Raw genomic sequence first — 142833 nt, forward strand, 5'->3', positions numbered from 1 at the left:
CGGGCCGGGGCAAGAAGATGGGGCTAATACCAGCCCAGACTAGTCCGGAGCTGGTATCTGGGAGGCTTGTCTGAGCACAGCTCACCTGTGCTCTGCCACGGTGCCAAGGTGGGACAGCTTGCCAGTTCCTCCAACTAGAGGGAGACAAAGCTGTTCAGGATGGCATGTGTATTAGGACCCCCATCAGGAGCAAGTTGTTACGGAGCAGAGGGAAGGTCCCTTCTCCTCCATTTGGGCACAGGAGTAAGACACAGGATGTGAAGAATCAAAACGTCCTCCAGTCAAAGGTCCCCTCCTCCAGCTCTGGGAAAGCTCCGCCTGGGTCCTGCTGGAACGCCAGCCCCACCAGATAGTTATGCTGGCACTCTATATCCACTGGAGGCTCAGCAAAAGCCTCAGGGAGCCTGTGTTTGGAAGTTTGGAAGCTGGTGAGGATGGACCATGTGTGTGTGTGTGGGGGGGGGCTGCACAGGCTGGTGAGACTGCATCCTATTGGATGACTGTTTGGGGGAAGAAAAAAAGAAAAACCAACACTGCCTCTTATTTGGCTTCTGAGATGCCACTTGAATGAGTAGGCAAGTCACCTTTCCTTCTTCTGGTCAAAAGGTCTGAGTTTGACTGAGCAAAGGGGAGTGGAACAGCTACTGACCATGTGACTTCTGAGCAAGGTGGGGCCCAAGATGGTCCCATCTTCTGCCTGCCTCTTTTTTCCTTTGGCGCAGGGGTTTGTGAGATCTAATGACCAGAGGGACCCCAGGAATTCTCGAGGCCAAGGAGTCAACCCTGAGGAGGGACTTCTTTGACCCAAGGCAAGCAGTGGATCAAGTCCTGCAAGCCAACCGCTGGCCCATTGACCAGGCTGCCTCTGAAAGAGACCTGGCTCCAGGGCCTGAGGTGGAGAAGCAGCATGTGCCGGGCTTCAAGGGATCATACTTAAGTCTCACTCCAGTTTTTCAGGAATTACCTTCTTTGTAAAAGCAAAATAGATACCAATTTCCTGAGTTCTGGACCTGGAGTCAGGAAGGTCTGAGTTCAGATCTGGCCTCAGAAAGTTACTAGCTCTGTGATCTTGGGCAAGTCACTTCACTTCTGTTTGCCTCCGTTTTCTCATTGGTAAAATGAGTGCCATAATAACCCCTCTCTCTGAGGGTTGTTGTGAAGACCAAATGAGATCATAGCTGTAGGTAGTGGAGGATTTGACCCAGTAGGAGCTGTAGAAATGCTACCTGTTGTGAGGGCTATTTATTATTAGTGAAGGGGCGGCTAGGGGGAGTAGTGGATAAAGCACCGGCCCTGGAGTCAGGAGTACCTGGGTTCAAATCCGGTCTCAGACACTTAATAATTACCTAGCTGTGTGGCCTTGGGCAAGCCATTTAACCCCGTTTGCCTTGAAAAAACAATCTAAAAAAATCTATTATTAGTGAGAGCCCTCAGATAGCAACTGGTTTCATTCTGTGCTGTCATTTTGCAGTTGCATCCAACCTTCTGTGACCTTGGGGGGGTTTTCTAGGCAGAAAGGCCACTGGGGCAGTCCCCATCTCTTTCTTCCAGTTGTTTCGAGATGAGGAGTTGAGGCAACCTGACAGTGTCTGAGGCCAGACTTGAACTCAGGAAGTGGAACCTTCCTCTGTCCAGTGGTGCCATTTCTCTGCTGAGCCCAAGCTGCCCTGTCTTACCCTGTCTACATTTCTGTGTTATTCTGAGGAACCCCCATGTTCCATGGGAGGCAGCTCCTGCCTCCCTGAGGGGATCTTGGAAAAACCAGGGAGGTGAAAAGAATGGGGTTCTATTGGCTTGTCAGGTCATTTCCCCTGAGTCGGGGCTGGCGCGTGGCCTCACTGGCATCGGTGAAGCCCAAGAAAATCAGAAGACTCAAATCAGATCCTGGCCGCCCTGCCCGCCTCTGCCCTCTAGGCCAGGGCCTCTCGGGGCCCAGGACAGAGCCAACGGGAATCCTGGGGCCAGCTCGGCTATGGAGGCAGGAAGGCTCTGTACCCATGCCCAGGCTGACCGGCCATGAGCGAGGGGGCAACAAGGCGGGGGGGGGGGGGGTCAGACACATGAACAAGCCACCCTCCCGCCCTCCCCAGGAGGAAGCCTCCGCTGGGGCTCCCTGGACAAAGGAAGGGGGACTTCTGCTCTGCCTGCTCTGACACTGGGGATGCTTGAGCCACCTTGCCCCCAGAGAGGGCCTTCCAGGCTTGGGTCTCCTTCCAGGAAACTGACCCCCGGGGCCTGGGTGCGAGAGGTGCTTTCACTAATAATGCCAATGGCCACAGGCCCACTTTAGAGGTTCCCGACGCCGAGGAGGGGAGCCTGGCCGCCTTAGTATCCCCGTGGTGCCCAAGAGGAAGTTGAGGCCCAGAGAGGACTTCCTCAGGGTCCCCCAGCTAGAAAGAGCTGGATGGACCCCTGGCCTCCACCATCCTACCTTTCCAGTTAGGGCCCCGGCCAGAGGACACGGACTGCGGCAGAAAAGGGAAACTGGGGTGGGGGGCTCCTGCGGTGGGTCTGGGCGCACCTGAGCCTGGGCGGGACCTCCCGGGGGAGCAGGAGTGTCTGGAGGAGAGAGCGCGCGTGTGTTTGTGTGTGTGTGTCTGTGTGTGTCTGTGTGTGTCTGTGTGTCTGTGTGTGTCTCTGTGTGTGTGTGTGTCTGTGTGTGTGTCTGTGTGTGTGTCTGTGTGTGTGTCTGTGTGTCTGTGTGTCTGTGTGTGTGTCTGTGTGTGTCTGTGTCTGTGTCTGTGTGTGTGCCTCTGTGTGTGTGTGTGTCTGTGTGTGTGTCTGTGTGTGTCTGTGTCTGTGTGTGTGTGTCTGTGTGGGGGGCGCGTCCCCCGCGCCCCCCCCGGTACCCCCGTCGGCCCGTGGGAGCCACGGAAGAAGCGGGGAGCCCGGGCAACACCCGTTATTCACTTCTCAGATTCAGCCAGGCTCGGCCCCCGCCCCGCCCACTGCCACACCCGCGCGGGGCGGAGAGGAGGCTGCCCTTAGGGGAGGGGGCGGTGGCTTGGGTCCCACCCCTCCAGGGACCCCGCCCCCTCCGGGCCCCGCCCCCGGGCCCCGGGCCCCTCTAAAGGCGGCGGAGCAGTGGCGGGGCGGACGGGCGGCTCTGCGGGCTGATCTGGCCGGCGCGCGCTCTCCCACTCCGGCCCGGCGGCCCCCCACCCGCGCTCTCCCGCTGTCCCACTCTCCGCCCCCCGTCCGGCCATGGCCCCCTCCCCGCCGGCCCACCCCGAGTTCAAGGTGGCCGGGCTGCAGCCGGGCCTCCAGGTGTGGCGCGTGGAGCGGCTGGAGCTGGTGCCGGTGCCCCCCGAGCAGCATGGCGCCTTCTTCGTCGGGGACGCCTACCTGGTGCTGTCCACCCGGCCGGGCTCGGGCCGCGGCTTCTCCTACCGCCTGCACTACTGGCTCGGTACGGGGTGGGGGGTGTGGGGGGCAGCCACTGAGACCGGGCCATCGTCTCCCCGAAGCTCGCTCGGTCCTGGGGGGGGCAGCCACTGAGACCGGGGCATCGTCTCCCCGAAGCTCGCTCGGTAGGGGGGGGCAGCCACTGAGACCGGGCCATCGTCTCCCCGAAGCTCGCTCGGTGTGGGGGGCAGCCACTGAGACGGGGGCATCGTCTCCCCGAAGCTCGCTCGGTCCTGGGGGGGGGGTCGGAGCCCGTCCTCGGGAAGGGTAGGGCCTGGCCCGAGATCTGGGGGCGAATGGCCAGCCCCAGCCCTTGGAACTGGAGAGGAGCCCCGGGGGCCCCAGGCTGGGATGTCGGGGCTTGGCGCCCTTTCTCTGCCGCTGGGCTTGGGCGCCCCTCCTGCTGGAAACTTGCCCTGGGTCTCCTCGGGCCCCTTAGAGCCACCTGTTTAGCCCCCTTGGTCTGCCGTCCCCCCACCCCAGGCTGGCACCCGCAGGGATGGCAGCTTGGTAGCTGAGTGGCCGTGGGACAGTCCCTGCACCCTCTGATAAGGGGTGGGGGAGGGGGCTAAAGTATTTATCCGCTGCCTGCCAGGGCCGGGCACCACCGACCTGGAGGGTCCTGAAGTCCTCCCCGTCCTTCATCTTCCTCAACTTCCCTTCTTGGGGGGGGCAGAGTTTGCTGCCACCATCCAGCCCCTCCCCCTTTCCTCTGAGGACTTAGATGGGGGGCGCAAACTGGGGGAAAATTTGTCCCGGCTCCCCCGGGAGCTGAGGAACAGACCCTCAAGCAGCCCTTCCCCCGCTTCACTCCCGGCTCCCCTCCCCTTGAACCCCGGGCCTGCTGGGAGCTGAGGCTCCTGCTGAGGGGCCCCCCAGACGTGTCCCTGTGCAAGGGAGCCTCAGGTAGGAAAGTGAGGGACTTGGCAGGAAACAAGCCCTTAATTGGACCTGGTACTCTCGCCACCTCTGTTTTGCAGTTGGGGAAATTGAGGCAGATCGCTGTTAAATGACTTGGATCGAGGTTAGTAAGGGTCTGAAGTCGCAGCTTCTGGGCCGGTTTCCAGGTTTCCAGGGGATTAGAGCAGAGGGGGCAGCGAGCCTCCCAAGAGCTAAGGAAGCAGATGAAAAGGGAATCGGGAACGTCGGGCAAAAGAACTCAGAAGAGCCTAGAACACCGATGATGACTGACTGGCTAAGCCGCCGCCTCCTAGAGGCAGCCTTCTCTAGGCTTTGGGGGCCCCATTTCTACCCGACTTGGCTACCCCGGGGCTAGATGATCCCTAGCCCCTATGATCAGACATAATTTCAATTTCTGGTGTCCTAAAAAACCCCTTCCATCTGGAGCCCCTGGCAATGATCTCAGGCCTGCCTTCAGCTGACTTTTAGAAGCAGCTGTTCTGTGGGGATCTCTGGAGTGGGGATGCACCCCAAAGCATTTCTGGGTCCCAAAGAGCCAAGTCTTTTCTTTCTAACTGAGCAGGAAGTGAACCAACAGGTTAGAGGAGGAGAGTAAGTGGGGCAAGAAGGAGGGAGTTGGCCTCCAAAGAGCCGGGCTCCCGAGCTGGCCCAGGCTCCCGAGCTGGCCCCAGCCCTCCTGGCCAGATCCACCCTAGAGAGGAGGGCTGTTTTGACAGGCCTGTTCATTGTGACAGGTGGCCTTCCTTGGGTCATTGGGTCTGGCCTCTAGGAGCTGGCCAGCCAAGGCCCGGCTCCATTTCTTCAGAAGGTGGGGTTGTTTATCTTCCAACTGAGAAAACTGAGGGCTCTCAAAGCCACCTGAGCTCACCCATGGGGGCTGCCAGGAGCCAACGGCAGCAGCTTTGGCCTCCTGGTTCCATAGTAGGGCTCGGAACTGGCACGAACCCATTCTGAGTTGGTGCACCAAAGGCAAAACCTCCTCAGTCTGGCCACTGTGCTGAGGGGGGAGGAGGCGCCGAGTCTTTCTTCTGAGGAGTTCCATGGCAAGCCACATCCTTAGAGCTTGGTTTCCACTTTACTTACACAAATGAGGCTCTGAGAGGTGCTAGGTGGCGTGTGGAGGTCTGCCCTAGTGCTGGAGCCCTGAAGAGACCTGGGTCGGGATTCCACCTCTCCCCCCTGCAGCACGACTGGACAAATCCCTTAGCCTTCCCGGGCTAGCTTCCTCATCTGGGAAGCAGGAATAATATTCGGGAAGTGCAGAGTTCTCCGCCAGGCTTAACTCATCAAGGGGCTTTGCGCAGTGTGGGGCCTAGGGACAAGTCTGATCTGGGTATATTCTATGATGAGCTTTGGAGTGTCAACCTTGAATAATGGGCTTCCAGAATATAATAGAAAACAGCTTAAAACGTGAAAATCATTCTCTAAGATCTCCATGAAACCTCTGGGGAGGGGGGGCATTACCATCATGACCGCCACGAGCACAGGGAGAGCAGGGTATTTATTGAACAGCAAAGGAGGGGGGTGGTGGAGTGGGTGGAACTAGGATATACATGAACAAGAATAGACAAAACCTTAAACTTCCCCGGAGACCGGATTGGAACCCAGGTCCCCCTGAATGCACTGCGCCACCTCGCCGCCCCCCTGGAGACCATTCTTTTAGGTTGTCTGGTCAAAGAGAAATGAGGGTGATCTTGGGGAAAATAGCACATTCTGGAAACCTGGGGCTGCCAGAACCTGGGCAGGGATAGGAAGTCCACAAGGGGCACAAGGATGGCCAGTGCATTTGCAGAGTCAAAGGGGCAAGTTACAGAGACCCAAAGGAGGAAGTCACCTTGGATTAAACAACCTATGCAAAAGGGAGAAAGGAAATATACAATTCTAGTCCAGATTCTAGATTCTTCCACACAATTCAGTAGATATCTTTCCTTTTCTTTTCTTTTTTGCAAGGTGGTAAGGTTAAGTGACTTGCCTAAGGTCACACAGCTAGGGAATATTTTTTTTAAGCGGCTGAGATCATATTTGATCTCAGGTCCTCCTGACTCCAGGGCTGGTACTTTATCCACTGTGCCACTGCTAATAGCTGCTCCTATCTTTTCTTCCAATAAAGAAAAGAAATAAGAAATATCTCAACACAACTTTTATCAGGTCAAAATCATGTCCAAATTTATAATTTTTGAACTTTTTAGATAGTGGAATTTAGAATTTGATTTGTCAATTGTATTTGGCATTATCCTCGCCCCCCATTTGGATGATATGGTTCCACTGACAAAAATAACTTCAAAATAATAAGGCTTCTACTACAAAAATTGAATTTATTAACATTTTCCAAATCAATTTGCTACACATTTGTTAAACAGTTTAGAATAGGATGTATCTAGTTGGTGAATTAGAAATCAAATAGTTTTAAGCTTTTTGCCCATATTTAAAAGGAATCAAAAAGAGGGAAAAAAATTAGTTGAAAATGAATTCCTTGTAAAAAATTAATAAAAATTGGAGGAAGACAAAATGGTGAAAAATTAAGAAGCCTGAGAGAAGGGAGACATTATTAGCAAAAGCAAAATAACTATCTGAGCCATCCACATTCCTGTTTACTTGAAAAGAAAACAAAAACAAACCCCTCGAGTTAAGAGAGGGATCTGTTCCTCCAGAGCTCAGGGCAGGGGGGTTGACTTTCTTCTTCTCCAACCCAATCTAAGGTAGAGATCATTTCCTCTAATTCTCAGGAGAGATTTCCCTGGACCCAAATTCAAAGGCAGCTTCACTGGATCCCTGGGTTACTCTGGGGAAGTCCCTGAGTTTCAGTTCCTTCCTCTGTAAAGTGAGGATAACCACAGTAGTGACTTCCTCGAATTCTGAGGGGCAAATGGGCTCAAGTTTGTAAAACCTTTTGCAAACTTTAAAATTCAGTATAAATTCTTGCTGTTATAAGAGGAGCTAAGACCCATTCATCCATCTGCAGAACCCTTAATAGAGTTTGATAGATAGATGGTGTAGTGGTTGGAGCTCTGGAATCAGGAAGACCTGAGTTCAAATCCAGTCTTCAGACACTTGCTAGCTGTCTATCACCTTGGGCAAGTCACTTAGCCCAATTTGCCTCCATTTCTTCATCTATAAAATGAATCAGAGAAGGAAATGGCAGCATCTTTGCCAAGAAAACTCCAAATTGAAGAGTCATACTTGACTGAACCTCACCAATAGATATTGACTGATTGATATAGGAAACTGGGGAGAGTGGGGAATTGTGGGGAGGGAGACCCAAAGAGCTAAGATGAGCTTAGAGAATCCATTGCTTCAGACTGAAGCCAAGACTTGGTGTTCTTGGACATGACTTGTACTTCCTCACCTGGAAGGGTGCCAGGTATTCCCAGGAGAGAAGCTAAGCTCTGGGAGAAGTCATGGTTTCCATTATTATCTCTATATCCCTCATCTGGTAAAATGCTAAAATGAGTCTTAAGATTGGGAGAGAGCCATGGCTCATTGATCTGGGAACTCATCTGTCTAGATCTCAGCCCAGGAAACTTTTCTGGATTAATATTCCCCATTCCTGGAGGCCTCCTTTTGGGATTCCCTTGCTCCATGAAGGGTGAAGGGTTAAGTTGAGATCTCTATCAGCCATTAATAGTACAAGGAGAAGGAAATTCCCTAGCACACTGCACCAAGGCATGATTGATCAAGGCATGTTCCAGGGTAGGGAGTGCTGGGGAACATTCCCAGGGAACCTGTTTTGGGGTCCATACCTGGGTGTTTGCCACAAGTCACTTGGAGAACATGGTTGTACTCAAGATCAGAGGGTGTTTTGGCTGAAACTCGCAGATCATTGAGTTTGAGGTGAGAGTCCATTGATCACTGAGTTCAGGCTTGTAAATCCTTGGACCTGGGCCACTTTTGGGTGAGCCCTCGAAAGGTCTTCCTTGGGAAAGTGGACCTTGGAAGTCCATCCCTTCGGAGAGGACGCTCTGCCAAAGGGACTTTCCCAATTGAGACCCTGGAGGATGTGTTGTATCTAGAGACTTCCAGTCAGCCAGATTTCCAGGAGTTAGAGCCTCTTATTCTCTTCTTTATCTCTTATCTTTCCTTTCCTTTATCTGTGCTGATATTTTTCTTTCATATGCACAATTTTGTAATTGTTTATCTTTTGGATTCTAAATATATTAATCTTGGTTATAAGGATATTTATTTATCATTCAATGTTCATTTAAAGACTAAAGACAGGGGTGGCTAGGTGGCGCAGTGGATAAAGCACCAGCCCTGGAGTCAGGAGTACCTGGGTTCAAATCTGATCTCAGACACTTAATAATGACCTAGCTGTGTGGCCTTGGGCAAGCCACTTAACCTCGTTTGCCTTGCAAAAACCTAAAAAACAAAACAAAACAAGACGAAAGACAGAGTGAGCTATATTGTGGGACAGATCTAAGGTGATCAAATTCAAAATCTGCACTGTCCATAACCCTTTCTGTTCCACCCCATTTTTGTTAATAATTCTGGCTGGCCTAAATGATCTTGACTTCAGGAAGCTGACAGATCTCCATGTACTGCTGTCCTGTCTCCATGTTTTCCCACTGCCTGGCCCAGGTCCGGAATGTCCTCCCTCCTGCGCCCCGCTTCTCTGGCTTCCTTTGAGTCAAAGCTGGAAGCCCACCTTCTGCCAGACAGTTCCTTTCAGGTCTTCTCCCCCTTTGACTGGGGACCCAGCCCCTCTGGGTCCAGTTTCCATTTCCATGGTGCTTTGCCCCTGGGCAGGCTTCATCTCCGTCTCCCTGCCCAGTATTAGCAGTATATTATTAGTAAGTGCTGGTGGATTGATCAGTTTTCTCTTTTGAGTCTTGCAATAATCCTGAAGAAAAGGTGGAGAAATAGGCTCATTTTACATTGACATTGACATTGACATTGACATCATTCCCCTTTCTGGGGAAGTGGCCCAAAGATTACCCACTGAAGCCTTGGATGGATTACTCACTATCATTCAAGAACCATTGTTTGACCTGTCTGTCCATTATGAACTGGTAGGGGAGGGGGCAGGATTCTGTATGGGCTCCACCGTGGTGGTGGTGGGGACTGGGAGGGGGAAGAGTTAGTTTGTGGCTTCTTAGCCACAAAGTCTAGAAATAGAAACTTTGGGAGGGTCAGGACTCAATAGGGATGATGATGGCCTGTCCAGCAGCAGGATTCCAGACTCTCGGGCCTGGCAGACTGGGGGGGCTTTGACTCCCCTCAGAGACTCTTGACTGGAATTCTGGGCTCTAGAGTTAGCCTCACTTGTTAAGTGATGAAAGGATGTGCCCCCAGATTGGGAGACCAGGATGATCAGACCCAGAACAGTCTGGATCTTCCTCTATCTGTTTGTTCACTTTGGATTTTTATTTTATGTTTGGGAATAAACAGGTTTGGATTTCTTTTTTTTTTAAGAAAAGAGGTAGAATAATAGATTTGATGTGGGGAGGGATGAGAGGAGTTGAAAGGTCATGGTGATTGGATGCCAAAACAGCACATTGGTGAAAGGGGATCGGGGTTCAGATTCAGGCTCCAATCGTAGGCAACTCACTCAAACTCTGGGTCTCAATTTTCTCATCTGTACAATGGTGATGGGTAAGGGACAGGGTGCTGGATTGAATCATGGTAGGAACATCTCCTTCCATAGATGAACCCAGAATCCTAACTCACGCTAAATGAGATAAAAAAACTCAACAAGTTTTAAAGAAATGGGGCCTGGTTTGTCTTTTGCTTTCATGTACACACAGAAATAAGGTTGCCTGGGAACAGAGGCTCATGTGCTTCAGAAATTTTAGCTGTGTATTGGCATTTAATAACTGCATAGGATATTAAATAAATAGTTCCATCCCTGGTTCTCAGTTTCTTCATCTGTAAAATGGGAGGGTGGGAGGGTAGACATGGTAGCCTCTGCGAACTCTTCCAGTTCCATCCCAGAACCACTAAGTATGATTGATTTTCTTTGGGTTTTGTGTTTGTTTTTTGTGAGATAATAGGGCCAAGTGACTTGCCCAAGGTCACACAGTTAGGCAATTAAGTATGTGAGATCACATTTGAATTAAGTATGTGAGATCACATTTGAACTCAGGTCCTCCTGTACCACCTAGCTGCCCCATACAATTGATTTTCCAATGCTCCAAGTTTCTTGGCCACAAGGACCTGAGGAAGGCCTAGATGTTAATGGTCAAAGAGACCATTGGACCATATTTCTGCAGTTGAAAATGGCCCTCAGAGGTCATCTGCACAGACTTCTATGTGGAGAAGGCCTCAGGAAGATAAGATTCTAGAGTTAATGACCAGAAGGGCCCCAGAGGCCATCTCATATAGCCATCTCTTTTTGGAGGCCTGAGACACCTGGGGGCTGGGACTGGGGCTGGGGGATGAAGCCCTTAGTGACCTTCTCAGGATCACACTATTTCCTCCCTGGGATTTGAACCAGGGCTTGTCTTTTCAAACACTCACCCAACATGTAGAATGACAATAATTTCAACATTTTGGGGGAAAAACGTAACTCTGGTCCCTGTCCTCTCATCTTAAAACAAAGCGAAACAAAACAAACCCATTAAGCACCAGCCTTGCTGGGGCAGACTATGATATTCTCCTGTCTCTCATACTGTCCAAAGGATCTCAAAGCTTTCCCTCAGTCTTACCACGCTCTTCCTGAGTCTGATTCAAAGCCCTCTGTACGAGAATCCAAGCCTGGCTGTTAGGGGTATTTCACTAAATAGACTTCATTGGACAGCAGAAATCCTGACTGCATGCATTGGTGGCCTCTAATCCGGATCTCCTTGAATTAATGCCATGCTGTCGCCTCTTCTTACAGGGAAAGATTGCACTCAAGATGAGAGTGGAGCGGCTGCCATCTTTACCACACAGATGGATGACTACCTTGGCGGGAAGCCTGTTCAGAGCCGAGAGCTGCAAGGCTATGAGACAACTGAATTTGTTGGCTATTTCAAAGGAAAGATGCAGTACAAGGTGAGCCATTTCTTCTCTTAACTTTCTCCAATCACAAATATGATTCTCAGTCTGACCTTGGAAGAGAGGTTTGAGTCCAGGATGGAGGTTTGTGCTCGGCAGTTGACAATCAGGTACTTGCAAGGGTCTTTTAAAAAGAGTAGTAGACCTTTTGGCTTTGCCCTGGTGAGGAGGAGGCAGTGGCTCCTCAGTGAGAGAAGAAATGTGTAACACTCCAAGTTATTGTGACCTAGGAAAGGCTGCCAAAGATGTCTTCAACAAAGGATATGGGTTTGGTTTGGTTTGGTTAAAATAGATCTTAAAACCAAGTCTTGCAGTGGGATGGAATTTTCCACATTTGGTCATTCATACACTGACACAGGAAAAGCTTCGGGTAATTTGGAAATGAAATACAAGATTTGTGACTATGGGCTTACCTTCGTTCAAAAATGGAACACAGACAATACTCTGGGTACAGAAATCAGCATGGAGGATAAATTGGCTGAAGGTTTGAAGGTGACTCTTGACAGCATATTTGTCCCAAACACAGGAAAGAAGAATGGAAAATTAAAGGCCTCCTCTAAGCGGGACTGTTTCAGTCTTGGTGGAAATGTTGACATTGATTTTTCTGGACCAACCCTCTATGGCTGGGCTGTATTAGCTTATGAAGGATGGCTTGCTGGCTATCAGATGAGTTTTGACACAGCCAAATCTAAACTGTCTCAGAATAATTTTGCCTTGGGTTATAGGGCTGTTGACCTCCAGCTACACACACATGTGAATGATGGCACTGAATTTGGAGGGTCAATCTACCAAAAGTTAACGACAACATTGAAACATCAATAAATCTTGCTTGGACTGCTGGCAATAACAACACTCGTTTTGGCATTGCTGCTAAATACAATCTGGATCACAGAACTTCTCTATCTGGTAAAGTGAATAATGCCAGCTTTATTGGACTTGGTTATACTCAGACGCTCTGAGAAGGTGTAAAATTGACGCTTTCAGCTTTAATTGATGGAAAAAACTTCAATGCAGGAGGTCATAACGTTGGGTTGGGATTTGAATTGGAAACTTAATATAGTTTTTAAGTAAAGTATCAGCTATCTGCCCCTTGAAATGAAGAGAAATGAACCCACTCTGTTTTGGCCTTAATATTCTTCTGTGAAATTTCAACAACGTGAACTTTTTATTCTTCCAAAGAATTGTTGTAGTACCACCACGCCGATGTCTAGAGGTTTTTGAGTCTATTATAAGAAAGAAATACTGGAAGGCATGCATGGAAGTTGTAATGTTTGTGCCACATTACAGTTCAGTTTCTCAATGTTATTTTAAATTTGTTCTCCAATGACAGTGTAGTGTCATGTTACAAAGGAAATGACCTGATCCTCCAGTTTATACATCACATCCTGCATGTCCTACACCACTTTTTCATGACCTTTTATCAACTTGGTCTCTGTGCTATAGTGAAAGTTTGGTTTTGCATCAGAGTTAAATAAATTCGTCACATTTGGAACATAAAAAGAGTAGAAGGAACCCTTTACATTCCATGGGGCTGTTGCTACCCTAAAACCCCAAGGAAATCTAGGTGACACTGAGAGGTTGTCTCTGCTCTTCCGAGGTGTCTCATTTTAGTCTCTGAAGATGAGAAGAGATTGAAAACCTGATTAAGACTCTCAGTCTCTGCATAGAAGGCTCCTTTTTTCACTCTTAAGCAACCATGGCATGTGCCCATTCTCAACAAATACCTTCTGATCCCCCAGTACCCAGATCTCATGCCATCCATTTGTAGAGTCTTTTGGGATACTATCCATGGGGCAGCTGTCAAAGGCATCATCTCCTGGCTCATTTGACACCATAAAGCATCAGTGGCCTTATAGTCTTCCTTCCTATCATCCCTAAACAAAGAAGGGCTTGGCTAGTGTGTCAGGGTCTTGGCTTCTTGATGCAGAGATGGACAGAACCTCAGAAGATCAGAATCTTCCTTTTATATCTTACTGTGACATTGTGAAATCATGCTTCCCTCATTTGGACCAAATGTACCACAAACGTTCGACTCATGGGAGCCTGGTAAGAGCAGATTGCCCTACCTATCCTGCTGAACACCTGCCTCAAAGGCAGGCAGGACAACAGTCCAGCTTTACTCCATTTTGAGCTCTGTGCGTGAAACTCCCCAGGAAGAGGAAACTTCATAGACAGAAGCTTCTGACAGGAGTTCAAATCATACCATTAATGAATCAGGAGCTATCAGACATTGAGCATGCAGTAGCTCAGAAACCACAACTCAACTCGATAGGAAATATGTATGGAGAGATAAGGGAATGCGGAAAATATTTAAGAACAGAACACCATTTGCTCTGTCTCTTTCTGCCTACCCCACTAAGTGAGTTTTAATTTTAAACACAAACAATTAACACAGAGGGGCCCAGAAGTGATAAACTGATACTGAATACTTGGCAGAGTCTCTTAAGTGTCTGAGCAGAATTTCTTTTTGTGATTGAGAATGAATCTAGGCTGAACAGCCTAGCTGGTTGATGTGGGGAGAGGTTAGCCAGGGTAGTGAGCTATGAGAAACTAAAAGCTGTTCTAATGGAGCCAAATCAGCTGGGGAATGTTGTGCCACCAAATGTGAGGATTTAAACTTATAGGCAGCATGAAGCCTTCCACTAGGACACCCTTGATGGGATAAAGCAATAAATAAAATGCCTTATTTTGTTTTCCTCATGAGAGAAAAGCTGGGAAGAAGAATGGAAAAACTGGAGGATAGTATGGCAGAAATGAGGCATAAACCCACATCTCATTCCCTATATCAAGATAATGTCAAAATGGGTACAGGATTTAGACAGAAAAGGTAATACTATAAGCCAATCAAGAAAACAAGGAATAGTTTATGTCAGATCTATGGAGAGGGGAAGAATATATGACAAAACAAGTGATAAAGAACATTATAAAATGCAAAATGAATAATTTTGATTACACTAAATTAAAAAGGTCTTGTCAAGCAAAACCAATGCAGCCAAAATTAGGAGAAAAGCAGAGATGGGAAACAATTTTTACCGTCAGTGTCTCAGCGTACTAAAGTATATAGAGAACTGAGATAAATTTATAAGAATACAAGTCATTCCTCAATTGATAAATGGTCAAAAGATATAAATAGGCAATCTTCAGAAATAAAATCTAGCTATAGTTATGTAAAATGCTCTAAATCACTATTGTTCAGTGATTATTATTATGGTTTGTTCTGCAAATCAGAACAACTCTGAAATACTATCTCATAGCTTTCAGATTGGCTAATAGGTTAGAAAAGGAAAATGATTAATGTTGGAAGGAATGTAGGAAACCTGGGACACTGATATTCTATAGGTGGAGCTGTAAATTGATTCTATCATTCCGTAGAGCAATTTGGAAGTATGCCTAAAAGGCAATAAAACTGTATATACCCTTTTATCTTACAATACCACTATTAGGTCTGTAGTCCAAAGAGATCATAAAAAAGGGTATGTACAAAAATATTTATAGTAGTTCTTTTTTATAATGTCAAAGAATTGGAAATTGAGGGAGTACCCGACTACTGGGGAAATGGCAGAACAAGTTGTGGGACGTGAATGTGATGGAGTATTATTGTTCTGCAAGAAAAAAATGAGAAGGCAGATTTCAGAAAAACCTGGAAGGGTTTACATAAACTGATACTGGGTGAAGTGAGCAAAACCAGGAGAACATTATACACATCAACAGCAACATTGCGTGATGATCAGCAATGACTCTTCTCAAACATAGAATGATCAATGATAATTCTAAAAGACTTGCAATAGAAACTGCCATCCACATCCAAAGAAGGAGTGTGCTAAGGAATTCAAAGCAACACAATTTTCATTTTTTAATTTTTTTGTCCTTTTTTCATGTAGTTTTCCCCGTTTGTTCCAGATATGTTTGGCATGATTTTACAAGTACAATAAATCAGATTGATAGGGAGGGAAGAGAAGGGAGGAAAAATTTGGAACTTAGAATCTTACAGAAAATGAGTGAATGTTTTCTGATGCAATTGGAAAAATAAACAAAAAAATACTAATTTAATTAAAAATAAAAAAGAAGGCTGGGAGAGAAAGCATTTCTCTGCTGCCCTTTCATTGCTGGTACATGCTTCACCATCTTGCCTTCAGGGTTACATATGTGCATTTGCTCCCTGCCTGGGCCCTTGGGACTCACCTGGTAGATTACTGAAATTCAAAATAACCCCCAGATTTTCTTGCTCATGATCTGCCTCAGGTTACCTTTCTCTTTATGGTCTTTTTGTAGACATGGAACCCTTTTAAGGAGGAGAAATGAGAAAGGATTCCAAACTCAGAGCTAAGCAAAGCATTGATTTACAAAGGAGTTTCATCACTATCAGAATTGGATTTTTCATACTCCCTAACGTTGCAGTTCTTTCATTGGTGTTCTGAGACCTCTTCATTTTATCCAGTTGGGTGTTGAATCTTTTCAATAATCTTTAACTTTTGTTTTTATACTTGAGATAACATTTAGAGGGTTTGCCAAACTGAGAGGAATGCAGAAATCCTGATTATTATTGTTTATTATTTTATAGCAATCATTTCCCAGTGTCCTAGTGTTCTACCCCCTGGACCTTGCCATGTAATGCAGAAAAACACTTGATCACTCTCCAAAGCAATGAAAATAGCTTTAGAAGGAGCAGTCAGATAAGAGAAGAACCATGAAGGAGTGGGAAGGAAGGGAGGGAGGGAGGAAGAAAGTAAAGAAGAAAGGAAGAAGGGAGGAAGGATGTAAGGAAGAAAGGTGAGAAGGAAGAATGGATTCATTAAGCATGTTCTGTGTGCCAGTCACCACTGAGTGCTTTACAACTATTGTATCATTTGATCCTCACAGTAATCTGGGGAAATTCTGTTTTTTTATCTCCATTTTACAGATGAGAAAACTGAGGTTCACATGAGAGACTAGTTACCTACCTGTGAGATAGATGCTATGGTTATCTCCATTTTTGTAGGTGAGAAAACTGAGACTAAATGAGCTTTAGTGACTTGCTTAAGGTCATACAGTCAGTAAGTTTCTGAGACAGGAATTGAATTCAGGACTTCCGGTTCTTAGACATCTTATCCACTGTGCCCCCTAATTGCTTTATGGTATCAAATGTGGTAGAGAGTTGAATGAGGATTGAGAAATGGTGTTCAGATTTGACAATGAAGAGATCATTTGTATTCAGGACACAGAATGCAAAGGGTTGAGGAGTGAAAGGAGAAACTATGAATATAGGCATGCCCTGTCCATGACCTTTGAGTTCTCTGTCAAAATAATGAAGGTGTGGATCATCAGCTGTTCTCTGAGGTCAGTTTTGGTCATTATCAGTAATGGATGTTCAGTAGCCTTTCTGGGTTTTTTTTTTTAATTTACACTCTTAAAATCATTCTATATATATCATCCTCCTGGTTCTTTACTAGGGAGGCTTCAAGACATGCAAGTCTTCCCAGGATTCTTTAGAATTTCTCATTGTTGTCACTACAGTGCAAGAATGTGTTATTTATATTCATGTACCCTAATTTTTCAATGATTTCTCATTTGTTGGAGGATACTCCCTACTTTGTTTGCAGTTCTTTGCTGCCATACTGGAGATTTCAAAACATGGTTTGTCATCTTGTGGACTTCTTTTTCTATTTTCGTCTTCTTTGTGCTATATACTTAGCAATGAGATCTTTGGTCAAAGATATAAATGTTGTAGTGTTTTTTTTTCTCACAGATTGTCTTAATGACATTTGTTTCTTCCGCGAACTTCTTAGTGCCACCAAGTTGGTAGAGAAAAGTCTGATTTCACCAGTTTTATGACCCCCTCTCTTTTCTGGGTAGGCTGGAGGTGTGGCATCTGGATTCAATCACATCATCACAAATGATCTGACTGCTGAGAGACTGTTGCATATTAAGGGCCGCAGGGTGGTCCGGGCTACAGAGGTCCCCTTCAGCTGGGACAGCTTCAACAAGGGAGACTGCTTCATCATTGATCTTGGACTGGTAAGTTTGGCATTATGAGGGACTAGAAGAAATTACTGTCCATCTGCTACCTGGGACTCAGCTTTGTTGAGTCTGGAGGATCATCATTGGTTGGATTTTTCAACTCAGTAACAAAGAAAGCTTCCTAATTGCTAATGAAATTGTGTGATCTTCATGGGGATGTAGGGGACCTCCCACCCACAAAATCATGGATCCTGAAAGAGAAAAGGCAAAAATCAGCTCAAGGAATTAATCCATTAAGGTGGTGGCATTGATCAAATCCCCTTAAACCTAACTGACATTATGCCAAGTTCTCTGTGAGGGGATATAAATATATCTTGGGTGAAGGAGAATGGGAGCATTAGCAAAAAATGCCAATTGTCACCTCAGAGGTTCTCATTGAATGATTAAAAATGTATTTGGTTGCTCCTGCCAGACAATCATAATTGAATAACATTCCCAAATAATTTCTTTATTGAAATGTCTTCCTCTACTTTATTCATTGAAGTCATGAAAGCCAGCACTAGTGGTTTCCACATTTTTGTCTTTTCTTTTCCTGAATTTAGATGAAAATAGACATTGAGCAAAGGTAGTTCCTTAAAGCTCTGAAGGCTCCCTCTTTGCCGGGATATGGAGCACCAGAGTCAGTGATTTCTTCATATCCCAGAAAGCTAGATTTGGAATCTGAGCCTCTCTGTGGAATCCCTAGATATGTTTTGCTTATGCTCTATCACCATGGGCAAATCTCATTCCTCATGTGTAGAACTAGAGGGTTGTTGAGGCAGATAACCTCTGAGGTCTCTTCTATCCTCTACACCTGTCTCTGCAAATGAAGTCTGGCTGCCTTGGGGAATGCATTGGCTGTTGACAGGATTGCTAAGGTTCCTGGAATGATTAGTGATGTCGATAAAAAGTGTTGAGACAAATCATCCAACCATAATGATTGGCTGTAAAAAAAGTATTGAACAAATTACCTTGTTAATACAGAAGCCAAAATATTATACTTGGAGTTGAGGAGATATGGGTTTGAATATGGACAATGACAAATAGTTGGAGTGATGTTCAAGAAGTCCTTCCCTCTGTTTAAGTTCAGGTTTTCATCTATAAAATGGAAGGTGATCATCTTGGCATTGCACCGATGAAGGATAAGTAATCAGAAAGTTCTTAGAAAGTCTTATACGTATTTTTGTACATTTGAGTATCAAGGATTTCTCTGTTCTTTTTAGTATCTCATCCCCTTAGATTATACCTCTTGTGTCAAAGATCTGAAACAAGCTGCTTTATGGGACTGGAAGGTGGTGTTATTTTTGCATCTCATTGAAATGCAATGTTGTCTTGCAATCTCTTGTCATCAGTTTTCCTAGACAGGGTAAAAGGATCTCACTGCTACCAGGTCAGCCATTTAGAAGACAAGGGATAGCACCCAATTATTCATTGACCTGGACTAGAAGGTCACTATTCCCTTTCCCCCACCTCAAATGGTTGGGAGCCAACATTCCTTTTTTTGGTTTGGTCTTGAAATCAATATTTGATCAAAATGATTTATTTACTTTCCAATTAATATTATTTATTCATTCACTCACTCACTCAATAAATATTCACTGGGTAAACACTGTGACTTTGTGTGGGAGAAGATGGGATATCCTTAGCAGCAGCTGGCAGTACTTCCTATGGGTCCCCATGCCCAAGGATCCTCTGGATATATAGCTCTTAGTGGCAGAGTTGGGATTCAAACCCAGCCCTTCTCCCGATGACATTCTTTCCATTGGACCAGATTCTATTTTCACTGAACATAGATTGGTCTAGGCGGAAACTCTCCTACATTCATACACATTCAAGATTTTGAACTTCTGTGAATGCTGCAAGCGGAGTTCAAAGCCAGCTCTTGTGTGACTCTAAGTCTCTGCTTCTTTCATTTTGACCTGCTGATTTTCAAAATCAATAGAACTTTAAAACGGAATAAAGTCAGTTGTCTCCTTCCAGTGATAGAGATACTAACCTCCTCATTAAATCTCCCCAAGGATTTGGAGACTTTCTCATGTTTTAGGCCCTTTCAATGCTCAGAAGAGCTCAAAACAGGGTTAATTTAGAATTCAGAATCAGACCAACAATAACTATTGGCCAACATACTATGGATAGTCAAATACAGAGATAGACACTCATTTTAGGTCTAGCGCCCATGGAACCAGAGAGGCGGTATGTGTGGAATCAAAGGACCTGTATGTGAATCCTGTGTTGGACCTCTACTAACCAGGGAGTGTAAGCATTAGCTTTCTCCTCTCTGAGCCCGAGGTTTATAAATTAAGTACGTTAATTCCTGAGGTCCTGCTCTCAAAGACTTATGAAGGACATGAGGCCACCTACATCCTTGGAATGAGTATTCTAGTAATAATATTTTAATTCACATGTATGACCTGCCAGAGACAGGTAATATAAGAGACCAGAGATACAAAGAAAACATCAGATGGCCCCTTATCTTAAAGAGGAATGAGGGGCACTTAGAAAATTAAATGTCAAAGACACAAAATTATTGCTGGGAGATGAGCATCCCAACTGGGGAGCTCTGGAGGGGGATGAACTTCCTGGAAGTGATTGAACAGAAGCTAAGCCTTGAAGGGAAATGGGAATTCTGTAAGATGGATGAGAAAACAGTACTTTCCACACCCAGGGAGAAGCCTGTGCCAAGGTTCAGAGATTAAATTAGGAATATCATATATGGGGACAGCAAGTAGGCTTGTTCAGCTGTAAGGAGAGTATCATGCAATCCAATTTGGAAAAGCAGCCTGAAGTCAGCTTATAAAGGGTTTTAAATGCCAAACCTATGAGTTGGCAGTAGGGAGCCAGTGGAATTGCTTGAGCAGGGGAGTGGCAGAGTCAGACTTTGTCTCTAGGAGTCTCACTGGCATCTGTGTGGAAGATGAGTCAGATTGGGGAGAACTGAGGTGAGATAGTAAATGAAGAGGTAAGAAGTAAGAGTCTAAGTAAAAGTGGTCAGATTTGGCAGGGGGACTCAACAAGATGATTTTTAGATGATTTTATGTGTGGAAATAGAAGACGGGAAGATGATTTCAAGCTTGTGCTGTTTGGGATCACAGACCCCCTCCAAAAAAAATCTGAAATCTTTGAGAAAGAAATCAATGGGATTATTCAGTAGAAGAGAGCAAGTGAAAGGGGAGGGGCTCTCTTTATCCCTAGATTTTAGAAGATATTCATCACAGAGAATGTGAACAAAGATTTCTCCCACAGGAATCCCCCATGCACAGTTAAGCAATTTTGCCAAGAGGACAACCTGAAAGAAGGTAGATTGAGGTAGATTGAGATAGAAATGAGTAACTGTAATTCAAAACAGAAACTTGAACTGGATCCCTAGAGACACTAATGCTTTGGGTGGATACCGGGTCTGGGGGGATCACCTTGTAGTCATCTCAGGCATTCCTGGAGAATTACTAGAGTCATACCTAGCTGTGTGGCCTTGGGCAAGCCACTTAACCCCATTTGCCTTGTAAAAAAAAGCTAAAAGAAAACCAAAAACAAAAGAGAATTACTAGAGTCAGGCACAATTCTAGGTGGGGACAATCTTTAATCACAAAAGCTTGTACTTTAAACAATATATGAAAGATTCTCGATCATTATAAGAAATCATTTTTTTTCCTGCACTCACAAGCAATTGGCTGAAAGGGTGGTGGACTCTCCATAAAAAGAGAGAAGTTAGGCAGAAGTCGTGACAGATGGTGATGAGGTCTCTCATAGTCATGGTGAGTTTGAGATGCCCAGAGGACATCTGACAGGAGATATCCAATGTGTGGCTGTTGGTATAGGACTGGAGCTCAGGAGACAGACTACAGTTGGTTGGTTTGATAGACTTGAGGCACCTGCAGAAAGATGTACATTAAACCCTTAGGAATTGATCCAATCACTATGTGAGAGGAAGTCTGAGGTGAGAGAAGAGGTCCAGGATAGGGTTGAGTTTCCCCACACATAGAGGATAGAACACAGAGAATAAGCAGACTGATAAGGAGCCTGAGAAAAAAATGATCAGACAAGTACAAGTAGGTCTCAGAGGAAATAGGGTCAGCTCTTCATTAGTTGCTAATTTTCTCTCCTGGAATCTTTAGAGATCTAAGAAAGGTTCCCCAAGTTCCCCAAGTTCATGTAAGTGGGGTTGCAAGGTCCAACAATTCCTAACAACAGAGGATGTCTGTGAAGGATTGTGCATCTCTTCTTTGAGGAGCCACCTAGCTAGATGTAGAGGGCCTCTTTACCAACTTTAGATGGAGATCCTTTGGGGGTATGGAGAGGGCATAGAGGGAGCATTGTGTCCTTGGGGAGTTTATTAAGACCCAGAGGATTAGGCATATACATTAGGGGCAGTTGTACCTGCCCTGATGAAATCACTGGTGCTTGAATTACTACCCTTCATTGGAGGGCAATGATCCCCAAGTGTCTCCACCCAATAGCCACAAGAACTTGGGACATCCAGAAAGAGTGAATGTCTCCCTCCTGGGACTTTCTTGGTCTCTTGTGAATCATCTGAACTCCAGGCTTCTCACAGGAACCCCAAGACTGGAAGCAGACCTGTAGGATCTGGAGCTGGTGTGGTTCCATCCTCTTTCCCCAAGCCTCTAAATATGAATCTGATCCTGATGTTGAGTCCATGGCTGGGACCTAGAGATTTGGGGAACTAGCAGAGCAGAAGGTTCCATCTAGTTTCAGGAAGTCAGGAGGAGTTCCTGGTCAGTATTTTTCCCTCCTCCCCATCCTTGGCAAATGGCAAAGAGTGATGAGCAGTAAAGATAAGGACTTTGGGTTCTCTACTTTGAGAGGAAAAAAAAAGGGAGAGGCTTCTATCTTAGCAGCTCTCACTAACTCCAAATAAAAGGGAGAATGGACTTCCCCTGATGATATCTTAGGATTCCAGACAGATGGCAAAAGGTGGAGTCAAGAATACCCAGATATTTATTATCTGTGTGACACTTAGTAAATGACAGCCCCTCTATGCCTCAGTTTCCTCATCTGTAAATGAGGATATCCAAAGCATCTACCTCCCAGAGTGGTTGAGGGAACATATGACATAATGACTAGGGCCTGGTATATATGAGCACTAGAGAAATGCTTCTTCTCTCTCAGTTTCATCGTCTGTATGTTCCTGGGACAAAAATAGAGGCCTAAACAGTAAGTAAGACTCAGGTCAAAGACCTCCTCTGTGTGAAGCCTCTCCCGGTTACCTCCCTCTCCAAACAGTGAATGTGGAATCAAAGAATCTTGTGTTTTCCTATTTAGTGTTTATTCCCTTAACCTTCCTCCTGACATTTATAGACACACACACACACACACACACACTCAGCTACATGCTTAGCCAGGTCCTCATTCTCTCTCCCTCATTAGAATGTACATTCCTGGTGAGGAGACATGATTTCATTCTGTGTGCTTGCATGTCCAGCACCAACATTGGTCCCACCCAGTAGGTGCTGTCTCCAGCCTTACTGACTGGGGAATCTAACTGACCAGTCTCCACGGTTCATGCCCTCCTCAAACCTTTGAGTTCCTACTGGGTACAGAGTCATGGACCTGACTCCTGGGGGAGAAAGAGAATTTAAGGAAGACAGGCATCCCTGCATCTTGGAGGTTCTGGGGGGGGGGAGGGTAATGAGGGTGAACAGGAGGGCTTTTTCTGTCCCATTTGGATCACAGGCTGAAAGCCAATCGACCACATCAAAATGTAGGACAAAGAGCAAACAAATGCATTCAAAATGAAAACTTCAGAAAAACAATCTGCCCAGATGCAAGGAAGGGAGTTGTGGCCTTTCATGTAAATAAATTATTTCCTTGTCTTGGAAAAGAGGCCAGGAGGAAGGCATTTAGGCTGGAATGAGTCAGTCTCACATGGGCAGCCCTGGGAGGGGGCGGGGAGCAGCTGGTACATAGGCCCCATGATCTCGCTTCTTTCTAAAACAGGCCAAAAACAATGGAGTATTTCCACTTCCTTTTTTATACCCCAAGTTTGGCTTGGTTTGTGGGGAATTAGACTGAATAAGTCTGACCACGGGGTTTAAAAATAAAAATAAAAGTAAAAACTAAACTTGAACCTCATAGCACAATTCTCTTTCCCAGTCTCCCGTGTTGGGGGAGGCTCTGCAGCTTTCTCCATTTTTATTCTTGCTTTCTGATGGACTTAATGAATCACCACTCATGGACCATTTTGCATGTAGTCTATGCCCGCCCCCCAGCGTCTAGAGGATGAGTTGGAATAACTACACTTAGATATTAGAAATCTTAGAAAAAGAATGACCCCAGGTTCCCCGAGTTCATGTCAGTGGGGTTGCAAGGTCTAACAATTCCCAACAGCAGAGAATGACCCAAATATCATGTCTGTGAAGGATTGTGCATCTTTTCTTTGAGGAGCCACCTAGTTAGATGTAGAGGGCCTCTTTACCAACTCTAGATGGAGATTCTTTGGTGGGGTATGGAGAGGGCATAGAGGGAGCATTGTGTCCTTGAGGACACAATGACTATATACATACAAAGAAACATGTGTGTGTGTGTGTGTTTATGTTCATGGTCTCCAAACTCCTGAGCAAGCCCTTTGGCCTCTGCCTAATTGACAGTAGCTTGGAACCAACTTTCTTCCCAGTGGAAAGAATTCCATGGCCTTGGAATAGGACAGTTCCTTTCAGACCCTAACATGCCTCACTTTCTCCAAAGTCCAGAGCCAAGGCCCCTCCCTCTGGGAAGCCTTCCCTGATTTCTCAACCTCTTTCTCATGAGCAGTCACCTCATTTGGAAAGTCTCTTGGGTATGCCTTGAATTTCCCTGCTGGCATTACTGATGTTGCTCCCTTCTAAAGTGGACTATGGTGGACCATACTGAGTGCTCTCCTTTTCCTCATAGAATGGAAGTTTCTTAATGGAATAGAAACATGCTTTTGTCTCTTTCCCCAGGATCCAACCCAGTGACCAGCATACAGCAGGTGCTCAACAAATGCTTCTTGGATCGAATTGAGACTGATTTAAAGCTAGAACTTTCAAGTTTGCAAAATACTTATCAAAAGTTTTCTTTAATTCTTAGGACATCCTTGGGAGGTAAATGCTGTTATTGCCCCAAATTTGGTGTGGGGTTCATTGATCCTTTGAATCATGATGCTATCAATCATCACCAGTTCCAATGCTCATGGTTGCTTTTAACTTTCCATGGTGGATGGATTCTTAAGGGTCTAAGGAAGGGAAAACCCCTGAACTTTTTCCTCCCTTCAATTGATTAGAGACTTATTGCTAATGCCATTGCAGAAAAAGACATCCTGTGCAGTCTGTTTGGCCTGCCCTCCCACCCTCCTCTGGGCTGAAGGGTGGATAATTCATAGGAAAAACATGGAATCCTTGTTTTTGCAACTTAAAAAAAGCCCTGCCTTCCCACTGAGGAAAACAGAAATCTCTGTGTGGGCTCTGACTCAGGAAATGATCCTACTGCAAGCCTCAGTGAATTGAGTAAGTGTCTGGGGTGGCCTGTGTTTAATAGGTCTTCACATGCTTGCAGTCCCACACTGTAGGGCTTTGTTAGGCAGGAGCAGCCTAAGAGAAACTCAAAACATACCCAGATACACACACACACACACACACACACACACACACACACACACACACATGCACACACGGCAGTATTGTCCAAATAGGAGAAATGATGGTCTTGGATCTAACCCCAATCCCTCCAAGGTTCAGTTTGGGCACTGCCCTGATTCCTCCCCTCTCTCTTCCAGTGATTGCCACCCTCTCCTCAGAAATGACTTTGAATGGACTCATTTATCTTGACTTTTCCATGTGCCTATTTCATCTCTTTCCCCCCTCCCCCAACAGAGATGACTCTCCTTGAGGGTAGGCCTGTTTCTTCATTGTACCTCAGACCTAAGAAAGGCTCTGGTGCTTAGTCGGTGTTGAATCAATGAATGATGAATGAAAGCCCAAGTTGGTTATTTGTATCTGTTCTCATTAGTCTGGCTGGCTGTGCTCACACCCCCTGCATGGGGGCTGGGGATCCAGGCTTGGCCCTCAATCCTTTATCCTGATTATCCTAAAGTCAATTAAAGGTGTGGGTAAGGGTAACATACTCATTAGGTTTGCCAGTGCAGACTGGCAAGGATGACAGTCTTCAACTGAGAAACCCTAAAGGCATTGAATCTATGGTTTGACTTGATCATTGGTGGCTTTGTGAGAGCAGACCCCCTCAGCCTTCTCAGCTGATGGCCCTCCTGCCTCTTCCCATTCATGGAAGAGGGGTGAAGGGGTGCACCTGTGTTCTTATCCTTTTACTTGTCTGCATAGGGGAGACCCGTGTCCATTCAATCTGGTGCAAAGTTAAGCTGAGCTGGTCTCCCAAAATGTGGGCTCTCAACTTTCTTCAAACTGGTCTGTCAAACCTAATTTCCCTGGGACTGACTATGGATGAGAGCTCCCCAGTGAAGGGATGTTCAGGGGAGAAGCAGTGGCCTCTGAGGACCAAAATACTCTCTGAGGAGCAGGTCCTAGGGCAAGATTTCTAAGGAAGCCAGATGCCTCCGGGAGTCTTTTTTGAACAAGGCTGAAGAGCCAGAGTGGCCTGGAGGGCCAAGTTCAGGTCTTGTTCCCAGGCCCTACAGCAATATTCTTGGTTATTTGTTTTTTGTGTGGCTTTAACTCCACAGAATGCCAAGGGTAAGGTTATAATTAGCTATTAAAGTTTGTTCTTTAAACAGGGGAGAGTTGGAGGTGGGGCAGGGGCAGGGATACCTTTAAAATGTCAACACCACCAGAAAGGAGTTGGCTCAAAGTGAGTAGGGTGTTATTCTCTCTTTCTTATTGCCCTTCCCCTACTAACACCAATTAAAAGAGAACATTCAGATAGATAGATATATTTAGCTCAATGGATGCTTTATCTGGCAGCTTGTCCATTTGACCTCCAAGAGATACTATTTTAAAGAACTCTACAAAAACGGTTCATTTGCTAAAGGGCCTGGTCCCTTGGGGATGATGGTGAGAGTCAAGCAGAGCTGAGTCAACTCAACATTGAGGGTCTCTGTGATGCGGACAGAATAAGATGGAGGTATTTGAATGTCTTTGGCTCCGTGTACCATTTTTCCCCTGAAAAGTGGAGGTGTTTGTTTCATGATTTGTGTGTGGGTGCACAGACTTACTCTAAGACCTTTGTGCTCTTGGGGTCCTTCTCAGAACCCTTCAGATTTGACCAGAGCCTTTTCATTTTCTTTAAAGAGAATCAATCCCTTCTTTGTTGATGCTGCAAAGGGAAAGGGGGAAGCCAGAGTCTCTTTTTCTTAGGAATTCAGTTCAAAGAATTTTGATTCATAAAAATGATGCTGTTCTCTCATTCTCCATCCCAACCCCCACTTCTATCTCTTCTTATTATATAACAGAGGTGTCAAACATGCAACCTGGGGGGCCTAATTGGGGAATATTTCACAAAAATGAATAAAAACAGACCAATGTTAGCATGGAATTTTTCCAAGTAGACATGTACTCACAGAAAGTATTTTGTACAGTTTAGTGGCCCCTGTTTCTATTGAATTTGCCACCCCTAATGCACAACTCTATGAGAATTAGCTGTGTGATCTTAGACAAGTCCCCAAACCTTTCTGGACTTCAGCTAACTAGCATTACAAATGAGACAGTTGGAGCCAGGATTTCTAGGGCTAAGGCATCATAGATCTGATCTAGTTTTGGGTCTTCTCTTGACCTTCTTTTAATTTTCAAAGCCAAAATTGTTTTATTCTGTTGAATACCCCCTCCAAAGAACTCTATCCCAGTGGGGGCAGGGGGGTGATCTCTGTCCAAGGTACTGACTCCATCTTGGAAGACACAGTAAGATCAGATACCTGATGACCCCGGAGGGATCTCCAGGCTCTCATCTGCACAATGAGGGATTGGATGTGGTGGTCTTACCAGTCCTAGAAGAATGAAGCAGTCAACCTGTCCCAGTAATTAGCCTCTGACAATCAGAGGGAACAGGTGAGGTGACCAATGTCAAGGTCCTTTTTGTTTAGGAGACAAAAGTCTGAACCCTCAGGTTGGTTTCTAGACTCAGGTGCCATCTAAGTCATCTGACAATGACCACAGTCTCTGTCTCGGTTTCTTAGGAAATCTACCAGTGGTGCGGTTCATTCTGTAACAAATATGAGCGTCTGAAGGCCAACCAAGTCGCCCTTGACATTCGGGACAATGAGAGGCGAGGAAAAGCCCAACTGATTGTCGTGGAAGATGAAAGCGAGCCCCCCGAGATTATCAAGGTAGGCTTAAGAGATGGTGTGGCGGCCGGCAGCTTGCTCCCAGGGTAGGGGCTCCTCATATTCAGGGAGGAAAGAGTTCTGGGTAGTTGAGGCTTTGTTCTCCTGTCTAGTGTTGGCAAAGGCAAGAGCATCAAAAGGGGGTTAGAGAACCTGGGTTCTCATTTCTGCTGCTACCTACCTAGGGTTCCTATAGGACCCTTCTTTAGGCCTCCATGTCTTTATGAAACAAGAGGTATAGATGAGATGATCCATGAGCATCCTTAGTTCTCTCCCTGGAATCTTGGCATTTATTCCAGCTCTCATAGTTCAAGTCCAACAGTTCTGTCCTTACCCCAAGTGTTAGATGAAGAGAATCTTTTTAGGGTGTGTTACTGACCTGGCTCCCATTGCCTGAGTCTTACCATTTAAAACCCCACACCATCTGCTTCCTGACTCACCTCTGATTACTCCCCTCTATCACCATATTCTGCATTCCACCACTAGCTCCTCCCCAGGTTGGGAGGTTCCCCCCCAATTGCTGCACCTCTTTCCTATAACTTTGTGTAATTTCTGTTGATTATTTCAGAAGGTATAAATGATTGATATAACATTAGGAAGGCAGTTTTGCTAAGCTCCTCACAATTGACCTGGAATCTTCTAGAGAAAGGCCAGTGGATTTGATTAGGTTCCCTGGAAAAACATTTTTTTAATGTTATTAAAAGGGTGGTTAATGAACATGAAGCAGTTATCACAAAAACCCAGTGAGTTGTCTTCATCTTGGGATAGGGTTGTTAGATCAGGGACTCTGTGATATCACTCATCCAAATATTGGCAGAGCATAAGGTTTCTATAGGAATGACATGATGAAGTCATAAGGGAGCCCTGGACCTAGTTGAAAGGCCAGAGACAGAGAACTTGTTCCCAAATGTTTGCTTATTGTCTGATGTCTTGGAAGGAGGTCTCCAGAGGGGTGCCCCAGGGATCTGTCCTTGTATCAATGCTCTTTAACATTTTTGCATTTGTGCCACATCAGCAGAGGGGTGATAGATAGATAGATAGATAGATAGATAGATAGATAGATAGATAGATAGGTAGATAGGTAGATAGGTAGATAGATAGAATGGATGGATGATAGAAGAAAAGAAAGAAAGAAAGAGAAAGAAAGAAAGAAAAAAGGAAGGAAGGAAGGAGGGAAGGCAGGGAGGAAAAATGGGAGGAAGGAAGGATGGGCGGGAGGAAGGAAGGATGGGAGGAAGGAAGGAAGGGAAGAAGGGATAGTGGAATCTTTGAGTAATATGCAAAATCACAAGGATATCAATATAATCATCAATGAGATCAAATGAAATAAGCTGTTTAAAAGGAATAGCCATAAAGTGTTAAGTTTAAGCTTAAAAAAAAGTTTGCACCAGTAAAAGCTGGGAAGAGGGGTGAAAGTTGGGTGTAGATCAGAGAGCTCCAGGGAACAAAAGCACAATTTGAGTCTACTGAGAATTTACCAGCAGGACGACTCTGAGCGAGTAATTTACTTGCATGTGAGTTGTCTGCCTCAGTTTTCTCATCAGTAAAATGGGAATAGTAATAGCCCTACCTCCCAGGATTATTGCAAGGATATAATGAAATTATATGTGTAAAGCACTGTGCCAATCTTGAGGAGTTCCAGAAATTCCAATAATCATAATTTTTATTTTCTTTATCATTGCGACTATTAGTGTTAGGTCTCACTTAGAGAAGCAGAGTCCAGGACCGGGGAAGGTGGTGGTCCCATTGCATTATGCCCTGGCCTCACCTATTTCAAGGAGTGAGTTCAGTTCTGGGCACCCCAGTCTTGCTCCCTCTATCTGTATTCACTCTATGACCTTTCTGCTTGCCTACTCTTTTTTCCCTCTTTACTGTAAACATTGCCTTTGAAAAGTGGCATATTAATTATTTAGAAACATTCTGTGGGTCCATTGTTCCTTTTGTTATTTGAAAAGCAAATAATGAAAGTGAAGGGAAGTGAAACATGGTACCATCCCCGTGGACTTAAAATCCATTCTCTGGCACCAAATAGGAGCTCAAAGCCTCCTGCCTGGGGTGGGGGTGGGGGTGCAAGCTTAGAAATGAGAAAGAGGAAGGCGTGGAACAGATGGCCAAACACAATCATGAGAAAAGGCAGATTGTAGTTTTCCAAACTGGAAGGACTTGGTCCTGAGGTCATCTGGACTGGCTAAGCCCGTAGTCATTGGTTGAGCAGATGCCTGGGGACAGCGGTGTGGTCCTGGGCGGTACTTGTATTGTTTGACAGCTGGAGAAAGTGCCCTCCGGCCCACCCTGCTTCTCTTGTCCTCCTGTTCCCTCTACCTTCGGCCTTCCTCTATCAGTCTTTCCTTCCCTCCCCTGTTTCATCTTTCCCGTTGCCTTCTTCCCCATGAACATCTACCTACCATGTACCTCCCTCCACCAGAGACCAGAGGGGTACAAAGATGGTGGTCAGCAAGGTTCCTTTTTCCAAGGCGGCTGGATCGAATTAGGGAAAGGTCATTTGCACGACCTGAGCATTTTCTCTTAATAGATACTTGATATTACTGTTGTGGGACCTCCCTCAACCAGGATAATAATGACTAATCATAATTTAAGAAGAATCCCAATACCTCAGATTTTTAAAATACTCTCATTTTGGCAAACTTTTCCATGCCTTGTCTCATTGTCCCTCCCAACAGCCTTGGGGCCCAGGTGCAGGGCCATTTTACAAATGATGAAATCAAGGTGGGCAACATGACGTCCAGCTAGATAGTGACTGAGTAGAGGTGGATTACATTCTCGGGGTGCCTCTACTTCCAGGTCTGCCTTTCCTCCCCTTCTGCCCATTGGTTACTCTGGGCCATGCTCCGCTGTCTCCTCACATCTGCCATGGCTCTCCATGACCCAGCAGGTCCCCTGGACTTGACACCCTTTAGAAATCAGTGTGTTTCATGAATTTAGGTGCGTGGTTGTGACATAGACTACAGGGATCGTAAAGGTGATGAGAATGCTCACATTCAGACCTAGCTGAGTCATAACCATCATCACAGTCACTGACATTTTGAGGGCACTTTCAAGGTGACAGAGCTTTCTATGGCTACCTCCTCATGCAGACTTCCCGGTCTCCTCTCCCAGTCTCTAGCCATCTCTACCAGAATTGCTCCTCCCCTCCTCCCTCTCCTCCCTTCATCCCCTCCTCCCTCCCCTCCCCTCCTCCCCCTCCTCCCCTCCTCCCCTCCTCTCCTCCCCTCTTCCCCCTCCTCCCCTCCTCCCCTCCTCCCCTCCTCCCCTCCTCCCCCCTCCCCATCCTCCCTTCATCCCCTCCTCCCTCTCCTCACCTCCTCCCCCTCCTCCCCTCCTCCCCTCCTCCCTCTCTTCCCCCTCCTCCCCTCCTCCCTCTCCTCCTCTCCTCACCTCCTCCCCCTCCTCCCCTCCTCCTCTCCTCACCTCCTCCCCCTCCTCCCCTCCTCCTCCTCCTCCCCTCCTCCCCTCCTCCCCCTCCTCCCTCCTTCCCCCTCCTCCCCCTCCTCCCTCTCCTCCTCTCCTCCCCTCCTCCCCTCCTCCCCCTCCTCCCTCTCTTCCCCCTCCTCCCCTCCTCCCTCTCCTCCTCTCCTCCCTCTCCTCCTCTCCTCCCCTCCTCCCCTCCTCCCCTCCTCCCTCTCTTCCCCCTCCTCCTCTCCTCCCCCTCCTCCCCATTCTCCTCCCCTCCCCCCTCCTCCTTGGTGAAAGGACATCTAGAAAGCCCTTTGGAAGCTCTCAGAAGTCTGGGCAATGGGTTGCTAGCCTTACCTTGTCTGGAGAGGAGGTGTTTTGGAGCCGGAAAGGTCCATGGGTTTTCAATATTTCTAAGACCATCACAAGGAAGGTAGTCTAGATTTGCGTTGTTTGACCACAAAGGCTGAAGTAAAAACGATGGAAGGAAGTAAAGTGGCAAAGAAGCAAGTTTCCCCTTGAGGACAGGCAAACCTAAGGGTGAGAGCTGTGCAAAGTGGGCTGGGAGATCTGCGGAGGTGGTAGGGGGAGCATTCCTCTCAGGGGAGGCCTCCAAGGAAAGACTGTTGGGTCTCGTGTTGAAAGGCTTCCGAGGTTAGGCTGGTTGCCCTCTGAGGACCTTCAGCCTGGGGGGGGAGCTTGACTCATTGAGCTTATCCTGCCTCTGAGGATGCCAGCTAGAGAGTGGAGCCCACATCTGACCCATAACAGTGGATCTAGTCACTGCCGTTCTGCAAGCATGAATGGAGCATCAGCCCTGGTCCAAGCACGGGGCTGGGGGCTGGGGGCTGGGAGCTGGGATGAATGCTGACTCTCTCCCAGGGTCCAAGTATTTCACGGGTTACCCACAAAGAGGTTCAGCAATAGGAGCTGCCCCTTCTTATTCCTGGATCTAGCAAGGGCATTGGGTAATAGGAGTCCTTGACCCATGGGAGACCTTCTTCATCTGTAAAATGGATTGATTTGGGGGAGAGGGAAGGGCTTGAATGTGAATCTGTTCAGGCTGAGAAGAAGGGATTGGGGGGGAGGCTGCCTCCCTCCATGGCTGTAGATGGTCTTTGCCAAAATTAGAATGGGAAAACTGGCCATTCTGGCTTTCCACTGACCACATGGGTAGTTTTGGAGATTGATGCCAGGCAGTGTGAACCTCCTCTCAGACAAAAGACCTCTTAGTTTAATTATCAGGTCAAGAGCAGCAGGAATGTCCACATGAAAGGAATTTGATCTTAATTAAAGAAGCCAGACCTTATCTCTGCCTCTCTTGCCCATAGTCATTAACTGTGGTTAGACATTGAAGTCTGTTGGGGAACCTGATGGAGGGTCTCTAAGGATTCAAAGGCAGCCACATCAATGGCAGCCCCACCTCACCCACCCACTGGCCTCATGTGGTTGTTTCCTGGGTTACCCTCATTGAATGCCAGCCTGGAATTGGTCTCTAAATGCCTGTCTGTCATCTCACAACCACCATGTTCCTTTCCGGGTCACCCCCACCCAGGGCCTGTCATTCAGGTTCCTCAGAGAATGTGCTGTGCCAAGGCCTAGATACAAATGTAAACTAATATTTAGATCAGTGATTTGAGCCCTGCTCCCCTCCATATCTCTGCTACTGGCTTCCTACAGTAAATATTGTACTTAAACTAATTAGGGCTTAATATGGATTCTTGATTTCAACCCAGGAATCCGAACAAACTTCTCTGTGCCTCATTTTCTTCATTTGTTATTTGAGGGCTCTCTAGTATTTCTTTCAAATCTAAATTCTGTGCTCACGTGTGCAAGGTCAAGGCAAATCACTTATCTCCTTTAGGAAATCCCCAGGGGGTGATGTTTTCTCCTGAGGAGGTTTCCAGAGCTCGGCTGCCCCCAGATACATGGATCTGTTTGTCTGCTGCTGCAGCTGGTATACTAACCTGTTGGCAACAGCCTCCCTTCTGTGCTTCACCTCCACCATTGGGCAAGGATCCTGGGCCAGAACTGACTTGGTGTTGGAGGATGTTGAGAACCTCAAACAACTTCAGGGGCTGGAAGTTCTGTTCCAAATGGAACCAATGACAAGAATCCTTTTGATTTTTTCCCCCCTCTTCTCTTCTGTGGTGCTGACCCCACTGCCTGGTTTGTTTTATATGGTTTAAAATCACCTTCATGAGTAATGTTCATGCAAGTAATCTGTGAATACAATGGGGTTTTGGAGACAGACCTTGAGTTCAAGGGCCACCTCTGTAACTTGATGCCTCTGTGCCTCACCTCTCTGGTCCTCAGTTTCCCTAGCTATACAAAGACAGGTGTTTGGACTGGATGGCCTCCAGCTCTAAATCTGTGCTTTTTTTGAAAGGGGTTCCTTCCATTGGTTACAGGAAAAGAAACCAGTTCTGACTGTACCAAGGATACCTTCAAGCAATGCCTGACATCTTGTTTTCAGTTTGGGTCATCAAGTATAGGAAGGGCAGTGCTTAGCCATAGAGCCTTTGGAGGAGGGGGATCCAAGCTCAAGTTCATTGGGGATCATTTGAAGAGACTGGGACAAGAGGAGATTTGGGGTAACCCATGGCTCTCTCTGAGGAGATGGAGGCTCTTTGTTTAACTGACATTTGTAGAATTCAAGCTGCACCCACTCAGATGGAGACTAGAAGACTCACTATTGACCAGATCTATTAGACAGGGAATTCTTTATCCATCCCTTCCAAACATTTAATTTTTTTTCCAATGAAATGTAAAGATAGTTTTCAACATTCATTTCTGTAAGATTGAGTTCCAATTTTTCCTCCCTACTTCCTTCCCCAAGACATCAAGAAAACTGATAGAGCTTCTACATGGACATTCATTTCAAACATATTTTCATGATAGTCAAGTTGTGAAAAAAAGAATCAGGACAAAAAAGAAAAACCGCAAGAAAGAAAAAACAAAAAACAAAATAAAAAAAAATGTCACTAGCCTGCTTCAGTCTGCCTTCAGACTCTGTAGTTCTCTCTGGAGGGGCATGGCCTTTTCTATTGCAGGTCTTTTAGAACTGTCTTTGGTCTTTGAACTGTTGAGAAAGGCCGAGTCCATCAGAGTTGATCATTGCACAAGGTTGTTCTTCCTGGGCACCATGTTCTCCTGGTTCTGCTCCCTTCACTTTGAAAGGGAAAGTGCATTTTTATAGCCCTTTGGGCAGTCTTCCAAATTGATGCCACTCTTCCTTAAGCTTCTTCTGAAGGACTTTGTTTATTAATCTGGAGGTCAGAGGTCTGATGGGAAGAGCCAGAATCTGCGCCAACTCCTGGTTCTGCCACCTGCTTCCTGAATGGTCGTGAATAAGTCACTTCCTGTCTGGCCCCTCAGTCCTGTCATCCAAACATGACAGCATTTCACAAGGTCCTTTCCAGCTCTGAGGGGTTGTGATATTCAAGAACCAAACAAAGGAGGTCAAAAAGGACAGCATCCATTTGGAGATGACTTATTGACTAAACACCAGGGTCTGTTTCTAGAACCTCTAGTGAATGCCCTCCTCCGTTGACTCTGTAGATCCTACTGGGCATGGTGCCCCTTTTTTTCTGTGGGTGAATGTTGTGATGGTTCCAGAGTGCTTTTATCACTTTGACCAATCTTTTGAAGGGTGATTTAAATTATTCTTAGGGCACAAGTCTTTCAGCAGCCCTGGTTTTTATTTTTTGGTAGTTTGTTTTTTCACCAAGAGCCAGCAATTACCTCCTTCCCCCAAGTTCTGAGCATCTATGATGCCAGAGGAAGCTGAGGAGGTGGCATTTTAAGAGATCCATTTTGATTGGGTGAGAAAGAGGAAAGTAAATGATGTCCAAAGCAGGACTGCTGTGAAATGCCTCAGTAGCTGATGTCCTGTGGGGGTACCTCCTTCCCACATATATGTATAGACTGGCCTGGTATGAAAGAGTTCGGAATGTCCCTGAAGAAGTAGAAGCCGGAAGAGAATCTTAGAGTGGGCAGGATGCTTGGATTGTCTGGTGTCCCCCCCTCCTGGGGTATATCCTTCACCATCCTGGGCAGGACTCCTTCCATGGTGAGGTGGCATCCCCCTGAGACTTGGGTCCACAGTACCAGGATCCAGAGATCAGTGGGCAGTGGGTGGACTTTGCTGGCACACTCCAGCTCAACCAGAGACTTGTGACCTTCCTGATAAGGAAGTCATGACCCTAAAAGTTAGTGACCTCTGGCAAAAACTCTGGGGAGCTAGCTGGAGGCAGCTGCTTCTGCTGGGGTGGGGTACCCTTGCTGAACCCTGGGTGGGGTGGGGGTGACTGAGGGAGCGGTGAGAGACTTCAAGTCAGGTCTTGAAGCCAACTTAGGGATTCATCATGGTCACATCAAACAACATCTGGGTCATCAGCCTGGAACCGTTTCTGGAGACAGAATCAGTGTCTGGAGGCAGGTTGAGCCCTTATGGAAAGAAGATTCCCCACTTGTCATTAGTCTGTGCCAATTTAGGAAAGCTCTAATTCCAGGCTCCCAAAGTCTCTGGCCGTGTTGAGTACCTCTGTCCTACACCTTAGTCCCCAGGCCTAAACCACTCTGTGTGGTCTGTCCTCTCTGACAGGGCAGTGTAGGCTATCTCAGGCTAAGGGGCATCTTTGGTGACAACCCTAAAGAGCCCCAGCCTAAGATAATTCAGACTGTGTCACGTTGGCTTCCCTCCCCCAAAGAGCTCACCTTGCCCCAGCCTGGCCAATATGGCCTTCTTTTAAGATGAGCATGGCTGTCCTCACCTCTGAACCTCCGTCCTTCAACCTCCCTGACCATTCATTCTCTGGTGCGTGTATTGTTTAGAAAGTGATTTTATTTCTATTTACTTATATTGGAAAGGGGCACAGGGGCAGGGGACATGGTGGGCTTCTGTGTGGGGTCCCTAGTCTAGGTGACAGAACGGTCATACAGGTGAGGCGACCAGAACAAATGTTTCTTGGGTGGAAACTGTGTGCTAATAAGCCTTGTCGATACAAAGGCGAACAAAAAGGAGGAAGATCCCTGCCCTTCAGATCTTATGTTCTAATGGGGAAGGCATTGGGAGGGGAGAAGAAGGGTCCCCTGCAGGGATCTGGTGGCTAAGTCTGGAGAATGACACATGGGGGGTTGGGCCCCTGCCATATCTAGAGGTTCTGGAAGAAGCCACAGGTGCAGTGCCAGGAAAGGAGGGCCTGGCTCTCCCACTTATCTCTGTGTGATTGACCTTGGCAGAGTCCTTTCATTTTCCCCATCCCCAAAATGATAACCTTGTGTGGCTGTTCTGGATGTGGATGGAGGACTAGGACACCCACCTATGAGGTTCTAGAAATGCCTCTGGAGTGGGGACAGAGCATTGATGGGCAGCCCCAGGCTGGGCTGGCCCATGCAGCAAGTACCAGGAACATGCCTGAGCCTGGAAGAAATGAGTCCAGGAGGAGAGTCCACTGACTCTGTCGAGGGGCCTCTGACTCCTCCTTGGTGAAAGGAGGACTTGTCCTCTGGGGTCTCTTCCAGCAGACTTGGGCTTAAAGTCAGCCAGGGTGGGGCCCCTAGCTTTCCTGAGAACTGTTTGTTATCTCACGCTTCTGTGGGCCTTCCCTATGATCAAATATTTGTGATCCCTTTGGTCGCCAATCCCTCGATCTTGTCACATGTCCTGTCTCCATTTGTCTGTGTCCTCCATCATTCTAGACTGGGGGGCTGCAGACCCTTGGGTGGGGGGTGGGGGGCTCCCGTGGGCAATCCAGGAATCTAAGAGAAAGCCAGCACAAAATGTTGGGTCCTCCACATATCTGTAGCCAGAGTGAGGGTAACATGGACTGCCCAAGGGCTCTCCTGATCCCTAGGATGTAAGAAAACCTAGGCACTGGCCCCTTGGCCCATGGGGGAAGGGGCTGCATGTGATCCCCGGGGTAGTGTGGCTCGTTAGTGGGGAGGAGGGGCGTCCACAACCAGCCAGGTGCATCCTGCCTTTGACCTTGGTCAGCTCCAATGCCAGGATCTCAGTAGGGTTGGTTGCATTCATAACTCAGCCCTGGACAGAAAAGGAAGGGACCCTGGCAGAGGCCACACCAGACTTGCCCCTTCCTGACAGCCTCGTACTTCACAGCAGGGCCAGCTGCCCGTTTATACAGGAGGGGTCAGGGATGGCCAGGCTCCTCCTGCCTCCTTGCCTCCAGCTCATCCCTGTCCTTTGGATGTGGAGCCACAGTCCTCCGGCAGACACGTGACCAGGGCAGAGGAGTCCTGACCTCCCTCCTCCTCGGCATGATCACAGGGCTCTCACTGTAAAGGGGGCAGAGGACGATTTCCCCATCTTGGTGGTAAGGAGGGTTTGGAGTACCTACAAGACGTGGCCCACTGTGGTGGGTAGGACCCACTGTGGAGGGTCAGGAAGCTTGGGTGCCCCATCCAGTTGGTTTGTTATCACTAGAATACCAAGAACTGAGAAATCAGCCATTCAATGAGTGACTTGTGCTCCCTCTGGAAGAGAGAAGCCCTCCAGGGGCTGACCCTGTCCTTGGGGAGGGGGCCATCTTCAGCCTCCAGCTATAGTTCTTTCTTTTTTAAAGTTATTTTGCTAGGCAATGGGGTTAAGTGGCTTGCCCAAGGCCACACAGCTAGGTAATTATTCTACCTAGCTGCCCCTATAGTTCTTTATACAAAGAAAATTTCATAGGGGAAAATGGGGGAAATGAACCCTATTCTTCCACAATGTTAGAATGGAGTCCACGGACACCATCATGAACTACTGCTCTATGAAGGTGGCCAGTAGGACCAAGACGGCAGCAAAAAGCAGAGTGGAAAGAGTATGCAGGGGCTTCTCCTGAGTCTCTGTGAGGTCTGTGGACCATGAGCTAGCTGGACTCCTTTGTCTGTCCTCAGACCAATCTCATTTAAGCCTGGGGAAGCCCTGCCTCTGGGGGCCACCGTCATCTTCACTGGGCCATCCCTAGTCATCCCGAAGGCTCTCTGCCCTTCTTGTGGGATTGCTTCAGAGCCTTTGCCAAGGGGCAGATCATTTGATTGCCTTTTGCCCCAACTCTCCACGAGAACTGCCAAAGGTCACTGGCAATTGTTCTTTTATTATATTCCTGATACTACATCATCAAGGGACCTTGGGCCCTTCCCTTCACTTCCCAGATGAGGAGAACTGGAACAAAGATCTCTTTGACCCAAGCTCCAGAGCCCTGTCTGCTCTCCTGCAGCCTCTCAAGTCCATGGCAAAGACAAGTATTCTGACACACAAGCCAACTAAAGGGAAGAAGACTAACCCGCTGTATGTCAGATGGTCAACTTCTTTTGATGATTTCCTCGGTTCTTAGCTTGACTAACTTTTCTATTACATTTTTAGTAGATTATGAGGCACTTAGCACTTGTTATCTGCATTAGTGGAGTAGTTTTCTACTGTAGGAGTTCTCTACCAAGCAAATCCAGACCAAACATCTTTTTAAGAATATCCATTCATCCATCCATGATGCACACAGATATGCATGCATAGATCCATGTGTCTATAGATTCAGAACACAATACATATTGTCTTTAACCGGTTAGTGCCATTTCCCTGCTGGGTTCCCCCTCCCTTCCAGACTTTTTTCTGAGATTTTATCTGGGTTTTTCTGCTGGTGATGGTGCACAGATATTGGTGATCCCTGTGAGTCTGGCCCTGGGAACCGGAAGTCGGTTCAAAGTTGTCTGATCCTATAGACCTTGTGGGCAGGGCTTTCTATTTCCTTTAGATTCTTCTCCTCCCCCACCCAGTCTTGAGCTGTAGAAACAAGAAGGTTCAGGTTAAATCCATTACTGCCTATTGGCAGTTGGGTCTCCTGGTCACGGAGAGTCACAGCCCCTGGATGAAGGATGTCTTTATCACCCCCCCCCCCCACTACCTGGCCTCACTTTTCTGTATTCCCTTTCTTGAAGGTTTTAGGGGAAAAGCCAGAACTCAGGAAAGGAGATGAGGACGATGATGCCGAAGCAGATATCACCAACAGGAAAATGGCCAGACTGTACATGGTAAGTATTGGGTTTAGGGTCTTTTGTCTCCAGGTCTTTTCAGGGTCTTCCAGTACTTGATGGTGACCCCTAAACCAAGGGTAGCTTGGTGTGTTCAGAGCTGAGAACCCTACTTCCAGGGAAGCATTGGAAGGAACTGACCCGCGAACCTTGGCTTCAGGCCATAGCTATCTCTTAGCATCCTCCTCCTCCTCCTCCTCCTCATTATATAGCATTGAAGCTTTATATTGGAGGGCCAAGCCAATGATGAGTGGGCAATTGTCCCTCTGAGTTTTGGCAAAGGGGCTTCCTCTTGCTTCCTCTTGGGAAACCTTCCATGCGCCCCAGATCTGAGGAGGGCCGTCTCACCTCAGGGACCGCCTCCCCTCCTACAGGGCTCTCTTCATCCAATAGAACAAGAAGCAAGTTCTACCAACAAATGCAGCTGGGGAGCCTCACTGCTGGTGCCAGGGCTCCCTCTTCTGGAAATTCAGGGTAGTGCACCCAAAGACATAGGCAAGTCGATCTGGGGGCCCAGGCTTGGAGTGACCATGGTCTAGGGGATCTCATGTGGACCCCCTTTCACTTTCAACTTTGTGACACTCATCAAAATAAATGGAAAACAGACATTGCTCAGCCTGAATGCTGTTGTTAAAAAAAATAGTTTTATGGTGAGTGGCTCTCCATGAGTTTGACCCCTGGCAGGCCTCTGAGCCCGGCAGCTACCGCAGACCACCCAGGCTGCCCATGGCTCATCAACTCATCAGGAGAAAGAGCTCAAAATAGAAAACCGTAAACTGTAATCTATCGAGCCTTTACTAATAGAATGTTAGTTTTCCCATTTTTCTACCGTTCCCCAAGAAGGAAAGTCTTGCCCTTCTGCCAAGAAAATGTGGCAGCCCCCCTCCCCAAAGTGTGAGTGAGCCTGGGCTCTGGTTCCCTGGCCTGGTGCTGCCACACTCCCAGGTCCCTCCTTGGTTCACCAGGTCCAGGATTAGGAGAGTAGAAAACACTGACAGGCATGCAGAGGATGCCTCACTTAGCAAGGTTTGGGGCTCCCGAGATCCAATTTTAATTCTGTAAAAACCCATAGGAAGGGATACCAAGAGCAGGAAGGTGGAAGTATGCGAAGGATCCTTAGTGCTCCTCAGAGAAAGAGAGAGAGAGAGAGAGAGATGGGGAGAAGCGGAGGAGATGAGGGAGAGAGACAAGAAACAAGAGAGGCATAGATGGAGAAAAATCAGAGAGAAGTACCCACCTGTCTCCCATCTTTCATTTTGGGCAACATGTTGGGAAGGAAACAGAGCTAGTGTTGTACAGTGGATAGAGGACCGAGTTCAAGATGAGTCATTGTGTGAATATGGGTGAGTCGGAAAGTTCTCTCAATGAGCCTCAGTTGGTGCCTCCATAAAATGGGCATGAAGATGCCAACACACTCTCCCTCCTAGGATTCCTGGAAATTCTTTTTCAGCCTTGAGTTGTTTTCTCTAAATCTGTAATGACTTAATAATCATAAAATAGAAAATGTAGCTTCTCTTCCAAGGACCTGAAGTCAAGAAGACCTAGGTATAAATCCTCTCTCCACTACTTTTTGGTTTGTGTGACCCTAGTTCCCTGGGTCTCACTCATCTCTATAATAAAGGGTGGATCTGATGACCCCCCCCAAGGGTGCATGGGCTCAGAAACCCCATTCCTGACTGATCACCTTCTGTCTGGGTGAGTTAAATCCCCACTTCTTTAGACTTGGTTCTCAGGCCCTCACCAAGTACCCTCTTCTTGGGTTAGGTTTCTGATGCCACTGGGGCCATGAGCGTGTCCATAGTTTCAGAAGAAAACCCGTTCTCAAGGGAAATGCTTCAATCCGAGGAATGCTTCATCCTGGAGCACATGGCCTCAAAGCAGATTTTTGTGTGGAAAGGTAGGAGGCATTTTTCAAATTGCTGCTGCTATTTAGGATAGCTTCACTCTCTGGAGGGCAAAAATTGTTTTCTTTCACTAAAGGTTTTCAATGTTCCCTGGACCCCCTGCTCCCCCGCCCCAGTCCAAATGCATGTCTGACCATCAGTCACTTTCTATGGCTCCTTCTTGCTGCCAGAACAAAATATTCATTTCTCAGGGTGACATTCAATATCCTTTCTACTCTGGCTTTTGTCTACCTTCCCAGTTTGTGGTAGGTCACCTGCTCTCAGACTCCCACAAGGCAAACCACCCTCAGGCTTTTTAAGTGATGTTGCCTCTCCTTCCTCTGGGTCTCTGCCTCAGCTGTACCCCACACCTGGGATGCCACTCTCCCTCCCCTCTTCCTTTTAAACTTTAGAAATTTTTTCAAAGTAAACTCATCAGTTATCTAAAGGATTCCCCTCATGATTCCTCTTAGCTCTTAGTCCTCTCTCTTCCTCACATTAGCATGCATGGGCTTATTATTCCTTTGGGGGGTGAAGTGGATGCAGGTCTTCAGAAGCCCTGAATTTGAATTCTGCTGCAGATGTGACGCAGCTGTGTAGTCCACCTCACCTCTGTCAGTGTCCCCATAGTGCCTCCAGAGATGACAAGATCCTGGCAAGGATCAGATCAGCTGATCATAAAGTATTTAAGAACTAGAGGTGATCGTGTGCCCCCTTTGAGTATATCAGGCCCCCTCCCCCAGAACCCTGAGCTCTAAAGCTGGAAGAGACCATCTTGGTCACACTTCTGTCTTTGTAGATTAGGAAACTCAAGCTCCTTCAAGAAGAGCAAGTGATGTGACCAAGGTCATCTAGTACTAAGCAGAGGGAAGAAATGTTTTCCTTTCTTCTTTCCTTCTCCTCTCTTCCCCTTCACTTTTTCCCCTTCCTTCCTCCCTCCCTCCCTCCCTCCCTCCACTTTCTCCATTCATCCCCTTTATTTAACATGTAGTAGTTATCTAACACATGTTTGTTAAAAACTTCAAATCCCTGATTTCTCAAGAGCATAAAGTTGGAATCTCTTATTTTTCTGATCATTTCATTGAGTGATTAGTCTCCAGCCTCTTCTCCATTATTTTTTGTGTTCTTTTTATTTTAGGCAAAGATGCTAATCCTGAGGAGAGAAAGGCAGCCTTGAAGACAGCAGAAGAGTTCCTGCAAAAAATGAATCATCCCCCCAATACCCAAGTAGGTTCAAAAAAGAAGAGAAGCCAAAGTCAACCAGAAGGGAATGCCCTAGCTCCAGAATGAGCTAGGAATGGAATCTTCCATTCCTTCTTATTGGATCCAGGGTTCTCTAATCCAATCCAACCCAACCCAATAAGTATTGGTGAAGGGCTTGCTCACCCCCCCGGGAGCTGTGCTCCTTATTCTGGGGACACAAAAATCAAAGCCCTGCCCTCACAGAGTTCCATTCTAATGATAGAACATGATGGAGCCTATCCAAGCTCATTGGAGGAGGAGGGAGAAAGGATGAGTGAAGGAAGGGAATAGAAGACTATAGTCTCCCTTCCAGAGAGAGAAGAATGGGTCCTATGAGGGAGATGCTACCACAATTAAGAGTGGAGGGACACAAGACCTAAGGGTTAGCACCTGGGACCCCTCCACCTCTGAATATCACCTAGTGTTGGACATTTCCCTTTTATTAACCAAGAGGCAGATGAGGCCATTTCCTTCAATAGGAGAAATATATGCATGTGTGTATGTGTGTGTGTGTATGTGTGTGTGTATGTGTGAACACTGCATATGGATATGTGCACCCCCCAAGAATTTTCTCCTTGAGAAGCCGGGTTCTGCTCTTCATGTGGTCCTGCACATATGTGGACATCGTGGCCCCATGCCCATCCTTCCCAGAGTCCCAATTGTGTATCAAGAAGCAGAAGCTCCTAGTCACCTCCTTTGAGGGAAGTCACCTGGTCCAATACTGATTTATTGTCCCATTTTGTTTCTCCTAACAGGCTATTTTTTAATGACCTCTTCATTGGCTTCACAGACTCTGACTCAATGCTTGTATGTAATTACAAAAAAAATTTCCTTAAGTGACAGCTAGATGGTGCAGTGGATAGAGCACCAGCCCTGGAGTCAGGAGGACCTGAGTTCAAATCTGCCCTCAGACACTTAATAATTACCTGGCTGTGTGGCCTTGGGCAAGCCACTTAACCCCATTGCCTGGCAAAAACCTAAGATGATATAATAATAATAATAATAATAATAATAATAATAATAATAATAAGTATTATTATTATAATTATAATTTCCTTAAGAGACCAGTCTGACCAGGTCAGTCAAAAGACCAAAACATTTCTGTGGTTCCCTATCAACTCCAAACTCCTTGGTCTGGCATTCAAGGCCCTTCATGGTCTGACCAACATACCAACTGGCCATATTCACCTCACTGGTCCTTCTCTCTGCTCCTGCTGCCCTGGCCTACAGACCTTAGCCCAGTGCCCTCTGTCCATTCCACCTTCAATTATGAACTCCTTGAGTCGAGGAGCTGATTTTGAATCTTCTACCCTCATCACTTGGCACAGTGCCTGAAATGAGTGGATTATATGAATGCTAGCTATAATTAACTTGGCTTCTTCCTCCATAATTCATTTCAGGCCCCATTTGGGAAACTTTCCTTGGCCCTGGACTCTCAGATTCTTCCCCCCAGACTCATAACCCTCTACATTGCCCCATCCTTCTATTCATGTACCATAGACACTTGGAGGACGTACTTTATTTGTATGCCTCACCCTCCTAACATTCTCAACTCCTTGAGGTCAAAGACTGTTGTCTTTTTAGTCTGCAATCTTAGTACAGTTCCTCATATTCAATAGAGACTTAATGTTTGTGGAATTGAACTCTCTTTTTTGATGAGCTTGGCATGAATTTATGCATCTTTCACCCAAGCACCATCCTAGGTAAATCTGAAGGCTTTTGTGACATTTGTCCAAAACAATCAATCATCTCTGGCAAGGGGAGCTCATGATCTGCATCGGGGGAGAGAGGGAGTCTACAGGGACACCCACATTGTGACCCCCACAGAGTCATGTCCAAACAGTCACTGCCCCTCTTTCCTCTAGGATCAATTACTGACTCTTCACCCAGAAGTGCTGATGTGCAGAACCTCAGGCTCAGGATTAGAGGGTTGCCTGACAAATGGAAGCTGGACTGTCTTGCCCTTCTAACAATTGGCCTTCAGTTTTTCATTAACGACATTTAGGGATTATAGACTCAACTCAGATTCCTCAACTTGATTCAGTCCAGTTCCACCAGTGAGCACCTCTGGATTTACTGCTGTTGTTACAAAACCAGAAAACCCCTTTCTGTTTCTCTGTGGTTGAAATAGGGCTTTTTCTTCCATCTTCATAATTTGTATATTCTTCTATTCCAGATTCAAATTCTCCCAGAGGGAGGCGAAACACCAATCTTCAAGCAGTTCTTTAAGGATTGGAAAGATAAGGACCAAAGTAATGGCTTTGGAAAGGTGTATGTCACAGAGAGAGTGGCCAAGGTCCAGCAGGTTCCGTTTGATGCCCAAAAGTTACATGAGTGTCCCAAGATGGCAGCCCAGCATAACATGGTGGATGATGGCTCTGGGTCTGTGCAGGTAGGGATTCATAGCGGTGGAAAGGTCAGAGTGCAGACCTTGGACAGGGGATGCAGCTTCAAGGCCTGGATTTGGCTACTGACCAGTGTAGGAGAATGAAGCCCATTCTTCAGGCTGTATGCTGGTGGGCTAGACTTCTAATCCTAGCCAAGTGCTCTTGGTAAAGAACCAGTTTGGCAGCATTTGGAAAGGAAGCAAGGATCACAAAAGGATCTTCTTGGTAACTTTGCCCAGATTGGGTCCTGCCACACTGATCTAGCTTTCAGTTTTGTTGGGACCATGAGATCAGTTGAGCAGACCCAAAGCTATCTGTTGTCTATCCCAGACCGATTCTAGAAAAGATGATGGAGCAGATGGCACATCAGTTTATGGGCACGTCCTCATCCAGCTCCAAGATGTACTGAAGACAGGTAGACATAGAAAGTTTTCTCATCCGTAGGATAGAGAAGATTTATGACCAGACCTAAATAAAGCATTTGGACTAAGGGGGAGGGGAGAGATATCCACTTGGATCAAGGGTCTGGAATTCTCCATAGAGATAGCACCTCATCCTATAACTTGGTCTGTTGACTTTGTTTGAAGAATAAAAGATGGAATTTGGGGTTGGGTCAGCAGGAAAGCTCCCAGAAAGCTTCTGAGGCATAATAGGAGTCATTAAAGGGGGTTCGTACACATTGCAGGATTTTAAGTATTTTTCCTCCTCTCTGAACCCCCCACTCTCTACCCAGATCTGGCGAGTGGAAAATAATGGCAGAATCCCAGTGGACCCAGAAACTCATGGAGAATTCTATGGGGGTGATTGCTACATCATACTGTACACATACCCCAAAGGACAAATCATCTATACCTGGTAAGTTTCCAGCACCCCCCCATGGCCCCAAGTCCGGGGGACACCATTGTGTATATGGTGACTTCATCATGCTGCCTAAGCCAAAAGCATCTTCCTTTAGGATACTGAAATTATTTGAGAGGCAACGGATGATGCGGTGGATAGATTGCTGGGCCTGGAGTCAGGAAGACCTGAGTTTGAAAGCTAATATATACTAGCTGCATGACCCTAGGCAAGTCACTTAACTTTCTCTAGGAATCTCTCAATAAGTTGTCAATAAGACAATAAGTGACAAATGAGCTGCCAATTGTCTTCTATGGAAGGAGTTCCTATTTTAAAGTATCCCTAGAAGAATAAAACGTTTGATTTAAAATAAAAGTGTGTAATGTCTATTTGAGTGGGAGAGTGTGTGTGTGTGTATGGTGTATTTTTGTATGCATGTGTGTGTTGTATATCAGGCATGTGGTGTATATTGGGTGGGGGTGTAACAGAGTCACAGGATTCTAGGCCTTTGGAGCTCAAGAGAACCTTAGAAATCCAACTGATGTTTGAAGTTGACTCTAAAACCATTCTTCCTGGCATAATCCCCATGCAAAGGAGTAAATGGGGCATTGGGAAGTGCATCAAATACTACGTTTGTTTTGCTTGACCCTAGAGGGTAACTTGGAGTAGCCAAGATGTGAATTCAGGTTTTGCATAAGGAAAAATAACGTCCTAATAATGAAAGACGTCCCCAGGTGGAGAGGTCTGCCTCCTGATGTGGTGGGTTCCTGCTTTTGGGAGGACCTAAGGAAGCCTAGGAACTTTCCCTTTTCATGGATGAGCAGGGAGGATTCATGTCCTTAAGTGGGTTGGTCTCCCATCCATGGTGGCACTCTTCTCTCCTCTGAGGTTCTGTCCTTCTAAAGCATGAAGTATATGCCCCTTTCGTCCAACAATGCAATAGGAGGCATCTTCTCTCTGTGGTCTCTATCCTGGTTGAAGGCAGGATGGACAGGTGCAGACAGACCCAACTGAGAGTTATCTGAAGTCATGAGCTTGATGTTTACAGGTTGGCCCTTACTCTCCATCCTGCCCTGTCCTGATGGTGTGACCCTGAACAGGTGGCTTCACATGCCAGTGTCTGAGCAGGCGATAACTTGCACTATAGAGGGACTCTCCTCATCTGGAGTTCCCTAAGTCAGGGAAATCACAGTTCCAACCAGGAAGGCAACATGGAAAATGGAACACCTTTGAAACGCTGAACCAAATAATCATGATATTAGCTAGCAGTTACAGAATAATTCAACAATGGCAAAGTTCTTTCCATGGAAGATGCTACTCTTGTTTTACAGATGAGGAAACTGAGGCTCAGGAGGGTTTGGTGCCTCCACTTCATTTCTGTAGGTTCATGGCTTGCTTCTCTCCTTTCTGATGGGAAACAACTACTGGAGAATGCCCAGAACTCAGCTTGGAAAGCAACAGGAAGACACCTGGAATATGATGTGGAGCCTTCTGCTCAGACCATTGCTCTTTCTCTTTGCAGGCAGGGAGCTCACGCAACACGAGATGAGCTCACCACCTCTGCTTTCCTGACTGTTCAGCTGGACCGGTCCTTGGGAGGGACACCTGTGCAGGTCAGTGGCCATCCCCTGGACAAAGCCCCTCAACAGGAGCTTCTGGTCTCCCAAGGTCACCTTTGCCTACAGACTCCTTTAAAAACTTTTTCTTCTCTAAAGGAAATTTAAGGATTCCTGGTTTTACTCCATATTTATTTCCTCATTTCCTGTAAAAGGAGAAATAAACCTCTTGGAGCAACACTGTCTCCATTTCACATCTAAATCTCTCTTCCTTCATTCCTTCCTTCTCTCCCCCTCCCTTCCTTCCTTCCTTTCATTCATTCCTTTCTTTCCTTCATTCCTCTCCCTCCTTCCCTTTCTTTCTTCCTTTCTTTCCCCTTTCCCTTCTCTCTGCCTTCTTTCCTCCTCCCTCCCTCCCTCCTTTCCTCTTTGTCCTTCTTTCTTTTCTTCCTTCCCCTTCTCACTCTCTCCTTTCCATCCTTCCTTCCTTTCCTTCCTCCCTCCCTCCCTCCTTCCTTCCTTCTTTCCTTTAATTGTGTTTGCAACACTTCTTTATAATGTCTTTTATGATATGCACCACTGAGCACTTGCTGTATACACAACACTGACCACTGCGTCACATGAGGCTTAAGTTAAGGATTCTTGGCTTGGATTCTGGACACCTTTTTTATCTTTAAATTTGACAACTGAATTTCAGTAATATTGTATTCCTTTGAAATAAGATGTATTTTATATTAAGAATTTAAATTAAACGTGACCCTGAGCAGGAGTCCATGAGATTTCCCATGGAGTCTGTCCATCTAGGTCTCGTCCCTTTTGGAAAACGTAGGTGAGCTATCCTTTGGAGGGACCGGGGCCCCCCATGCTAAGTGTGGTTTGCATAGGAGCCACCAGGTGGCGGCCCCGTCTGCAAGGCTGCCGATGAAGCCAGCCTTGCCATGAAGGAATGCAATCGGTCACCAGCCCTTGGCATCCTAGCCGGGGGGCTTTCCCCACCCTCTCCAGTGCAGAAGCAGTCGAGCCAGCCTACCTTCGTGGCCCAGGCTCTGACAAGAGGCCACCATGAGCTATGAGCCTTCTCTTCACTTTGTATTGGAGAAACGGCGTGCCCCAGGCATGGCCACCCAGCTTCTGCCAGGGAGGGAGTCTGCAGGCCTGACCCCGGACCAGTCACTCAGGCCTCACTCTGAGAGGACCAGTTTCCCAGGGTTGCTGACCAGCTGTAGCAGGGGCCGTGTCTTGTTCTGCGGTTCCCAGATGAGGAAATCCAACCTCGGGCTCATCTGTGAACCTGCAGAGTTCACTTCCCGTCACTGGGCAGGCTGGTCCACCTCCCTGTGTCTCCAGGTCCAGAACCACGGCAGGAGCTTGTTGGGTGCAACACCAGGGTGACTTGAGAAGTGGAGATGAATGAGACTGAACGTGCCCTGATGAGCCGCTTTGCTGCCCTGGCCCTGGGCGGCACCCCTGGTAGACACCCAGTGCGGGCTGTGGCTCTGGTCAGGCTCCTTTGCCCTCCCCGGAATCCCCTTCAAAACTGCCCTCTCCTCCTTCTTGCTTAGCCTCCATGTTAGACAGTTTGAAGGAAATTGGGGGAGGGGGCTTCAAGATGAGGGGGAGAGTGTCTACGGAGTCTTGAATATTTAACTCAATTTATGGAACTGAAGTGAAGGTTCTGGATGATAGAAGAACCCTGTCACAGGGGCTACATGTGTCTGGGCGTCTACAGTGGACGCTACAGGGTTTCCTGTGACCCTCTTCTTCTTGTTTTTCTGCAAGGCAATGGGCTTAAGTGACTTGCCCAGGGTCACACAGCTAGGTAATGATTAAGTGTCTGAGTTCAAACTTGAACTCAGGTCCTCCTGACTCTAGGGCCTGTGCTCTATCCATGGCCCCACCTAGCTGCCCTGTGGCCCTCTTCTTAAGGGATTTTATGGTTTCATAGAGTCAGGAAGACAAATAGAAATAAACTCAGGTCTTCTGGCCTCATTGCTCCCCTTCCCCCTGCCCTCATTCAAGAATTGCGACTTAACGTTCCCCAACAAATGACCAGGCTGCTTGAAGACCTTCAGTCATGGGCCACTCACCACTTCCCATTCTAATCTTCCTCCCAGCAGCTTCTGCCCAATTTTCCCCTCTTCTCTTTGCCCCCAGGTCCGCGTCTCCCAGGGAAAAGAGCCTGCACACTTGCTAAGCCTCTTCAAAGATAAACCCCTCATTATTTACCAGAATGGGACATCCAAGAAAGGAGGCCAAGTACCTCCTGCCCCTACGCGCCTCTTTCAAATCCGCCGAAACCTGGGCTCCATCACCAGGATTGTGGAGGTAAAGTCTTACATTGAAGGAATCTCCCCCTGAGATCTGAGTGCTCTGAACTCTGGCTTCTGACTTTCAAGGGCTGTGTGACCTTGGCCAAGTCCTTTCACATCCCACAGTTATCCCCTCTGTCATGGAGGTGATCACAACAGCACCTGCTTTCTATGACTGTGTGAGGATCAGATGAGAAAGGACTGGGAAGTGTCTCACAGATGTCAACTGGCGTTATCAATGCCATTGTCATCAGTTTTGTTATTCCAAATGTTAGACCATTAGAAGATCACCATGGCCAAAGTCAGGGCCCTCGAAGAAGGGCCCACAAGCCCTCTTTATAATGTCATGAGACTGAAGGGGGATAGGGCTCCCTCAGGGATCTGGTAGGAAACCAGGGTTCTAGTCCTGACACCTCTTGGGTCGCAGGGTCTTTGTGGATAAAATGGAGAGGTGGATTCTTTTTTTTTTTTTTTTTAGATTTTTCAAGGCAATGGGGTTAAGTGGCTTGCCCAAGGCCACACAGCTAGGTGATTATCAAGTGTCTGAGGTCGGATTTGAACCCAGGTACTCCTGACTCCAAGGCCAGTGCTCTATCCACTGTGCCACCTAGCTGCCCCCAGGGAGGTAGATTCTTGACTCATATATCCCCATGCTGGGAAAACCATTGAGCCGCTGGAGGGTAAGGGTTTTGAACTAGGTTGGGGTCTCTCTGGGCAGGAGCCTCCTCTCCTTGTGGCTGGACCTGCCCTCTTCTGGGGCCTTGTGCCCGACCCTATCCAGTCTCCCCAAATCTTTGCCCAACCCCATCTCCCTTCAGCAGGGCGCCATTCTCAGAGCCTGTGGTGGTTACTGAAGTGGGACGGAAGGACAGCTGTCCTTCCCAGCAGGAAAGAATTTAGTCTGGGTGTGGGGAGTGACCCCCTCCCCCCATGGCAGCCTTTATTCACTTGTAAAAAGGAGCCAGCTGGCCTTAGGGAAGGGCTGGCCTTGGCATCTTTGTCTGCCTGGCGGCTCCTCTTTCCTTGGGATAAAAAGCCGGAGGCTCTGCTTGCCCCTCACTTGAAAGCCCCTCACTCTAGCTTCCTGGCAGAGCAGCCTCTTCTGCTCTTCCCTAATGCCAGTGGCACCACAGCTCCCACCTCCCTGCCTTGCATAGACTGAGCCCCTCATCCACACTCCTTGTGACTTCGCTAGGAGTCCTGTAATTGCTTATTTGTAGACATGTATTCACACAGAAGAATACCAGCTCCTTGAGGCCAGACCTTTTGTCCTTGGCCCCCTCGTTGGGTTCCTGGGAGCTAGGAGGCCCATATGAGATGCTTGCCATCCATCCCATGGCTTTTCTGTCAAAGCAAGTGCCTCTATTCCCCCATATCCACAGAAGCCACCCCATCCCCTCTGTTCAGGCACCCCTGAACAATCAGCCAAATGCATAGGCAATAAGGCAAGCCACAGGGCACCATGGACAAAATCAACTCATAGACCAATGTGAGTGGAGAGGAACTCCAGAGATGAGCCAATCCATGGGACCACCCTGGCAGTGTGGACTTGAAATGATCCTAGGAAGAGGAGAGGGGGTGGCAAAGGAGCAGGATGCCTTGTTCTCCCTTCCTGCTGCGTTCATGGAAGGAGGGGTCAGGCCTCCTTGCAGGAGTGGAACATCCAGGGCATCAAAGAAGGCTGAGCAGAGGTAATGACTGTGAATAAGCATAGCCCAGGAGCAGCAGTGGAGAGATTTAGTGGAAAAGCAGAAAAATGGGTGGGCAGTCTTGGGAGCTGAGGATGTTAGTGTGTTAGGTCAGGGAGAAAGAAGGGAAGGTGCTTGGACTGGAAAGGCCCAGTATCAGCATGGCATGGGAAGCCTAGGGGATATGGATGAAGGGCATCATGAGGACCTCCGTTCTTCAGTCCAGGTATCAGGGGGTTAGCCAATGGAAGAGGAGATGTTATTAATCATGATACCAACACCCTCTCAACAACAAGTGCCAGACACTTCATGATCTCCTTGGAGCTCTGAGTCTCTAAGCAGTAGGTTGTGCAGGTCTTTATCTTCCTCATTTCCTCCACAACCTCAAAGGTGAGGTTGTGCTTTGCCAGCTTCTGGCTACAGAGGATATCCCAGACACTGGCCTACCATCTCCTTCTGATTCCAGGTGGATGTGGACTCAGATTCATTGAATTCCAATGATGTTTTTGTCCTGAAACTTCCCCGGAAAGATGGCTACACCTGGATTGGGAAAGGAGCCAGCGAAGAGGAGGAGAAGGGAGCTGAGTACCTGAAGAGTGTCCTGAAGTGTGAGACTAAGAAGGTCCCCGAGGGCCAAGAACCAGGTGGGTGCCCCATAGCCAGTGGCATGGTTCAGTTGCAGGTGGTTCCTGAGTCTGTCGCTGGCATGGGTTTGTGAGGGCACAGCTTGGGCTTCACTCTCCTAAGAAGCTCTATTGAGTTTCTACATTCAAAGTTGTGAAAGGTCCGGGCAGTAGGAGATCATTGTCCCCGTGGTACAGGGATCCCTTCAAATCTATTCTCATGTATGTTCCACAGAGGAATTCTGGAATGCTCTGGGTGGGAAGAAAGCATACCAGACTTCACCGCTTCTCCAGTCTCAGGTGGAAGACCACCCTCCTCGGCTCTTTGGCTGCTCCAACAAAACCGGCCGGTTCCTTGTGAGTACCCACCAGTTAGTGCCGCCCAGGGCTCTGGGGCTATGGGCTCCATACCTGGACACCTGGTAGACGCTTTGCTCCTTTTCCTGAGCCCCTTCTTAGTGAAATGATTATATTGATGCCTTCACTCTATGTGAAGCGCACGTAGAGTCCAGGATGTGAAGCTGAGATCTGTGTCCAGTCTGCGGCTGGCCCTGAGAGCCATCCTAGAAGCTGAGCATTATGGAAATGCAAGGACACCTTCTGTTTGAAGGCATCTGTTCTTCATGTGAAATTTCTCAAAGCAATTAGGGTTTTTCTTAATGTCCCCTATTTATTAGAGAAACTTACTTTCTTATGATAGTCATTTCAGTGAAGGGAAAAATCAGATGGATTCACCCTGGTGCATCCCTTGATCTCAAGGAAGAAAGATGGACTTAGGTCAGAATAAGATTCCTAAACTGAACAGAATAAGATTGCTAAAATATGGACTCTGCTCCAACGTGGGGCCATTGTGTGAAATGACTTTGGAAACTTCGAAAACATAAAGATGTTGTTGTTACCAATCTCAGCAGCAGCAATGAGAAGCCCCCTGAGGGTAAGGCTGCTTCCTTGGCATCAAGTGCCTATGGCAATGCCCTCAGGATGGTTGTTACTACATATGATTTGTGGACTCAAGGGGGGGGGGACATTAAGAATTACAGAAGAGGTTGGTCTGTATTTCAGATTGAGGAAGTTCCTGGAGAATTCACTCAGGATGACTTGGCTGAAGATGATGTCATGCTCCTGGATACCTGGGAACAGGTAATGGAGGCTTAAGGCTAATGCCACCCCCTCAGAATCCCTTCAGGCTGGGTCTGATGCGTGGTTGCAGTCACCTGGCTTGTCCCACTCATGATAAGGCAAAAGTTTTGGCCTTGTCTGCAAGGATGAGGATCCCTTGGGTTTCAAGGGCCTAAGGGAGCCATCTGGGAGGCAGGGATTCCAAGTCCTTCTCTCAGAATCAGGGCTCTTGGCCTCCAGGCTGGCCAGTTCATGCAAAGTCACAGAGAGGGAAAACACACATTGAAAAGGTTCTTCCAGGTGGCTAGGTGGTGCAGTGGATAGAGCACCGGCCCTGGAGTCAGGAGAACCTGAGTTCAAATGTGACCTCAGACACTTAACAATTACCTAGCTGTGTGGCCTTGGGCAGGTCACTTAACCCCATTGACTTAAATAATAATTTAAAAAAAGTTAAAAAAAAAAAAAGGAGAGCACAGGACATGACTTGAAATTTTATCCACTTAGATCTTCCTTTGGATCGGCAGAGATGCAAATGAAGTAGAACGTTCAGAATCCACGAAGTCTGGTAAGGAGGACCCTCAAGCTCCCTGCTTGGGGGAGGCTTCAGGAGGGTAGGCCCTTCCTCCCTGGAGCTCCTTGCTGCTCTGCCTCTTGGGGTCAAGCAGTCAGTGCAAGTATCACCCTTCCTCTTCCTCCGTCCACCTTTCAGACTCCCCTCATCCCCAGATCTTTTCATCTTCAAACTAAACTTCCCCACCCCCTGCCCAATTCATCCAATTTGGGGCTTCTATTTCCTTGCCTGACAAAGGAGGGGGATGGACACAGTGACCAGCCTGGACCCTAGGAATTTGTAGTGACAGCTGGGTAATTGTTGTCCCATGTACTTTTCTTTCTCAGATATTCTCTCAGCACAATGTAAGCAGACAGTAGGCACTTAATAAGTGCATAAGACTTATGACAAGTGTGTGTTTGTGTGCTTTTTCCAGAGCTAAAACAAGGGGATCCTTTTACAGTGGGTGCAGTTCAAGGTCCCCCACCAAGACATGTAATGTTCTGGCTCTGTTCTTTGACCCTGGGGTCCTCCAAGGGAGGAAAGCCCCTAAGGGGACACTCTCCTGGGATCATGGCCATGACTGCTGGACTCCTGCCTTGGCATGGCAGCATTCCTCTTTGGGAAAATTATTCTTCTCCTATTAAATCAAAATTGACTGACCTTACTACTGTTGGTTCCTCTCTTTTTACAGCCAAGTCCTACCTTGAGACAGATCCTTCTGGAAGAGACCGGGGAACTCCGATCATCATTGTCAAACAAGGACATGAGCCCCCCACATTCACGGGCTGGTTCCTGGCATGGGATGCAAACAAATGGTAAAGTCAGAGTGTTTGTGGGAGGAGATCCTGGTCAGAGACAAGTCTGTAATGATCACCACCTCCAACACTACTCAGAGTCCTTTGTATTTGTTGTATGCTCTTCATAAGCCAGGACTTTTTCCACGGATGGTCATCAGCTTTTAATAGGAAATATTGGATCATAGGGTTAGAGAATGAAGGTGAGGTCCAAAGAGGCTATGGGATCATGGGTGAAGGCCCTTCAGAGGCTGTGAAGCCCAAGCTCCTCATTGTGTAGAGGATAGAAGGGAAGCCCAAGGGGGGTGGGGTCAAGGGCAGAGCTGGGGTGCAAACCTTGTCCTCTGAGGTCTGATCTAGAACCTTTGCCACTGGGCTGTGTTGATTGCTCAGAATTCTTCCCTGCCAGCACTTTGTAGAATTGCAGTATCGTCTTTGTGCCTGATGGGCTTCATCAGCCCAGAAATTGGGAGCCATGGCAGTAGCTCATTGAGAAGAAGTTGCTATGTGGTTTCCAGGTGACATTTTCCCCCCACAGAAATCACCAACAAAAGTGTTGTCCCTAGTAAATGCTTAATTAGTGTACATGGAATGAAATGATGCTTGTAATAGGGATGAGGAAGACTGACTTCATTAAGATGGCTTAGTTTATTTTTCTCCTATGTAATTATGCCAAACATTTTCGAACAAGACTATCATTTTCTAATTATTAGTCTAATTTTCCTGTGCTTTTTAAAAAATAAACTTCAGTCTTTTAGTCTTTTTAAAATCACAACTTTTTAGTAATAGGGATTTTGCTTTTATGAATGTGGAAATATATTTAGCAACAAAAGAAACCCTTTAATAAAGCTTTGAATATTAAAAAGAAATAATTGCTATTTGTATCTTGTATAGTGACAATCAGATCCAATTGTCTTCAGTTCATTGTGCTAGTAAATGTGTTTAAATATTTAAATACATGAATAAACACGAATATTAAATCCATTGTGTTTTTAATTTGTCTTTAGTTCATCAGCCTTAGTTACTCTATTAATACTGCTGGCTAATTCCTGATGGATCAGGGAATCTACACTTATGCAAGAGTATAATAATAATCATCATAATAAATTAATGAATTTTGTCCTCACAACAATACTGCGAGGCAGATGCTGCTGTTCACGCCCGTTTTACAAATAAGGAACTGAAACAAACAGATTTTGTGCCTTGCCCCGGGTCACACAGCTAGCACATGTCTGATTTGACATTTGAATTGAATTCAAGTCTTTCCATCTCCAAGTCATACACTCATGTAGGAAGCCAGCCAGCTATCTTTCTGGGCACTGAGTCCAAGACATTTTGAACAGGTTCAAGAGATTACATTTTTTTCCCCTTAGTCTCTTGCACTGTTCAACCTTATTGGTGAAATAATTGGTGAGTGAACTAACTTTTAAAAAAAATTTATTTATTTAAAGCAATGAGGTTAGTTGACTTGCCCAAGGTCACACAGCTAGACAATCATTAAGTATCTGAGGTCGGATTTGAACTCAGGACCTCCTAACTCCAGGGCTGGTGCTCTATCCACTGCATTACTTAGCTGCCTCTGAGTGAACTGACTTTTAAAGGTCAATTATTACCCTCAAGTAAAATGACATCAAAAAAGGGGACCATCTTTCCTCCCCCCTCTGCCCTTTCCTCCTAGTGCCTCTGGCCCCAATTAGGTTGCAGGTCAGTGTGCACCATGGAAGGAGGGCCCATTGGATACTGCCCAGAGTCTGTCCAGAAGTTGCCATGGTAACCTCTTTGTTTTTCCCCATCTCCTTCCCAAGTTCGGCTTAGATCAATCCTTCAGGACAAACATGCTTCATTATGTTTCAATCATGTCTGAATATTCATGATCCTGTTTGAGGTTTTCTTGGCAGATACTGGAGTGGCTTGTCCTTACTTCTCTAGCTCACTTTAGAGATGAGGAAACTGAAGCAAAGAGTCTGAAATGACTTGCCCAGGGTCACCCAACTAGGATGCATCTGAGGCCAGATTTGAACTCAGTAAGATAAATCTTCCTGACTGCAGGTCTAGTGCTCCAACCACTGAACAGCCTGGCTTCCCTGTGGTATATCTAGCATGTGGTCTATAGAATGAGGAGTCATACTAACAGCGAATTACCAAAAATGCAGGTGAAGAGAAAACCTAAGGCTCTGACTGCTGATGCCTTTTGGAAGGGCCACCAGTGCCCAGTATGAAACCATCTGAAAATTCTTTTCTAACCACATGATTAGTAGAGAGGCGGCATGAGGGGCAGCTAGGTGGCACAGTGGATAGAGCACCAGCCCTGGAGTCAGGAGTACCTGAGTTCAAATCCAGCCTCAGACACTTAATAATTACCTAGCCGTGTGGCCTTGGGCAAGCCACTTAAACCCATTTGCCTTGCAAAAACAAAAAACCTAAAAGAAAAAGAAAGAAAGAATCATTTATTTTACACATGCCTCTCCAAGGTTCTTCCTTTAAAGGTCATCACACTCATCCAGATCTGGGACCCACCAGCGTCTTTCATCTGGGGATCTTGCAGTAGCCAAATATAACACATGCATCAATTCCCCATGACACAAGAGAAAGATGTAGATTGGTCTAATCACAACTCTCCCTGAAGACTATTTAAAGTCAAATACACTAGTGAAATGTATGCAAACATTCACTATCAACCAAACTAGAATCTCCGCTCTCAACAGCAGACCGGTGGGATGTAGCAAAGCAGGTCACATCCACCATGACTGCATGGACTTGGGCTCAATGAGGACCCAAAATACCCCCCAAATGTGAGAGACACAAGATAGGAAAATAGTCGGGACAGGTCACATACCGATTGTCACAGCCTCATCATAGCGTCTGTGGTTGGCATTGTTCTGGACATAAGGAACAAAGTAAATGCCATATCTGAATGCACCAGGAAAGCTAGATTCAAGTCAACAGAATAAAGTTCAACACCATAGAAAAGGGGAACCTGCAGTGGGAATCCTCTGCACTAGAGACAGAAACATGGATGGGATGGAACCAGGGGATTCCAAGCATATTCTTCTGGAAGCACATCATAGAAGGACATTTGTAAAGACAGAAAGTCAACATTAGGAAATGGAGAAATGGGTTGGGTGATCTTGGTTCCAATTCTCTCTAAATTCTCTTCCATTCAGCAGACACTGATGAGGCTCCTATATGAAAGGCGGTGGGTTAGGTGGTAACAGAAGGCAACACCTTCCCACAAGCAGCTTACATATCACCAGGTCAACTGAAGAGTCAACCCAAGAAAACATAAAGAGAACGATATGGTCTCTTCCTACAAAGGTGTGTCATGTCACTGACAGGAAACTTTCTTGCAGTGGGCAAGTGGGCACAGATATTAACCTACAGATGTGCCCCAGGAGAACACATCCAGGTATGACCAATGTAGACTAATCTACAGTTTAATATTTTTATGTTCAATTTTAAAAAAATCAAAAGAAACCAACAAGGCTGACAAGTTTCCAAATTTTCCTGTTGGTGTTAATTCTTGGGGGAGAGTGTTCAGTTAACAAGAAAAAATCTTCAAAGAATATAAAAGGGCAGACCATGAGAAAATAGAAAAGAAGATGGAAGAATTGAGGATGATGGACCTAAAATAATTTCAAACCACCACCAAAAAATTATTAAATATAAATATAAAAGAAGGGCTATATATACTTTTTAAAAAATGGAAAATGGTGGACAAAACCATGAGAATGTTTAAGAAGATATAGGGAGGGGGCGGCTAGGTAATGCAGTATAGAGCAATGGCCCTGGAGTCAGGAGGACCTGAGTTCAAATCCAGCTTCAGACACTTAATCATTACCTGTGTGGCCTTGGGCAAGTCACTTAATTCCATTTGCCTTGCAAAAAACCTTTAGAAAGAAGATAAGGGGAGTCAAAAACTCAAGATGAGCTATCCCAAGGCATGTTTTATATTACAACTTGTCAATCATGACCAAGAAAAATTTCTAAGAACCTAGTGCTAGGTTGAGAGAAGGATATAGGAAGGAAGAGACAGACCAGCACTAAGCCTTCAAGTGAACTTTGGTAAAGGATTGAGGCACCAGTTAGCCAAGACCATTAGATTATCCTTAGTGTACTGAGGATGGGGTGAGGAGGCAAAGTACAACCAAAAGCTATGGGTTCTTATTAAAAAGGAGAATGAAAAGGACAAAGATAACATTCCTTAGGGCTTTAAATTTGTCTTTTTTTTTCAAAATTTCCAGCCTTGCAATTCCCTGTCAGACTATCTTACATGGATCATCGAATGGGTTGCCTCTCCAGAGCAGGTGCCAATTTTACACCATATTTAGTAAACCTATTGAGTTAACACACAAATCACATGTGGGATGGCAAAGCTACAAAAAGAACTCTCTATTTCCTAAAGATACAAAACCTTCAACTTCAAAACAGACTGAGAATGCCTCTGAAAATGGTGGCACTTTCTGACATTCTCCCTACAGACCCTACTACTCCTTTGTGGTTGTCTCGTTTGGATTTTGCCTCCCAGAGAGAACTCCAAGGCCCATCTGATCACCTGTTAGCACAGGTGGCCTCTTGGAACTTGGTTTTCTCCTCTGTAAATGGTCAACTTTTTTTGCAAGGCAATAGGGTTAAGTGGCTTGCCCAAGGCCACACAGCTAGGTAATGATTAAGTGTCTGAGGCCAGATTTGAACTCAGGTTCTCCTGACTCCAAGGCTGGTGCCCTATCCACTGTGCCACCTAGCTGCCCCAATGTAAATGGTCAACTTCTAAGGTGGCTTCTAGCTCTAGATCTGAGTCTATAAAGGACTCGTGGCCTCCTCTAGAATGCCCAACAATTGAAAAATATTTGACCTCCATTCTCCATGGTAGCATGAGTTGAATGGCAGTTTTCCAAATCATTAGAATTCAGAGGCATTGTACAGTAAAAATACTCCCACCACCACCATTCCCAATCGGGCAGCAATTTTCAGGAACAGCTTATCCTGTTCATTCATCTAGAAACCAATCAACCAGCTTTAAATGCCAGAGGCCACATCGTCCAACAAAGTAAGGCAGGTTTTCTCCCCTTCACACTGATACAAGAGTGAAGACACTGATTAGTGTTTTTCTACCATAATGCAATCAAGAAAGAGCAAATCAATGTTCTCACCATTTTCCCACTTGGTACGCATCTTCTGCTTTCTTCTCTGATGACAGAGATCCACCACCATCAGCTCCTTATTCAGTTGTCATTCTGGGATTTTAATTGACTAGGATATATTTGCATATCTTTCATCTCCTGGGGAAAGGTAGTTTTAAATGTTTTCCTCTAATGGAGTCAGAAGTATTCAATAGTCATAGCATTTTATCACCTGTGAAAACGCCTCTTTTAATTTAGTTGTCCATACTATTTAGCGGACTCCGCTTCAATACTATATAATAGCAAAAACATCTTCATTACAGTTACCAGAACTAAATGGGTTTTGATTTAGCTCACATTAACTGAAAACAGAAAAATGAAATAATTACCTCTATAAGTTCCGTAAGATTTTTCAATAGATGTAATTGACATTCGGGGGCCACAGTTCTTTCAAAGAGCAACCCTTTATAAAAATAAGATTTTAAGAGAAAGGGAAAAGATAGGAAAACCAATCAACACACAGGGGGAAAACTCTGACTTTATAGGCAGTCTTCTATTTCCCACAAACCCCCACTTCTGTAAAAGAAACTCCAAATGTTATCTTTTCAGGTTTCTTCTTTGAAGCCAAGCTCAACCTTTACCATTTTGCAGCATTCCATGATTATTGTTTTGTGGTTGTTCCTTCAATTCAAATTTTTGTAGTCATCCATGTCTGTTATTTTCTTGGCTTTATGTCCTTCCTTTTCCATGAGTTCATTTGAGTTTTCCATGCTTCCTTCATGCTCATTGCTTCTTACCACGTGGTTAAAATTAGTTTAGCCATTCTCCTGATCAATGGGAACAGGCAAAAATTACTGCTATCATTCTTTTTGAGCATTTATAGAAGCCTTTCGGTAATTTCTTTGGGGTTTCTGCCTAACAGTGGAATCCGTGTCAAAGGGTATGGATATTTTCATTACTTCATTCGGAGAATTCTAAATTGCTTTCCAAAACTGGGAATTCCATCAACAACTGCCATGGTGCTCATCATTCCACAACTCCTTCAAAACTCACTATTCCCTCCTTTTGCCATCTTTGCCAATTTGCTGGGTGAAAAGTAAAACTGCACAGTTGTTTGCTTTTCATTTTGCTGATTATTAGAGATTCAGAATATTCTTGGGAGTATGAATAGTTGCCAATTTTTCTTTTGAAACCTGGACATGGTCTTTGGCCATTGCTTTGAGGAATGACTTTATACATATACATGCACCTATATCTACATGTATGTGTATGCATGTATATGGATGGGTAAATGTTTAGAAATATATATTTCTAAAGGGTGGCTAGGTGGCACAGTGGATAGAACACTGGCCCTGGAGTCAGGAGTACCTGAGTTCAAATCCAACCTCAGATATTTAATAATTACCTAGCTGTGTGGCCTTGGGCAAGCCACTTAACCCCATTGCCTTGCAAAAAACCCCTAAAAAAATAGAAATATATATATATATATATTTCTGAAAGTTCTCTATCTTATTTTTCTTTAGAAATATTTTATTAATCGAGAGTATTACAATTTCCCCCATTCTTGCTTTCCTTCCCCCACCCCCCACAGAAGACAGTCTGTTTGTCTTTATATTGTTTCCATGGTAGACACTAATCTCATTTGAGTGTGATGAAAGAGAAATCATATCCTTAAGGAACTATCCAGAGAAAAAAAAAATTGTGGAGTTTGAATGAAGACCAGAAACTATTGCCTTCAATTTAGCAAAAAGAAAAACCATTATATTATGTAATTTTGCAATCTCTTATACTTTAAGTTCTCTATCTTAAATAGCAAATCATTATCTAAAATATTTGATTCAAAATCTTTTTTGTTCCAATCAAATGATTCTTTTCTTCTCCTAGATGGATGAATTTTATTTAGTAGAAAGTCCTTCAATTTCATGATTTATTTTATCTTTTGTCTCTGACCTTAATTGGTTAAGAATTCCTCCTCTATCCATAGAGGTAAAAGTATAATATACGCTTCCTTTTAATTTTCTATGTAAGGATCTTTTGTATTCAGGCTACCTATCAATTTTCACTTTTACGAAATACAATATAAGACATTGATCTAAGTCTAATTTCTGCCAGACTTTTCCAGTGTTTCCAGTGGTTCTTATCAAACAGGAAATTCCTGGTCAGGTAATTTATATTTTCAGCTTAATTGAACCTATATGACTGGTTTCCTGGATCGTCTTTGTCTACTCAATCCCATTTCTAATGTTTTAACCAATACCAACAGTATTTTCCTCACTATATCAAACTGCCTCCCAACTCTGCCTCGGGTTCTCCTGAGCTGCTTTTCTTCTGGAAGATGCCTCAGCCAGGCTGACCATTTCCTTCCCTTGGTGAGACCTTGACTCTGGGTCCCTGCTCAAGATGCTCCACCTTCCTTCCTCTCTTGGCTCTGACCCATCCCATTCCATGTGGATGTATTCCTGCTTGCTTCCTTGCCGCTGACCTTTTATGTACCATCTTCCTCCATTGGAATGGAAGCTTTGAATCCCTAATGCTTAGCAAAGCATCTGGAATTATTGTTGGATTGTTTTTCAGTTATTGTTCAGTTATGCCCTATTCTTGGTGTCTCCATTTGGGTTTTGGGTTTTTTGAAAAGATATTGGAATGGTTTTCCATTTCTTTCTCCAGTTCATTTTACAGATGAGGAAACAGGAAAACAGTGTAGTGACTTGCCCAAGGTAATATAATTAGTAAGTGTCTGAGACCAGATTTGAACTCATGAAGATGAGTCTTCCTGACTCCAGTTCTAGTGTTTATTCACTGTACTACCTGGCTACAAATAGATATTTACTGCTTCTTAAAAGTTCTGTTAGAACCTATTATACAGTTACAGTGCAAAAAAAGATACAAAGCAATATATCATTACTTTCAAAAATATAAAATGCTCAAACTAGCAACAGCAGAAATCTTTTAAAAATTCAATATGAGGGGTCGGGGTGGGGACAGCTAGGTGGTACAGTGGATAGAAGACTGGCCCTGGAATCCAGAGGCCCTGAATTTGAATCTGGCCTCAGACACTTAACAGTTGCCTAGCTGTGTGACCTTGGGCAAGTCACTTAACACCATTGCCTTAAATAATTTTTTTTAAAGTTTTTCTCTACAGCTTTTAATGGGGAAAAAACCATCTACATTGCTAGGTCATGAAATCATCACCTTTATCACATACCAGAAGCATAAGCAAACCATATAAAAGCAAATAATCCTTAACTCCTCTGCAGGATGTTAAAACTGGCTTGAGTTTTAGCAGATGCTTAGAAAGAAGAGCTGCTGTAACTAGTCTGTGGAAATAATGAAGCCCCAAACTGACAAATAAGTCAGATAAGTCCTCTAGTATAATAATTATGCTCGGCTAAAAAAAATCTGGGTATCAACATTCAGTATCCTAGCTTTTTAAATGAAATTTAAAAAAAAATTCAATCTGAGGAAAGAAATAGAACTATCTGAAAAAGAACCAAGAAAGAATTCTGGGTCCAGGTGGCTTTATTTCAGAATTCTATCAGAACGTTTAAGGAAAAATGTTCCTTTTTTTAGCTTGAGTATTTTATACTTCTGAAAGTAAAGCTTTCTTGCTTTGTTTTTTCCTTTTGATAGTAGTTAGGTTCTAGTAATTAAATTTATTCTTTATTTTGTCTTTTTAATTTTGCTAAACTGATTTTAATCAGGTTGGTTAAAGATTTATCACTTTTCTTAATTTTTTTCAAAGGACCAATTAGTTTTGTCTGTTTTAATAGTTTGACCATTTTTCTTCTAATTTTCAAGATATTCCTTTTGTGAATTGTTTTGCTTTACTTAAATTTATTGTCTTCTAATCTAAAAATGCATAATTTTAATATTATATTTCCTTATTTTGTTAATGTATGTTTTGAAAGACATGATTAATTCCTCTGAGTATTACTTTAGTTACATTCCAGATTTTGTGATGTTCTCTCATTTGTTATTTAGGATTTCATGAAGTAGCCATTTAAGTTTATCTTTTGGTTTTGCTATGAATTGATTATATTTTTATGTGTTTTATATAAATTAGAGGTGTGAAACATGAGACAAGTGAGCCATATTAGCCTATAATACTCAAGTACAGTTTTTATCAGATTAAAATATAATAAATAATATAAATATAATAAATAAATAGAAATACAATAAGCTATAAATAACATCACATTTTAAAACTAAATGAATATGTACCCCACAGGATCCTTATGTACAGATAAATGGCCCTTTTTCTGCTATCAATGATGTATCTATAATATGTATCTCTTCACATTTATTTTCCACATAGTCTATTTCTCTAACATAGTGCCCTAACATAATCAATGTTTATAAAAGGTTGTTTTGGTTTGAAAAAATGCATATTTTAAATGTTTTTTATCAGAAGCTTCTGTAAATCTTAATTTTCTGACAGTTTCTTCAATTCTACAGCAATTCAATAATTCTTTTGTTTTTCTTTCTCTTAGATTCTTAAAGAGGAACATTAACGTCTCCCACAATTATTGTATTACAATACTTGTCTTTCTGCCAATAAACTTAGATGCTATGTTATTAGGAGCCTAAATGCAATATATAGATATCATTTATTATTCTAACTAAAGAAGTGGTGGTATTAGAGTAATACCAAAAACAATCTAAATAAGCATAAGTCATTTGCAACGTAGCTAGCTGGATAATGTTGATATTAGCCAGTATCAGCTTCATTTTGAAGTGACTCAAAGACAAAGAATGTCAGGTCCTATATAGATCCCATGGCACAGTCCTCTTTAGATCCAAACCACCAACACTCATAGAGGCCATACTTCAGTCAACAAAATATCGCTCAGTCTTGTCCACCTCTTCAAGATCCAGTTTGGAGTTTTCTTTGCAAAGATATTAGAGTGGTTTGTCATTTCCATCTCCAGCTAATTTTACAGACGAGGAGTGAAGGCAAACAGGATTAAGTGACTTACCCAAGGAAAAACAGCTAATAAGTGCCTGATGCTAGTTTGAATTCAGATCTTCCTTAGCTACCCCAGTATAATCTGTCAAATAAATTAGCCTCCAAAAACCTTGACCCACTACTGTAAGTAAACAGCATCAGCTCCCTGGCCTTGATGTTTGGATATTATTTATGGCCCATATGATAGAAATGAAGATCTAAATGCATCTATTTCATGTTCCTTAGGAATCCTATTACAGCAAGAGAACAAATTACCTGGGAGTATAGTTAAGCTTTCTCTCTAATGAAAAAGGATGAACACATCTTGAGAAATATTAGTATCTCACTACGTAACATCCTCTAACCTATCAATCTTCAGAGTTATCATTCATCTTTCTAATGGCAGCAGTTGAATGTGTTCGGTTTGGCTGTGGATATAGAGAGCATTTGAGTGCTGGAATATTAATTCATTGGGACTTTCGACTTCCCCTAGGTTTTCCTTATTTAATTGATTTTCATTAGCATTACTCCAGCATAGAATATCTCAATGAAAATATTTATGCTTATCCACAGAGGTGGTAATCTCTGAGGATCTAGTATTCAAGCACACTGAATTTTCCAAATTAAACTGAATTCTTCATCCAAAGCACATTTGTTGATAACTATGGGCACTTAGAAAAACTCACTGAAAACACGAAATACCTGGTGTAGTAGGTTGGGTGCTAGACTTGGAGTTAGGAAATTCTGGGTTCAAATTTCCCTAATACTTAACTCCTGTGGACCCTTGAGTACGTGGCTTCTAAGGTCCCTTCCAGCTTTAACCTTCCAATCTGTTTACTTATTTGTAAAAAGTCTTCAATAATACTCTTTGCCATGATCATAGATTGAGGACTAACAGGGACCTCAACAACAAAACAATTCATTTTCTAGATGTTGAACCAGTGGCCATAGAGGTTAAGTGACTTGTCCCAAGTGACAGAGAATTTGGACCTAGATCATCTGGCTTTGCTGAAATAGAGACTTCACTGATATATCTAAAACTTCAAAATCTCTATTGCCCATTGAATGTGGAAGCATTGTTCTAGGACCTTGGCCTTCTATTATTGAGCAGAATGCTTTACATAAAGTTTGTCAAACAGATCTTTTAAAAACCTTGAAAGAGTCCTTAAAAGAAGCTGTGATTGGGAATGATGGTGTGCCCTGAGAAGTTGTGTGTAAACTCCTCCAGGAAATGGGAGCTCCTGGTGGAGAGGAACTGGGGCTTTTCTATTGGTTTCACTCATGCATATAGTAAACTCTCAGTAGATACACACCCATTGATTCATCCATTCATATCTGATCTCTTTGATTGCAGGATGCTGAAAAACTTATTGGTATCAAATTGATTCCAGACATCTTGGAAGCCTCTGGTTTAGGGGAAATCTGGGAACATCAGATTTGCCTCGTCTGTTGGTATGGGTCAGTTCCCTTCCAAATGGAAGAGAAGGACTTGGCTCTTCCCCTCCTCCCTTGCAGGTCTGGGCAGCCTGGCTTACAAAGGGAGAGGGACCCTTCCACCTCTAGGCTTCATGGGAGACCTAATCGGTCACTCAGGAGTCCTTCAGCAGTGTGACAAAACATCAGATAGGATCATTCGGGGGAAGAAGAGATTTATAAAATTTGGAGATGTCATAGAAGTTCAAAAAAAATCAAAGCCCCACACTGCTGCAATCCCTGAGATGGACACCAGGAGGAGCCAGAGTCCAGAGAGTACCTGGCCTTCCTCAGACACTTCCCAGCTACGTGACCCTGGGCAGGTCACCTAACCCCGGTTCCCTCAGTGTATCTGTAAAATGAGCTGGAGAAGGAAATGGCAAACCGCTCCAGGGTCTCTGCCAAGAAGACCCTGAATGAGGGCACGAGAGTCAGTCATGCCTGAAATGGCTTGAAGAACCATCACCCAACACAGGATAGGCATTTCCTAAAGACTTGGAGCTGCCAGATAAGCTTTCAGGAGTGACCAAGACACATAGTCATGATTCTGTGCAGAAGGAAGAACTGTGGACCAGGCCTTCTGGGGATGCCAGACTTTTTGGGCCCCTTAAGGACTTGTCTTGGTCAGCCCACCAGGCCCTCCAGATTGACCTCCCTTAGGTAGTTCACTGTCCAGTATCCAGAACTAGAACTTCTCGTTGTCTCCAGGGGCAAAATCAGACAGCTAGGTGGTGCAGTGGACAGAGCACCAACCCTGGAGTCAGGACGATGGCAATTTGAATCCAGTCTCAGACATTTGTCACTCCCTACTGTGTGACCTTGGGCAAGTCACTTCACCTTGACTGTCCCACATCCAGGACCATCTCCAATCATCCCGAGTCCTTTCTGGACTCAGATGACTCTGGAAGAGAAAGTGAGGCTGGTAACTGAGCACAGTCCCCTTCAAGCAAATCCAATCCATGTGCTTGTCTCGGCATCACCTCTCTGATGTCATGGCCTTCAGGAATGGAGGACAAACATCACTAGTGACAAGATTGGTGGTTTGCCTCACGACTGATCAGTGAACCCTTTGAGTCATTGAGTGGAAACTGGAATCCAGCAACTAGAGCCCAATTTCCAGTCCATCAAGTAGTGGCTACGACTTACTCCTCATCCCATCACGTCTCAGACGCCTGGCATTTTGTATCCTAAACTGGGCAAGACAGAAACTCAAGGCTCTGCAGGGGGGTTGCTCGGGGAACAGCAGGCATGGCATCCCTGGGCATCACGCCCAAAGACCAAATGTCTCTGACAACTGCTTTCATGACAAACTTTCTGAATTTCTTGTCTCCAAGTCAGGTTCTTGCATCAAACACAAAAATACAAACATTTGAAAGCTTTGGGTTAGTTGAGCACATTCAAATTCAGCTCTCTCAAGGATCTGATCTCATCTGATCATCCCTGCAATGATGAAGAAAAGCTGTAAATTATGCATCAAACATAAAAGAAATTAGTATTGGGTTTTTTGAACATTTAAAATTAGAATTTAGACTCCAAAATAGTGAATGGTGCTGGATCATCAGAATTCTGTTCTTTAGAAACTTAATATCTTTCAGTTCCAAGAATTATTTCATCAGCTACAAATTTACTTGTTTATAAAGTGTGTCTAATTCTGAAGGATAAATCTTAAGTCTATTGTTAGGCGATCTCCTGATTAACTATCCTTGAAAATGTTGCAAGTAGCTACCATCCAGAGACTTTCTAGCTACTTGGAAAGGAAATAGGAGAGTGCAGTTCCATGTGTGCATGCACATGGGCACACACGTGTGCACACACACACACACACACACACACGCCCCAAGGGGCTTGAACAACCTTCTATCAAGAGCAGAGGAGGAGGAGGATGATAACTCACATTTACATACTTCTCTACCATTTGGAAAAGCATGTCACAATTCTGACCTGATCCTTACAACCACCTTGGGAGGGAGCTGCTATTGTGGAGTTATGATCTGTGGCCTCCACATGAGGAAGCTGAAGCAGACAAGGGGAGGTGACTTGCCCAGGGTCATCTAGCCGGAACTCAGATCTGAACACCAGCACTCTATCCCCGGGACTCCACCTGATGGGTGAGTGAAGTCCTCCCCAGGTTCCAAGCTGATTCCTTCCTGGTCACAGGGAGGGAAGGCCATCACCCCCTGAACTTTGTGCTGACTGAGTTAAATGACAAAAGATGGGGAGATTCAGCCAGAATCAGCAGCTTGGCCTCTGAGGCGCTTTTGCTTCTTCAGGAATCATTTTGACTCTTCCTTTCTCCATACACTTGTTGGTGAGCCCAAGAAAGGGTGCACGGAGCCTTGTGGTTGTAGTGTGTCTGCAGAGCAGTGGGATGGCTCCTCACCTTTTCTAGGGTCATCAATCATCTTCTGGTGACACTAGCTCTCTTCTTTCTGTACTTGGAATTGGGGGTCTGATGGCCTGCTGTCAATAAGGAACCCCAAGGCTCAGGAAGGTGACCTCTTACCCTTTCACAAAGAATGATACCTTACTTTAGAAACTCATTTATATAAAGGAATAATTTTAATAGCTTTTCTGTTTATAGATATTCAGGAATTTCCTGCAATACTTGTCAGCTTTATGAGCCCCATTAAAAAAGTTCTCTCTTAAGTACTGAGGGTTCAGTTCGCCAAGTACTGATGTACCCACAGAGCCTCACCCCTGAGTTCAGACCCTCCCATTTCCCTGAAACCTTTGCAATGTTCTCTAAACTGGTGTGTCTCCACCCCAGTGTATCCTACACTCCATGGCCATAATGGTTTTCTAAGATGAGACTTTCTAAGACTATGTTGCCAGACCCAAAAAGTCTCTGGTGCCTTTCTGTTTCATGCAGATCCCATGGAAAATGCCTGGATGTCTCCTGCTCTTCCTTTGTCTCTGGTCTCCCTCTGGCTTCTCCTCCATGACTGCTGTAGCCAGCCACAGACTTCCTGCTGCTCCTCATACCACACTCACCTCTGGACACGGATTTCCCACAGACCCTCCTCATCCACGGTACGAGGCCTCTCCAGGGTCCCCGACGCCAATGCCTTCTTCCCTCAGCTTGATGTCCATCTACTGTGGATGTGCACATCCGTCACAAAGGGATGGCAAAGAGAAAAGACACCATCATTTTAGTTTCCCCAAGATTGGGAGAAAAGGAATGTGGACTGCATTTCAGCAAGATACAGTCCCAGGAAGGACGTCCAGACCCCCCATCTTGTTCATGCTTATTCTCTAGGTTAGGCTCCATCGCAACACATGAAGCGGCTTTCCAATCTCTGTAGAATTCCAGCCATGGATGTTTGAGCTGTGTTAGTCTGCTGAAGTATGTTATGAGAGAGAGAGAGAGTGAGAGAGAGGGAGAGAGAGAGAGAGAGAGAGAGAGAGAGAGAGAGAGAGAGAGAGAGAGAGAGGAAGGAGAGAGAGAGAGAGAGAGGAAGGAGAAAGAGAGAGATAGAGAGGAAGGAGAGAGAGAGAGAGGAAGGAGAGAGAGAGAGAGGAAGGAGAAAGAGAGAGATAGAGAGGAAGGAGAGAGAGAGAGAGGAAGGAGAGAGAGAGAGAGGAAGGAGAGAGAGAGAGAGAGGAAGGAGAGAGAGAGGAAGGAGAGAGAGAGAGAAAGAGAGAGAGAGAGAGAGAGAGAGAGAGAGAGAGAGAGAAAGGAGAGAGGAAGGAGAGAGGACCGCAGGAGAGGGGAGGGGAGAACGGACAGGCCCAGGAAGGCTGGGAGGCGGCAGCTCTGCTGCCCAGCACGGGCGCCTGTGCTGCCCAGGGGCGGCCTTGCTCTGGCAGCGGCCAGCCGCGGGGGGGCACTCCCTGTCCCTTGGGGCATGGGGCAGCCGGCTCCCCGCGCTGCCAGCTCTGGCCTGGCCTCTCTCCCTTCAGGCCCACCCTCACCTCTGCCCCCTTCGCTGCTTTGCCGTGACCTGGCCCCCCACACCCCCGTGCACCCCGGGGGTCCCCGGCCCTCAGGACGGCCCCCCGGACAGCGGGGAGGCTTCTCCGGGCACAGCCGCCTCCGCTCCCTCGTGCCCCGCGCTCTGCACCGGCCCGGGGCGCCGGGGCCCCCCAGGTGGGCTCCCTCACCCCGGGGCAGCGCTGCCATCTCCCCCGTCAGCGCGCGGCGCGGGCACCCGCGGGCTGCTCCGGGAGGGCTAAGGGGGCCAAGCGGGCGCGGCCGGGGGCGGCCGGCGGGGTGCTGGCCCCGGCCCGGCCCTGAGCTCCGGGCGCTGGTGCTGGGGCGGGGCAGCATCCTTCGGGGCTCCCCGAAGCGGAGAGGACAGGCGGCTCCGGACGTGCCCCCGCGCGGGCAGGGCCCTGGGCACGGCGGGGCACGGCGGGGCCCGGGGGCGGGGCCGGAGGGAGCTGGGCGGGGCCGGGGCGGCTCCGGACGTGCCCCCGCGCGGGCACGGCGGGGCACAGCGGGGCACGGCGGGGCCCGGGGGCGGGGCCGGAGGAGCTGGGCGGGGCCGGAGGAGCTGGGCGGGGCCGGGGCGGGGCCGGAGGGAGCTGGGCGGGGCCGAGGCGGGGCGGGGGCGGGGCCGGGCGGGGCTTCCTGCCAGGCGCGCGCCCGGCGTTCCCTGGGGGGGGCGTTGCTAGGAGACGGGGCTCCGAGGACCCAATCCGGAGGGCGCGCGGGCAGGGAGGCGGGCCTGAGAGGCGGGGGCGGGGCTCCGAGTCTGGGGGCGGGGCGGCGCCGGGGGCGTGGCGGGCGGCGCGAAGCGCCTCCGAACCTCCACCTTGTTTAGACGTCGCCGGGCAACGGGAACGGACGAGGCCAATGAGGAGCCGCGCCGGGGGAAGGGGCGGGGCCGGCGCAGAGCCGTGGCAGCGGGCCGGCCCGAGGCTCCGGAGCTCGCCCCGCTCCCAGGCTCGCCTTCCGGAGCTCTCCGGCGGGGCGCGGGGGGGCGGCGGGGCCGGAGCGGAGCTCGGGTGAGTCTGGAGGCTGCGGGCGAGGCGGGGCCGCCCCCGGGGGCGGGGCGGGCGGGGGAGCGGCCGCCGGGGCGCGTGCGCGGCGGCAGGGGCGGGGCCCCGGTGACCGTGCGCGCGGCCGCGCCGGCCTCGGACCGGCGGGCCACAGGTGCGGCGCCGTCCGGCCGAGCGGGGGCCGCGGGAGCGCGGCCAATGGGAGGCGGCGGGGGCGGGGCCGCGGCGCGCCCGGCGGCCAATGGGCGGGGCGGGGGCGGGGCCGCGGCGCGCCCGGCGGCCAATGGGAGGCGGCGGGGGCGGGGCGCGGCGCGCCCGGCGGCCAATGGGAGGCGGCGGGGGCGGGGCGCGGCCGCGGAGCCGGGCTCCCGGGCCCGGGCCGGCCAGAGCGGCCTCGGGAGCCGAGGCGGGCGCCGCGTGGATCCCCGTCGGCCTCCCGAGTCCGGCCTCCCGAGTCCGGCCTCCCGAGTCCGGCCGGCCGCGGGGCCGCGAGCCGCCGAGGGGCGGGGCGGGGCGGCGGGGGCGGGGCGAGCCCGGCCTGACCCCCGCGCGCCCGCGTGTGCCCGCTCTCCCCGCAGCGCGTGTGCCCGGGGGCCCCCTTGGGCGGCGGGGCCGGGCCCCCGGGCCGCCGCGGCCATGGGCAACGGGCTGTCGGAGCCCGGGCCCGGGCTGCTGGGCGGCCTGGCCGCCTTCCGGCGCTTCCACATCGTGATCCTGGGCCTGGACTGCGCCGGCAAGACCACGGTGCTGTACCGCCTGCAGCTGGGCGAGTTCGTCAACACGGTGCCCACCAAGGGCTTCAACGCCGAGAAGGTGCGCGTGACGCTGGGCGGCGCCCGGACCGTGACCTTCCACTTCTGGGACGTGGGCGGCCAGGAGAAGCTGCGGCCGCTCTGGAAGTCGTACACGCGGCGCACCGACGGCATCGTCTTCGTGGTGGACTCGGTGGACGTGGAGCGGCTGGACGAGGCCAAGACGGAGCTGCACCGCATCGCGCGGCTGCCCGAGAACCAGGGCGTGCCGCTGCTGCTGGTGGCCAACAAGCAGGACCTGCGCCACTCGCTGCCGCCCGCCGAGCTGGCGCGCCGCCTGGCGCTGGCCGAGCTGGCGGCCGCCACGCCCTGGCACCTGCAGCCCACCTGCGCCATCATCGGCGACGGGCTGCGCGAGGGGCTGGACAAGCTGCACCAGATGATCCTGCGCCGCCGCAAGACGCAGCGCCAGCAGCGCCGCAAGCGATGAGGGCCGGGGGCCGCAGGACCCGACCCCGCGGGGGGCGCTTGGCTCTGTGGTGTCCCGAGGGGACCCGCGGGGCCCCGGACGGCGGGGCGGAGCTGCCGGGGCGGGGGGCGGGGGGCGCGGGGAATAAAGACGAGCACTGCAGCCTGTCCTCGAGTTGTGTGCGCAGCGGCGGGGGGCGCCGAGGGGAGCCGCCGGGACCCTCCCCGCTGCCCCCCAGCATCTCCGAGGCAGCGGCGGGGGCGCCGAGGGGAGCCGCCGGGACCCTCCCCTCTGCCCCCAGCATCTCCTCCGAGGCAGCGCCGAGGGGAGCCGCCGGGACCCTCCCCGCTGCCCCCCAGCATCTCCGAGGCAGCGGCGGGGGGCGCCGAGGGGAGCCGCCGGGACCCTCCCCGCTGCCCCCAGCCTCTCCTCCGAGGCAGCGGCGGGGGGCGCCGAGGGGAGCCGCCGGGACCCTCCCCGCTGCCCCCCAGCATCTCCGAGGCAGCGGCGGGGGGCGCCGAGGGGAGCCGCCGGGACCCTCCCCGCTGCCCCCCAGCATCTCCGAGGCAGCGGCGGGGGGCGCCGAGGGGAGCCGCCGGGACCCTCCCCGCTGCCCCCCAGCCTCTCCGAGGCAGCGCCGAGGGGAGCCGCCGGGACCCTCCCCGCTGCCCCCCCAGCCTCTCCGAGGCAGCGGCGGGGGGCGCCGAGGGGAGCCGCTGGGACCCTCCCCGCTGCCCCCAGCCTCTCCTCCGAGGCAGCGGCGGGGGGCGCCGAGGGGAGCCGCCGGGACCCTCCCCGCTGCCCCCAGCCTCTCCTCCGAGGCAGCGCCGAGGGGAGCCGCCGGGACCCTCCCCGCTGCCCCCAGCCTCTCCTCCGAGGCAGCGGCGGGCCCCCGCGGCCGGGCAGACCGCCCCCTCCCCGGGGAGGCCCGGGGGCTCGGGGGGCTGCGGGCTCCGGGGCGCGTCTCGGAACGCTGGAGCCCCCGGGCCGCCTCCCCCTCCTCACTCCTGCCGGGCTCACGGAAGCTTCTGGAAGTGGCCCGGCCGCGCTCCAGGGACGACTCTTTCCCGATTGTCTCCCACTCCCCAGTTGCCCCCGATGGTCGCCCCCAGCCGCGACTCCTGAGGCTCCTGGGGTGGCCCAGGTGGCAGCCCTGGCACGCGGGGCGTGCGGCCTTTGGGCATGTGAAGCTTCAGATGGCCACCCCCGCGGGGGCTGCCCGGGCTCCCCATTCCTTCCCCGACGCAGCCCGGGCGGCCGGGCCACTCAGGGCTGGGACAGGGCCCGGCTCGCAGGCGGACCCCGGGGTCCGGGGGGGCTGGACACACAGCCGGGGCCTGGGGGGCACGGCCGAGAGGAGGGTCTTGGCGGGAGGCAAGCCCCCCCCCCCCCACCGGCTCCTCTAAGAACCTGGTCGGCCACGGTGAGGGTTACTCCGAAACAATGCCCGAAGCAAATGGCCCCCCGGGCTCCCACCGAGGGCCCCAGGCCCAGCCTGGTCTCCCGAAGCCACCCGGCTGCCCCCCTTCCTCACTAGCTTGGGGGGCGGGAGAGTCCAGCTCCTAGTGGGCACTTGATGTGAATGGCTTTGGGCCCCTTCTTTGGCTCCCGGCTTTTTCCTCAGGGAAGATGACGCGCTCCCTAGTAGGGATCCGGGTGCAGCTTTTTCCAACAGAAGCTCGCCGTCCTGAAGGGGTGACCGGGGCCTGGTGCACATTTGCCTCTGGTGCTGGAAGGGGGCTCCTGCACACCGTTGTTTGTGGGAACCTCCCCGGACCCCCGATTCGGAGGTGCAGCGTGCCCCCCCCCCGACCTCGGCCAGTTCTCTCCCTCCCCGATGAGCCATCTTCTTCTCCAGTGATCTCGGGTTGAAAAAAAAGACTCGGAGTAAGATGAGTCAAGGGGGGACGGAGAGAGCCGCGGCCACCGCCTGGGCTTCGTTGGCAAGCAACCTTGGTGTGCCAGATTTGGTGGCATCTGCCCCCTTGGATGTTGGCACCAGGGGCTTGGGCACCATGGGGGGCCCCGGCTTTGAGGAAAGCTTGTAAACATACACAGGGTGGTCCACGGTGGGCTGGGATGGGATGGACTTTACCTTGTAAGCATGCAATGCACCTCTCCAGAGGAAAGTTCAGTTTTTTTTTTAAGGTTTTTGCAAGGCAGAGGGGGTTAAGTGGCTTGCCCAAGGCCACGCAGCTAGGGAATTATTAAGTGTCTGAGACCGGATTTGAACCCGGGTACTCCTGACTTGAGGGCCGGTGCTTTATCCACTGCGCCACCTAGCCGCCCCATGGAAAGTTCAATTTAAAGGAGGAAAACCCAACCATATGAGCTCTGAGGAGGAAGAGGCCCTTCCCCATGGCCTCCCTCCAGCGTTTTGGGTCTGACCGTGTCCAGCCCTTTCCTACTCTTTCCAGCCAGACTGGACTTCTGGTTCTTCTATGCTCAGCATCTTTTCCCCTGCCTCAGATTTGGCCCACTGTAAAAAATACACTTTCTTGACTAACTGAATATGCTTATAAAAAAGGATTTGTGGGGCAGCTAGGTGGCACAGAGCACTGGTCCTGGAGTCAGGAGGACCTGAGTTCAAATCTGACCTCAGACCCTTAATAATTACCCAGCTGTGGGATCTTGGGCAAGCCACTTAACCCCATTGCCTTAAATAAATAATTTTTCTAAGAAAGGATTTGCTACAGCTTTGTTTTCCATATCTAATTTCCCTGCTCTAGGATTTTAAATAATCCATTTAAAAAGTAAAGAAAAAAGGAAACCCTTGCTCCTTTTTTAGACCCATACCTTGTTATGAGGGGTGCCTCCATTGCCTGAGATCTCTAGAAGAATCCTCCCTGGAAAGTGGAAGCATTCAAGGGCTCATCAAGGGCTTAAGTCCTTCAGGAGGTTATGGGCAGTTACTCTTGTGAGGCCTCACCTGGGGAACAGAGCCTCTAGGGAGCCTGGAGCCCGGGCAGGCTGAGAGATGCCCTATCGAAGTGGAGATGGGAAGAGAGGCAGAAGGAAAAGGAGGCTGGGGCTGGGAAGAGAGGCCAGTCTCCCAGAGGAATGAACGGAGGAAAGAGGCTGGAGGAAAGACAGGCGAGATCACCGGAGGTCTCTGTCACACTCTTCCCTCCCTTCTCAGCTGAGTCGATGAAGAGACCCAAACCTTTCTGATGGTCAGTGTTTTCCAGGGGTGTGATGCTTATTTCTTTTCCATGATGGCAGCTTTTCAATCAGCGTAGGTGGGCCCCTACTTTTAAAAAATCCTTTAAGTTCAGGGTCACCAAATCCTGTCATCATTTCCTGAACCCCACCCCATTCCCCCTTTCCTCTCCCACCCGGTGGCCCTTCTAGGCTACAACCTTCCCCCCCTTGTTTTCCCTGTACCAGAACAAGTGGATAAAGTTCAAGGGGGGAGCATCCTTAGGTATAGAGACTCCTGCTAGGTGAGATCTGGTGAAAGGGGCTACCTGGCCACAAAGTGCCCGGCCCTGGACAAGCTCATGCCCTGAGCAACATCTGAAGGCTGCTCGGGTCACAGGGGCATTTCCACCTAGACCCGGAGAGGCCTCATTTTGGTCCCTTCTCTCTTTTTTACATTAAATTTTATTTTTGTATTAGGAACTTAGCCATCAGTGACCAAGGTTAATGTGTCAATCTTCAAAGAAAAAAAGAAAAAAATATTTATGGAACCAGGGACTTCTATTTTACAGTTTTTAGAAGGGAGATAATCAATTTAGCACAGTGGGCAACAGAGGCCCTGCTTGTTTGTGGCTCCTTTGGGCTATTTTTATATCATTTGAATGTTTTCTTGATACTCTTCCCCCCTCCCCCCCTTTTTCTGGTATTGAGGGAGATGTTTCTATCCCAGGGATCCCATGTCTGGACTGCCCCTCCCCCTACCTTCCAACAACAATACAAACAAAAGAATTACATTATTAAACTCAAATTCCTTCAAGGCCCTTTTTAGTCTTTGCAATACCTTGACTGGACCCCAGCCATCCTCCCTGGCCCAGCAGGGTTCCCCATTGTCCACCCTTAGCACTAAAGAAAGCCCTTCTCTGGGAGGTGGGACCCAGGGTCAAGCCAGGGGCCTGCAGGTGAGTGCAGGTCCCACCAAGCATCTGTTGTCTGTCTGAGACCAGCCTGTCGAGGTGCAGAGAGGCTCCTTCCTTACTGAATGGCAGGGCAATGACTTGAAAGGTCACCTGGAAAAGTTGCAGAAAGGGCCATTGGCTTGTCACCCCTGTGAGCTAATGGGGCCCCTTGGCACCCCCCCCCCCACTGCATCTGATCACTCCTCATTTGTTCCCTAAGTCATCATTTGTTGATTGTTCCCTGGGAGTAGATTCTCATTCAGACAGAAGTCCACCTTCAAGGAGTCTGGCTCAGTCTCAGTGGTGGTTCAGGCCTACTGCCCAGGTCCCAAAGAGGGTCAGCCTCCTTGGAGGGCTTCTGGGGGAGGCAACCCCTGAGCTGAGCCTTAAAGGTTCTGCAGAAAGATGCTCAGAGATGGGGTCAGGATTCCATCTTCACCCAAAAATAAAAACATGCCACACCCCCCTTTGGGGAGGTAGGGTGGAAGAGGTGAGGCCTTCAGGGTTGCGCCGCCAGCTGCACCATCCCTGGGGCTGGCAGGCCAAGCAGCCTTCATTCTGAAAGGCTAGCTTTGATTTCCCCTCATTCCCCTGAAGCAGGGAGCCCCAGAAAGCCAAGCAAGGGGGTCTGGAGGGGTTCTGTCCTCAGGCCCTCCACCGTGCCCAGGCATCCAGGTGAGTTCCCTTTACTTGCTGCCAGGGAGGCTTTCTCCTTGGGGTCCCTTATGTTCCTGGCTTTCCCAGTTAGTCTCCAGTGTTCCAGGGTTCTCCTCCCATCCAAAGGACCCCCCCTCCCAGAGAAAACCTTTGGAACAGCCACCTGGTCTTGGACATGGGGGGGGGGGCTTTGCCAGCTAACCTCCTGATGGGTTTTTGGGAATGTAGATATGGATGTGAACTTGGGGCCAGACCCCTGGGGGGTGCTTTGTTTGTCAGGGACTTCAGAAAGGTGCCTGGGGCCCTCAGGACAGCTGCCCCTCCCCTCCTTTCTCTTCCCTAGGGCTGGGGTCTCTGCATTCCGGGGGGGGGGGTTCGAGGATGGGAATGGAGCCTGGGAGGAAGCCCCTTACTCAGGTTGCCCAGCCAGTCTGCCCCCAGCCCTGGGCCCCTGGAGGCTGGGTTTGCACCGCAGGGGATTCCAGGGCTTCTCTTCCTTGGGCGTCTGGACCGGATGCTGCTGCGACTCAAAGATAATGGAAAGTGAAGGGCAGGGCCCTCCTGGCTGGGGTCCCCAGGGCAGCCCCAACCCCAAACAGTCACTTCACAAGCATCAGGCCTGGGGGCAGGGAGGGGCCCCCTCCCCTGAAGTTGTCCATTGCTGTAGAAACGGGGCAGAGGCCGGGCTCCCCCCTCAAGCTTCCTGTGACATAGCCTGGGGGGGGGCACTGTTTCAAGGGGTCTTTTCTTCCTTCCAACGGCAGGGACTGAAGGTCCTAAGGGACCAAAGGGAGAAATCCTGGGAACCACTGGAGGGGGGCCCCCCCGGCCTCCCTCCCAGATTGGAGCACCCCTCCCCCATGCTCCTCTTGACTCTTTTGGGTACATAGTGGAGGATGTCCTGACGCTGCTGGGGGGAGGGGGCTGTTCTGGAAGGTTCTTGGAGGCCACCGGCAAGGCCAGGAAGGTGGAGTGCTGGACCCCGGATTCAGTCCTGGCTGCACAGCCGGGTTATTGGTTCTTGAGTCTGGGCTTCATTTGGGAATTTCCCTTCAGCCTCTCCTTTCCAGACTTGTCAGGAGAAAACCCAGCCATGATGGCCTGGGCCGGTGGTCAGACCTGGGTGCCCCCCTGGCCAGGTCTGGCTGCCCCCCAGCCCAGTTCTCTGAGCTGCTCAGCCCTTGCCCTTCCTCCTGGCCCAAAGACTGTTGATTGGCTTCCCAGCCCAGGGGTGCAGGAAGAGGCGCAGTGGTGGAAGGGGGACTCAAGCTCCCTACCTCGAGCCCCCCTGCCCTCCCTGGCCCGAGCCCTCGGCAGGCCACCTTCCGTGATGTTGGAGGAAGGAAGGGAGGAGCGTGCTCCTGGCAGAGCAGATAGAGAGGGCTCTTCCCCAAGGCGGGGCTTGCCGCCCTGAGCCCCGGACACCCCAAGGCCCCTTTCTGTCCCTAGGAGTGATCTCAGGGGTGCTCGCAGCCTCTGCCATGTGGCCAGACACACCCTGGCCTAGAGCAAGTGTCGGGACTCCTGGGTGAGCCCCGAAATCTGTTCTTGAGGGCCGATCAAGGAAGTGGATGGATAGGGTCACACCCAGAGAAAAGACATGGGGGAGCTGAGCTAAGAGGGACAGGAAAACCCACCTCACCTCACAACCTGCCCTCCCGGCTTGGGCCTCTGCCGGCCAGCCCAGGGTGGCCTTTCTGAGATTAGGATCTGGGGGTGGGGGTGCTCTGCCAGCCGTAGCAGCAGCAGACCTACTTCTTAGTTGTAGGTTTGGGGGCTCTAAGTGCATCTGGGAAGAAATGGGGTCTAGAAGCTTGGAGGCACCCCCTGCAGAGGTGCCCAACGTGCCGCCCCGCCACACTGCCTGGCAACCTTCCCAAGAGGGGTCAGGACCAGATTTTCATGTAATTAGGAAATCATTAGCAAAAGAAACACAAACACAATAAAGCACGGGTGATGTCAAGTCATGCCTATGGGGGGAATCTTTAATATGCTGCTTCATGCCCCCTCCCCCTGCACCTTTTCTGTTTGAGTGACATCACTGATCGACATTGAGATCCAGAGTCAGGAGAAGACTTGGCATGGGTCCAGGCCCAGTGAATAGCCCCTCATACAACCCAATATCTTGGGGTGATAGACCCCTGTGAGGAATGCACCACTTGTGTTTTCTCTCAGTAGGACTACCCTGACCGTGTGGCTATGAGGAGGGGTAACAAAGATGCAGGGTCCTATCTGATGGTGGCCATGAAACAGGGGGTCACTGCCATCCCCTTTAAGCTGCAGTATTTTGGCAGCCCACGAATGCCTCTGGGCCTTCAGCACCCCAAAATGAGAAGAGCTTGGGTTGATAAAGGCTGGCCTCTGGCTGCCTCCAGTCTTTTCACTGAGGTGTCCATTGTCCTCTCTGAGGGGCCAAGGCTCTGTGACTTGCTCTAGTCGTTTCCTCTGGGGTGAGGATCAGGGTAAGAAGAACAACAGCCTGGATAACCCTCCCAGGTGAGCCCTCAGGTGAGTCCCTCCACCTTCTGCACCAGGAGGGGGCTGCAGAGCCTAAACCTGCGGGTGGATGGGAAGGCCAATGGGTCTGCCTGGGGATGGTGGGAGTCTCTCTGCTGGCCTGGGCCCAGATTCAGCACATCTGGGAAGTGAGCTGGAGCCCCCCATCACTTTCCTTCCTTTCAAAGTGCCTGGTATGTATGGGCAAGGCCCTGGGCTGGCTCCTGGGATTCAAGCTGGGCTTGGCCTCAAAGAGCTTCCATTCTACCAGAGTGAACCCCAAGTAAGCTCCAGAGTGGGGGAGACTGGGGCAGGAAGGAAAGGCTCATGCACGAATGTGCATGTGTGTTGGGGGGTTCCTTGAGCTTTGCTTCCATGGCCAGAGAGAGGGAGCTTGCATGAGAACCCCAGGGAAGCTGCGGGGGCAGGGGAGGCCAGCCGGGACCCGGATCAGCCAGAACAGCTGGGAGCTCTTGGAGGGGAATGTCTCAGACCCCAAAAGAGGGGAAAGGAAGTGTTTGGGATGACTCCCAAACAGGTGGATTCCTGGGGATGCACCCTTGCACCATCCTGGGCTCCTATGGTCTCAGTCTTTTCTTGCTCTCTAACAACAGTTTTAATTTAATTTAGCTCACACTCATTTACTTTTCTAGCTGGTGCAGAATGACCATGATCTCCCTAAGGGCTCTCCTTTTTAATGGCGGGGTCCCCAGAGTTAACGGTGAGGGTTTCAGAGCATCCGATGGGTGCTCGTTTGGATTGCGGGGCTAGCTAGTTCCAGAATTCACCTTTTACAGTTTATAGTTCCTAGGTCTAGGACAAAGAGTAGAACTTTGGGGAGATTATCCCTAAACTTAGGGAAGCCATGCAAAAGTTCAAACAGAGGCCGGCAGCTGTTTTACTTCCGTTTGCTTTCCGTTCCTCCTAACTCTTTTCCTTTGAGATTACTCATGTTTTCACATCCATCTAAAGGGTGCTGTTGAAAGGCCTTCCTCACGGAGAGGCAGGTAGACTGCCCAGTGGTTAGAGTACCAGCCTGGAGATCAGAAGACCAGAATTTGAACCAGCCTCAGCAACTTCTTAACTGGGTGACCCTCCACAGGGAAGTTCCTTCCGTCTGCCTCAGTGTCCTCATTGGAAAAATGGGAATAATGACAGAAACTAGATTCCAGGGTTGGTGGGAGAGTAAAATGAGATAGGAAAGCTGTAAATCACTCTGCAAATATTAAAGAATTAATAACTCTTGTGCTGTCCATTCAACGACCTATGGTTTCTGTGACATCACGAAATGTGGGAAATCTGTTACTTTGGTCATACTTGGCCTCAGAATCTGAGCCCACCTTGTGCTTTCCTGGTCTACTCACACCTGGAATTTGGGGTGAAGGAGCTGTTGAGGACTGGGGTGGACCTCCTGGTCACCTTGGTTTGATCTGCCAGTCTTTACATTTTCTAGGCAGGACAAAGTCCCTCTTAGAGGTCAGCTGAGGCAAAGGGAACACACCCTTTCCTCTAGGACTTGGGGTTCTCTTTCCCCACACTTCCCCTTTGCAGCCTTTCTCTCAGAGGGCATCAGGGTACGTTGCTGTTCAGCAAATTGATGACGATTTTATGGTAAAATTCATTGAAACTGGATTGCCTAAAATGGTCTTCCCCTCCTGTTTACTTAGGGAAGTCACAAGCAACCTTTCTGCTGCCAACTTTAGTTAAATCGACCTCAGATTTTAGAGTCTTGGGAATCATTGTCAGGTTATTTAGTCAGTTTAATGGAACTACAGTTTGCCCAACAAAAGTTATAGTGGCATGTAAAATATAAGGTAGAGAAGTGAATTAAAGAAGAAAATTCCCCTCTTTTAATTAGTGTAGGTCTTTGCAACCATGTTCTGTAACTAAAGGTTCTTTTATTCTTTTCTTTTTTCAATTAACAAGGATTAATTTTCTCTCTCCCCTTTGGGCTGGTTAGGGAAGAAAAGAAAAACAAAACTCTTGTAACAAACATGCATAGTCAAATAAAACTATTTCTTCTTGAGTCCCCCACCTCTCTGTCAGGAGGTAGGTGAGTAGGACCTGGAATGGTAGTTGGCCGTTACATTATACAAAGTTCTCGAGTCTTTCATCTCATTATCATTGGGTTGTTCTTGGGTTCTGTTCCCTGCATTGCATCCATTCATATGAGGGAATCTTTCTGGCTTCTCTGAAATTATCCCTTTTATAATTTCTGACAGAACACTTGTATGCCATTACATTAATATACCATGATTTGTTTAGCTACTCCCCAGTTGATAGACACTTCCCTCAATCTCCAAGTCTTGGTCATTAACCAAAGAACTGCTAGAGATATTTTTTATACATAGAGGTTCTTTTCCTTTCTCTTCCATGTCTTTGGGGTTTTTAGGCTCAGTGGCATCACTGGGTCAAAAGGACTGGATTCTAAGTGGTTTTTGTGTCACTCCTTTGGGGGCGACTTTCCACTTCTTCTTGAATAACACCCTGGTTTTCTAAGTTGCCAGAGGATGATGGTACCCACTGAGGGTACTAGGAGCAACCCTAAGGGAATGGGGTTAATTTCCAATTCTAGGTCCCATAAGCCCTCCAAAGGCATCTGCTTCACTACCACCTCCATGAACAAAAGCTATACAATTTAGGGGAAAAATGTATTTTTCTGAAATGGTATAATAACTACAATTGATCAAAAGGGTTCCCTCGACAGACCTTGGAGAGTCCAGTTGAACAAGAAAATCCAGTGGTAAAACGTCAGCGACTCCCTGAGGCTGGTTATTGGGAGTCCTCATCAAGTTTTCCTTGGATCTGGATGCGTGGAGCTCTGGTGGTCTTTTAGATGTAGTCTTGTAGAGTCTGAAACTTCTCTTACATGTGCTAGTTGCCTCTGACCCCAGCTCCCCATATAAAGAGTTGTGAAGCAACATCAGTTGGGGATGCCGCTACCACTGCATGGGGAGAATCCCCATCTTCTGACTTTTTGAAGTTCACACAGTCATCTTCCGGCCAGTGGGAAGGGAGGACCCAACAGAGACTTTCTCTCTCTCCACCAATGACCTCTCAGGGACTCACCACCTATCTGATTTGCTTCATGTTCCATACATTCCCCATGGGCCATGCCTACTTCTCTTTAGCAGTAAAATGATTCACCTTATTTTATTCCATTTGTACCTGGTTCACATGTTTGATGACTTGGATCAATAAAACTACTTATGGCTTGTTCACACCCAAGTCATACCTTTGATTCTGTAATCAAAATGGGATTCCCACCTGATAAAGGTATGACTAGGAGATCTTTTTGTCATATTCATCAGGACTGCAGGTTTTGCACTTAATTTCTGTAGCTTCTTGAATGTGAATCATCCAAATCACTGACAGATTAATCACCTTGATTAAAGTTGAGTCAGACCTTGGAGATACAAAGACAAAAATAAAACAGCCTCTGACCTCGAGGAGTTGGCATTCCTTCTACAATCAGCTCCATGTGACATTCGAAGATCTGCTCACAAGGAGTCAAAATGAGGCATTGGGCCCGGCACCTCCAAGGCTGGGCATCTAGGTGCCACACCAGACTGGCGTCAGGAGGATCTGAATTCAGATGGGGCAAGTCTTGAACTGGAAAAGGAAATGGCAAACCACTGGGGCAACAATGACACTCTCCAAGGTTGCTTCCAGCTCTATTACGGTCCCATGGGGTTTGTTTTGAGCAAGACTCTTTACCCCAGTGCTCAAGATGGCCCAGTCTGGGCTCAGCCTACTTTCCAACACTTCTCAGATTGCTCTCCCTTCAACTGTCCTGGAGCAGAACAGCCAAAGTGAAAGAAATCAGAGAAAGCATCTCACAAGGAGCTGCAGAAACAGGCAGCCGAGAGAGGAGTTGACAAAGACTCTTTGAATGAAAAGAAGTGAGGTAAAAACTGAAAACTATCTTGTTTGCTCTAAAGCAATCCATTTGTTTCTTAGCATTGAAATGGCCTAAGAATCCTTGAATTAAATGTCTTTCTCTTCTTTGTCTTTCTTTTTCCTTTTCCTTCTGGTGATGGATTTGCTTCCTTTCATTTCTTCTCAACAGTTCCTGGAGGGTCTGGTTATTGGGGGGCTTGGAATGCCCCTAAGCAGGCAGCTACTTTTCTTATCAATAGCCATAAACTCTTTGGTCATGACACCCTTTCACAGATGCTTTCCTCCTTTATCCTGCCTCATCATCATCATGATCCATTGTGTGTGTGGCCTTGCTTCCAGGGCTCTGCCAATGGTTTTTGGATTGTGGAGCTCCAGGATCTCAGTCTTTTATTTACATTCAATGACCAGACCTAGACACAAGGATTTTTTCTTTACTTTTCAGAGAGATTCTCTCTTCTAAAATATTTCTACCATAACCATTTTAGATTCATATCCAGGATCTTTTATGCTCATCACTTATATGTTTCTGTCTAAGGAATCCAGGGCTCAGAAAAAAAGGGTCTTTTTGATGACATGTTGATTGAGCTGCCTTTATTATAACACTTCAAAAAACAAAACACCTTCTGAGGTGAACCTCACAGCATCCCTAAAACCTGGACTGTCTCACTTCCAGTTAAGTTCCTACCATTCTGACTTGGAAGAATGAATGGAGCCACCAAAGGCCTGAGGAATATTGGGCATCTCTATGGGGAGGGAGGGCAGAGCATGTCCCTTCAGAGGTTCTAGAGCAATAATTAATTCTTTTCCAAAGTGATTTATCAAATGCTTTCAATGGACCCAGGATTGTGCTGGGAGGGGATTACAAAGATGAAACCGGGTTTAGTCCTCCCTCAGAGAGCTTCCATTCTTTGGGTCCCATCTTGTCATGTGCTACTTAGATAGCAGAGAAGTTCAGTTGGGTTGCCCTTTAATCAGGAAAGTAAATATTATGCTATATTCAAAACTAAAAGGGGGCTGCAGCAGCAACATGAAGAAGGCCTACAAAGGCAGGACCTTCTCCTTCTTCCCCCCGGATCATTCTTGATGCCCAGAGCTAGCTGGGGAGTGATTCCCCCCCCCTTATATTCAGTTTTCTGTTTTATTTTCAGTTTCTAGTTTTTATATGAGTGAAGCTCAGAACTGAAACCTTATTCCTCACCCCACCCCTCTCCATCTAGACTCCAGTATTGATAGGAAACTGTTGCTTCGATATGATCCCAAATGACTTCCTTCTTCTCTTGGCCCAGATAGTGACTCTTTCTACCTTCTGAAGAGACAGTCTTGCCTGGGACATCACCTGGGGACCAGCCCAGCCCAGTCCAGACAGACTCAGCCCCAGCTTGGCTTTAGCAGAAGCTTCTGGGACCTGAATGTAGCTTTAACAAAGGAAATCCCTGCCTGATAAAATGGCAGGTCCTCTAGGTTGGTGGAGCATCACATTTACACCAAGTCTCAAAGTTATAAGATCTTGGGACCTTTCAGACAGTCTGGTGTGTGGGAATTCCCTTCTAATTGAGCCAGAGAAAAGTTTATCTTATGATAAGACATTTTTATAGTCACCTCACCAGACCTGATGTTTATGATATACCATTGCTAATTATGACAATATTCATATTTACATATAAAGTCTCAGGAAGTAATAAGTGTTACTAGTCTCTGTTTACATATGGGAAAAGCAAAAAAAGAAGGACTTGGAAGCACTTTGTGACTATGCCCCTCTCAAGTCAATCACTCAGCAAACATTTGTGAAAGGTACTTAGGAAAACCGGCCTTTCTGAACACTTGGAACTCTTGGGCAGCACATCCCATTGACAAACTGTCTGGCCTCCTCAACGGCCCAGATTTGGCCCGTGGTTTCTACCGTTGGGTTCCTGCTGTTGGACAGCCTCCTTATTGGGCACTTGGGGCTGAGCTGATGATGAGTTATCATAATAAATGGCACCCCCAAAGCAAACATGGTGGTTGTTAGATGTTTCACACACAAGTCTGGGAAAGCTGTAAAAGGACCAGAACCCATGAAAGGAATCCAAGGCCAGGGCTTTGGAACTTTCCTGACTTGAGAAGGGAAAAGAGAGTCAGGTGCAGCTGCTGAGGGGACTCAAGGATGGCCAGAAGCAGTCTGAGATTGGCAGCCTGGGTGGCAGTGGAAGGTATGTGTACAACCCTCTGAAAGGTGAGGCAGAGATTATGATGCGTAGAGGTGTCTTGAGTCTGAGGGTCATTGGTCACATGGGTACTGACCACTGAGTTGTGCCTGTGATGGGGGGAGGTATACGAAGGGCTAGTGGTATGATTGGCAGTAATGACCTATATACTGTGGGGGCAGGGAGCAAGCCATACAGGTTGGATTGTAGACACAGCTGAACTAACCTCTGGTTGTCTGTACTGAAGGAAAGTTCCCCGGGGAGTGAGGAGGGCTCATCAGGTACCTAACCCTTGAGCCCCTGCTGTAACACCTAAGTCAAATTTGACCTCAAACACTTCCTGGCTGAGTGATCCTGGGAAAGTCATTTATCCCCTCCCTTCCTCAGTTTCCTCAACTATAAAGTGAGGATTGTTGTCAAGCTCAAATGAGAGCTATTTGTAAAGCTTTTCCTCTGGCTTTCCCTCGCCCATGGACTTTCATAAGTTAACTGCTGTTGACTAGAACTCTAATGGCCTGTATGACTAAGGCAGTTCTCAGTTTGCAGATGATGGATGGCCTCATGCCCAGAAGGCTGCCTTTGGCAATAGCAGAAGTCTGGAGCAGAGACGGAACAGTCAACCACCTGCACAGTCAACCACCTGCGGCTTGGGTCTCAGAAGGCGTTTATCTTGATGAGGTTGGGCAAGATTGATGCAGAGGCCTCGTAGGTTCTGGAGTCCTGGGAAGCTGAGTTGTAGTCTCACTGAGCTCTTTTTGGGCTGCTAGGAACAGGGCTTCTTCCCTGAGCCCCAATACAGCCTCCTTCTAGGGAGCAGTATCATGCAGTGACCTCCAAATGTCTTTGATCATGAACCCCCATTAGTACAAAATTATTGAACATCCCCCCCCCCCTGCTGAGTGCTTTTATTAACTCATTTATAAATTACATGGCTAAGTACCTTATAAAAGTGGTAAAAATATAAGTTAAAAGACTGAGAAAATGAAACAGTATTTGCTCCTAGAATTAATAGGGAGCCACTGGAGTTTAATAGGAAAGGGAGTGACACGCTCATGTACTTTAGAAAAATCTCTTTGACAGCCTGGAGAAAGATGAAGTGGGAGAGGTTGGTAGCTGGCACTGAAGAGTCTAGGAAGGCCTCCTGCTGCATTCCTGGATGAGTGCATCCATGCAATGAAACATCAAGAATAGATGAGTTTACTTCTAGGGTTCTTTTCCCTTGGGTGTCCCATCCAACTCAACCTGTCTAAAGTCAAATAAATGACCTTCATCCTATGAACCCCTCTGACTTCCCTTCTTCTGCTAATGACCCCCACTCTGGGAACTGTTGTGCCAGCTTTGCCTCTCCCTCCTCTGCCCTCATATACAATCAACCCAGTGTTAGGCCTGGCCTACTACATATGGGTCCCTTATTGGTCTCTCTGTCTCCACTCTTTTCTCTTTCAGCTCAACCTACTATTAGTGCCAAACAGGAGCCATAGTGCACAGCTCGTGGACTAGAAGGACCTAGATTCCCTATAGATGGAGAGGTCTCCCCGTGTGTTCCTGTGCATGGATAACCTTATGCTAAGTTTTTCAGGTTCTCCACATTTCAGAAACTGTTATTTTCTATTTACCAAGAATTTTTTTATTACTTTGTAATTTCTTCATTTGATTACACCAAACAAATCACTAAGCAACACAACTCTTTTGGAAATACTAAGTGTTCTAAGATATGGAAGATGTAAAAAATAAAATCGACATCTAAGAGAGACATCAACTAAGTTTATTTGAGTCACATTAGTTTGACATTCTAAAATTCAGCACTTAGACCAATTGCCTATCATTTTCTTCTGCATTTACAGTCTAAAAATACTGCCCAGAGCATTGCCACGTTAAGCTCTTTGCCCAATACCAGGTGTCAGAAACTGGCCTCAAAGCCAGGTCCTGCCCACTGCCTCTCAAAGACACATATGATGGTCAAAGATAAACTATAGGATATCATCATTATTGACTGCTAAAAAAACACCTTTGAGGAAATTCATGATCATAAAAGGACTTGGGCCAACCATGATGAGGAATGACCAATGGTCAGAGCAGTCTGCGAGAGGCAAGGGCCCCATGCTGTGAAGCCTTCAGCACATGGGTGGGATTCTAAAGGAATGTGTAGCACATAGAGTGAAAAAAAGGAACAAATTGAGACTGACCACCTCAGAGGATAGACCTTTATCTGTGAGACATTGGATATCATGCTTCAGGTCACTTCTCCTTCCTTATCTACCTCCAATAACCCCATCCTAAGATTATCAAATGGTTCTCTATCACCTACATATAAAGTCCAAACGTCTTGCTTACCATTCAAGACTGACCTTTCCCATTTTTCTCTCCCACTTATTAGCTTCACAAACCACACTGCTCAGTGGAATTGAACTGTTCCTCACATTCTCCACATTCTTGCCCTCTTTTCGTTCCCTCTGCTGTTAGAGATTCCCCTCCCTAGAGATGCTCCCCTAGAGATGCACCTGCCTGCTTCCAACCCAAGCCAGTTAATGGGCATCCCCTCAATTTCCAGTTCCTTGCTGTTGGTCATTGAAAGAGCCGCTGTAGATATTTGGGGTCTACATGAGGGTCCTTTAACACCTCTGCTCTTCTTTCCGGCTCCAGCTCCTGTGGGAACCTCTGAAGTGTGCCAACAACTCTGATTCTTCCCAACAGAAATCCTGCCTCCTGGAGTCCGTCCATAAGGGAGGGCACCGTGACTCTTTCATTCTGCTCCAGGCTCTCCCTTGGAGGCTCCTGGCCTTGAAGCCTTGCTCTTCTCCCAGACCAGGCACTAAGCTGAGGAGAGGCCTCCCTCCCTCTGCCCCTGCACCAACTGAAGGGAACTTCTGCTCAGATGGCCTCCTCCCTGGGCTGTGCATGGGGGCAGCAGCTGGACCCTGTCCCTGAGCTGGCTGGGAGGGGCTGCTTGGGGGGCTTTCTTTCCCACTGCAGTCTGCTGAAGAGGGCTGGCCAGCCAGGGAGACAGGATCCAGCTGCTCTGGTCAAGATGCTTTGACCAAGCCCAGATGCCTCAGCCTGAGTCACTGGAGCAGGATGTGCCGTCCTCTGGCCCAAGGTTTTGGCCATGCCACTCCTCCCACCTTCCTGGGCCAGGCTGGGGATCCTCCCTCCATCTGCAGCCTAGGGGACTGGGATGCTGGCACTCTGCTCTGGGGGAATGTTTGGCCAGGAGCTGAGGAGGGAAGTGTAGAAAAATAAGGAAACTACCCCCCCCATTTAGGTTTGGATGTCCACAGTGTGCACACCTGGTCCGAGGTGATGGAGAGAGTGATAGCCTCAGAGTCAGAATGACCCGGCTTCTAACCTCCCCTTTGGCAACTGACCCTGGAGCATCTGCCGCTTAGGAAGCCATGGGACGGGGTCAGTGTAGTGAGGGATGCTCTGGCCCCAGCCTTCAGGCCGGGTGATCAACTGTCCTCAGAGAGCTGAGGACCCCTGAGGACTTCAGCGAGGGCCTCTTCACTCTCCCCACTGCATTCTCCATTTGTTAGGACCTGTGGGCAGCTCCCACTCCCAAAAGCTGCTCCTTAGCCCAGCTTGGCCTCTGATTCCTAGATTCCTCTCACTCTCCAAAGCCAGAAGATCTACTTCAGGAGGCAGATGACCCCACAGCTCTTCACTCAAAGCCTGGCCTGTCCACAGACACCATCACCCCCCCAAGGGGATGTCTGTAGGCCAATTGGAACCAGTTACTGAATGTCCACACATGGTCTAGTCTCTCCATGTTATCACAATTCTCTTTTAGCACCCGCTGCATGCTCACGGGTCCCTAACAAATGGAGAATACAGTGGGGGGGGAGGCCTCCCCAAAGCCTTCATCAGCAAACTGATGGGGACTACATATGAGCGGACTTCTTGCATGAGGGAGGTGAAGGACTTTGTAGGATAGGTAGGAAGAGGGAAGGAGGGAAGGAAGTATGCCCCCAGAATATCAATATCTGGGTCACAGCCCTGATTGCCCTGCCCTAGTTCCAAGCCTGGCAATTATTCAGATCCAAAGTCTTGTTTTTTTTTTGTCTTAAGCCTTTAATAAATTATTAGAACAGACACAAACTTGGCATAGATTTATTAAGCCATTAGACCAAAACATCCATCTTCAATTGAACTACATTTAATTCTAACTGTGACCTTGGTTTAAATGCTCATATTTCTATTTATTCTGTCACTCTTCTTAGCTTATATACTTTTCCAAGGCAAAGATCACCTCATTTGTTACCCTGTTTCCTTTCTATGCAGTTTGCCAGGAGTGTCAACTCAGAGAGATCCCTATGATAGCACATTAACTTAGAAAACTACAAATTAACATTATCTATATCGTACTTTTAAAAAAATTGTTAAACATTTTCCAATGACCTTTTAATCTGGCACTGAACTACAGCATTGACACCTAGGAGGCATTCCACAATCCTCCCCTCCCCCTTCTTCCCCTCTTCTCCCTCCTCCCATTACATACCAGGCTTACAATTAGGTTACTGGAGTCTCTCAAAGCTAAAGGTCAATTTGCTATGGCACAAGCCATTTTTATCTCCTTTGATAATGTACGATATCTTCTAGATGACATTCACAGTGATGTTGCCTATTGGAGGGAGAGTTGGCCTTGGCCACAATCCATCCTGGTCCCAGATCCTCGAGTTGTGCCCTTGACGGACCCTTGCTTGGTGACCCTAAGCAAGTCACTTGACTTCATAATTCTGGCATCCCCAAAAGACTCTAACCCCCTCTAATATTGAAGAGGGAATTTCCTCGCTGAGCTGCTCCCTGTACTGATGACATGGCAAGTCCAGTCCCCCCACTTTCATGCCAGAGAATAGCAGGGGTGGCTCCCTGCATCTTGAGTCTCATTTCTTACGCCATCATCTAACATGAGTGATTTCTAAAAGAGGAAATCGTCTGTGTGGCGGGTTTGGGTTGGGATGGGCTTTCCTGTCTAGTAATTCCCTTATTTCCATCTTGGTGATTAAGGAAGTGTCATGGAAATTCCCTTTTATTAAGATTAATAGTAAAGGAAACTGGACACAATCCCTGCCCCTCCCCTTCTTAAAGGTTTCATTTTGGTCACATGCTTCCCCAATGACATAGGACTGGCCTTAGAAAGTAGCCAGCAGAATTCTCAGCCTCCTCTCCTTCCACAGAGTAGTCATTGGATTACCCATCATGTCATTATTTTTCTGTGACAATAGTTATTTGGGAGATTACAGTAAAGTATTAAGAATGTTACTCTCTGAAGGTTGGGTTGGACTTTCCTCTGGTTCTTCTTCTCTTTCCTCATTGTATCTCAAAACAAAATCACATCTCTGGACAACCATGACCACAAGTTGACCATAGCCAAGAACCAAAGGCTTAGTCCCTAGAAGAGGTGGCATTGGTCTTCTTCTTACTATTAACCAAAAGAAAATTAAACAAATGATGGTGTATAAAAGCAGAAACTTGGTGACTCAGGTATAGAACCTTGAAATTAAGTTCTACACATCAGTCAGCAATGACCCAGAGCAAGGAGTTAGGAAGACCTGAATTTAAATGTGGCTTCAACACTTACTAGCTGTAAGACCCTGTCTGCCCCAAGCAGATCATCTATAAAATGAGCTGGAGAAGGAAATGACAGACTATTCTAGAATCTTTGCTGTGAAAGCCAAATGGGACCATGGAGAGTCAGACACCACTGAACAACAATTTCACCTACCTTGTAGGATTATGGTTCAAATGAGATAATATTTGTAAAGCAGATAGTACACAGTAGGTGCTACATAACTGTTTATCCCCCTGCCTTCCCCCCTTCCCCAGTCACCCTGAAGTTCTCCTGGAGTCTGTCCTTTCCTTCATCCAATCAGTTGCCAAATTGGATGGATTCCCCTTGGCTTCTCTGGCCTTTTGTCCCTTTTTCTTCATCCCACAGCTGCCACCTGACCCGAGTCAAGCCCAGTCCCGTCTTGCCAGGACTTTTGTAATCCTCCTGCTTCTTCTTTTCCCCCTTCCAGTCTTTAAAACAACTCCACTCAGTTTTCAATATAATATTGCTGTGGCTCCAGTCTGCCCATGAAGTCATAGCAGTGTGATCCGTGGATTCAGGGGTCCAAAGAGTTGAAAAGGATAACAAAAAGCAAAATCAGGCCACAAAAACCGTGGTGATGCCCTTTGTTGTGTTTTCCAAAAAGGGCCACAGCTGGCAACATCCTGGTAACTCAGTACTCCAGCCCCCTTATCAAGACTGAAGATTTGTAGTTCTAAAAATTGGGTATTCTATTTGTTCTGGCCACCTTTCCAGTATGGTCCCAGCAAACCTTGATAAAAAAACCTTTGGAGAGAGAGGGGGGAGGCAGGGGAAGCAGATATCTTTATACTTGAGTCCGAGCTTTGTCTTCCTCTCAGTAGATACGACCCAGGCCTCCTTTTCTAGGAGGAGGAAGACCTCAGAGAAGAGACTTCTCCCTCCCCCAGGGCAGGGAGACGGAGGCTCCTCTTTGCCCTATACCCAGTCTGCTTCTACTCTACATAGTGCGCTTTTATGTGGAGGACATAGAAGGGACGTCCTGCGATGACATTGCTGATGGCGAGACCACTCCAGAGCGAACCAAAGCACAAGCCAGTTCTCTCCTTTATTGTCCTTTAATTCAGAGAACAGAGCCCTTCCAAGGCCGACAACAAAGAACCTTCTCTGCCAAGAGCTGAGCTGCAGGTTGCTGAGTGAAGACCTGCACATAGGGCTGGGCCCATGGGATTCCTGTACCATGTGCCTTTTGCCTGGTCATCTCCAGTGCTCTTGGGGACCTTCTGGCAGCCTCAGGAGGAACAGTCAGATGGCCAATCCTCAAAGCTTGGTAAGAAAGGTTTAAACCAAGGGCAGCCAGCAGGGGAATGGCGCCGCTGACACATTAAATAAAGCCTGATAGCTTTGGTTAGCTGGAACTCACCAAGTCAAGTGGAAGCTAAATCTACTTTGAGATACATTATAGGCAGCTTTATAAATGCAAGATAATGGATATCATTCAGATGCAAATGCTCTTGGAATCTGTGAGCTGTCTGATAAAAAATGAGCCAAAGACTATTGTTGAAGAGAGATTCATTCCTTTAAACTAATCTCAGCCCCCTGAAGTAAAGCTCTGCTCCCTTGCCCAGGGTCCAGGATCTGGACCGAAACCTCAGGAAGGACTGGTGGGTCCTTCATCTGTCTAATGCTCTGCCTTTTTGTGCTTAAGGAAGAAACAGTTTGACCTAACCAGAGCCACTGGGTAGGTGCTACAGACCTTCACTGAAACTTTGAGGCCAAAGCCATTCCAGTGGCCATGGAGAGCCTCTGCTGTGCCTTCCCTGCACCCCAGGCCCCAGCCTCTACTCACTGTCTCTACAGGCAGCTCTTTCCCTTTAGCCAGTTCTCATTGCCAGCAAGTTCCACCTCAATTTGCCTTTTGGTGACTATTGAACCCAACCCTCTGGACTGAAGTATTTGGTCTCATCTCTTGCCCCATTGATGGCCTTCATGTATTTGAAGATAATCACCATTCCCTTGCCCCAAGGCTTCTCTTCTACAGTCTGAACATGCTCGTGTTTCCGTTGACCCTCACAAAGCATGTATGTACAGTAGAACCCACACCATCCTGTTTACTCTCCTTTGGGTGCTCAAATGGAGACCAGTTTTAGTTTGGGTTGGAACAAAGACATGCTGAAGGCTGACCCTTCTCAGAATGAGGTTTGAAACTGCACAAAACAAAATTATGTGAGGTCACCAAGGAAGCCAGTTATATTGAAGCATTCTTATCAGCATGGATTGAAAAAGAAAAGAGACCCAAGTCTGAGTTTTCCAACAAACTGAACTGAAGGGTTCAGGAAGAGGCCAAATGACTGGGGACATTGACAGGACATCGGAAAGGGGCTTTCTAACCAGACAGGAGGGTGACAAGGGCACAATGGCCAGCGATTGTTCAGGGTGAAGTCTCGGCATCATATCAAAAAGGCTCAAAATAAAAAGCTGAATGGGCCGACTGAACAGAAGGAATTTCCCAAGCTCCCCTTCAAAATGCACTGGCCCCCACATGAATAACTCTAGCTGGCCTTCTTGTCTTTTACCTTCTGGGAAGGGCCGGGAGGGGGCTGCAAGGGGCCAGATAGATCGAATTCATGGCAAGAGCTTGGTTTTTGATTTGTGAGGTATCTGCTAACATTTTTTACTAATGGAATAAAATATTCCAAGCTTGAGACGCCTGCCTCGGCCTCTCTGCAACGCACACGCACACACACACGCACACACACACACACACACACACACACACACACACACAAGCTCCCCCTCCCTCTGGCTTCTACTCCAGTTTGTGCCTCAGTGAATCCCCAGGTCCCCCAGACCTTTGGCTGCCGGCCAGGATTCCCTTAGACAAACAATGGGTCAGCCCTGCTTGGAGGCTGTGGGAGGGACTGCATTGTGTTGTCTTCTCAGTGGATGACCCTGGCAGGCAAGTGTGTGTGTGTCTGTGTGTGTGTGAGAGTGTATATATGTGTGTGTGAGTGTGTGTGTTTGTGAGTGTGTGTGTATCCGCGTGAATGTGTGTGTGTGTGCATGTGTGTTTGTGTGTGAGTGTCTGTTTGGGGGCAGGGGGCCTGGTCTGGGAGGAACCAGAGTCAGGACTTTGATCCAGGCAGGGAGGTGGGCAGCCCCATTGTTTTATAAGTTCCCCCTTAACCTTGTAGGAAAGTGCTCCGCTTTTCCCATGAGTCTTGGAGATGTGATTTTTCCAGACTCTGCAGCAGCAACAGCTGCCTTGGGGTCTCTCCAGAGCAGTCATTGTGGGCCCCCATCAGAGGGGAAACCCTGAGGACATTTCTCAATTTTGTATGGACCCCGATGCTTCCCCATAGCCCAGATTCCAGTCAGGGGCCGAATGACCCCTTCCAATGATGGGAAGTGTCCATTGTTGGAGCTCTGGGGCCCAGGCCAGTTCCCCTTGTCTTTGTTATTGAAGGGAGGGATCTTCTGGCTCAGCGCCTGCCCAAGCCTCCCATCTCTCCTGCAGTGAGACTCCAAGGAGGCTCCCAGAGCCCATGGCTCACATTTCCTATTGGGAAATGACTTTTTGATCTAAGAACCAAGCTCAGAAAATCTTGAAGGGAACATCGCTGGGCTGTGTGGATCTTCTGCACATTTATTATGACCCGTCGCTTGGCTGTAAACTCAAGGGCCCCAGGCACCGTGCTTGTGGGGAGCAAGCTTGCCATTCCCAGGTAAATGAAACAAATCTTTGTTCTAGAATTGAAGAGAGGAGGATTATCCTAATCTCAGCATGGCTCCAAAGGTGATCTAGGTGTGCAGTGTATGTGTGTGTGTGTGTGTGTGTGTGTGTGTGTGTGCGCGCGCGGAGGGGGATTTAGGCTGAGGTAGAGAAAGCTACAATCCCTGAATCAGCTCCTGACCCAAAAGGAATCTTTTTATGTCTTTATGGACTTTCTGGGCTTTGATGCCTGTGGGGCTTTCAGCTGGTCCATTCAGAGATGTTTGGGATCTGCTTCTTCTCCATTGGTGCACCCCTTCATCTGCTTCATCATAAGCCCTCCTGGCCCCTCACTGGGGAGGACCACCCACAAACACTCTGGAGGCTCCAGAGTTATTGCTTGGGTGATGGCTGTTTGCCTCCCTTAAGGAGCTCTGTTCATTCTGAGAAAATGGACTGAGCCACACTGGAGCTGGTCCAGAACAGCAGAACCTGACAGATATGGCCTTCTCCTGGCACAGCCTGAGACTCCGGGGTCAACTGGTTGTCATGATGAGGCATCTGTGTGGTTCTCGGTGGAGACCCAGTTGTGTGTGTGCTTTAAGGTCACAAAGAGACCCCGCCTGGGACCCAGATATCTTTTTGCATTCTTGACTGAGTATCCCAATAAACCTTTATTTTGGTTCATATGCCATCAAATAGGAGAAGAAAGACGAAAATGGCCCCTGGCTTAGCCTTCCAGGCAGGTTCAGAGGAGAAATGATAAAGGTTTAACTGTTTGGTAGCACTAGAGCATTTGTTGTAAGTCCACTGAGATGGTTCCCAAAGAAGGTATGAATGCAAGTGACCCAGACCTGTGGAATCTGATGGAAAAGTCATTAATGAGATTTAACAAAAAGACCGTGTAGTGGTCTGAGAGAAACCTGAGTCTCCCGAGGTGGAACCAGAGGCCCCAGTTTGGCCCTCAGCAAGGAATGGTTTCCACCTTTGCAGCTGAGGCAAGAGGGATCCAGAAGCCAGAAATGCAAAAAGAGCCAGTGAAACCTCTACAATTCAGAATTTAAAAGACTTTTGTTTGCTCTGTAGACCAGTTGGATCAGTTAGGGCAGGATCTGCTTAGTCCTGGGGAGGGGAGGCAGGAGAAGGGACTTCAGAAGGAGCACAGAGATGGAAGAAGAGAAGCCCAAAACGTCAGGGATTCAAAAGAGCTTGGCCCAGGCTCATCCTAGGGAAGCAGATGGATTAGTGCATGCCCTGGGAGAGCTCGCACTCTCCCTTCTACTGAGCAAAAGTGCAGCAGGAGAAGTGAGGATGAGAAGAACTGACCTTTAGGACTTGAAAGACTGAGCAGCCATGCACACACCCCTGTATCCATACACATGTGCATCTATTTATCTATAATATCCTATATGGGTATGGATATGATTAGATAACCTTAATAGAGCTTCAACCATCCATGCTACCTCTATCTCCACCTCCATCTCTTTTTCTTTCTCTGTCTCTCTGTCTCTCTGTGTCTCTCTTATTCCCATTTTTGCAGGTGAAGCCACTAAATTCAATGATTTGCCCAAGGTCTTGGAGTCAGTTGTAGAAATAGGATTTGAACTCAATGCTTTGTGCCCCAGGTCCAGCAAGGCTAAGAGACTGGTGATGTCCACACATAAATAGGACAGGGGAGACCATGGGTGGGCACAAAAACACTTCAGGAACTTGGGATTTTACTGATTTACTTCAATTAATCCAATAATCAGCATCTACTCTGTTCCATAGAAAAACCCAGTTTCCCTGATGAGTGGAGTAGAAAAGAATGGTTGACTCCTCCTTTCCTTGACCAGTTGGATAATGCTGTCCTTCAGAACTGTCAGGACAGTTCCATTTTTCAAGTACTTCACTGGGTCTGGAGTCAGAAAGACCCAGTGGCATTAACTGTGTGACCCTGGGCAAGTCACTTAACACTGTTTGCCTCAGTTTCCTCTAACTCTGTTTGCTCTTCTCAGTTTCAGAAACCTACAGCTTCTTGTAAAATGAGTTGAAGAAGGAAATGGCGAACCATTCTGGTATTCTTGCCAAGATAACCCCAACTGGGTTCATGACCAGTCAAATACAACTCCACCATCACCACGACCATAACAATTTTCAAGCACATCCAAAAAAGTCTCAGAAAAAATGAATAAATTAATTTTACTGCAGATACCTTTTTTGCTAAAGTGAACAAAGCCCACAATTTCATTCAATGTTATCACATAAAAAACCGGACTCTTCCAGTGAGGGAGGTTCCTTGTTCTCTGCATGGCACTACTTTGGCAACGGTCGAAATCTCTGCCCATTGTCCTTGATAAAACTTGCCTTTATTATATAATTACTATCTTTCAACTCTACTTCTACTCAAGCCCATTTAAGATAGTATTTCTCCAAATTGAGATAGTATTTAAATTTCCTTTTCAGACTTTTCAACACTCAAGAAAAGATTAATAAGCAAAAAAGGGGGACTCTGCCTTCACCTTCTGTGGCTAGAGTGGATAATTAAGTGGAAGCGGGTGCCCTGAGAACTTGTTAGAAATGCCTCAGGAAGGCATCGATGAGGAGTTTGGGAGCTTATCAGTCGTCAACCTTCCTGCCCCAGGCCCTCATGTGTGTCTTCTTCCTGGGGCAGCTGTGCCAGGAGTATTGGGCCAGTCCAGGGCTGGCAGAAGTGCTCAGTTTGCCCCCTCCTCTTTGCTGAACTAAGAATTCTGGGGAATTTTTTTTTTTTGAGTAATTCACCTGGACACAGAATACTGAATCTCATAGAATGCTCAACAATTAAGCTTCAATTTTTGCAATGACCTATTTTAGTGATGCTGTTCAGCTTCCCACCATATTGTTCTAAGACTGTGGTGCCCTCCTGGGCAAAGATGAAAAAAGTCTAACCTCATCTGTGTGATCATTCACCCTAGTCTAGACCAGACTTCTTTCAGTGAGGTGGCTTAACATTACACATGGTGATTATAAGGTAGCACCTCCCAGAGTCTTGTTGGGGCCACACAAAGATCAATGGTTAGGGACAAATATAAGTAGGCAATCTGGGCCCTAAGGACAAACTCTCTTCAAGCTGCAGAGCTATTGTAAAGTATAGAATACATCCTTTCACTTAAGAGTTTCTCTTTTATTGCTATATGTCACTCTTTTGCCCTTTCCAAACATCTCCAAGGAGGCACCTGGCTTACATGATTTTTCTATTCTTATTAGAGCAATGACGGTCTTGGTTTTTGTATTTTTATCCCAGATTGGTACATAGTATGTATTTTATACAAATTTTTTTTATTCATTTATTCATTCCCATACATGTGTCTATATTTAGTCTTGGATTTTTTAAAAACAATATTGCAGTTGAGGGGTAACTAAGACATAGGGCATAGAAAACTAGCCTGGGAGTCAAAGAAAAACCCTCTAGCTTAACCTTGCCACGTGTCCCAAGTCAAAGAGCAAGAGATGACCTGCTTCGGATGGGGCATTGATAGAAGGCGGCTCCCCCTGGGAATAAGTGATCTCCCACTCCAATTCAATTCCCTACACCTTGTGGATAGATTCTAGGCCCAGAAAACCACACACCTTGGGAATGGATTTCCAGCCCTTTAGGGAATACCTTGAGCTTCCAGGCTCCCTTCCCTGATGCCTCCCTGGGTAACAGAATGGTTGACTTCTTGGTCCCATGAAATCAACCAGGGTTCTTCCTCCACCCAGGGCAGGTCACAGCGCAGAGCCTTTGTAGAGCTTTGATTTAGTAGCCAGCCTTACTGTGAGGCTGTGAACACATACACAAAGGCATTCTGACTTCCATCTTCTGGGGATGACGCGTCTCTGTCACATGCATTAATAGAGGACAAATTTTTAATGACATTGCTGATCTATTTTCCATTTTCTTCCAACTCTCAGTTGTGAGGGAGTGACCATCATTAACAGTTTCCTCAATAAGCAGCTTCCATTGATCAAATGTGGAGAGAAGAATTTCCTGCAGTGACTTCTGTGGGGTTGGCCATTTCCGCCATTTCCTCTATTTCCCAGAGAGTGCTGCCTGGGGCAGGCATATGACTTTCCACCTTCCCTGAATCAAGGGAACTGTTTGTTTTTGCTGCTCCTTGCTCCTCCTGTCTCTGGTGCCTCCCTTTCCCCTTGTCCTGAGGAGTTTGGGAGCAATCAGAGCCTCCTTCAACATCAAGTTGGCTCAGGTGCCATTGGTATTCCTTCAACTTGGAGCATAAATATGTTGTAGCACCAGGAAATCTGATAGAATGTTCAAGATTTTATGATCTCCTTCAGGACCAGAAAGACATTAAATTCAATTCAGTGGGGACCACTGTGTCTTGACAAATGAGATTTGTCAAAAGTCCCAATTGACCATTTTTTGCTCCTGAATCCTTTATTGTTGTTTTTGACTATTTCGGTTAAGGTTCTCCCCGCAATGCCATCTTAGATCTAGAGCTCATTTAATCCAACCCCCTCACTTTACAGGTGAGAAAGCTTAGGTTCCTAGAGATTTGGCATTTTGTCCAAGATCACCCAGTAGGTGTGAGAGAGAGAGGCAGTCCTTGAGGGCATGACCACATCCAATGTCTTGCCAAGCTAATATGTTGCCTTTTCAGGGAGCAGTTTTTGATTTCTCATTGTGGTTACTTCAGCATAAAAGATTTTATGTCCCTTCCCAGCTCAGCCCCTTTCCATCTGTGGACTCTGGGGAAGTTCCCGATCCTCCCTGGGCCTCAGTTGCCTTATTTAGAAAGTCAGGGGTTACACTGGATCTCTTAAATCACTTTTAACTCTCCTAGGATTCTTTTTTTAGAGAGAACACTAGCAAAGACTTCAAGGTTCCTCACCAATTCCCAACCCAGTTACTTTGGGAAAGCAGGGACTGCAGTGGCAGAATTTAAAACTAGTATCTCTCCCAATCTCTCTCTATCCCAAACTCCGTCAAGGTGAACACATGGAGGCAGTGGTCTCTTTCAATCTGACTCCATGTTGCCTCGAACGCAGCCTGCACCCTTCCCTGCTGGCCTTGGGTCAAGCTGACCCACCGGGGTACTTGATCAAAGCTACGTAATTTTCAGCCTCATGAAAGCAGACTCTGTTCTCCAGGAAATGTGAGGGTTAATAACAATTTTTGTCTGCTTCCATTGCAGTCACAACAACTCAGGGCTCTGCCCTGGGCCGGAATGGCCAGAATGCAGGGGCTCATGATTCCCACCCGGATGGGATTGGGAGTGTAGACATTGCTGCATCTGGTAAAGCACCTGGCTCACCCTGGGGTCCCCACAGACAAAAGCATTTAATGGAGTGCTAGAGGAAACTGAGTCACTGCTAGCCCTGGTGAAGTTCCCCGTCCACAGCATCTCCTGCGAAGTCTTTGAGTCTGCCGATCCTGCTGACTTGAAAGGATGCTCAGTACATGGAGAAGATGCTTACAGGGAGGAGGGCCATGAAGCCCAAACCAGGGAGAAACCTGGCTTTGGAATGGAAGAGAACATGGGAGGTGGGAAAGTCCCAAATGGACATGGCTGAGACAGCGGGAAGGTGCTCAAGTGGCATGTTTCCTTGACAGAGGGTACGTGGTACAGAGACAGTGCCTGGTAGGCAGCCAGCAAGGGGAGAGATGTGCCAAGTCCCCACTTTACAATCACTCTCTTATTTGATTCTCACTACAACTCTGGGAGGGGATGCTGTTTTACAGATGGAGAAACTGAGGCAAACAGAAGTTAAGTGAACCCAGTCACTTGTGTGTTTGAGGCATCCTTATCTGTAGAAGGAGGTGCTTCCATGTAGCACCCACTTTATAGAGAATGAATATCTCAAGTTCTTTGTAAGCCTTAAGGCCAACCTTCCCTGGGCCTCTGGTCTTGTCTTTCTGCTTTATTTGCCAGGGTTGATCCTATGTTCTACAGGGTCTGGAGAACCTGTTTAAGCCTTGACGTCTTTATCTGGAAATCTAGACTGAGGCTGCCCGAGGTTGACCCCCGAGGTTTGTGGCTGCAGGGGAGCTGTAGAGGGCAGTGACTGGCCCAGGCCAGGTCCAGGTGGGACTCTCTCACCTCTGTTTTTAAATCCAACTGGGCCTTCAAGGACACACTCTGATTTCAAACCAGTTCTCCCATTTGGTTCCACAAACATTTATAGACCATATTCCATCTCAGGCATTGGGTTAGGGGCTGGGATGGGTGGGATTCAGAGACAGACAGGGAAGGATCCTGACCCTCAGGATGCATTCTATTGGAAGGGGAAATTTGGGCCCATTCCCTGCTGAGACCTTCCCCAAGTAAGGGGCCCTGGGCTCAGGCAGAGGAGGACTGGCCCTTGGGCCCAGCCCAGGTCTCCAGCTTGGGACCAGAGGTTGTTTTTTGTCTTCTCTTCCCCTCCAATGTGCCCCTTTTACCTCAATCTGTATGAACATGCTCATACATGTCTTCTCCATGACTCTCTGTGGAGGGATCATCTATGAAGATGGAAAACACGCAGTTCTGCAGAACATTTCTCTTTGGACATTCATTCAATGCCCAGCTCCTTCTGGCTGTGCCAACTGGTCGTCAACATCTAGTATATACTCATCATGGGCTGAGAGTGTCCCTTGGAGAGGGGCCAGTGCCCCTTCCCCACTCTTGAGGAACACCTGTCGCCCGGAGGGTGGGGCACATAGAAGGCAGGGATGGATCTAATGGTCCAATCCATTTGTTTCAGCCTAGATCTCCAGCTATACATGCTTATTGTATTTAGGTTCAGTTAGACTATAGATTCACATAGCTATATATATATATATATAAATATATGTATTACTCACACATTGTGAGTCTTGTCTGATTCTCTGGCCCAGTTTGAGGTCCTTTTTGGCTAAGTGATTTGCCATTTCCTTCTCCAGCTTATTTTATAGATGAGGGTAAGTGACTTGCCCAGAGTTCCATATCTAGTAAATGACTGGAGTTAGATTTGAACTCAGGTCCTCCTGACTACAGGACTGGTACTTTATATGCTGTACCACCTACTGACCCTAATATACATACCTATATATGTTTATATATATTATATATATATTATATATTTATTATATATTTATATATATAATAAATATATAATATATAATAAATATATAATAAATAAATAAAAATATATATATTTATATATTTATATATTATATATATAAACATATCTATATTTGTATAAAGATATAGATAAATATAGAGACCTCTCTCTCTCTCTCTCTCTATATATATATATATATATATATATATATATTAAATATATATTAAATAGGAAGCAATATCAAAGAAGAAGGCCCTAGAACTAGTGGGATGGGCATCAGGGCATCAGAGAAGGTTCCCTAAAGAAGATGGACCTGGAGCTGGGTCTTCAAGGAAGCCAAAAGGTAGAGCTAAGGAGGGAGGGCGTTCCAAGTGTGAGAGACTGACTGTTCAAAGACTCCGAGGTGGGAAATGGAGCATTGCATGGAAAGGACAGCGGACATCAAAAGTGGCTGGTTGTTACCAGCCAGAGTCTGTGTGTGTGTGTGTGGGGGGGGGGGGGCAGAGTAAAGTGTAAGATGGAGCTACTGGGGGCTACTGAGTGTGGAGTTTGATCCTCCTAAAGACCTGCTCTTTAGGAAGATCCCTTTGGCAACTGGGAGAGGGTAGACTGAGGAGGGGAAGGAGCTGGAGGCAGGGAGACCCACCAACAGTCACAAAGATGAGGGTGGAGCCATTAGAAGGATTTGGTGACAGATTGGATCTAAAGGTTGACTCTGAGGGTGGAGTTGATGTCACCAGGTGATTGAGAGTTTTGCAGGGACATAACAGGCAAATTGGGAGAAGGAAGGCTTAGGAGGGGGAAGAGAGAATGAGTTGTTTTGGGCAGGTTGATTTGCAGTGTCTCTGAACTATCCACTTTGAGACATGCCCAGGAGAACTGCCATCCCTACCTTCCCCTGTGACTTCCCTGGCTCCCTTTAGGTTCCAGCTAAAATTGCATCTTCTATGGGGGGTCTTTCCTGATTCATCTTGATTCTTGCTGCTTACCCTTTGTGGATTACTTCCAACTTACCCTATCTACATCTTGCAACATGTCACCATTAAACCGTAGGCTCCTTAGGAACAGGGATTGGATTTTACCTGTCTTTGTATCCCCCAGCATGCAATAGGTGCTTCATTAATGCTTACCAACTAACTGATGTGGAAACTAGAGCTCAGGAAAGTGGTTAGAGCTGGACAAAGAGATTTTTAAACATTAGCACAGAAAGATCATTGAATCCATGGAAGTTGATGAAATCTTTTGGTTTTATTTTTGTTTTTGCAAGGCAATGGGGTTAAGCGGCTTGCCCGAGGTCACACAGCTAGGTCATTATTAAGTGTCTGAGGCTGGATTTGAACTCAGTTCCTCCTGATTCCAGGACCGGTGCTCTATCCACTATGCCAGCTGCCCCCAGATGATGAAATCTTAGATAAAGTGAAAGTTTTAACAGACTGGGAGAGATGTGAGGGCAGTCAGACTGCAGTTGGGCACAGGCAGAGACTGAAAAGAAGAGAAGACCTGGGGGTGATAGAAAGTCAAGATGGAATCAGGTTGGGGCGGCTGGGTGGTGTAGTGGATAAAGCACCGGCCCTGGAGTCAGGAAGACCTGGGTTCAAATCCAGCTTTAGATACATAATAAAGACCTAACTGTGTGGCCTCGGGCAAGCCGCTTAACCCCATTGCCTTGCAAAAACTAAAAAAGAAAAAAAAAGATGGAATAGGGTCAAGGGGGCAGGCAGAGAGGTCGGCCCTGGTAATTCAAAACCCTCCTTTTTTATGTGAGACAAGGTGGAAAGAGTATGGGGAGGAGACAAGAGGGACCTCAGTTTTGGGGGTATAGTATCAGCTGAGAGCATGAGGAAAGGGGAGCTATGGTAAATCTGATGAGAAGATTTGGAAATGTCTTTGTGGAATGGGATTAGAGAACTGATTAGGGAAGGCCCTGGTGAGACTGGGCAGCATAGCCTTGTAGTTGGCTTAGGTAGCATTTCATCATTTTCCCCAGTGGTCCGTGAACCTGAGTGCAGGAGTAATTCGAAGCTGGGGTTTGTCCAGGCCCCATGAGGCCTCATGTTTGTCCGGTAGGAAGGACCTGGAGCAAGGACACAGGCTGGGGAGAAGGGGATTTTCAGGACTGGGAGGAGTGCGGGGTCTCAGGAAAGCCCCAGCTCTCCTATAAAACCAGACAGAAGCCAAATCCAGAGAGGAAAAAAGAACGGATTCTCTTCATTTAGAGGCCACCAGATTCACTTAAAGAGTTTTATTGGAAATCGGTCCCCCCATGAGATCAATGTTGGTCTTCTTTTATTATTCTCCTGTCCAGGGCCTCTCCTAGGTTGTGTTTCTGAGCCCTCTGAGGGCAGGACCCTATGGACCCTCATCACAAGGAGGTTTTCAAAGACATAACATAAAATACAAAGGATTGCAAAGAAAGTCAATTACATATGCCAAAATAGTGATAAAGACATTAAAAAAAGCCACATCAAAAGCATGGATCCCAGGCCAAACCCTAAAACCAAGCCCCAAGCCCCTTGGTTGTGTTGGCCACACATCTTCAAATAGTCTCTGAGGAGAAGCTGTGGACTTCATGGCTTGTGACAACACCAAAAACCATTGTAAAAATCACTTCCTGTGAAGTTCCATTTTTAGTTGAAGAGAGAAGGAGACTGGGGGTGGGGCTTGGGAGGCTCGTTCAACTTTTCTGTTTCCTCCAATGTTGCCAACTCTTGCTTTAGGTCTCTTATGAGCAAACGTTTATATCCTCAATGGTGGCTCCTGTGCAGATTCACATCCAATTTAGAAAACTCTGACATTCTTTTAGTGTGAAAAGGGAGCTGGACTCTGCCATCGGTTGATGGCCTCATTCCTTTCCCCACCCCCCACCCCCATCCCCAGACAAAACATAAATATATCGGCATTGCAGAAGCGTCCTGGTAAGGAAATCACTTGTTCATTTTTTATTATATAATTAACAAAAAATCAAGAGGACCAGAATGTCACCTAGGATCACTGCCAGCAGCAGCCCCATAATTACACTAGCTCAGGACAGCCCAATTTCTACAATAACCAAAGGATGCCATTCTGCCTTTGGCATTTCTTTATGCTGTTCTTAGGACAATCAAGGACAGAAGCACCAGGAGGCCATCATGTCCTCCATGGACCTGAAGGAGAATTTCCTCTGACCCTTCCTAGGTGATTCTCTAGACACTGGGGTGTGTGTGTGGGGATGGGACCAGGGCTCCATAATGCCTGGGGCCCCATAGTCTGACCAGGTGGGAATGTCCACCTCCTTGGCATGAGTTGGCCAAGATAATTTTTCATTAACAGTGTCATTCTCAGCATCGGAGGGTCAGGGATCTTGTCAGTCCTGTCTGGCCAGCCCAGGAGCATTTGAAGGAGAGTCTTCACATTCTCCTCAGTTCTGAAGGGATCTTCAGGGCAGATTGTCCAAGCCAGGAAAGATCTGACTGATGGGAGAAGCCAGTCCAAATGGAGAGAACAATACTGGACCTGTGGCTGGTCAGTGTGGTGACAATGTGGGGACTGTGAGGAGAGGGGAAGAGAGGAGCAGGCTCATGTGTTTTCAATTCCACAATTATACAGACTCAACAATGATGGAATAATTTGGGATGGACTTGCAAATTTAAGTCAAAGGGATAATCTTTGCTGTGAATTTGAATCTTAATGAACTTGGATAACAGTGGCTTTTTTAACCTTTTAAAAGTCTAATGAAGTCAAAACAGCAATGACTTTACTTCTATAGCAAAATGATTCCCCAGGCAAGTCATATTTATTTCATAAGCTGACTGCCAATTTAAAAGGGTATGGATGAGCTGTACCCCTAGAGAAAGTGCCCACAAAGAGGAGATAGATCATGGATCCAATGTTGCAAAGAAGACAGATGTTTCTAGTGTATCCATACATGTGGCTCTCTTTAGCCCAGCCTAGTCATCAAGGTCCAGTGGGAAGACCCTCACCTTTCATGCCTCCTAGGCTGCTTATTACCCTCTAATGACCTTTCCTTTTTTCAAAAGTGTCCTTGGGGATTTTAAATCTGATTTCTCCTCTGAAGAAAGAAGGGGCATCATGTGAGTGTGTGTGTATGTGAAAATGAGCACACCCCTGGCAGATGAGCCTCGGAGGCTTCATGATCACACTCCTGAGCCTGTTTCTCCCTCCTGACCCTAAGAAAAAAGGCTTCTTGGGACTTCTGAAAACTTCTGTTGATCAAGATAAGAAAGTGGCTTCATGCAGTTCAGGGTGATAGTCAACAGGAAGAGCTGAATTAAGAGAGGTTTCTTCCTCTGACCAGAAAATAGTATTCATCAGAACACCTTTCACTCATCCCACGCCTTTGGGGTGACTCACTTCTCCCTCTTTGACCTCATCTCTAAAATGAAAGGGGATGAGGGGGAGGTGACTTCAGTAACCCAAGTAAATCCCACCTAGGAAACTGGACACTCAGGTTTTCCTAATATAACTGGGTTTTTGTGTTCTGATGCACAAACACTTGTGCTATCATTTGGGTGCTGTCTTACTGCCCACCACCATTCCTGGTAGTAGCCACTGGAGGAGGGCTGAGGCCTTTCTCTTGGGGAGTTTGGCACTAACAATGACCAGTGTTGACTCCAGTTGGGTCCACTCTCCCATCCAAGGTTAATCATTACTGTGCAGAAGGATGAACAGGCAGAAAGTAGCCAAGTCTGGACTGTGACCAGTCTCAGAAACAGTTTTGAGGAAGAGATTGGTGACGTCATCTTGTTTACTCATCAGCTCTCATCATCACTTGGTGAAGAAACCTCCTGCTACTGTGACTCTGGCTTTCTTGGGGTCTGGGCAAACGGATTTGGACTGCTTGTTGAATCTCTTTGAAAAAAGAAGGAGGGCAACAGTACTGACTAGACCTGGGCCAGGAACCTGGGGTCCCAGCCAGCTCTGCTGCTCTGCCCAGTCTGCAGCCTCCTCCTCTCTGGACCATTTCCTCCTCTGTAGAGGGTATTGGGTTCACTAGAGATTCCCAGAGACTCCTTCCTGCTTGGAGATGAGCTGAGCAGCTTCCAGATCTCCAGTGAAGTTGTCTGGGGGCTAGCTGAGCAGATTTCAAAACAGCCGGCTTCTCCACCCAGTTTGTCCTCTTGCATCATTTATGGGGAGGTTGAGATAAGAGGGTGGGGAGGAGTCACTGGAAGATTTTCTGAGAATTCATAGGCTCACAGGTACATAGCAGAGCCTTCAGTTTCTTGCTTATCAGGGAAGCAGAGTGTAAACACGGAGAACAAATTACACCCCCAAGTCCATCCTTGGCCAATTTCCTAGAATGGGATCCAAGTAGAAACGGCCGGTTGTGACCAGATTATTTAAGTTTACCGGAGCCCATGGGGTCAGATGGGTGGGGGTGAAAGCCACAGGCTCTCTTAGCCAAGTTTTGGGGGATGACTTCCTTTCTTGACTCCTGTTTCATATTTGAAAGTACTTGCATTAGTACAACCAGTACAATAAAAATCAAGTGAGCCATACCAACAGTTACGTCGACAGTTAAATGTGAACTCCTTGAGGGTAGGGATGGTTTCATTTTTGGCTTTGTATTACCAGAGCCTGGCCAGGTGCCTGGCCAATAGAGGCCCTAATTAGTGCTTGTGGAATGAGCTTCCCATGACTCCTTGGTCTGTTGTGTACATTCGACCCCTTCCCCCAGCTTGGAGGCACCATCATGACCAACTGCTTTGGCCCAATGTTTCCAGGGTGGGGATGGGCAGGTCTACATCTGCCCTGGAAGACCATTCAAAAGCCTCCCTTGCCATATTCTGGGCCATGGAAGCTACATGATGGAGCCCGAAGTAGGTGATTCTGAGCCTCAGGACTCCTCAAATGCTCTATGGGAGACCAGACTAGGAGATTTCCAGGCCAAAGGGTCCTAGCAGAGGAACATTCCTCTAGATGGGGCTGCTTTGCCTGAACCCAGTCAATGGAGATATTTATGTAGTTTATTGAGAATTGACAAGAGAGCATTGTGGGGAGGAGGCTCCTTGGCTTATTCCATAGTGGGAGGAATGGCATGGATTATGGCTATCCACTACCATGGATATTGTTATTAATATCCCTTTGGATAGAAAACTTTATCTTTAACTCTTTCATCACTGGCCTCATCCTCTAGATGGCAAAACCAAAGCTCTGCAGCGGTAAAAGGTTAGTGAAGGGACGGCCTGGATTTGCATCCCCTCCCCAGCTCTGTTCCTACTTGTGGAATCTTGGACTCTTCCCTCTCCTTCTCTGGGCCTCAGTCTTGGGATGGGACAGGTGTGTCTGGAGGACTTTATTTCCCATGATGCTCAAGGTCACTAGAGTTCAGCCCATGGATCCATTACCAGCAGGTCTGTGTCTACTCCACATCTGTGAAGACCATAGCATTGAGTCCACATCATAGAAATGCTTATTCCCTCCCCCCTCCCCCACCCTTCATTTGTCCTGAGAATGTCCCTCAGGTACTTCACTCATCATGATCTGATCAGGGAAGGAGAAAAAGATGAAGTTTTACTGTCTTGGACAACTAATATGAAACATTGACAAAACCTCAACAATAATCATTCTAAGACCTTTTCTTCCTTTGAATCCAGGAATGCTCCTGTGACCAGAGTAGCAATGGTAGCCAAGGTTTGAGGGAAAATTCCCCATCAGGGCCAAAGCCCAATTATCTCCAAATCAAATCAGAGCAGAAAAGATTTGATTTATTAATGAGGGAGTAGGAGAGGCTAAAATGCCAGCTGCCATACCTTTTTCTCAATCACTATTCTCTGGAGGTCAACCAGTCATTGTGGGAATGCTCATCTACCTCATTGAGAACACAGCTTTATTTCCATCTATGTGAATACAGTTGATGTGATTAGACTTCCCTTGTCTTAATCCCACTTTTATCTGTCTTCATGTCTGTCTTTCTCAGGTCCTACTGCCCCCTAAAAGGACATTAGAGCCCCAGGCAGGTGGCAGGGAGGGGTAGGGACCCTGTACCTTAGACTTTTCAGGGGAAGGAAACAGGAACATCACAACAGCTTGAGCATCCTTGGCCAAGGGTCTAGCGCCAACTTTGTGTTGAGCTGTATTCTGAAAACATTGCCAAATCTGTTCTGGGAGACAACTTGGGAGACTCTCTTAGAAGCGTCTTGGGGGCTCACTGGCCCTTCAGTGCCTGGAGTTCTTTGTTGGGTCTAAGGAGGCTGAACATCTACCAGAATGGATGGCTTATTGTCCTTCACCAGGACAATGGGAGGTGGTAGAATCTGGAGGCTTTGCCCAGATGTCATAGTGACAGATGATGGATGTAAACACTGGAGAAGGCCAGTAGGGCTGAGAATCTCAGAGTTACGCAGGCTCCAGGGATGCTAAGGTTGTTTCCATCATCCCCCGTCTGCCAGAGCCCTTCTTCCTGTGCAGTCAGTCCTAAGGCTGCCATTTGCATATGAATCTCCATGGGAACCCAGGGCAACCCTGGATCTGTCTGGAGTGCTTTCAATCACCATATTAGAGAGAACAACTAAATAATCCCTTCTCAACTTGAATATGTGTGATCTGCTTCAGGGGAGGAGACAACCAAGGAACCCCCAGCAGTGAAGTAACAGACCTAGGATGAGACCAGGGAGGGCCCTCAGTGTCAGGGGTCTGCTCAGAGCCATCCTCATTCTCCTTCCCTCTGTCCCAGACTCCTCAGATGCTCCATGGTCTTGGTGAGACTGTTCTGACTGAGGAGAAAACTTGGGGTCAGAAGCTTGACCACCTAGACTGAAGGCATTCCTACCCACATGGTATTGCCTTGGGACAGAGAAGGAATGTCCACTACTAATGCAGGCTGTAATAGAGGTTGAATGACTTGCTTAGGGTCACACAGCAAAGATTTGTCAAAGGTGAGACTTGAGTGTGTGTGTGTGTGTGTGTTTGTGTAGAGAGAGCAACTAGGTGACACATTGGCTAAGACACAGGGCTCTTCTTTCTGAGTTCAAATCCAGCCTCAGACAGGTCTTAGCTGTGTGACCCTGGGCAAGTCACTTCACTCCAAATTGATCTGGAGAAGGAAACGGCAAACCACTCCTGGATCTTTGCCAAGAATACCTTAAACTGGGTGACAAAAAGACAGGTATGACTGAAATGAATAAAGATCTGTAGGTATGTGTGTGCATATTCATCGATATGTCTACAAATACATCCATATGTCTATATTGATCCTAAAGGATTCGTTTAGTTATATATTTTTTCCTTTTGAAGGAAAATTGCAGGAGAGTTTGGTTTTGGAACTAGGCATCCAGTGTCCTCATGAACCAAGACCCAAGGAGGAGGGATTTCTAGGAAGGCTTTGGATGAACTTTGCAGTTATTTGTTCACTCCCAGCACATTCCAAACTTGGGCTGCTCTTTCGTAAGCATCTCTTTCTATTCAATTGTTTTGCCTAATCTTCTCTCTCTCTCTCTCTCTCTCTCTCTCTCTCTCTCTCTCTCTCTCTCTCTCTCTCTCTCCCCTAGCCTGATCCCAGCTGCCATTTTCTAACTCTTGTCTATTTATTTTGCAAGTGAGCCAAATGTTCAGCTGGTCTATGGGTTTCAGAGACATTAGTCCACCAATCCATCCAAGGGCAAAAGATATCTGAGGGCTCAGGTCACACCTCTTACTGGCTCCATGCCCCACTGGGTCTTGATATTGGCTCTGGTTTGGAGAGATAGTTCCAGGCAAGCAGGTGCCCAGAGCCCTGCCAGACCAGCAGCCCAGGGGAGTGAGTGTTTGGGAGGACAGAGGTAGCAGAGACCCTTTACTGTGGGTAGTCCTGAACCTTTCTCCCCTCATGGCACCAGAGGGGTGTGTGGGGATGTTCCTGAGTGTCTGTGACTCTCTGATATCTTCTCTAGCAGTACTCTGGGTAGCTCCTGGACCTCTGTCTGTCTGTCTGTTTGTGTGTCTGCCAAGAGCAGAGCAGTGCAGGCTCCTTGACCTGCCTTAAAGATGATTTCATTCTTCAAAACATGGAGAAAGAAGCCAAGGTCAGCTTTCCTCAGGTCCACTCCTCACCCACAATTAGAGATAATGAGAACCTGGGCAGGAAGAGAGCTTTCTCAGTCTTCTGACATGCCCTCTAAACTTAGAAGAGGAGAGTCCAGAAGGCTTAGGGAAAGGTGGTAGGAGGCTCTGGCTTACAATTTTTCAGGGCAAGCTAACCCAGGAGGGATGGGAACATCTCACAACTGAAAGAGAAACAGTTCTCATGAGGAGTTGTGAGCGCTGGCCAGTCGTCATCGAGTCTTAAGGGGTCTGCAGGCTGGGGGAGGATCCCTACATAAGCTTGTCACAGTCCAGAGAAGGCTCCTGAGTGCGCTGAAGAACACAAAACTGCGGCAGAGGAAGACAGAAGGCCCAGACTCTGGAGAGGATATTCACTTTGCTCAAGGAGAGAAGGCTCAGGTCTCCCCGGATCATTCCCTCCTTTTAGAAGCTTCAGGCCTGGCTGCCCTGAAATGTTTGACTTCTAATGTCCTTCACCATCTGACCCCAAACTGTGATTCCAGATTTATTTCACCTCCCTGCCCCTCAAATGCTCATATCAAAGAACTGAGTTGGATTGCATTTGTCATTCCCTCACCTGTTGACAGGAGAGTGGCAATGATGGCTCCCTGGAGAACACCACAGCACTAACCCAGAATCTTCCTCGGCCTGGCTCCCTTCTGTCCGCCAGGCTCTGCTCACCTCAAAGCGCTAGTCTGATCATGGGGAGGGTGATTGGAGAAGGTCCTCCTAGTCTGAAACAACTGGTTACAGGGGCCTGGCGGCCCCCCACCCCATCCCGGGCACTGGAAAGCTTTGGTAGGAAAGGGTCTCTTTCCCAGGTATTCATTTCACTAGCTCAATCCCAGGAGATCCATTGGTTCATTTTTCAGACAGTGGACAGGTATGAGCAGTCTCTAGTAACTTTTAGTTTTCTCACTTTCACATGAGATGAATGACTGGACACGACCTTTGTCATCACCTTCAGAGTCCTGAGTTTTAAATTCAGTGTGGATTCCTGTCTGATGTCAATCTAACTTTCAGGAAAAACAATGTCCGTTTTTAGGAAAAGACTAGAACAAGAGTCCAGCAAAGAAGGCTAGCTTCAGGGAGAGGACAGAGGAGCAAGCTCGTGCATTCCAGCCCATTTGTGGTGGCTCCGCATGTGAAGAGCACAAAATGAGTCCTTTAGAAACACTTTGGAAAAGAGAGCTGGTACAGCTGGGTTGGTGACCTCCATTGGAAGGCTTTGGAACAAGTAAGGTCTCTTGAAGGTTTAACATAGGTAATATCAGCAAAAATAGAGCAAGGAGGCAATCACCTCAGCCATAAAGATGATCAGCCATGCAGACTGGGCCCAGGAAGCACAGGGGTAAAGGCTGGGGCCTGGACCAGGAGAGACCACTACCCATTGAGACTTCCCTCCACCTAAGTTCAGGGGGTCAGGGGAGGGATTACTGCCCTTGGGACCCTCCCCACTTCCTCCCATTGCATGGCTATGAAAAGGCCAAGCCTAGGGGATTCATGAGTTCTTTCGCCATACATTAGCTGGATAGGAGTAAAGAAGCCCTTATTTGATGTGCCCAATGAGAGCCATCTCTAGGGCAGGCAGGGGAGGGAAGAAAAAAAGGGGAAGGAGAAAAAAATGTTCCATGATGGTTGTAAGAGGAACTGCAAGTTGTATAAGCCAGATTTGTGATTGCATTGAAAACCTTTTTTTTTTAATCATGCTATGTTATGGAAACGCTTGGTTTAATCTTATAAATTAAAATTAAAAAATACACGTTTTATGTCTCATACATGCCAAATTATTCACACACATTTTGGGAATGTGGTGAGGAGCATTATAGAGTTGGCATCTATTCAGTGTGCAGTGGACAAGCAGAAGAAAAATGGGTTGATTTCGGTTTATGGAAAGGGCTTATTTCATTATTATTATCATTATCATTATTATTACTATTATTATTTTTGGAAGATTCTGGACTGTGATTTCTTTCATAGGGAAATTCTCTAATTTGATTTAATTCAGCTTTAAGCATTTGTTGAGTACCTACTATGTGATCCTGGCTAGGGATGGGCAGACCAAAAGGAAACATGCCCCAGAACAGGCAGAAGGAAAGTGTACCAGTGCAACCCCAAGTACCTGCCTCACCTGCAGAGCTGGGGCCAGAACTTGGGGAGAGACACAGTGAGTGAAGGGCTCTGTGACGTAGACTCCAGGGAGGGAGGGGAGAGAGGGAGAGGGGGGAAGGAGGCGAGGCGAGGGGGAAGGGGGGAAGGGAACTTATTTTTGGCTGAGATGGATGTGTCTCTTTTGGCTCTAAGAGATTTTTTTTTATCCTAAGTAGAGAGGTCATTCAATCATTTTTCTGTAAAACTTCTGTCATTTCTGTTTGCTTTGGATAAATACATTTATTTATTGCTCACAATTTGTTATGCTCTTTCATGGATCCAGGGCCTGGTGAGAATGGGCTAATTTGGTAAGTGTAAGCTTGGAGCTATCTTCCCCCTTAAGGTAAAGGTAAGATCAACCAGGGAAATGACTTCTATCTGAATCTGCTGTATCCTTAGAGCATTGATATTTAGAGTGATATTCAATTCTAGTCTGGTAGGTAAACAGGAGAAAAGAGCATCTAGTCAGGGCCCTTCCACTGGTGCCCTCAGGGCAGGGATCACAGCCTCCCTTGGGGAAGGTGAGTCACTTTCCTGAAAATCTATTCATTTCTCCCTGGCTCTTTATTTGAAACAGCCCATAGGGATGTGCATATCTTACATGGAAGCATACATATCTTAAATATGCAAAATAATGTTAAAAGAGACCCACTCAAAATGGGAGGAATCAGGAAAGGCTTCTTCCCCTTCCTCCTTTTCATCAGACCCTTTCCCCCTTCCCTTTTCTTCCTTCTCCTTTCCCTTTCTCCCCATTTGCCCCTCCCCACTTTCTATTCTTAGGGATATCACCTGGGAGCAATGGAAAGTTCACTGATTTGGCTTGAGACTTGGGCTAGCTAGTGGTTGCTGCTTCTCATAAAGAAAAATCATCCAATTTAAGGTATTTGAAGTATTTTGTAATAACTTACCCTTTCATATCTACTCTCCCCTCACTAAAGTGAGTCAGGGTTTTGCTTTATCTTTCTGAGGACCATCCCCAGGGACCTCATGTATTTATTTACTTCCCTGGAAAATAGTACCTTAGTTTCTCTTTCTGGCTGAGATCTAACTCTTTCTTTGCTGGGTGGTGGGGGTGGGGGGGATTTTAAAATGGCCGAGGGCCCACAGCAGGACTGGGGGTTTCTGTGCAGACAGATTCACTCTCTCCTTTCATCTGCTTGAGGTGATAAGGAGCTTTGCCACACTCTCCCTAGCTCCCCATGGCCCTCCCCAAGACTGAGGGGGCTACGCGGGCATCTCAGCCCTGCAGGGCTGCTTCCTTTACCACCAGTAACTGACTGCCCGTGATGCTCCCTATTGCCCCTGGAGGGAGGGCCTTCAGGCAATAATTGGTGGCAATAACTGAGGTCAAATTCTAAAGAGCTTTCCCTGTTGACGTGGTTGTAGTAGACTTTGATCTCATGTCCCAAGAGATGTCATCCCTGCAGGCTTTCAATGGGAAGAAAGGTTTCTGGGTTTGACCAAAACCTCCACTCTACCCAGGTCTGAGTCGGGGAACTCATAGAAGATATTGGGACCCATTGGTAGAATTGATCAGAGAAGAGTGAGGCTTCTGCCCTTTGCCCATTTCCCCAATGGACCCATCAGCTTCATGTGAGAAAAGTTCTATTCTCTGCTTCCAGAACTGATTTCAGCCAGCATGCTGGGATGTAGGCTTTGATACGTGAAGGGAACTGAAGGGTAGAGCTTGGTCAGAGACATTGGGGAGCTGAGTTCTAATTCTACATCTGGAATGACTGGCCACATCCCATCTCCATGCTCCATGAACTGTCTGTTCCCTTTGGCTCGCAAGGCTCTCTCCCTTCACTTTGAGCTCCTGCCTTCTTCAACCTCTCCCTCCTCCTAATGTGAGCTCCTTTAGAACAGGGGCCATGACTTTGCTTTTCCTTGTATGCCCAGGGCTTTACACAGTACCTGGCAAACAGCAAACACTTAATAAATGCTGGCTGACTAGCATGAGCTTGCTTCTTGACTTTTCTTGAAGTGGTTGGTTGGTTCTTGTCCTTTATTATTAAAGACCAAAATGACATCACCACGGCAGAATGTCTAATTGGATGATGGAGAGACTGGTGGTGGGAGTCAGAAGGCAACAGGACATACTAATGAAGGAGAAGGGGTCGAGAGGATATTGTTAGAGAAATTATTGAGAAGTGAGGCACGCTGGCCATGGGGTCAGAGGGAAGGATGATAAATGGATGACCTGTTCCATATAGAGGAAGGTTCTGTGCACATTTATGAGAAGACATGGAAAGGATCCCACAGGGATCCTGGGTTTCAGTATGCATCAGTGGAAGAAGAGAGGGTCCACTTCACAGATCCCCCAAGTATCATAGTTCTATGAGCACCCATAGTGTTCCAGGGGCATGAGGTCTGGGACCCATTTTGAATCTGTACCTAATTCAGGGCTCTGTATCTTCCTCTTAAAATATGATTGTATTACCTTTTATTGGCTTCTATTTCATCCTGCTGTTTCAGGTAGACTGCAGTTCACTAAGATCCCCAGATCTTTTTCAGATTAAGTGCTGTCTAAGCATGTCCCTCCTATTCTTATACTTGCAAACCTGATCATTTGTACTCAAGCACAAGAATTTACTGTTCTCCATTTCATTTTACCAGATCAGCCCAAAGATCCCTAATGCTGTCCTAATCACCCACTGTGTTACATCCTCTTCCCCAGCTTTGTGTTGTCCATCTCTCCCTCTGATAGGGCTTCACCTGGGATTTAATTCAAATCATTGATTGGGAATTTAAAAAAGCCCACTAGAGACATTCTTCCACTGAGAGGAAGGACTCCTGTGACCTGATTTGGATACTGCATTTAATCTGAATTCTGTTGTCTTCAAGGACTTTTATATGTAATGGGTCAGTCATTTATTCTGTACATGGTCCTGCTTTCTTCCCTCTGCCCTTGTTCATACAAGTCTTCCCTTATTTCTCTGACTTTCTCCTATTCCTCATTTCTTGTGGCCCAGTAATATTCTATTACAATGATATATGATATATAAAATTTTGGTTACCCATTCCCAAATTGAAGGGCACAAACATTGTGTCCAGGCTTTTTGTTTTTAATTGGCTATTATAAAAAAATATTGCTATGAATACTTTAGTGTACATTGGACTTTCCTGTCTTTGATTCTTTCAACAGACATGCCTTATGGCGGCATAGCTAAAGTTAGGCAAAGTTATGATTTGGCCATTTTTCTAGGTTTCAAATTGTTTATTAAAATGGTTGACCAGTCCTCTCTTCTGCTAACAATAAATGTTTTTCTTTCTTTGCAATATTGACTATTTATATCTTAATCATTTTATAATTCAGAGTATCAGTAGGGGACAGAAGGCAAAGCTGACCTCAAGGGGGCATCCCTGGGGTCTAGTCCTGCCTCAGATATATACTTACTCTACACTTGGGCAATGAACCAATCTCTCAGTCTCAGTTTCCTCATTTGTATGATGAGAAGAGCCCCTTCTTCCCAGCGTTGTTACCATGATCAAATGAAGTCCATAAAGCTTCTTGCAAACAGAGCTATATTAAGTATTAGCTGCGTGATTATTGCTAGTATTATCATCTTTGCCAGTTTACTGATAGGGAGGTGATGCTTTGAGTTGTATTTTTCTTATTTGTAGTTTGGAGAATTTGTCTTCTATTTGGTTGATAATTTGCATTTTTTTTGAAAACTTTTCCTATCCTTTGGCCATTTACAGAGTCAGGATTCAAAGAAGTTACTAAGTGTGTAAGTGTGAATATGTATTATGTGTTGCTTGTGTCTCTGTGAAATATAATATGTGCATATGTGTGAGTATGTGTATGTGGGAAAGTGTGTTTGAATGTTGCTTGTGTGTTAGTGTGTAAATGTGTATGAGTGTATAAGTGAATATGCTAGGTGGTGCAGTGGATAGAGCACTGGTCTTGGATTCAGGATGGGACTTCCAATCTGGCCTCAGACACTTTACTCGTGCTAGCTGTGTGACCTTGAGCAAGTCACTTAACTCTGGTTGCCTCATCCAGGACAAGCTCCAGTCACCCTGATTCCTATCTGGCCACTGGACCCAAGATGGCTCTGGAGGAGACAGTGAGTCTGGGGACCTAGCACAGTCTCCCCACACTCAAATATAATTCATGTGCTTGCCATGGCACTGATGTCACGGTTTTCTTCAAAAAATGAAGGACAAACATTTATCGTGAAATGTATGTGGATGTGAGTGTGTTTATGTGGGATGCAGCTAGGTGTCTGTCTGTATGTGGAAGTGTAGGTGTGCTGTGGTATTTGTGTGAATGTATATTTGTCTTTTGGAAGTGTGTATGTGATACGTGTGTGTTTGTGTGAGGGAGCAGCAGCATGTTCTGAAAGAACCCTGGCATTGAACTATTTGGCTCCCACTTGCATCTCCTTTCTTATTCGCTGACCTTGACCAAGCTCCTGGCAGTACTGCAGTGATCACTGACCTCATTTCACAGATGAGGGATGATCTAAGGCAAAGAAATGAGTCAGTTTGCCCCTGATCACCCAGTCTTGTTCCCCAATGTCTTAGAAAACAGGGTGGGCAGGGTAGGAAGGGAAGGAAAAGATGGTTAATTATTTATGCTACACACATACCAGAAACTTCTTTGAACCCTACCTCTGTCCCAACACATAAATGGCCAAAGGTTTTCAAAAGAGAAAAATACAAATTATCATCAACCAAATAGAACAAAAGTTCTCCAAACCACAAATAAGAAAAATACAATTCAAAGCATGCTACACCCATATCACAATGATTATACTGGATACCTGAAAGGTCGTTATTGGGACCCAAGGAAACATTGTCCATAGGAGTGTCACCTGCTACCTTATGAAACCCAAGATAAGCACAATTCCATTGTTTTTATTGTCAGAGATGGCAGGACTCATTGGTCACACACTGAGCAGAGTGTAAATCCTGCTTTCTCCTCCTCGATGTCAAGCTACACCTGCCTTGACATCATCTGCTTCCTTGGAACTCATTGTCATAATTTTCCTTCATCATGTTCAGGATCACGGATCTGCATCTGGAAGGGGCTTCCAAAGCTGTCTAGCCCAACCTTCTCATTTTACAGATGAAGAAACTGAGGGTCATGGAGTCCAATGATTTGCCCAAGGTGACACAGACACTGAGCATCCTTGGTACGACTTGAATTCATACCCTCTACTCTGGAGTTACTGCTCTTTGGGCAGAACCAGTTGAGTCCTAGTTAAACCTTGATTTCCTGTGTCCACCTTATCACACAAGCAGAGATAAACTTGGAGTCTGTATTCAGTTCCATCAAAGGAGAAGACACGAACAAAGCTGTCCATGGTCAGGAGACAAGTTTTCATAGCAACAGCCAAATTCAAATAGAATAAATTCACCAAGTTGATTGAAAAAAGAAAATCTGCCTTGTTTGCTTTTCTAGAAAGGGCTTCTTCAGAGTTCATTTAGCTCATTCCCATGCCAGACCCTAGAATTATTGAGTTGACTACCTCCCCATTGGCCCCGGCCCCTAGGAACTCCTACCTGAAAACAGTGCTACTATCACATCAAGGTGACACTTGGAAGTTTGTGGCTGTGTCCACTATGACCTTAGGCACATTTTTCTTTAATAGGCATTGACACTATCCTTGAGTCTTTTTTTTTTTGTAAGGCAGTGGGGTTAAGTGGCTTGCCCAAGGCCACATGGCTAGGTAATTATTAAGTGTCTGAGGCCTCATTTGAACTCAGGTCCCCCTGACTCCAGGGCTGGTGCTCTATCCACTGCACTACCTAGTCGCCCCTATCCTTGAGTCTTGATTGGCTCAGAGAACTAAAGGTGAGCCTTCAAATGATGATGATATCACAGCCTTCTCTTCTGAGCACAAAGCAGTTCCAGGGAGCATCTGGACCCCATTTTGGTTCTTGGTTCCTGGGTCATTATGGGCAACTTAGTTAAGGGAGGCTTGCTGATGGAGTCTACTGAAGGACTCCAAAATGGTTGGCTCTATGAATATCCTGCTCATGCTCCATTTAAATAAATCTCCTTCACAAACTGTGTCTCATTAGGCTCTACAGGAGAATTGGCCTGAGGCAGCCTCAGCTGAAGATACTACATCTAAACTCTTCAGAGACTGTGAACAAACCTGTTGTTCAATGGTGTCTCTGACCCTATTTGTGGTTTTCTTAGCAAACATACCGAAGCGGTTGGCTACTTTCTTTTCCAGCTCACTTTATAGATGAGGAAAATGAGACAAAATAGGTTAAGTGACTTGCTCAGGGTCACACTGCTAGTGTCTAAGATCCCATTTGAACTCAGGTCTTCCTGACTTCAAGCCTAGGGCTCTATCTACTGCCACACTCTCTTGTCCAAACAAACCTGAGCTTGTGTTTTAAAATTAAAAAAAATATATATACCTGTTTCTAGGCAATACTGGAACAATCCTTCCAAACAGCCCAAGTGAGGCCTGCCATCTCCCTGGTCAAGAAATGCTGGCCTCTAAATCTTGTTAGAGTCATTTTTTGGTCTTTTGATTTTTTAATATTCCCCAACCCTTAGCACAATTCTGGCAGATAGAAAGTACTTAATAAATCCCTAATGATTAATTGATTGAATTTAGACAAAGGAGCTAATGAAGACAGTCTCTTGGCTTATCTGGAAGTGCCCCCTTCAGAGAGGAGCTGTCCGGCTTGGTGGACTGAGAAGATGGGAGTCAATGCTTACTAGCTGAATGAGAGGCGGACCACCAGTGACAGTGGCTTCCTGGACGCTCCCCCCTTCTATCCTGGGGGATTATTATAAAGATTCTACTGAGTGATGTTATTAGTTGAATAGAGCAACGCTGAGAGATGACATTCAGTTAAGTCTCAACTGTATAACTGGATGCTTCCTGGGTAGAATTTCTTTTTGGGAAGAGTTCAAATTGGATTTTGAAGGACCATTTGGGAGATGCTGGAGTGTGAGATATACTGAGTGGAAGAGGAGAGACTTGTTCTACTGGAGGATGCCTAGAGCCTTAGCTAGTAAGTTTTGGGCCTGGGATCATCAACAGTCACACACACATAATCTCCCCCAGTCCATTTTGAAAGACAAATTTAGTTGAGGAGAAGGAGATCCTAGAATTCACTGGAATGGTTCTGTTGTGAGAAAGGTAGAGAAGGGCACAAGCTCATAGTTTTGTCTTTTAGTATTTTTCTTATAACTTGACACTCAACTAATTGTTGTATGCTGCCAAAGGGGTTCATATACTAGCAACTAATGCTTAGTACCCTCCTCTCCCTAAGTATGACTTCTAAAATAAAAATCAGATCATCTGTCCCATCAAATCCAAGGAAAGGAACCTTCAGTGACAGGAATGTTCATGTGCTGGGTCAGTTCCCAGATGGTTGTCCGGACTTTCAGGTCATCAAAGTAGGTCCTTGGCTCAACTGGAGGAAGGACAAACCTGTTAGCTTTGGAACGGCAGCTGGGCCATCTGCCGATCCTTTCTGCGACCTCCAAGGAAATCTCCTGCCGACAACAGGGATGGACACTCAAGGAACATGTGTGACCCAGGCAGGGCCATGGGAAGCAGGATATAGCACAGTCCAGGCAATACTGATACTTTACACAGCTTTGGATTCTGCCAAGTGCTTTCCCTGCCTTTATTATATGCTTTATCTCATTTGAGTCTGAGGATGGCTCTGGCCTCGTTTTATAGAGAGGAAGGATCTGAGACACAGAAATTACTCAACCTGCCCAGATTACCCAGTCTTATTCCACAATGTCTTAGAAAGCAGGGTGGGCAGGGTGGGAGGGGAAGGAAAAGATGGCTAATTATTTAAAAACTCAATGACCAATCAAGAGATGCAGACTGCTTTGGAAAGAAAGGTTAAAAGTGAAGATGGACTTGAAACTTTCAGCACCATGAGTTGGGATTGTAAAACCGAGACCAAGAGTCTCCCCTAAAGTCCACTCTCGGCCATCTCGCTTCCTCAGTACCCATAATGCTCTGGCTTGGGGCTCTAGCAGAGACCCTGTCCCCACATCATGTGGGTCTTCTGACACCTGAGAGTTCTCTCACAGGATTCCTTTGGGGCTCATTTGATGGCATGTGCACAGTTGTCTTGGCATGCCCCTCAGAGCCCCCAGACAGCTCTCTCCTTTGCTTTGCTCTGTGGAAGATGCCACTGGCTGGGGGGGGGGGGTAGTGGTGTAAGGACCATTTTTCCTTCTATAGGGGAGAAGTTAAAGGATATGAGGTTGCAGGATCATGCGACTTTCTTTGGGGGGAGAGGGATGACCCTGGGCCCATCCCATCTAATTCCACTCAATAAACACCCAGGACAATGTTTTGGAGCCTCAGGGTACTTACAGAGAAACAAAGCTTGCCTTCCTTGAGCTTGTCCTCTAGGGTTGGCCCGAGCCACGGTGGCAAAGATGACAGCCTTCCATCCCCTTCCTTGCCGGCCCTGATCAGCCCTAAGAAGTAGTCTAGATTCCTTAGAATGACGATGACGAAGTCTCTCTCTAGGTTTTACAGCCATGACTCAAACTGTCACCATTAAATTATAAACTGGTGTAAACGATTAAAGATCCCCGTCTCCCAATGTAGCCAGACGTGGAGGGGGCTTCTTGCCAAGCTTGGCCATAGCCTCCCTCAGGGCACTGTCCGGGTCCAGGGTGCTGAGGAGGGGCCTCCAGGAAGCCTGGCTACATTCAGTCACCTGTCGAAGCTGGGGAGTGGGCTTGCTGGAGGCAGAGGGATGAGGCTCCCAGCTCATTTCTTGGTCTGCCTTCCCTGACCCCTCACTCTCCATTCCCCCCTCCTCCAGCTGCTTTTTTCCATCCAGCTCCTCCGGCCCTCAGTGTGAACCATCCGTGCTGCCACCCACAGCCTGGCAGGGGACATCCTTGTGACTGACTTCCCTGGGGCTGGGGGTGAGGTGAGCCGTGCGGAGCAAAGGAGAAGGCAGGTGCAGCCAGGCACAGGAATCAGGTTTGGGGAAGAAAGTAAACCTTCTCCCCTTGGAAAGACAAAACTAAGCGGTATACCCTGGGGACATTTACACAATTAGGTTAGGAAGAAAGTTCCTGGCAAGGAATCCAACGCAGCCAGGGGAGAGGGTGAGAAAAGAACTCCAAAGTGAAACTGGACCAGGTGAAAATTGAGGTTGGACCAGAAACACTGGGGGCCCCCAGCTCTCAGCCCCCCAGAGGTGCTGTGGAGGGGCAGGGAGGCTGGTCCTGATCTTACCTCACTAAAGGCTCCCCAAGCTGCAGAGCTGCCTGGGGAGTCTCTGCACCAGATGCAGTCCGCAGGAGTCCCTGCCCACTGCCCCAGAAGCAAGGAGGGCTCAAGGCAAGGGGCCATAGCTCATGTCCTTGGGTGCATTGTCCAAATGCTCCTTCTCCAAGATGGAGAACCAGGCAGATTTTTCCTGCTTTGACCAGTTTTGCTTTGGCTTTAACCTCAGTCCCAAAAGCTTGGGTGAGAGTGGGCAACTCTCTGGACGTGAGCTACTATAGCAGGGGGAGGTGGCACTAGAAGGAGTTCTCAGTCTGGGGCCAAACTGTCTTTAAAAGTTCAAAATACTTTTGTTTGATAATAGTATTATTTCAGAAAAAATGGTTTTCTTTTGTAATCTTATGTATTTTTGTTATGCATTTAAAAACCTTATTCTGGGGGGGGGGGGCACAGCTAGATGGAGCAGCGGATAGAGCACTGACCCTGGAGTCAGGAGGACATTTCATAATTCCCTAGCTTTGTGACAAGTGCAAATCATTTAACCCCATTGCCTTAAATCAATAAAATTAAAAAAAAAACCCTTATTCTGGGGAGGGTCCCAGCCTTCCTCAGACTGACTGCTGACTGGTCCAGAGCATGTAGGCTCAGGAGCTCATGAAATCCATAATGTCCTTTGAGATGTTATAGGAGCCCTATGGAGATGGGTGTTCCTGCTGGGCTCCCCTCCTCGTGGACTTGCTGAATTCTGGCCAGGAGCTAGTCTCGAGTTAGGTGGGTTTAGTTTCTTTTCCTGAGCTACAAAAGACCCCTCTGAAGATTTCGTTAGTTAGCACAGAGTAAGCTTCACAAATGGGGCAGAGAGCTTGGAGATGGGGAGGGGGGCAGGGCCTACCTTCCCAAAGATGTTTTCTCCCACCTCGGCGCAGGTCCGTACCTGGCCACCTGACTTTTCTGTCACACTGCATGGCAAGACCCCCCCCCCCCACACACACACACTTCTAGTCCTAGTCTGCCTCTGGTGCTGCTCAGAGCTGGAGGGGCTGAAAGGAGGCAGCTGGGTCTCACTGACCAGGGGTTCCTGTGTCTTATTTCCCAGGCCCAGACACCTGTTCCCCTTCCACCTCCTACCCCTCTCCCCTGGGCAAGGCCAGACACCTTGCCTTCAGGTACCTGTCAACTAATCCTCCTGGTGCTTGTTAGCTGATACTCCGATGAAGCTGGAGGTGCCCAGGTCCAGGGTTTGCCACATGTTGGGTTACCACATGGTGTATGCATTGGGGGGGGGTCTCTGAAAGTGACCTCAAAACTCCAAAGAATAAGTGTCTCCCTGGAAGGAAGCTGAGTCCCACGGCTAACGCTTTAGAGTTGGAGTCAGGAAGGGCCTCCATCCGGATCTGGCCTCTGATGACTTGGAAACTGGGCAGCTTTGGGGAGCTTCTTTGATTAGTTCCTTCTCTGAGCCTTAGTTTCTTCACTGGTAGCATGGGGAAGCCTGCAAAGCAGCTCTCAGGGGCCCGAGGCTCAAAGAAGCTGCTGACTATAAAATGCTTTGCTAAACTTAATGACAACTGGTACTATTTGAAGGGAAATATGGCCAGGATCTGGAAGACTTGGAAAGCTCCTTCTCCTCCCCCTTCCAGGCCCACCATCTGTGGGACAAGTTGGCAACCGGTGGAGAACAATAAATTGATGATATATAGAGGGAAAGAGACAGAGAGACAGACAGACAAAGAGACAGAGGCAGGGGGAGAGAGAGAGAGAGACAGAGAGAGAGAGAGACAGAGAGAGGTCTGGGATGCTGCTCAGGTTCTAGATTCTGATTCTGGGGGACTGGCTGGTGCTCCAACAGTTATAGGGAAGTTAGGAGAAAGGGAAAGATAACAAATTAAGTCCCAGACATGTTAAGGTGCCTACAGGACATCCTGGGCAGTTAGGTGGCACAGGAGATAAGAGGATGAGACCTAGAGTCAGGAAGACCTGAGTTCAAATATGATCTCAGACATTTACTAGCTATAGTTTCCTCATCTATAAAATGACCTGGAGAAGAAAGTGGCAAACGATCCAGTATCTTTGTCAAGAAAGCTTCAAAGGGATCACAAGAGAGTTGGACAGGACTGAAGTGAAGCAGTAATGACAACAACCCAGATGTTCAGGAGGAGATGTCCAATAGTCAGTCGGAGATCGAGGACTGGAGGACAAATAGCAAGGCTCAGATGATCATTTTCTGAATCCACAATCTTTGACTCAATTCTGAATAGCAAAAGAAGTAATATTCTCCTTCATGGAAAATCCAGTCAATAGAAAAATAAATTTTGTTGCAATACCAAGTTTTATTAACGAATTTTTTTAAATCATTATACCACAATATGTCTCTCTACCTTGCCCTGTATCAAATTCTCTCTTGTAACAAAAGAAAAGTTGAGTAATGATAGGAACAGAGCTACACGGGGAAGGACTCCCCCCAAAGTTCACTCATAGCGTTTGCCAGGTCCCAGAAAGCAGTGGACTGCCCCCAAAGGGTTCTATCACCCAGAAGTGACCTCTAAGGACTCTGACCCTGTCCCACAGGACTCTCAACCCTGCCAACCAGTTGACATCAATCAGCATTTTACAAAAGGCATAGATAACACAAGCAGCAAAATTCTCCCTTCAAATTGCAGGGAGGTCGCCCGGGGAGAATGGACACAAAATGATATTCTTGGCACAAACTATCTTTTATTCTTCCAGTCCAAGTGAACACCCCCTCCCCACCCCAGCCTCCACCCCCACCCCCACCCCTTGCACTCCCAAAAGGCCCTTGAGGAGAATGGATTCAAACTTGAAGCAAAGAGGTATTAAATTGCAGGAAACACATGGGACCAAAGAGTCTTGCCTGCTTTGAGGGGTCCTGATCCTAATCATTTCAGGGGGTGGCATTAGCAGCGGGCAAGTGGCTGCCTGGTTTCTTGCAAAGTAGTGTCTCTGTTGGTCGGGCAGCTTCTCTGGGTTTGCTCCTTGTGGGTCCTTGGGTCTTGACTGGACAGGGCTATGGGGTGAGCGGGTGACCCAAGAACTCTGGCTTGTCTCTGGGTATGGCAGTTATTGCTGTTAGCTCTGGTGGTCTCTGAGCTGCTTAAGGGACCTCCAACGGTCTTTTCAAGCTTTCTAAATTTCTAAATTCCATCTTCTGGTCAACCATCTACAGATACTTGTTTACCTGGGTAACAGTAGTTGGCATGCACTCAAGGACACCTGGTTATTGGTTGGGAGAAAGGACATCCTGCTGATACCATTCTTTTTATTCAAAAGCTGCCGGGGTCATAGTCCGCTTGAACCTTTTTGATGCATTCTCAGTTCTGGTTTAGCAGTCTGTTAAAAGGCTAACATCTCACAGTATACTGAGGGGAAACAGGGTGCTTTCATACTCTCAAGTGGGGGGAATGGGCCCTCCTTTGTGTCCGTCCAGCCTCTATGGACTGGAAGCAGGCAGGACCTATCATTCATGGCCTAGAGTAGACCACCAATGTCCTGTCCAAAAGGATATGTGGCATTAAAAAATGAAGATAAAAAATTTTGACATTCTTGTAATGTTCCACTCTGCTGACCTCTCATCTTTTCAGAGGGGAGTGAGAGATAGAGATAGAGAGATAATGATAGATAGACAGAGACAGAGACAGAGAGAGAGAGAGAGAGAGAGAATGAGAGAATATCATGGGTTAGGGTCTTCTCTTATCTCTTCTTTGGGGTTAAGCTTATTCCTTGCAAGATTGCAAAATTCACTGTGCTTTCAGTTCTTTTCACCTACGTTGCTTTTTGATTTGTTCTGCTATTTCACTTTTCATAAGTTCATGTCATACTCCATTATATTCACATACTGTTGTTGGACTGGCCTACTCGCCACTCCATGGGCATGCACTTTGTTTTCAGGCCCCAAAGTGTTGCTTTTGGTGGCTATTGTGCTGACCTTGGGGTAGGCATATGCCTAGCAGTGGAGTCCTTGAATCAAAGGATATGGACATTTTAACCACTTTATCTGTATGATTCTAAATTCCTTTGCAGAAAGATAGCAAACATGGATACTTCTAGCAACAGCACATTATTGACTTTCCACAGCTCCCCCAGCATTGACTAGCCCAATATTCTGTCACTTTTACCAAATTTACCGGCTATGAGTTCTCCTAGGGGTGTTCACTTCAATTTGCGTCATCAATCCTACACGCCTTGTGTGGCCTTTCAGAATTCCTCCTCCTCATCATTCTTCCTGCATAATATTTCCTCATGCACCACTGCTTGATTAGGCATCCCCCTCCCAATTGATAAGCCTCCCCCCCTTTGCTTATCGATTTTCTTGGTTGTTGTTGGCTGAACCTTGCTTTGAAAGGGACACAGTTCCCCAGCCAACAGTGGCACGTTAGTCTGAGGTGTTACCTTTTAGAAGCTGTGTGCTTGGGCTGAGGATGGAGCAGACGAGCTCCTCTGGGAATTGGTGGTGCAGATTGGGTGGTCCTCGGCTTGCCATTTGGAAATGCGCTTGGCCTGAAATCTCACAATAGGAGCAGGAAAACAAGGCATGTTGCCACCTATTTTTGCTCCTTAGTCTTACAGCTTTTTAAGTGGTCAGCATCACCACTCTGGTACCAGGTGCCAGGGTGTCCCTGGTTGGTCCGTGAATGGCTAATGAGAGATTGTGCCCCCTTTATGATGTTCAGAAAAAAAAATGTGAAAGGTCTGTTTATTTCACTAGGAGCTGCTTAGGTTATTCATGGGAACCATTGGATTGATTTTTGGCATTATATATCCACATGAGGGAAAAAACCCTTCCTATCAAATGTCTTAGGTAAAGTTTTGAAATCTGAGCTACAAGTAAGTGTATGCACAGACAACGGGGATATCTAAGACAAAAAACAATCTCCCAACAGGGAAGTGACCAAAAGAAGGGCATATTCTTAACCAACTTGGGGAAGAATGCTCCGGATCTCAATCCCTCCTGCAGCCAAGTAGCCAAGGCAAGACAAAATGTTAGTTTTCCTCTGTCTGTGAGGTGTCGCTGGGCTCCTTGGGTTACGGTGGCAGGAGTGCGGCCACCTCACATCCATAATTCATGCTCTCCTTGGTTTCCAGTTGCAGCCTGGCCGGCTGGTGTCCCAGCTCTGCAAGTGCTCATGTCTTCAGAGAATGCTTTTCTCTGCCACTTGCTGACTGGGGACCTTTCTGCTGAGTCCAATGGAAAGGCGATGGGGCCATTGTCCTGGTTGGATCTGGAGAGTATCCTGTGCCAAACATGGAGCTGTTTGACTGAAGGGTTGCTCTCTTTGGCATCTGGATCTCCAGAGTAAACGCCAGGTGAAAAGGGGGTCCCTTTGGCCAAGTGATCACAGGACCTTCTATCTGAGAGAAAACCCATTCTCTCTGGCGACTGGAAGATGAACCTACGCCTTTGCCTCTGGACTCGTTTATTTACACTTCTCATTTATTTAGAATCAATGTCATTCACTTCCACTGACTGTCCCATTGGCTCCATGTTTCCAACTCTGGCACTATCATCTTGGCTTATAGAGATACGTGACACAGAGAGGAACAAGATCCATGGGCACTAAAGGTGTTCTGAAAGCCATCCCATCTGAGAGGGTCACAGACCAGACAGCCAACTGGTGGGTCCATGAATAAAGCACGGGGCCTCAAGTTCAAATCCTGCCTCAGACACCTGCTTAGTTATGGACACCGAGGCAAGTCACTCAAACACTGTCTGCCTCAGCTTTCTCATCTGCAAAATGAAAATAATGCTAGCACCCGCCTCCCAGGCTGGTTTAGAGGATGGCACAAGTTACCATGCACAAAGTGCTTAAGTGCAGCTATTAGGAGAATTATGATTGTTGTTCTTATGACACCATCAAGAGCACGGACTTGCTGCAGCTTTGCAGTCTGGTCTATTTGACCTGTATGCATGCAAAGGCTGCATGGAGCTGTGACGGGAAGACCACGCGTCTAGAGGAAGGAGCTGACTCTGCCCTGACCAGTGGGACCTCTCATGTCTGTAAAACAATACTTCCTCTTTCTCCTCGGGTTTATGGACGTGAGGCAATGTCAGAGGCTTACAGATGTGAAAAGTGCTTCGTCATGGAAAAAGAGCTAATGAAACTGTCATTTTGTCCAAGGCGGGGGAGCTTCTGGTGTGGACATCCTCTCCACTAATGCAGATTGCCAACTCGGGTTTAACTTAGAGTGGTCACTGGGCTCTTGGAGGAGTGAAAGGGATTTGCCTGTTGAGCTATCTCTCTCTCTCTCTCTCTCTCTCTCTCTCTCTCTCTCTCTCTCTCTCTCTCTCTGTCTCTCTGTCTCTGTGTCTCTCTGTCTGTCTGTTTGTCTCTCTCTCTCTCTCTCTCTCTCAGACACACACACACACACACACACACACACACACACACGAATGTCAGAGGCAGGATTTGGACCTCTATCTCCACAGTCAAACACTATACCACATTCAGTCATTCAGTCACATCTCATTTTTCATGACCCCAAAGACTATATCCATGGAGTTTTCTTGATTTTTCTATTTCCTTCTCTAGTGGATTAAAACAAGCAGAGGGGGTGGCTAGGTGGTGCAGTAGATAGAGCACTGACCTGGAGTCAGGAGTATCTGAGTTCAAATTCAGCCTCAAACACTTAATAATTACCTAGCTGTGTGGCCTTGGGCAAGCCACTTAACCCCATTTGCCTTGCAAAAACCTAAAAAAAAAGCCCAAAACAAAAAAACCAAATAAACAAAGGTTGAGTGACTTGCGCAGGGTCAAGCAACTAGTAATTATATGAGGCTAGATTTGAACTCTTCTCCCTGATTCCGGGTCCAGGTCTTGGCATACTGTGCCACCATCCAACTGGCTCCTAGACAAACTGCCACTCATCAGTTGGCCACGTTATATTCCTCTGTTTTCAGTGATCTGACTATTGTTAGACTCATAATGAGTCCTTTGATGCTGATCAGTCTGGGTCTGGAAGTCAGAGGATGACGTGGCCAGTCTTGGTTCCACTGTTTGCTGGTATTGAGACTTGAGGAAGTCCTCAAGACTGTTAGGACCCCACTTTCCTTAGCCCCTGGCTTTCATTTTATGCCTCCCCCCCCAATTCTTTCCAATTCCAACTCTGCTAGATGTGATGGTCCCCCTCTCATTTGAAGATGAGTTTAGTGAGCGAAAATCAATTTTTCTCTTACATTTGTGTCCTCAGTTCTTATTATAGTGTATGGCGCATGGGTTGCTATTTTATTGGGGAAGACAATGTGTGCCTCCATAATTAAACAAATAATATATTTGCTGTTGTCCAGTCATTCATTCGTGTCTGTGATCCTATGGACCATAGAGTCTCCCTGGCCCTTCTGTCCTCCACCATCTCCCAACACCTCTGCTGTTATTGCCATGACACCACCCAACCATCGCATCCTCTGCCATCCCCTTTTCATATAGTTTTCTTTTTTATTCTTTTTTCTTTTTTTAGTTTAATATTCTCATTTTGTACAAATAATGTTTTTTACACATTAATAAAATATTCTTGTTTAAGAGTAAACGAAATACCCCCTCCCTCCCATAAATATAGACTCGCTTGAGCAATAAAGTAAAGGGGAGAGAAAAAAATTATAATTAAAAAATAATAGTAATAATTGTAGATATAATACAAAATAAAATGCAGGTAATTTTGAGGGGAAAGGCCCTAGTGGCCAGCTGTGGTATGTGTGGTGGGAGGTGAGGGAATCACTATCTCCTATCATCTAGGAGCCTAGTTTGGAAGGATTTGCAGGGAAGTCCAGGGAGTTGGTCACAAGGGTCAACCAGTTCCAAGACTGATGTGGGAAATGAAATGTCACATGGAAGGATCAAGGAGGACAGTTTAGCCTGGCCAGAGAGTCTATGAGAAGGTTTGGGCTGACTAGCAGAGCTGGAAAGGTGTGTGGAGCCCAGGTGAGGAGGGCTTTCAAAAGCCAACGGAGGAGACCATATTTGGTCTGAGAGATGGTAATTGGGAGCCAGTGGAGTTTATTGAGCAAGGGAGTAACACAGTTGGACCAGACCTGCTCTTTAGGAAAATCTCCGAAGCGGATGAATGGAGGAGGGGGTAGGGAGAGGAGAGAGCTGGGCGAGCTGCACCAGTTCGGGAAATGGGACTCTGTTAATAATAATAATAATAATCCAGATAAGCATTTATCAGAACTTAATCCAAGTTCCGTACTAGGTTCTGGGGTGCAAAGATGGGCAAAAACCCAATGAAACAATAACAGCAGCAGCAGCAGCCAGGAGCTGTGGAACTTTGCCATGATGTCACTCTGACCAAGCCGGCCCTCCAACGAGATTCTCCATTTCCCACTTCCCAGGGGCACCGGCTGACTCCCTCACCAGGATCCCCCTCTCTACACAGTGGTACCCTTGTTTTCTTGTTCTTCCTTCAAAGCCCAGCTGAGATGCTTCTTTCTACAGGGGACTGTTCTCAGCCCTCCTGAGTCAAGGATCACTCTGATTTATCCTGCCTGTGTCTCACTTGTCTAGAGTCCCTGTCTGCTCTCTCCACATCAGACTGCGGGCTCTTGGAGCCTGTGTCCCAGAGCTTGGCAAAGAGCCAGGTATGCAGTAGGCACTTAGTAATCATGACCAATGACTGAAGTGCTTACAGGCTAACGCAGGAATGGCAAAGCTCGAGGAATCACTGTGGTTTTTGCAAGGTAACAGGGCTAAATGACTTGCCCAAGTTCACACAGCTAGGTAATTATTGTCTGAGGTCTAATTTGAAGTCCTCTTGGCTCCAGGGTCGGTGCTCTATCCACCATGCCACCCCACCAACTGCCCCTATGAATCATGCTGATCAAGGGGCCAGGCATGATCCAAACCCAGGAAAGGCCAGCTCAGGATCAGGGAAGACTCCCTGGTAGTGGCACTGGAGCTGCTCCCATAGGCACAGCTGGAAGGCTTTGTCATGAGGTCTGGGGCCATGGGGGCAGTGGTGGCACCGATGACCAGGAAGGAAGCTGTGGATGGTCCTGCTTGGCCAGGTCTCGGAAGGAAAGAGACATGGGGGACAAGGCTCTAAAGGGAGATTGTCGATGGTATGTCCAGGACCTTAGACAGAATAAAGGGCCAATATTTTATTTGGGTGGGTGAAGAACCAAGGTGGACTGGCTGATCACATGGCTCCATCCACCATGGACCAACTAGAACTTAGAAAGCGCAACCTAGGGAGTGCCCCAAGGGGTGGCCTAGAGGCCCAGTACACCAACCTTAGGCCCCAGGAATTAAGAAGAAATTGAGAAATAGTCAACAAAATAAAAAAAAGTACAATGAAGCTGAGATAATAGTACAGTTTGAAGCTAGTCAGTAAGCGGCTGGCAGGGATCCTTATGTAGGGGTCGGGATCCCCTGTGCTCTTTAGGTGGCACACAATCACCCAAAGACACGAGGTCAGCTGCCTTCGCCAGGGTGGCAGTGCTAGGAGAAGCCAGAGGCAGAATTTGAAGCCCAGGTTTTTGATTCTTGTCACTTTTCCCACTTGGTCATGTTGCCTCCCTAGATTCAGCATAAAAGGACAAACAAAGCATTGGCTGCTGTGGCTTTTATTCTGCGATGGATGCAGGCAAACAACCAGTTACCGCCTTCTGGACTTTGGAGGAGCTGCTCAATATCCAGTCTCTCTGATCTTGGATCAAAATTTCCTCGAGAAAGCTGTAGAGAGCACTTTGGAATCCAGAGGCCACTGGGGCACCGGATCCCTGGGATCTTGAGATACATGACTTTCATTACTGCTGACGGGAACAACCCCTGGAAATGGCCCCGAGAAACAGGTTAATGCTCATAATTTGAATATCCCATTGAAAATGTATATAGGCATTGGGGAGAATCAGTGAAGATTTGGAAGGTTATGTGCCCCTCCCTCCCCACTCTCCCTTCTACCCCCTTCCTTCTTTCCTCCTTCTTTTCCTCCCTTCTCTTTTTCTCTCCCTCTCTCCTTCTCTCTGTCCCTCTCTCTGTCTCTGTCTCTCTTTGTCTCTTTGTCTCTGTCTCTGTCTCTGTCCCTGTCTCTCTCCCTCTCCCTCCCTCAGTCCCTCTCATTTATCATCTATCTAATTCTATAAACAGACACTTAAGGAAGGAGATTACTTCATTAGGAGAATCTTGTGACTTCTCCTGGAGTCTCCCTCCCCCCAGGCCAGCCTTCTGGCAGTTCCCTGAGGGACATGACCCCTGGTTATTGGTTCTGCAAGGCAAGGGCAAGGAAAACCAGAGGCATGTATTATCCCAGACTGATTTGAGTCGGTTAAGCTGCTTAGAACTTTGTTCTTCCTGATTTAATCCAGGATGTGCTTTTCTTTTTGGCGTAAGAAATATTGCTGTTATAATCTTAAACTTTCTGTTTTCCAGCACCCAGTTGCTCACAATGATTTAGCATCTTAGTTAACTAAGCACCATCAAATTAATTGTTTTTTTTTCTCTTCTCCCTCCCCATGCCTTTTACTTTTCTTCAATATTTCATGAATCTGGGATTTTATCTCTGTGAGTCCTTCCTGGTTCTATGAGAGAAGGGCTCCATTTGAGGTGGGTTCAAATGCCACCCCTGCCAGCTGGCACCTGTATGATTTTGGACAAGTCATATCATCACTGTGGGTTTCAGATTCCATTTCCTTACATGGCAAATTGTAAAATTAGATTGGATGACCTCTAAGCTGATTTTGAATTCTAAAATTAAGATGTTTAACCTACACAGATTGCAACCTTGTCACTTTTTACAGCAGTAGTGATGGAGAAACAGAAGAAGAGATAGAGGGTCCTAGGGATCCCATGCTTTGACCTATCTCTAAACATTAATTTAATTGTAAGTTTTTTAAATGTGAGATTTTTGTCTAATGTCTAACATGTCACTGTACGGGACAATGAGTTCCATCCCTATGGATAATCTTTTTGGGTGTGAAGCCAGAAGCCAGGGGTTATGACTACATGAAAAGATGGTCTCATCCCACAACATGCCCTTGGGAGGTGACCAGTTCAAGAGTTCTTTACAAAAGTTTAAATATGAAGCCAGAAGGGACCAAATTCCTGATTTTGGTGACTGCAGTAAGAAGTGCAGAGAAGACAGAAGAGGAAAATGGTGGAACACATAGATCTTAATACAAAAATGGCCTATACACTCCTTAGAAGTCCCTTGTTTCTATATCATGAATACTTTTTTATGAGAGAATTTCAGGGTGCTGTGATGGGCAAACTTAAAGGAGCACCCTAGAAATGAAAGGGAACACTGGACTATCAATGGTACTCATAGCCAAATCATCTGTGTTTCCACAGATTATTGATGAATTAAAGCAAAAGTCAAAACCACTTGCAAAATAGAAGAAAAATAAAATGAGAAGACTCAGCATGTGATGGCAGTGGCTCTAACATAACCTGTTCAAACAAGGTGGAAAATGGGAAATGGATCAAAGCAAAGACATTGATTCTTACTATGGACCTTTGGAAGGAAGGGAGCAACTGGATGTGCAGTAGATAGAGCCTTGGAGTTAATGTGGAAGTCTCATATTCATGGGTTTAAATCCAGGCTCAGCCCCTTACCAGCTGCATGATTCTGGGCAAGTCACTTGACCAATGTAAATCAGTCACAGTGAAAAAAGCAAAACATTCAGAAAATATTTCTGAACATCAGTTTCTCATATAGAAAATGATCAGGGGGTGGGGGGTGACCTTCCTGCTAGAAGATTGTGTTTCCTGAATCTTAGGGGTTTCATATTGCTCTCTGTGAGGAAGGCATGTTGGTTCTGCTTAGGGCACAAGCTCATTTGTAAAACCTAAGGAAGAAGTTCATCATGAGTAGCCATGAACCCCTCTTTGCTGATCAATCCAATGAACTCTCTGGGATGGCCTGTGAACAATCAAGTCCAACTGAGATGAATCAGAAATGAGTCCGGACTCATCTGTGGGGAGAGTAGAGGCCAGGAGCTATCAGGAAAGGTGGGGGGCTTTCTGGCTCTACTGGGTGTGGAGGGGGTTCTTGGGTTTACCTGAATCTCAGTTTCCCTCCCCTTGTGTCTAACAAGAATTAACAAGTGAAAATCTATAAAGTCGGAGAAAGGCCAAGATGCCCCGCTCTGTGATTATTCTTCTTCATTTTAATGAACCCCAGTTCTGAGCAGATCAAAGGGGGCCTATAACAAGTAATTCAGGTCCTCCCAGGTTATACTCATTTCACTTTATTAAGTTTTTTAAAAACAAACAGTTCTTTGGATGGACCACCATGGGGTTCTTTGAGCCTAATGAACTTGGCATGGGGTGGGGGGGGATTTATTAAAAACGTTGATTTAACCATTGGAAACCTAAGAATTTGAAGTCCAGAGGAGGTCTTTCAAAGGAGCTTTGCATGAAAAAGAAACTATTTTTAGAAAGGCCCTGCCCAGACTTTTATCCTGATCTTTTCTCAAAAACAATCCCATTGGCCTAGTAAGAGCTGCCTTATATAATCTCTGCACACGTCTGTAATTTCCATTTTTGCTGCAGAATCCCTTGTCCTCTTCCTAACTGTCCTTCCAACAGGAAGGACACTGCCCTCCCAGGATCTGTCTTTCCATGCATCCCTGGGCCTGCCCATATTAGCATTTGGCTTGGTTTGGTTCTTGGCCCATGTGTGGCTGGGCTGTGAAGGATTCCACCTCTGATCCCACTGGCCCCATTTCTCTTCTTTTTGTTGGTTCACTCTTGGGTGGGACTGACCCCTGGAGTGATTCTCTTCCAACTCCTGCTACCTCACCTATTATTTCCAAAGTCAAGAATGTGGCTCAGGAAATTGTGAGGAGTGTTTCATACTTTAAAAACAATGACAAAACCCCAATACTTTAGCCATGTCTGTCTCTTTAAACAAAATTTTAAGAAATGAGTTGGGCCATTTAAAAAAAGTGAGCCCTTTTTATTGCCTCTTCCTTGTTGACTTACTGGGAAAGCAGTGGGAAACATTCCCAAAGCACTGGTTTCAAAGGACCTAAATTCAAATCCTGCCTCTGCTCCTGACGACACCGGGGAAATCACGTTACTCTCATCTGAACAATGAATGGGGGGAGGGGGCTGGGGGGGAAGGGAGAAGATTTAGAGAGAGTTTTCATTCAATTTTGGGGCCTGGACTTGTTGTCAACTCTGGCTAAACCTATAGGAGAACTTTCCTCAAAACATGTTTAGATGAATTGATAAAATACACAGGTTTAAATAGGAAGTCAGAATCAGAATGCAGAATTCTCAGGGAGCTGTCATGGGTTCTTTGACCTTGGACGTCCTCCTTGTCCCCATCCTTAGAACTGGTCTTTAGAACTAGAGCCTGAAGGCTTACAAGTGATTTCTATAAGGAATCTTCATGTTTTCTTACTCTCTGGTGACTCAGAGAGGAGACTTCCATGGCCCACTCCCCGTGGCGTCACAACTATAGACCCAACTAGAAAGCCTCCTGACCCACAGACCCCTTCATGGGGCATTGTTCTGAAACTCTGAGGTCTCCCTGACTGTCTCTTGAACATTCTCTCTGGTTTCTCTCCCTCTATTCTTTGTTGTCTCGATCTTGAGCAAGGAGGGGAAACTCAAGGTCCCATGGCTGGAGGCACCAGCTCAGAGGGAGCTACTTCTTGTGACTTCATCAAGAAGCCTTGGTGGGAGGGCAGCAGGTGGCCTCTAGTTAGTCAGTCAACACATGTTTATGAAGAAAGACCAGGAGCATCAATTGGAATAACCTTTTGTAGGTCCTTTGAGGGATTCTTAATGATCTTCCAGGCAGCCTGCTTGCTAAATGTTGGCGTACCAAAAAAGGAAGGCAAAAATATCAAGAAATGTGGAGCGAAGATATTTCTTCTTCTGCCACACAGGAAAGAAAAAAGACTATTCATTTCTATAGCACTTAATGTTTGCCATCACTGGACTAAGCAATTTTTAAACATATGATTTCATTTAATCCTCACAACTATCCTGTAAGGGGCTAGGATCATTCCCATTTTACAGTTGAGAAACTGAGACTAAGAGAAATGTAGGGAATAAGAAACTAAATCTACTTGCCAGAGTGACCAGTGAATGGGCTCACTCTTGGAAGAAATGAACCATTTCACCAAGGTTTCTCATTATAAAAGGAAACCACAAAATGGCAGACAGCATACACATTCTCCATGACAGCACCAGAAAGAGTGATCTGATCTTGTGACCAAAGGGACAGAGAAACACCATTTTCTGGGACACTGAGGCATCTTGTTTTGAGGGACTCATTTATGGTCAATATCAGCAAAAAGAATTCCAGAAAAATAATTAGGACTCATGTGCTGGGGCAGCTAGGTGGCACAGTGGCAGTGGATAGAGCATTGGCCCTGGAGTTAGGAGGACCTGAGTTCAAATCTGACCTCAGACACTTCATAGTTACCTAGCTGTGTAACTTAACCCCATTTGCCTTGCAAAAACTAAAAAAAAAATCTCCTGTTTCAACCTCTGATATTGAAAATGAGGTGGAGAATCTTATGAGGAGCTTCTCAATTCCCTTCAATTCCTTTACATCACATAACCCCCCATTCTAGGACTTCCCAGCCAAAGGACACTGAGGAAAGGCTGGAGAGATGCACCTTAGGAAATCTGTCCCATGATTAATGAAAGAAAGAAGCCAAGGGCTTCCGTAGATGATGCTGAATGCCTAGGTCTTCCGAAGACAAGTTGGAGGGGTTGGAAGGAGGAGATCCTGAAAAATGAAATAGATTCTATTGAAAGGACAAGAAATAGTTTACTAGCAATGAAGGAATCATTGCCACCTCAGCTGTTTCTGTGAGCTCAAAGCTCCCAGGAGAATGGCACTACTTGGTTAGAACAAATTTATAGCAAGAAAGAGGAATTAGTGAAGGACTAATTCTCTAGGTATTGGTCCAAAGTAGAGGGAGGAGCACCAAAAAATCCCCCCAAAACAAAACAAAACTTAGACATGACATAGTATAACCACAGGTGGGTGACTAAGAGACTTTTTAAAAAAGGCAATGGTGTTAAGTGACTTGTCCAAGGTCACACAGCTGGGCAGTTATTAAGTGTCTGAGGCTGGATTTGAACTCAGGTCCTCCTGACTCCAGGGCTGGTGCTAAGAGACCTTTTTTTCATCATAACTGACATGGCACGCCTACTTTCCAATTCCTAGAACATTTTTTTATTTTTGTATAAAGATGTGTGTGCATGGAGGGCGCCCTGGATGATGCGATGCTTTTACAGTTAGTGTAGACCACATCTGTATGACCACACGATTGCCTAGACAGCAGAGATCGCACTGTGCTTATGATTTATTGACTATCAAAAGCACCTGATTTGTTAAAAGAAGCCGTTACCTTAGACACTTCTCTAACTGTGTCTCCTGGGTATCTGTCTGAGTCACATTCAATTCCTTGAAGGATGCTAACAACAAAGATAACTTGGGTCAATGACTCCCAGACTCAGTAACACAGAGGATGGAAAGCCTTCAGCTCTGTTTGTCGAAGCAGCTCCCTCCTGTCGTGGAGGATGCTCTGCACCAAAGCCAGAGGAAAGCAGACATCCCTGGGGAGTGGGAGCTCCTCAGATTGTGGATGACAATGTGCTGGGTGTTTCCATGCACTAAGCCCTCCTAAACGAGAGGCACAATCTCATGCAGGAAAATAAGAAAAGGGATAAAATGGCCCCCTTTCCAGCCATGACATAAAGTTGAATGGGATCCATTAGCCCATTCAACCCATCATTCCATATGTCTTAGAGACACAGTGTTGATGGGAAAAGACCTGGGTCCAAGACTTAAGAGGAGTAGAATGGTTTCGATTGTGTTTGGGAAATCCAACAGAGCTGTTGACAGTGAGTTTGACGAGGAATCCCCTTCTGGCAATCCTGATGATGCCCATTGTAGTTTCTCAGCTCCTAAAAGTTGGGGACTTCTTGTCTTTTCATACCTTGGTATTCTTAAATGTCTAGCACAGCATCTAGTACCTGATGATTCATTTTTGAATTGTGAGCCATGGAGTACTCCAATCTTCAAAGACTTAAAATTGGAGATCAGCAAAGGGGCAATGAAGAAATGGTGGGCATCGGGAGGCAGTGGCATATCACCAACCATGAATTGTTTAAGACAAGTGGCACATTAAAAAGATTGAAGAATGCATAGAAAGGTGGTGAGCTGGTCATGCAGAGGGAATGAAAAAGTCTACATAAGATTTCTCAATGAGACAACTGCCCCATAGTTCATTTACTTGCAATGTCAAGAGAACTGCAGGAAGCTCCCCCCCACCCCCAACTCTGTGAGTGGAGTGTTTATGGGAGGATCTGGACTGAAGCCCCATAAGATGCTGCGGTACAGAATTTTATAATCTGCATTGTTCCAGGGAGCAACCTCATTGAGATCACCAATTCCTTAGAACATTGAAGAATGAGATCAGGCTGAACCACAAGGTCTCTAGACTGGACATTTGCAAGTATGGAAAAGTTGTCACCAAAAGTGGTCCAGTCTTTTGTGTCTCTGAAGGAAGCGGTCCACTGCAATGCAGCCCAACAAGCACCTCAGCACCTGTGAAGCCACTAGACTTATAAAGTCATGAAATGGCACACCCTGCTTTCAAGGACCTTCCATTCCATAAGAAGCAACCTAGCTGATAACAGCCCTGTGGCCCCATGGTCACATTCTTCTGTGGATCACATTTGGCCCCAGTAATTAAACCTACAGTGATGCTTTGGACACTCCTAGACACTGGGGTGATCTGCTATTTAACAAGACCTGATCCCAGTGCTCAGGAAGCTCACAATTTTGTAGGGAATTCAGATAAATTGAATGAACACACACACTCTCTCTCTCTCTCTCTCTCTCTCTCTCTCTCTCTCTCTCTCTCACACACACACACACACAGATTCTTGATTATGTATGTCTATGGTATAAGCCTCTATTCTTTTCATCACGATACTGGGGCTCCTGGAAACAAAATTGGAAGGCACTTGAACCCTATGCAGATCACGCAGAGGTTAATTCACTGCCATCTGCTCGACATTAAAGGGACTCATGGCTCCTTCTAAAAGGCATGGCCAGGGGAGGCTAGGTGGCACAGCGGATAAAGCGCCGGCCCTGGAGTCAGGAGGACCTGGGTTCAAATCCGGTCTCAGACACTTAATAATTACCTAGCTGTGTGGCTTTGGGCAAGCCACTTAACCCCATTTGCCTTGCAAAAACCTAAAAAATAAATAAATAAATAAAGGCCATGGCCAACTGGCATTCCTCCTTTGGCAGGTTTTGTGGATCATTTGAATCAGCTGCAGTTGATGCTGCTTTTTGAGAATGGAGATTGGTCCAAAGGCCCCCAGACAAGGCTGGTGCTAGTTCTCTCTTGGTCTTCCTTATAGAATTGAAGATATCCTGGTTCCCTCCTGGCCCCAGAGGAAGGCTTGGTAAGAGAGGAGCTGGGGAGAGAGGGAAGACAGGCAAAGTGCTGGCTTTAGTGATTTACTTTTAAGAGTAGCTGTCAAGTTGTTTAAAAGGATGGATGGAAAAGGTCGCCTGCTAAATTGAGTTCTTCATTTCGTCCAAACATGTCTTTCTGAGAGGGAGGGGAGAAGGGGTTGTCTGTGCTTTGTGGCTATCTGGGGAGCAATTTCATCCAAAGCTTGATGCCAGGATCCTTGGGGGAGTCTGAGGTGGGTGAGAAACCATGAAACTGAGATAAGTTCTCCAATCAGGAAGAGCCAGCTGTCAAAAACATTGGATGATTTTGTTTAAAAGGCCACAAGAGGAAACCAAAGGTCATTGCCCATATGTGACTTGACCTCCAAAGAGATATAATTCTCCAGGATATTTCTGATGATAGATATCTATATCTATATCTATATCATTATCTCTATCTATCTATCTATCTATCTATCTATCTATCTATGTATCTATCATCTATCTACCGTATCATGCAATGCTAAATCTGGTTGCAAAACAAAATTCATGTCCTAGTGAACCCACAAGGTTTGAGGTTCGAGGGATGCTAGCTGCCCTGTAGTCTAGAATCCTCCTGTTACAAATGAGGAAACAGGAGTTAAGGGAGTGGCTGAAGCTCTCAGATAAAGAATAGTTGAGGTAGACCTTGAATCCAGGTCTCACACCCCATTGTCCTACCTCCACCCAAGTGCTCTTTCTACTCCAAATACTCCAGTTTTTTTCCAAGGTTTATTTCATGCTGCAGCATTCTGGAAGCAGGAACAAGGGTGGATGGTTTGGAACTAAGACAAACAGTGTCCACAATGACCGGGCTATCATCGCTCCAGTTTTCTTTTTTGATGAGGGAGCATTGTACATGGAAACTTTCGTTACCTCGATAGTATTTCTTATTCAAAATCATATATGGAAATATTTGAAGCCAAAATATTTGTCTCATTTCTTTTTGTATTGGCAAAGAAGTGGAAATTGAGGGGCTATCCATCAATTGGAGAATGGCTGAACAAGTTATGGTATATGAATGTTATGGAGTTCTATTGTTCCATAAGAAACCATGAATGGTCAGACTTTAGAGAAGCATGGAATAAATTAAAAGAACTGATGTTGAGCGAAGGGAGCAGAACCAAGAGAACAATGTCCACATCAAGACGAAAATTGTGAGCTGATCAGCCTGGATGGATGCGATCTTCTCAGTAGTTCAGGAAGCTAGGACAACCTTGGGAGACCTATTATAGACAGCACCATCCACATCCAGAGGAAAAAACAAAAATCCAAAAACCACAGAATCTGAATGAATATTCTCTTAAAAACTGCCCTTATGTTTTGCCTTCCTGTCCCATGGTTTTCTTTCTTTTTCCTGATTCCCAATTCCTCATACACAAAATGACTAATATGTAAACATATCAAACACAAATCTACATGGGCAACTTTTACTATTCTGTTCATCACTGAGGGGAGGGGCGTGCGAAAGGAGGGCAGTTGAAAAATGTGTAACATAGATATGCAAATGGATGACTGTTAAAAAACTTTGATAATATGTAACTGGAAAAATAAATAGAAAAAAAGAAAAAGAAAAGAAAAGAAGGAAATGTCTCAAGTCCTTTAAGTAGAACAGAGATCGGACTTGTCCTGCTTGTTCACATAGGGCAGAACTAGGAGGGTGGGGGGTGGGGGGCAAGTAGTTCTAGAAAGGTAGATTTTGACTTGGTCCTGCTAAGCCGAGTGACAGAAAAGGGGAATGCATTCCTCTTGAGAGTGGGCTCTGTCTCCATGGAAGCCTTGCTTCATGTAAAACCTACATGGCCACTCGATGGGTGGGTGGTGGTGGCGGTAGGGGGGTAGAGGGGATTTTTGTTCAGGTGCTGGCAAGGCTGGAGGACCTTTGATAAGCCTTCCCACACTGCTTTGGAGATTCTCTTGTCCCCTATTTGTAGTGATGGACACGGTCCGTGGTCTCTTTTCTATCCTGCTATCCCCTTAGGCCCCCAACATTTATGTTTCTTCTTTCGGTGGGTGACCAAACCTACCACCCATTGGTGCCTATCGACCAAAGAGTCTAGTTCCAAGAACAGATGAACATCAACGAGCCTTTAAGAAAGACCCCTTTTCTTGGAAGCATGGCCTCAACTGCTTCCCTTCCAGTTGGGGGAGTGGTGTCCCCTGATGAGGTAAAGAGGAAATGGAAGAAGCTGCCAGGCCATTTTGAATCTTACTTGAGACCCTCCTCTTCCCCAGGTGGTTGGTCAATCCAGGGAGCTACAGAACATCCAGCATTCTCTACAGTCTCTCTGGGAGCTCTGGGAGGCAGTTCCCATCCTCTCCAAGTTGTACCAACTGAGCTCACGATGTCCATCTGACCCTGGCCACATACAGAAGTGCGAATGTGGCATTGTGCAATGGAAGAATCCCTGGATCTGTGGGACCTCGGCACGTCCCTTGCCTTCTGGAAACCTCAGTTCCCTCTTCTGTGAAAGGGGAGAGGACTATATAAACTGACCCTTAGACCAACTTCCATCTCTAAAACTAGGACATGAGCCTCTTTGCAGACTAGCTTAATGAAAAGAGCAGATTAGCCCTGATGAATGGGGGGGGGGGGGGGCATTCTTTAGGTGCATCTGAAATTGGTTGTGAGATAAGGCCTAGAGCCTGGATGAGGATTAGAAAAGCCTGGGGAGAACTAGGTTCTTCTTTGCCTTCCCAGCCTTGGAAGGTCACTCTCTTGTTCCCATCCATTTGTTGAGCCACACTCAAGGAGACAACTTTCACCTGGCTCCTGGCACCCCTCCTCACCACCCCAGCCCTTAGAGCAGACCATGTGGAAGGAAGAGGGCAGCCAGGATCCCATCCAGGAGAGGCTGCAGGTCACCCTGCTCTCTGAAGGTCTCTGTCTGATCATTCTAAGCCCCCTGAACCTGCCGAGCTCCTCCTGAGGAGCCATTGTGGAAGACTCTCTGGGAAGTTAAATTCTTTAGAAAATCTGAGTTCTTATTGGGGTCATTCCCTGAGGACCGTGACCAGACTCTCACTAGAGCCAGGCCTAATCATGGACCCAGACCTCAGGATTTCTGGGTCATCTCCCAGAGGAGAGACCCTTTCAGAACTCTGAGGCCTGGCTCTCAAGAGCTCCCTGGCAGTCAAGGTGATAAGAAATAAAGGCCACCCTATTTTAAGCTCCTTATCTGTTAGCTGCCTGCAAAGACTTGAGGCTTCCTGAGCCAACAACAGAACATTCCCCAGCAAGGTCTGAGGATCCAGTGAGGAAACGGAGCCAGCACAAGCTCTCTCCCCCACCCCTCTGTCCTGCACCAGGTCTGGGCATTTGAATCAAAGGAGAAAAATGGCAAATGTTGCTTCCCCTTGGCCTCTGGGAGCATCTGCCCAGCTGTGCCCAGCCAGGTCATGAGCCCTACAGCTTCTACCGGGTTTTAGAGGGTCGGACCCTGTTCTGAAAGAGGAGTGTATTTGCAGTGAGGAGGAAGAAAAGGAGAGGGGAAGGAGGGAGGCGGAGGAGGAAGAGGAGGAGGAAGGGGATGGGAAGGGGAAAGAGAAAGAGGAAAGGTGGAGAAGGGGAATAGAAGGAGGAGGGGGGAGTTGAGGAGGAAGGAGTTGGAAAGCTGTCTTCATCCTTGGTTCATTCTGGCCACCAGACCTCTCCAGGCAGACCCTTGAGCCTGTGTCTTGAGGCCAGGGGACTCTGGCACTCATCCACCCAGCCCCCTGACTATTTCCCCACCTAGCTTTGGGTTTCCTCCTCTCAGGTCACGA

General features: G+C 47.1%; 2 protein-coding genes, 1 long non-coding RNA gene and 1 pseudogene across 4 annotated transcripts; 3 read left to right on the plus strand and 1 right to left on the minus strand.

Annotated features, from left to right (window-relative positions):
- The first annotated feature begins 3204 nt into the window (after positions 1 to 3204).
- On the plus strand, positions 3205 to 54962 carry SCIN (scinderin). The gene is made up of 16 exons (XM_074195396.1): positions 3205 to 3409; positions 11141 to 11295; positions 17131 to 17292; positions 27389 to 27538; positions 38885 to 38977; positions 40742 to 40874; positions 41999 to 42087; positions 44279 to 44494; positions 45223 to 45344; positions 46849 to 46939; positions 49037 to 49207; positions 51346 to 51523; positions 51738 to 51859; positions 52565 to 52642; positions 53126 to 53186; positions 53866 to 54962. The coding sequence occupies exons 1-16, from the start codon at positions 3205 to 3207 to the stop codon at positions 53991 to 53993; spliced, it is 2154 nt and encodes a 717-aa protein (XP_074051497.1). The 3' UTR covers positions 53994 to 54962.
- LOC141494323 (non-selective voltage-gated ion channel VDAC3 pseudogene) lies at positions 11541 to 17123 on the plus strand (annotated as a pseudogene).
- Positions 54963 to 65665: 10703 nt separating the features above from the next.
- Positions 65666 to 69801, minus strand: LOC141494324 (uncharacterized). Of its 2 annotated transcripts, XR_012470402.1 has the most exons (4): positions 69608 to 69801; positions 68498 to 68599; positions 67887 to 68010; positions 65666 to 66946 (listed from the first exon to the last, which is right to left on the minus strand). It is a non-coding gene; the product is annotated as an uncharacterized LOC141494324 (long non-coding RNA). The 2 variants fall into 2 exon arrangements; XR_012470401.1 differs by lacking the exon at positions 69608 to 69801 and having other exon boundaries at positions 68498 to 68852.
- A 500-nt stretch (positions 69802 to 70301) lies between these two features.
- On the plus strand, positions 70302 to 71770 carry ARL4A (ARF like GTPase 4A). Its single transcript, XM_074195398.1, has 2 exons — positions 70302 to 70453; positions 71026 to 71770. Exons 1-2 carry the CDS (start codon positions 70302 to 70304, stop codon positions 71687 to 71689), a joined length of 816 nt encoding a protein of 271 aa, XP_074051499.1. The 3' UTR covers positions 71690 to 71770.
- The last annotated feature ends 71063 nt before the right edge of the window (positions 71771 to 142833 follow it).

Source organism: Macrotis lagotis, chromosome 7, assembly GCF_037893015.1.
Source record: "Macrotis lagotis isolate mMagLag1 chromosome 7, bilby.v1.9.chrom.fasta, whole genome shotgun sequence".
In the NCBI taxonomy this organism is placed as follows: Eukaryota; Metazoa; Chordata; class Mammalia; order Peramelemorphia; family Peramelidae; genus Macrotis; species Macrotis lagotis.

Coding starts and splice junctions, on each gene's coding strand:
- SCIN (XM_074195396.1), top strand. CDS start 3,205: ATGGCCCCCTCCCCGCCGGCCCACCCCGAGTTCAAGGTGGCCGGGCTG. Junction 42,088..44,278: donor ATCATCCCCCCAATACCCAA/GTAGGTTCAAAA, acceptor CTTCTATTCCAG/ATTCAAATTCTCCCAGAGGG. Junction 46,940..49,036: donor TGGGAGGGACACCTGTGCAG/GTCAGTGGCCAT, acceptor CTTTGCCCCCAG/GTCCGCGTCTCCCAGGGAAA.
- ARL4A (XM_074195398.1), top strand. CDS start 70,302: ATGAGGAGCCGCGCCGGGGGAAGGGGCGGGGCCGGCGCAGAGCCGTGG. Junction 70,454..71,025: donor GGGGCCGGAGCGGAGCTCGG/GTGAGTCTGGAG, acceptor CTCTCCCCGCAG/CGCGTGTGCCCGGGGGCCCC.